Source organism: Lolium perenne, chromosome 3 (assembly GCF_019359855.2).
Source record: "Lolium perenne isolate Kyuss_39 chromosome 3, Kyuss_2.0, whole genome shotgun sequence".
Taxonomy (NCBI): domain Eukaryota; kingdom Viridiplantae; phylum Streptophyta; class Magnoliopsida; order Poales; family Poaceae; genus Lolium; species Lolium perenne.
In genome coordinates, this window is record NC_067246.2 from 83,414,367 (window position 1) to 83,558,545 (window position 144,179).

A 144,179-nucleotide genomic window follows, 5' to 3' on the forward strand; every position below is an offset into this window, starting at 1 on the left:
GGAAAATGATACATGTAGTAATTGCTATAATGTCTTGGGTAATGTGATACTTGGCAATTGTTGTGCTCATGTTTAAGCTCTTGCATCATATGCTTTGCACCCATTAATGAAGAAATACATAGAGCATGCTAAAATTTGGTTTGCATAATTGGTCTCTCTAAGGTCTAGATAATTTCTAGTATTGAGTTTGAACAACAAGGAAGACGGTGTAGAGTCTTATAATGTTTACAATGTGTCTTTTATGTGAGTTTTGCTGCACCGGTTCATCCTTGTGTTTGTTTCAAATAACCTTGCTAGCCTAAACCTTGTATCGAGAGGGAATACTTCTCATGCATCCAAAATACTTGAGCCAACCACTATGCCATTTGTGTCCACCATACCTACCTACTACATGGTATTTTCCGCCATTCCAAAGTAAATTGCTTGAGTGCTACCTTTAAAATTCCATCATTCACCTTTGCAATATATAGCTCATGGGACAAATAGATTAAAAACTATTGTGGTATTGAATATGTAATTATGCACTTTATCTCTTATTAAGTTGCTTGTTGTGCGATAACCATGTTCAAAGGGGACGCCATCAACTACTCTTTGTTGAATTTCATGTGAGTTGCTATGCATGTTCGTCTTGTCTGAAGTAAGAGCGATCTACCACCTTATGGTTAAGCATGCATATTGTTAGAAGAACATTGGGCCGCTAACTAAAGCCATGATCCATGGTGGAAGTTTCAGTTTTGGACAAATATCCTCAATCTCATATGAGAAAAATTATTAATTGTTGTTACATGCTTATGCATAAAAGAGGAGTCCATTATCTGTTGTCTATGTTGTCCCGGTATGGATGTCTAAGTTGAGAATAATCAATAGCGAGAAATCCAATGCGAGCTTTCTCCTTAGACCTTTGTACAGGCGGCATAGAGGTACCCCTTTGTGACACTTGGTTAAAACATGTGCATTGCGATGATCCGGTAGTCCAAGCTAATTAGGACAAGGTGCGGGCACTATTAGTAAACTATGCATGAGGCTTGCAACTTGTAAGATATAATTTACATGATACATATGCTTTATTACTACCGTTGACAAAATTGTTTCATGTTTTCAAAATCAAAGCTCTAGCACAAATATAGCAATCGATGCTTTTCCTCTATGGAGGACCATTCTTTTACTTTCATTGTTGAGTCAGTTCACCTATTTCTCTCCATCTCAAGAAGCAAACACTTGTGTGAACTGTGCATTGATTCCTACATACTTGCATATTGCACTTATTATATTACTCTATGTTGACAATTATCCATGAGATATACATGTTACAAGTTGAAAGCAACCGCTGAAACTTAATCTTCCTTTGCGTTGCTTCAATGCCTCTACTTTGAATTATTGCTTTATGAGTTAACTCTTATGCAAGACTTATTGATGCTTGTCTTTAAGTACTATTCATGAAAAGTCTTTGCTTTATGATTCAGTTGTTTACTCATGTCATTACCATTGTTTTGATCGCTGCATTCACTACATATGCTTTACAAATAGTATGATCAAGTTTATGATGGCATGTCACTCCAGAAATTATCTTTGTTATCGTTTTACCTGCTCGGGACGAGCAGAACTAAGCTTGGGGATGCTGATACGTCTCCGACGTATCGATAATTTCTTATGTTCCATGCCACATTATTGATGTTATCTACATGTTTTATGCACACTTTATGTCATATTCGTGCATTTTCTGGAACTAACCTATTAACAAGATGCCGAAGTGCCGATTCTTTGTTTCTGCTGTTTTTGGTTTCAGAAATCCTAGTAACGAAATATTCTCGGAATTGGACGAAATCAACGCCCAGGTTCCTATTTTCACCGGAAGCATCCAGAACACACGAGAAGGACCAGAGGGGGGGCACAGGCCCACCAAACCCTAGGCCGGCGCGGCCAGGGGGGCCCGCGCCACCCTATGGTGTGGGCACCCCTTCGACCCTCTGGCGCCGCCTCTTCGCCTATTTAAAGCCTCCGTCGCGAAAACCCTGATGCGTTCGACGAAACCCACAGAAACCTTCCAGAGCCGCCGCCATCGCGAAGCCAAGATCTGGGGGACAGGAGTCTCTATTCCGGCACGCTGCCGGAACGGGAAGTGCCCCGGAAGGCTTCTCCATCGACACCGCTGCCATCTTCACCGCCATCTTCATCACCGCTGCTGCTCCCATGAGGAGGGAGTAGTTCTCCATCGAGGCTCGGGGCTGTACCGGTAGCTATGTGGTTCATCTCTCTCCTATGTACTTCAATACAATGATCTCATGAGCTGCCTTACATGATTGAGATTCATATGATGATGCTTGTAATCTAGATGTCGTTATGCTAGTCAAGTGAATTTTACTTATGTGATCTCCGGAGACTCCTTGTCCCACGTGTGTAAAGGTGACAGTGTGTGCACCGTGTGGGTCTCTTAGGCTATATTTCACAGAATACTTATTCACTGATGAATGGCATAGTGAGGTGCTTATTTATATCTCTTTATGATTGCAATGTATTTTGTATCACAATTTATCTATGTGCTACTCTAGCAATGTTATTAAAGTAGTTTTATTCCTCCTACACGGTGTAATGGTGACAGTGTGTGCATCCGTGTTAGTACTTGGTTTACGCTATGATCATGATCTCTTGTAGATTGCGAAGTTAACTATTGCTATGACAGTATTGATGTGATCTATTCCTCCTACATATGCATGAAGGTGACAGTGTGCATGCTATGTTAGTACTTGGTTTAGTCGAATTGATCTTTCATGCACTCTAAGGTTACTTAAATATGAACATTGAATTGTGGAGCTTGTTAACTCCGGCATTGAGGGTTCGTGTAATCCTACGCAATGTGTTCATCATCCAACAAGAGTGTAGAGTATGCATTTATCTATTCTGTTATGTGATCAATGTTGAGAGTGTCCACTAGTGAAAGTCTAATCCCTAGGCCTTGTTCCTAAATACTGCTGCGTTACTACTGCTTGTTTACTGTTTCACTGTGTTACTACTGCTGCAATACTACCACCATCAACTACACGCCAGCAAGCTATTTTCTCGGCACCGTTGCTATCTTGCTCATATATATTCATACCACCTGTATTTCACTATCTCTTCGCCGAACTAGTGCACCTATTAGGTGTGTTGGGGACACAAGAGACTTCTTGCTTTGTGGTTGCAGGGTTGCATGAGAGGGATATCTTTGACCTCTTCCTCCCTGAGTTCGATAAACCTTGGGTGATCCACTTAAGGGAAAACTTGCTGCTGTTCTACAAACCTCTGCTCTTGGAGGCCCAACACTGTCTACAGGAAAAGGAGGGGGCGTAGACATCAGCCGCCTAGTGGCCCCACTTCGTTAGTCCTCCGGTCTTCTGGAAGCTTCGTGGAAAAATAGGCCCCTGGGCGTTGATTTCGTCCAATTCCGAGAATATTTCCTTACTAGGATTTCTGAAGCCAAAAACAGCAGAAAACAGCAACTGGCTCTTCGGCATCTCGTTAATAGGTTAGTGCCGGAAAATGCATAAATATGACATAAAGTATGCATAAAACATGTAGATATCATCAATAATGTGGCATGGAACATAAGAAATTATCGATACGTCGGAGACGTATCAATATGCAACAGCGGAGCGTATCTCTCTCCCACACAATGAATGCTAGGATCCAACTTTATTCAAACAAAACAAAAATAAAAACATACAGACGCTCCAAGTAAAGCATATAAGATGTGATTGAATAAAAATATAGTTTCACTAGATGAACCTGATAATGTTGTCGATGAAGAAGGGGATGCCTTGGGTATCCCCAAGCTTAGACGCTTGAGTCTTCTTGAAATATGCAGGGATGAACCACCGGGGCATCCCCAAGCTTAGAGCTTTCACTCTTCTTGATCATATTGTATCATCCTCCTCTCTTGATCCTTGAAAACTTCCTCCACACCAAACTCGAAACAAACTCATTAGAGGGTTAGTGCATAATCAAATATTCACATATTCAGAGGTGACACAATCATTGTTAACACTTCTGGACATTGCACAAAGCTACTTAAAGTTAATGTGTAATAACCCAGAACATAGGAACAACGAAGGGTAGATTTAGAAATGGGATGTGCATTTCATCGCAAAACGGGGGAAATTTTCGCGCCTTATTGCAACTAAACCTAAGAGGGATCGAGGTTCTCTCTCATTTTGCACTTAGGGTTAGGCAATGTGAGTTAGGGAAATTTCGACATGATCTCTTTTGTATCTTGTTGATTTGGGGAATTGATTTCATTTGACAAGTGTTAAAACATTTAACAATAAACATTGAACAATATAAAATGGAATTCATAATTTAAACACAACTTAGGAATTCAAACCACTTTGAATTTCAAAGTGAATCATAAATACAATGTTTATTCCAGAATATAAATATTACATAAATCAAAAGCTCATAAACAAAAACTTGGGCTTTATTGATATCACAACACAGATTACAAAGTCTTTACAATATTCTTGATACAAAAATTGATGAATAATAAACAGAAATGAAAATGAAGATTACAATATTATTCCTAAACTAAAACCTAGACTATATGACTTGAAGTATATCTTCTGGCCATGTCCATCTTCACAAACCTGCAATAATAAAACACCAACACTAGCCAGAATATAAGTGTTAACACAAGGTTCAGTTTGGACAGTTAGCAAATAACACAATATTCAGTTTGGACAGTGCAAACTGTCACAACACACTTGTGCTTGTCCAAAACCATGGACAACACAAGATAAGGGCAGCAGCAGACCAAACCTGAGCACCACCAGGGGGCTCAAGTTTCGGCATATGAGAGCACACAGCTCAAGTGTCCAGGCAGCAAAGAAGGCCATGCATCAGCTTAGTCACCAAAGCAAGCCAGGCTTGTGTGTCAATGCAAGGATAGAAGCAGGGTTCATATAAAAGGGACACAAACCCTAGAAACCATAACCAGTCGACCGGATAAGATTCACCAGGTAAGGGTGAAGCAAGAACAAGCTCAGTTCATCCAGTTCTTGAGCAAGAACAGAACCAACACACACACCCACTCAACCACCAGAAATCATGGTGACCTGAGAAGATCATCCAAGACCTGGAGGTGAAGGGCTGTGACACAAACCCAAGTCTGCATCAACAAAACATTTCTTTCTAGGAGCTGGAACAAGGTATACCTAGTTCCTGGAAAAGATCCAAGGGATCTAATCCATAATATGCATGAAATAAGCATGGGATGAGCAGATGCTCATATGGGTAGATCATCACTTGGTTTTCACCAAGGATTACTGCCAGTCAAAAGCCACTAAGATAAAGATCATCTAGGTACAGATCTTGTACACAGAAACTAGCAAGATCTCATGCACAGATAGCACCAGTAGATGGCAAAGATTAGCAGCTAAGACTACACAGTAAACCCTAAGCATACAACCATCAGAAACCCTAGATTTCTTCACAGGCAAGCATATTGGCATTCATAGTTACTATGATCCCCAAATATGCAAGCAAAGATGAGAAGCCAACAAGATCCAACCAATCATGTGAGCAACCAACAAGAGCAAGGCTACCGAGGTCACATCACACTTAGCACCAATTAAAAGAAAGCCAAATAGATCACATCACTATCCGTAAAATGGATTCGAGACTCTAATTGCTTGTAAAAGAATCATGAACAAAGAAATTCATATACAAGCAAGTCATTTAAATCATCACTGCATAAGCAGTTCATCATAATTTAAGTAATACAAGCATGAATTTATCACAGATCCATGCTAAGCATGACAGTAGCATACTGTTAAGCAACACAATTTAATTCATAGCCACTAGAGCAAGTCTAGATAGCTAAAAATAAGCAACAACACAAGTAAGCAACAGCACAGTGATGCTTGAGCATCAGCATCACCAGATAATTGAATCATTTAGCCACAGTATTAGCCAGTAAGCTATCACTGACAATCAATTGATCAAATGGGTCAATTATAGCAAGCCAAGCTACACAGGGAGGTTAGCCAACAAGCAAGGAATGATCCAATGGATCATTGGCTTGCAGAGGTAGTACTGAAGCATATCACAGGCACCACTGGCACACACACAAGTGTCACAGATGCAACACAAGTACACCTAGACAAGCAAGCATGATAGTCAAGTAAGCATAAGCAAGTCATAACCAATCATAGCATGGCATAGTTAGCTCTTGAGCAAGCACAGCATGAACAGCAAGCATAGCAGCATGTGCCAGTACCAGTAAATGGTAATTGGGCCATAAACTTGCAATTAACAGAAGCACAGGCAAATTGCGTAGGAATAGCATGGCTCTGTGTGATCACAAGATCACCAGAGAGCAGCAGAGCATGAGGAGGAAGAAGAACAGTAACGAGGGGAGGCGCACAGAAGAGAAGAGGGATGCACACTTACTTGCGCCTGGAAGCAGAGGCTAGGGCATGGCGAGGCAGTGCTCGCGCGGCCCTAGCTGCAAGTCCAGTGGTAGGCGCCGACGTTACGCCGGCGAACCTGAGACACGAACCAGCACCACCGTAGCAGCACCGAGGCGACAGCACGAGTGCGCAGCAAGCACCCGCGCCAGGTCAACCCCAGGCACGTACCCATCATCGGCGAGGACGAGATCTCACCGGAGTTCGTCGAGGCGATTCTCCACGAGATCCAGATCGGAGGCGATTCGCCAGGAGAGGACGAGAAGGGAAAAACTGCGCGGACAGATCGATAGATCTGCTCGCGGCGGTTCAGGATCGGTAGGTGGCTACGGCGGAGGAGCACGGCGATGGCCGGAGCAGGGCGGCGGCCATGGCGGCGACGCCATCGCCACGGGAGTCGCCAGTGGTTAGGGTTAGGTCGAGTGAGTGAGAGGGCCGAGTGAGAGTGAGTGAGGTGGGCCACTTCGACGCCACCGAACCCAAAAGGGGGCCAGCCTTATTGGGCCGTCCCTGGGTTTAAGTTGATAAATTTGGGCCCAATATAGGTCCAGGGGGGTATTTTGGTCTTTTTACATTTAATATAAGACCAAAACTTTACCAAATTTTAATAAATCATCAACAACTCTAAAAATCCAATAAAAATTGGATTTATGAATGAAAAATAAATCTTAACAAGAATAAAATATGAAATGGAATTTATGAAACAAATTCAAAATTATGAATTTTCAGAATTTAAATAATAACTTGGAATTTTAAATTATTATTTCCTTGTATTTAAAATTCAAGGAAAAATCTCAAATAAGTTCAAATACTTATTTTCAAACTTTTCAAAATGAAATTCTATTATTCCAAGTCATTTCTTTTGAAAAAGGGTATTTTTCCCAGAAAAAAATACTATACTCCTTTTTATTCCAAAAACTATAGAGGGCACTCTATAATTTCAAATTATTTTTGGAATGACTAAGGTAATCATCAAGTAAAATCATTTTACTTTGAATTGTTATACTTTGTGTGAATTACAATGATTAATACTTTTAAATCAATTGTAAATTACCGTCAAAGACATAAATCTTAAATACAACCCTAAATTGTAATAACTCACTGGGGTAAAGGGATTGAACATAAAATAATCCATCCATGATTGCATTATTTGGATTTTATAACATTGTCCTTACCGGACAATGATGCTTCTTACAGAACCCGAGGTCCAGGTTCCATCAACTGCATTGAACTGCACTATCTCGCAGTCCACAGGCAAGTTCACCCTTGCTCATGTCAACTTGATTATTTTCTACTACTTTAATGCAAAGCTATATACTTATCATTCCTGCATCGCAAATGAAATGTTATTTTCCAACTATGAATATGACTATGTGGCTGGCAATGGAACCATGGTATGTGTTGCTATGGTGGAGGTTCCATTGCAATGGGTTATATCACCCTAGGATTAAATTACCAATGCCGTCCAGTGATTCTAGCGCCGTACAAATCGCGTTGACCATGAGATCTATAATGGCTCTGGGGAAGCCAGTCGTATCTTTTCCCTTCTGCACGCCAACGGATTGGTAGAGCCGACGGGGTGCTGGAGGCACTGCCGTAGGTTGGGATAGCCTTTTAAATCCCCATCCATTAGTGATGATGGCTCTACGATCTATGAAGGATTGTCCAAAGTACACCATGAGTAAAGCCGTATTATCGGGGGAAGTCTACTGGAGGTGTGCGGGTAGACAAAAGGGTGGGTTTGCAGTCGCGGAGAAGGCGGTGTGGGCTTGGATCTTTATACCTGGCCTCACACCAAAGGAAGTGTGAACGGGGGCAAGTCCCTGCGGATGGCAAAAAGGGTGAGATCTCTTGTGGGAAAAGTAACGCACCTCTACAGAGTGTATCAAATTGTGGCCGCTACTCCTTGTTCCGGGAAGGGAACTGCGAACGCGCAGAAAGGAACTCCACGAAGTTCTGGTCAACTTTGTGAAGACTGACGGGCATAGTTTTCATAATAAAAGCAACCTTTTGAAGAAATGATTTCAAAAACATGCATTGACCTGCGATTTCCTGATCAATGGTCGTAGTTAGTGCATCAAACACCTTTTTACTCTTTTAGAACTTGCTGAGTACCTCTGTACTCACTTTCTTTCGACACCCTTGCTAGACTGTGATCCGGAAGTGGAGGCTATCAACGATGGAGCACCAGAAGGAAGCTACGAGCTGGTCTACGAAGAACCTGATCTTACCGGCGGAGTGGAAGGCGTAGACTATGGGATAGTCTACGGACCAGATGACACGGAGGTGGAGGAGTAGTGACATACCTTAGCATCATAGAGCCGAGCAACGTAGAACTTACCTAAATAAGTTGTTGAGCTCTTTATATTTGTTATGAGTTGTAATCGTACTTAAGTAGTATCTTAGGGTGTTCTCATAGGACCTGTGAGAATACCAACTTGTTAAGACAATGTTTGTAATAAAGTATGGAGTGTTATGACCTGCAATGTTTCTGTTGTACCACTCTGAGGGATATGGCAAATTGTGAAGAAGTCCCTTCGCAAAGATCATATCAACGACTTGTATACTACAACATGCAGTGGTATGCTGGGTCACCGCAGCTGGTATCAGAGCAAATGTTGCGACCTTAGGTTGGAAAAACCTAGTATAGGGAAGAAACCTGTAGGAGTCTAGTAGAAATAGTAAAGAATTCTCTAGAAGTATGGTGATTATTCACTTGAGAATAGCAAAACCATATATTTTAGTGCGATAATTCTTTATTATAGCTATTATGATGCATTATCACTACTAATATTCTGCTTTTGTATACAGCCATAATGGCGAACACTTTTCCTAAGAGGACTTTGAGGAAGGTTGAGGGTTGGCTCGGTGATTATGAGGGACCAATAATAGCTCTCCTGTGTGGGATGCTGAAGGAACTTCATTGTGATCCACGGATACCTGTTATCAAGTATACTTACTATGATGGGGAAATCCTAGCCAAGTGCAGAGTATCGGTCCAACTACCGGAAAAACTGCTGATGAGTCGTATAATGCCATACGGAGAAGCCAAAACTATCACCACAGCCTACCATATGGGCCTATTCAAGGCAATCCTTGAGATAAGGCAGCACAAGTCAGTAGAACTGCTATGTTCAGAGTTTTCTCATATACCTCATGCCGAGGAAGATGAGGATCCCACTCGAATCATTTGGTGTTAGCACACGAGAACTCCACGAAGGCTGCAGCACAAAGCACATGGATAGCTGTAAGTCTTTATTGACCACGATGTACCTTTTACACATGAAGATGAGAGGTGAGATTGACCACATGCTAGCTGAGTTCACGGACCCTGATAAAGTCCAAACTTGGATGCGAGATTTGAGGGCACAACCACAACATACTACACCTTTCTTTAACCCAGACAGCGATGTAGATTTGAGCGACCAGTGGTCCAAGAGAAATCCACTTACAAGAGATCCACTTACACCTAACTTTGTCCCGCACTATCCACACGTGTCAGCATCGTATGATACTGGATATGGGGGAGACCATTCATGGAACATAAACTGCTCGGAGTCACCGATCGAGAACTCGACGGGTTGGCGTTTCGGGGAACCTTTCGGTGATGAGGAGGAGCCAATTCCATGTGATACAGGAGATGAGAGTGATGCGGTTAACCAGAATGTTAACCAAAGCTTTGAGCAGAAAGAGAAAGACACCAACTCCATTTCTTTAGATTTGGAGATGGGATTACCCAAAACATCCCAGTACGTCGTAGGTGAGAGTTCTGGAACAAAGAAAAAGAAGAAGAAGAAGATGAGGGGTCAAGTGAATAGGAATCCTCCATGGATGACTGGAGAAGAGGAGCTGTATTCCACTGGGGATATGTATGAGTCTTTATCTAGTTACTTTGGTATGACAGATCTCTGTCTCGGCACTTCGTCCGATTCAGACTACATACCTACGGGAAGAACCTTCATTCCGGACGGTCTTCGGAGGACACATTGTACCGGATGGACCCCAGGGATGTACGCGGAGGCGAATGAAGACGATGAGGAGTAGAGCTCCAAGGAAGAATAAAGTAATCTAGGTGGTATTGTAATAGAACGTATTTTAAATTCCCGTTGGCTTGGGCTTTGAGCCAAATAAGTGGTTTATATATACCACATGTAATATAAGTTTGTGAGTGTGTTATGTATTATACGGTGTATATACATAATAAATGTTTGTTTTGGATTTGCTTCTTGATTTTATTGTGTGACTAGTTCTGGGCAATGAGTTGAGCTCGAAAACATTCGCATGGTGTAATTATGAGTAATCGCTCTTTGTTACAGGACTAGGGGGAAATGGAGTTAGTAGAAACCGAAGAGGCTCGCCGAGAGCGGGAAGCAAGAGAGAAAGAGGAGGCAGATGCAGCAGCTAGAGCAGAAAACGCACCACCACCACCACACCCAATGTTGCACCCAGACTTCCAACAGTATATGAGGTCAATGGAGGAAGATCGGAGGCGTTACCAGGAAAGCCAGAGCAAGAACATGCAAGATTTCTTTACCCACGTCATCAATGATAGGGGTAATGAAGGCAAGGGGGTAACTCTATCGGACTTCCAAAATGCAAGACCACTACCATTTACATCAGCTCCAGAACCAATGGACGCTGAAGATTGGCTCATGGATACGGAACGGAAGTTGAAGACCGTTGGTTGCAACGATGAGGAGAAGATTAGATACACCACTTATCTGTTGTCAGGACCAGCAGCATCATGGTGGGAGAACCTTGTAGCAGTACACCCTCCAGATAAGGTATTCACCTGGGAGGAGTTCAAGAAGAAGTTTCGGGATGCTCATGTTCCGGACAGCGTGGTGGAGCTGAAGAAGAGGGAGTTTGAAGAACTAAGACAGAATACTGCACCAATCATGCAGTATGTTCGGGATTTCAATAGGTTATCCAGGTATGCACCTGAGGATGTAGATACAGAGGAGAAGCGGAAGAAGCGGTTCATGAAAGGCATGAATCCATACATGAAGATGCAACTGAGGTTGGCACGGATCGCGAATTCCAGGAACTGATTGACTCGGCAATCACTTTCGAGGATGACTACAGGCAAGTCCAGGAGGACAGGAGGAAGAGGGCTCGTATAGAGCCAAGGAAGTACCCAATCAGTAAACCAATACCTGATCAGAGTTTCAAACCCCGATACCGACCTACTCACGGTAATCAATACAACCGGGAGGTCGAGTCGTAACCCAATTAACCAGATCATCTCGCAACAATTGTGGCCTAAAGGGTCATTTGCGGAAGGATTGTCAGAAACCAGAATCATCTGCTATGGTTGTGGGAAGGAAGGACACATCAAGTGAGTGTCCAAACAAGTCATCTGGAGCGGACGAGCTACGGAGGACGAGGTGGAAACAACAACAACAACCGCAACAACAACAACAACAACAACAACCGCAACTACAACAACAACAACAATAAGAGGGGAAAGCCTTATGGAAAGCTGAATTGCACATCTTTGGAACAAGCGGAAGAGTCGGATCAAACAGTCTTAGGTACGCTAAGCATTCTTACTCATCCTGGCAAAGTATTATTTGATACTGGAGCAACCACATCATTTCTTGCATTGGAATTTGTGGAAAAATTCGGGCTTAGATGTTCTAAGTTAGAAACCCCTATAACTGTTCTATCCGCGGGGGGAACGATCTTAGTAACCCACGTGAAAGAAGCACAAGTCCTAACCATATGTGACTGTGTGTATTTCGCGGACCTATTCATCATACCCATGAAGGACATATCAGTCATCCTAGGGATGGATTGGTTGACAGAAAATGGAGCGGTGATTAACTGTGGAGACAAAACAGTATCACTTCGCAACTCCATCGGAGGTCGAATAGTGTTCCAAGGAGATAAGTACAGTGAGTTGGAGATCGGATTGGAACTAAATAGCCTGAAGGAAGTGAGAATTGAAGATATTCCTGTAGTGAATGAGTTTAAGGATGTATTTCCTAAGGAACTACCGGGAATGCCACCCGATAGAGAGATAGAATTCACAATCGATCTGATTCCGTGCACAAGACCAATAGCACAACCACCATATAAGATGGGGCCAAAGGAGTTAGTGGAACTGAAAGCTCAGATAGATGAACTGGAACAGAAGGGATTTATTCAAGAAAGTGTGTCACCATGGGGTACACCAGTTATTTTTGTGGATAAAAGAGATGGAGGAAAGAGGATGTGTGGAGATTACAGAAATTTGAACAATATAACTATCAAGAACAAGTATCCTTTACCTAGAATTCAAGATCTTTTTGATCAAGTCCAAGGAGCGGGAGTCTTCTCGAAGATAGATTTAAGGTCAGGATACCATCAAATCAAGATCAAGAAGGAAGATGTACCAAAAACAGCGTTTGTATCAAGGTATGGACACCATGAATACTTGGTTGTACCATTTGGACTAACAAATGCACCAGCAATTTTCATGAATTTGATGAACAAGATATTCATGAAGTACTTGGACAAGTTTGTGATAGTGTTCATAGATGATATTCTAATCTATTCCAAAGATAAAGAAGAACATGCCAAGCATTTGAAGATAGTTTTGGAAACTTTGAGGGAACATCAGCTATATGCGAAGTTCAGCAAGTGCAAATTTTGGTTAGAAAGTGTTGAATTTCTTGGACATGTCATAACCAAAGAAGGCATAGCGCTGAATCCAAGCAAGGTTCAGTCCGTATTGGAATGGAAATCACCTAAAAATGCTAAGGAGATACGAGGATTTCTTGGTATGGCAGGCTACTATCGGAGATTCATAGAGGGATTTTCGAAGATTGCAGGACCAATGACCAAGTTACTCAAGAAAAATACTCCATTTGTGTGGACAGATGAGTGTGAAGCCAGTTTCCAAACACTCAAAGATAAGTTAACCACAGCACCGGTATTAGCAGTTCCTGAACCTGGAAAGGATTACACGGTGTATTGTGATGCTTCCAAGAATGGACTTGGATGTGTTCTTATGCAAGATCGGAAGGTAATAGCTTATGGATCAAGACAGTTGAAACCACATGAACACAACTACCCAGTACATGATCTCGAGTTAGCGACAGTTGTGTATGCTTTGAAGAGTTGGAGACAATTTCTATATGGATCCAAGTGTGAGTTATACACCGATCACAAAAGTTTGAAATACTTCTTCACTCAGAAAGAATTAAACATGAGACAGAAGAGATGGTTAGAGTTGATTAAGGATTACGATCTTAAGATCAACTATACACCAGGCAAAGCTAATGTAGTAGCAGATGCCCTAAGTAGGAAGAGTACGGAGAATCAACCTACGGAATGGGAAATTCCAAAGGAACTTCGGAAAGAGTTAGAGGATGCTCAGATTTTGTTTATTCAAGGTGATGAGAAGGGAAGTATAGCAACCATGAGGATTATGGATGAGATGTACTCAGACTTGAAATATGAGATTATCCGAAAGCTAGCGGATGATTTGTTCATCCAAGAGGAAATCAAAAGGATTGGCGAAGGAAGACCATCGGAATTCCATCTAGGGGATTTTGATTCATTATACTTCCAGAAAAGGATCTGTGTACCAGATGATCCAGAAGTGAAATCAATCATATTAAAGGAAGCACATGAAACCCCTTATTCAATACATCCGGGAAGTACTAAGATGTATATGGATTTGAAGGAGATGTTCTGGTGGAACAACATGAAAAGAGAAATAGCACAATATGTCTCGGAATGTCATACATGTCAACGAGTAAAGGCAGAGCATCAGAGTCCTGCGGGATTACTCAAACCACTAGAGATACCGGAATGGAAATGGGATGAAATAGGAATGGATTTTGTTACTGGTTTACCAATGACTAATAAGAGGAAGGATATGATATGGGTAATAGTGGACAGACTTACCAAGAGTGCTCATTTCATAGCTGTAAACACAAAAGATACTGCAGAAAAGCTTGTGGATATATATGTGAAGGAGATTGTTAGCAAGCATGGAGTACCAAAGAAGATAGTCTCAGATAGAGGTTCAATTTTCACATCCGCATTCTGGAAACAACTACAAGAATCTTTGGGATCCAAGTTGGATTTCAGTACAGCATATCATCCACAAACCGGAGGACAAACCGAAAGAACTAATCAGATACTTGAGGACATGCTTAGAGCTTGTGCTCTGAACTTTGGAGGCTCATGGGAGGACCATTTACCTTTAGCCGAGTTCTCATATAACAATAGTTATCAGAGTAGCATCCAGATGGCACCGTATGAAGCATTGTACGGAAGGAAGTGTAGATCACCAATTTGTTGGTTTGAAACCGGAGAGAACAAGGAATTTACACCGGACTACATCAAGGAGAGACAAGAAGTCATCGAGGTGATCCGGGATAGACTCAAGATAGCTCAGAGTCGTCAAAAGAGTTACGCCGACTTGAAGAGGAGAGATTGGGAACCGAAAGTGGGAGACATGGTATATTTAAAGGTTAGCCCAATGAAAGGACTTAAGAGGTTCGGAGTAAAAGGAAAGTTAAGTCCTCGATATATCGGACCATTTAAGATAATCAGTCAGAATCGAGGAACAGCTTTTGAGTTGGAGTTACCGGCACAACTAAGTCAAGTTCATAATGTATTTCATGTATCACAACTCAGAAAGTGTTTGAAGGCACCGGATGATCCTATCACATATGAGGAAATAGAATTGCAATCTGACCTAACTTATGTGGAAAGACCAGAAAAGATTTTAGAAGTACAGTGGAAGAAGTTAAGGAACAGGGCAATCAAATACTGTAAAGTGCAATGGCAACATCATCCTGAGCGAGAAGCAACTTGGGAGACGGAAGAAGAATTAAGGAAGTCTTACCCCGAGATGTTCAGGTACCAATCTTAACCGGACGAAGTTTCGTTAAGGGGAGAGGCTGTAATAACCCAGAACATAGGAACAACGAAGGGTAGATTTAGAAATGGGATGTGCATTTCATCGCAAAACGGGGGAAATTTTCGCGCCTTATTGCAACTAAACCTAAGAGGGATCGAGGTTCTCTCTCATTTTGCACTTAGGGTTAGGCAATGTGAGTTAGGGAAATTTCGACATGATCTCTTTTGTATCTTGTTGATTTGGGGAATTGATTTCATTTGACAAGTGTTAAAACATTTAACAATAAACATTGAACAATATAAAATGGAATTCATAATTTAAACACAACTTAGGAATTCAAACCACTTTGAATTTCAAAGTGAATCATAAATACAATGTTTATTCCAGAATATAAATATTACATAAATCAAAAGCTCATAAACAAAAACTTGGGCTTTATTGATATCACAACACAGATTACAAAGTCTTTACAATATTCTTGATACAAAAATTGATGAATAATAAACAGAAATGAAAATGAAGATTACAATATTATTCCTAAACTAAAACCTAGACTATATGACTTGAAGTATATCTTCTGGCCATGTCCATCTTCACAAACCTGCAATAATAAAACACCAACACTAGCCAGAATATAAGTGTTAACACAAGGTTCAGTTTGGACAGTTAGCAAATAACACAATATTCAGTTTGGACAGTGCAAACTGTCACAACACACTTGTGCTTGTCCAAAACCATGGACAGCACAAGATAAGGGCAGCAGCAGACCAAACCTGAGCACCACCAGGGGGCTCAAGTTTCAGCATATGAGAGCACACAGCTCAAGTGTGCTGGGCAGCAACAGCAAGGCCATGCATCAGCTTAGTCACCAAAGCAAGCCAGGCTTGTGTGTCAATGCAAGGATAGAAGCAGGGTTCATATAAAAGGGACACAAACCCTAGAAACCATAACCAGTCGACCGGATAAGATTCACCAGGTAAGGGTGAAGCAAGAACAAGCTCAGTTCATCCAGTTCTTGAGCAAGAACAGAACCAACACACACACCCACTCAACCACCAGAAATCATGGTGACCTGAGAAGATCATCCAAGACCTGGAGGTGAAGGGCTGTGACACAAACCCAAGTCTGCATCAACAAAACATTTCTTTCTAGGAGCTGGAACAAGGTATACCTAGTTCCTGGAAAAGATCCAAGGGATCTAATCCATAATATGCATGAAATAAGCATGGGATGAGCAGATGCTCATATGGGTAGATCATCACTTGGTTTTCACCAAGGATTACTGCCAGTCAAAAGCCACTAAGATAAAGATCATCTAGGTACAGATCTTGTACACAGAAACTAGCAAGATCTCATGCACAGATAGCACCAGTAGATGGCAAAGATTAGCAGCTAAGACTACACAGTAAACCCTAAGCATACAACCATCAGAAACCCTAGATTTCTTCACAGGCAAGCATATTGGCATTCATAGTTACTATGATCCCCAAATATGCAAGCAAAGATGAGAAGCCAACAAGATCCAACCAATCATGTGAGCAACCAGTCAGTAGCAAGGCTAGTGAGGTCACATCACACTTAGCACCAATTAAAAGAAAGCCAAATAGATCACATCACTATCCAGAAATGGATTCAGACTCTAATTGCTTGTAAAAGAATCATGAACAGCAAATTCATATACAAGAAAGTCATTTAAATCATCACTGCATAAGCAGTTCATCATAATTTAAGTAATACAAGCTTGAATTTATCACAGATCCATGCTAAGCATGACAGTAGCATACTGTTAAGCAACACAATTTAATTCATAGCCACTAGAGCAAGTCTAGATAGCTAAAAATAAGCAACAGCACAAGTAAGCAACAGCACAGTGATGCTTGAGCATCAGCATCACCAGATAATTGAATCATTTAGCCACAGTATTAGCCAGTAAGCTATCACTGACAATCAATTGATCAAATGGGTCAATTATAGCAAGCCAATCTACACAGGGAGGTTAGCCAACAAGCAAGGAATGATCCAATGGATCATTGGCTTGCAGAGGTAGTACTGAAGCATATCACAGGCACCACTGGCACACACACAAGTGTCACAGATGCAACACAAGTACACCTAGACAAGCAAGCATGATAGTCCAGTAAGCATAAGCAAGTCATAACCAATCATAGCATGGCATAGTTAGCTCTTGAGCAAGCACAGCATGAACAGCAAGCATAGCAGCATGTGCCAGTACCAGTAAATGGTAATTGGGCCATAAACTTGCAATTAACAGACGCACAGGCAAATTGCGTAGGAATAGCATGGCTCTGTGTGATCACAGGATCACCAGAGAGCAGCAGAGCATGAGGAGGAAGAAGAACAGTAACGAGGGGAGGCACACAGAAGAGAAGAGGGATGCACACTTACTTGCGCCTGGAAGCAGAGGCTAGGGCATGGCGAGGCAGTGCTCGCGCGGCCCTAATGTACCGCAAGTCCAGGGTAGGCGCCGACGTTACGCCGGCGAACCCGGACACGAACCAGCACCGCAGTAGCAAAGACACGAGGCGACGGCACGAGTACTGCAAGCAGCACCCGCGCCAGGTCAACCCCAGGCACGTACCCATCGTCGGCGAGGACGAGATCTCGCCGGAGTTCGTCGAGGCGATTCTCCACGAGATCCAGATCGGAGGCGATTCGCCAGGAGAGGACGAGAAGGGAAAAACTGCGCGGACAGATCGATAGATCTGCTCACGGCGGTTCAGGATCGGTAGGTGGCTACGGCGGAGGAGCACGGCGATGGCCGGAGCAGGGCGGCGGCCATGGCGGCGACGCCATCGCCACGGGAGTCGCCAGAGGTTAGGGTTAGGTCGAGTGAGTGAGAGGGCCGAGTGAGAGTGAGTGAGGTGGGCCGCTTCGGCGCCACCGAACCCAAAAGGGGGCCAGCCTTATTGGGCCGTCCCTGGGTTTAAGTTATTGGGCTGGGCCCAATATAGGTCCAGGGGGGTATTTTGGTCTTTTTACATTTAATATAAGACCAATACTTTACCAAATTTTAATAAATCATCAACAACTCTAAAAATCCAATAAAAATTGGATTTATGAATGAAAAATAAATCTTAACAAGAATAAAATATGAAATGGAATTTATGAAACAAATTCAAAATTATGAATTTTCAGAATTTAAATAATAACTTGGAATTTTAAATTATTATTTCCTTGTATTTAAAATTCAAGAAAAAGTCTCAAATAAGTTCAAATACTTATTTTCAAACTTTTCAAAATGAAATTCTATTATTCCAAGTCATTTCTTTTGAAAAAGGGTATTTTTCCCAGAAAAAAATACTATACTCCTTTTTATTCCAAAAACTATAGAGGGCACTCTATAATTTCAAATTATTTTTGGAATGACTAAGGTAATCATCAAGTAAAATCATTTTACTTTGAATTGTTATACTTTGTGTGAATTACAATGATTAATACTTTTAAATCAATTGTAAATTACCGTCAAAGACATAAATCTTAAATAACCCTAAATTGTAATAACTCATTGGGGTAAAGGGATTGAACATAAAATAATCCATCCATGATTGCATTATTTGGATTTTATAACATTGTCCTTACCGGACAATGATGCTTCTTACAGAACCCGAGGTCCAGGTTCCATCAACTGCATTGAACTGCACTATCTCGCAGTCCACAGGTGACATAGGCATCCCAAATGGGCCTGCCGAAGATAGTACCCGGGGTTTACTGAAGGCCCACTACCCGAAGAATAAGAAGATTCGGGAGCCCAAGATATACCAAGGAAAGTCAAGAGTTGTAATAGGAAGTGTTATTTGTAATCTGGCGGGATGAGTTAGAAACCGTCCCGGACTCTGTAACTTGTATAGCACGAATCCCTCGGCTCTACCTCCTATATAAAGGGGGAGCCGAGGGACGAAGAAATAATCGAATCATTGTCTACAAACCCTAGTTTTCATAAACGTCGAGTACTTTTCGGCTGAAACCTTCGAGATCTACTTACCCTCTACTTCCAACTAAACCCTAGCCTACAATCCATAGGCATTGACAAGTTGATACCTTGTCAATTGGCGCCGTCTGTGGGAACTAGAGGCGTAAGGATCTGATCTCGATGGCACGTTCAAGATCTTCGACATCGTCAACCGCAAGCAACACAATGGATCGAGGTAAACAGATCGCTGCTGGTCTTGTCGATTTTGTTCCTCACCCACCCTCCCGTTTGGATGCATATGTGTATCTGGCGGAGCCCATGGAGATGACGTTCGGAAGGTTTCACTTTCGCGTCGAGAAGGAAGGATCATATCGTGTCGAGATTCTGGTTTCGTCGGGATCGTCGGCGGTCGATTCTGATTTTTCAAGCTATGCATCGTCAACCGAGTCAGGAGAAGAAGAAACTTCGGCGACACGCTACTTCAGCACCAGAGCAAGAGAGAAACTCGCCAAGATCTTCAACGACATGTCGTTTGAGTCATCTGCGGACTCATATATAAGCGATGGCTCAAGCGATGTCGACGATCACGACTTCATCGACAAATCTCTCACGATGGGCAAGGTCTGCATCAATCTCAACGATGATGTCACCAAACCCAACATAGATCTGAGTACAAAGTATCATCAGATTTATGCCATTGAAGATCAAGAGGAAACATCTGAGGCTTTCGACAGTTTGGGAAATCCATACGTCGATCCCTCCAATCTGCGCCAAGGCCTGGGCAACAAATACGTCGGGCCAGAGCCGCGAGATAGAGTTCAACTTTCGCAAGCAGCGTGGGACAGAGCCGTGAGAGCTATGAACGGTACAGAACCAATGGCTACCACGGCCACACCAGAGGAATTACAAGCATATCAATATAGGCTCGCACGAGCTGCCAGGGAATTGGAAAAACAGGGCTTTGAGTTGAACAGGAGAAAGGAGGCAGCTTCTGCATCCAGCAGGAGAAGGGCAGATCTAAGTCGACAATCTAGAACTACGGGTGATAGCCACCGGGAGGCGCGGAACAGAGCAAGATCAAGGCTGCAACACATACCCGAAGCAGAAAGAGAGCACTTGGTCCAAAACCTCGACATGTCCTTTATGTCGATAGATACAAGAGGAAACATCATCCCTAAGACACCAGGGGCTGGGTATATGGCAACACATGCTTTTATCCTTGCATCTAAACCACCTCCAGGTGATCCAAGGGAAACACTGTACAATATGGTGGTAGCAGGAGTTGGAGCTATGGGGACAGCGTTTGTATCAACGCCTCCCGAAGGAGCGGCAAGGCAAAATAGTCCACGACCTGCAGCAGCAACAGCAGCACTGAAGGACCAAGTGGAGCAAGAGACACAGCAGCACAAGCAAGGGTCGACGGAGCGCGGCAAAGCGAAGGGATCATCGGCAATCTCGAACTTAATGACGAGGATATGTGCGGCTTACCATGCTTCACGAGGAGAGTCCGAAAAACTCGAGTCCCCTCGGATTCAAGTTACCCGATAATTTCAAAAAGTTCGACGGCCTCCAAGATCCGTAGGATTGGCTAGTCGACTATCTGGAGACGGTGAAGCTGACAGGAGGAACCAGGGCAACAGCTATGCAAAGCATCCAGGTACATTTAAGTGGAGCCGCACGATCTTGGATAAAGAAACTCGCTCCAGGATCCATCGACAGCTGGGAAAGTTTCGAGGATGTGTTCGTTAAGAACTTCAGATCCACGTGCAAAAAACCCGCGTCGTTAGAGGAGTTGAGAGCATGTCGACAAAAGCCAGATGAGCCAATGAGAAAGTACATCCAAAGGTGGAATATCATCAAAAACTCGGCAGAAAATATATCTGACGAGAGAGCAATAGATGCGTTTGTCGCAGGAGTCAGGCGTGGAGATTTTGTCGAGGACTTGGGAAGGACCAATCCAAAGACAAGATCCGCGTTAATGGAGATAGCAAATAAATGGGCAGATGGAGAAGACGCTGTCCACAACAAACGGCACAGGTCGCCAGAGGAGGACCGTGGTCGAAACTATCAACCGAGGCGAAGATTTCCTCGGCAGTACCAGAACTACGATGCTCCAGGACAAATTTCGGCAGGATTTCGGACAAATACAGGAGGAAGCAATAGAGATGATTACCAGAGAAGCAATGAACAGCGAGGTGATAACAGGGATGATTCACGCAACAGGCAAAATAGCGGGCCTAGGTTCCCAAGGCCTTTCGTGTCCCCTGAAGAGATGATGAATGGACCGTGCCAGATGCATTTTTTCCTCGACAGCAACGATAAAAGACAGTCAGGGCACTTGCAGAAAGATTGTCGAAATTTTCAAGCAATGTTGCGGTATGCAGAGAACGCTAATGCGCGGGCAGCACAGAGAAATCCTCGAGAACCCAGAAGCGAGATTCACTTGCCGCCTCCTCCCGCGATTACAGACGACAATCGGCATCGGCTCGAGAATAGCGGCAGCACCTCCACCACCACCTTATGTTGATCCTAACTCCAACGGAGCAAAGTGTCGATGATTCAGAAAGGAAGGCCGTCCAATAGAGCTCGAAAGTAATCTCACGACAGTGTTTATGGCAGAGAAAATGCCTCCACCAACAGCTTGAGTACCTTAATTGGTCGGGACAAGATATCGGCTTCACAATAGCAGATCATCCGCAGCAAGTTCCTCGACCAGGGGCGTCAGCACTTATTCTGCCAGCAGTTATCGCGGGATTTGATGTCTCTCGAGTGTTCATAGATGGCGGCAGCAGCTTAAACCTTATGTATGCAGATACATTGAGGAAGATGAACATATCCTTAGCAAACTTGAAACCAACAGACACAAGGTTCCACGGCATCACAACGCAGAAAACAAGTTATCCATTGGGAAAGATCAATCACGACGTTCCGTTTGGGACCCGAGAAAATTATAGAATCGAGAGGCTCGAATTTGAAGTCGTGGATTTTCCGTCGCAATACCACGCTCTGTTGGGACGACCAGCATATGCTAGATTTATGGCGGTGCCACACTATACATACCTGTTGTGGAGGATGCCTGGACCAAAGGGACCAATCACAGTCAAAGGAAGCTTTGCCTTAGCCGATAAGTGCGACAAGGATTTTCACGGTTGTCGAAACCTTCGGGATGCAAGCTGAGTACTTGGCGTCAAAAAGCATGACTGATTACGACGTCTTGCCAGGACGTTGGAAGGCCAAACAAAGAATCAAATTTCAGTACCGAGAAAAATTCAAAAGAGGTGCGATTCACCCGACAGAGACCCGAAAAAGACGACATCTATCGCAAACGACATGGATATCGCATAGGAAAGCGCTCGTCGAGTTCCTCCGTGAGCACCTTTGGAAAATCTTCGCATGGTGTCCAGCTGACATGCCAGGAGTACCCAGGGAACTTGCCGAGCACCACCTAAACTTGGATCCACTAGCGAGACCAATCAAACAACCTTTGCGGCGTTTTTCGGAACCAAACCGCAAAGCCATGCTGTCAGAAATCAATCAACTACAAGAAGCTGGTTTTATCAAAGAGATATTCACGAAGCCACATGGGTAGCAAATCTGTCTGGTGCCGAAGAAAAACACTAAGGTCCTTCGCATGTGCGTCGACTTTACGTGTCTCAATAAACATTGTCCAAAGGATCACTTTCCCCTCCCGAGGATCGATCAAATTATCGACTCCACGGCTGGATGTGAACGTCTTTCCTTCCTGGATGCATATTCTGGTTATAACCAGATCAGATTGAAAGAAGAAGATGAAGTAAAGACCGCGTTTATTACACCTTACGGCGTGTTTTGCTACAGAACAATGCCCTTTGGTCTAAAAAATGCGGGAGCAACATATCAGAGGATGATGCAGAAGTGTTTGGCGACACAGATTGGGAAGAACGTGCAAGTATACATCGATAATGTCGTCATAACATCAAAAAAGGGGGCAACGCTGATCGAGGATCTCAAGGAAACCTTCGACAACCTTGATAAGTTCTGCCTCAAACTGAACCCGACGAAGTGTTCTTTCGGCGTCCCAATGAGGAGAACTTCGGGGTTTCTAGTTTCAGCAAGAGGGATCGAAGCAAATCCCGATAAAATACAAGCTATCGTAACAATGAGGAAGCCAACAAAGTTGAAAGAAATACAACAGCTAATCAAGTAGTCGCAGCTTTGAGCAGATTCGTCGCTAGGCTGGGTGAAAAAGCATTACCATTCTACACTCTGATAAAGCAAGGAGATAAATTCCAATGGAACGAAGAAGCCGACAGAGCTCTCGAGGATTTAAAGCGCACAATCTCGACACCACCAATTTTGGTGGCGCCAAAAGAAAGGGAACCTCTCCTGCTGTACATCGCAGCCACGCCCCAAGTGGTGAGCACGGTGCTAGTTGTCGAAAGAGAAGAAGAAGGAAAACTCCACGGCGTGCAAAGGCCAGTATACTTCGTTAGCGAAGTTTTATCACCCTCAAAACAAAGGTACCCTCAGTACCAAAAGATAGCATATGGAGTGTTCACAACAGCACGAAAATTACGCCACTATTTTTCGGCACACCCGATCATAGTGGTCAATGAAGCTCCCTTGTCAAATATATTGAATAACCCAGAAGCTACGGGTCGTGTCTCCCTTTGGGGAATAGAACTTTCCCCTCGGGACATCACGTATGAAAAAAGAAAAGCAATCAAGTCGCAAATACTGCCGGACTTCATCGCAGAGTGGATGGAGTTGCAAAACACAGGACCCCCAGACTTATCGAGAACCTGGACCATGAACTTTGATGGGTCCAAGAGACTAGAAGGGGCTGGCGCAGGAGTAGTACTCATATCACCTGAAGGCGACAAGTTGAAGTACATCCTTCGGATGACGTTCCCTAACGCATCTAACAATGAAGCAGAATATGAGGCTCTCATACACGGGATGAAGATGGCGAAAGCCTGCGGTGCAACTCGACTAAAAATCTTTGGCGACTCACAGTTGGTGGCTCAGCAAGTTATGAACCAATGTGACGCAGTCAATGATAGCATGATGGCATACAAGGAGGTGTACAACGAGCTCGAGAAGTTGTTCGATGGATGCGAAGTAAATCATATTAGTAGATTGAGCAACGACGAAGCCGACGTTCTTGCAAACATCGGGTCGCAATGCCTTGCAGTCCCGCCAGGTGTATTCTGGGAAGAGATAACAGAAAGATCCACTAAGTCGACAAAATCAAAAAAGAAGGAGAAGAAATACTCGGGGGCTACCAAGGAAAAGCAAGAGGAAGAAGAAGATCAGGACCTGGTCATGGTGATACAGATACCATGGATGCAGCCGTACATATCATACATCCTCAGGAAAGAAATACCCGACGATCCAGTTGAGGCAAGGCGAGTAATTCGACGCTCCAAAGCTTTCACGGTGGTCAAAGGAGAATTATATAAACGAAGTATTTCAGGCGTCTTGCAAAGGTGTGTCACACCCGAAGAAGGAAGAATAATTCTGAAGGATGTACACGAAGGAATATGTGGCCACCACGCAAGTAGTCGAGCTATTGCAGCCAAGGTTTTTCGGGCAGGATTCTACTGGTTGACAGCAATCGAGGACGCCAAGGACATAGTAAGAACTTGCGACGCGTGTCAAAGGTTCGCCGCAAAACCTCATTCTCCAGCAGCAGAGCTAGCACCAATACCATTGTCATGGCCCTTTGCTCAATGGGGACTTGATATGGTGGGCAAGTTACACAAATCCTGGCCAGGAGGAAAGGAGTATATGCTAGTAGCTGTCGAAAAATTTACAAAGTGGATAGAAGCGAAGCCGATAAATTCACCAGACGGAGCATCCGCAGTAAAATTCATAAAAGGCCTCGTTTTCAGATTTGGAGTGCCCCACAGCATCGTCACAGACAACGGCAGTAACTTCACATCCCACGAATTCAAGGATTATTGCGAAGAGGTGGGTATCAAGTTGCACTTTGCGTCAGTTGCACATCCTCAAACCAATGGGCAAGTCGAGAAAGCCAATGGCATCATCTGCAATGGCATCAAGAAACGCTTGTTAGGACCACTGGAAAAAGCTCGGCATACCTGGCCAGAAGAATTACCAAGTGTGTTGTGGAGCATCCGAACAACACCAAACACAGCAACACAGGAAACTCCGTTTTTCTTGGTTCATGGAGCAGAAGCAGTACTACCAATCGAGATAGAGCACAACTCTCCACGCGTCGTCGAATATGACAAAGAAGTGTCGAGAAAAGCGCTAGAAGACGACGTCGACGCACTTGATGAAGCTTGAGACGAAGTATTATCTCGGGTAACCAAATACCAACAGGACTTGAAGAATTACCACAGTCGACGTTTGCGGCCAAGATCTTTTCAGGTGGGAGACCTAGTTCTTCGGCTCACGCAAAAAAGTCATGAAAAACTCGAGTCACCATGGCTTGGCCCTTACATTGTCACGGAAGTAATCGGAGGAGGAGCATACAGGATAAAGGACAAGAAGACAGGGGTGGAGGAGCCAAACCCCTGGAACGTGGCGCAACTCAGGCGGTTCTACGCCTAGAGTCGAAATATAGTCCTTGTAAAACTTCAATGTACTGAAACGCCCGCGAGTTTTCAGACGCACTCTTTTCCTTTTTCGGGGCACCGAGTGGGGCCGGAGAAGGTTTTTAATGAGGCGGGCTCGCGGTGCTGCAATATAATAAAGATAGTGTCAATATACCTTTCTCTTTATCGACATGTTCAAAGTCTTCGCTCCGACAAATTTCAATATAGTTCATCAAAAAAGAAAAAACCTTGCCTTGGTATTAAAATACCTCGTGAGTCAGTAAAAATACAAAATAGTACTCAATAAAGAAGCTCGGGGGCTCATATCCGACATAAATACATAAATGCCTTGGTTCAAAACCTCGCAATATGCAAATACAGTAAAGAGTCACCGAAATACTCGGGGGCTAGACAAACATACAAATATAATGATTGCTTCACAATATAATCACAGTCATGGGTCACAAAGAAGAATTATCTACAGGAGGAAAATAACTAGTCTTGATTCAGTATGTCATCAAGGGTAACTCTGTTTTCTTCAGGAGCAGCGCCAAGAAAATCGGCATAGTGACCATCGGCAAAAAAGTCGGCGTCCATCCGAAGAAGGTCTTCAATCATTTCTTCGGCTATAGGCGAAACCTTCGTGTTAATTCGGTCAATACCAACTCTTCGACGTTTTACCTTCTGATGAACCTTCGCGACAACTTGGGTAAGGTCAAGATTTGAGTGGCAGATCTGGAGCATGATAAGAGCAAATGGCGCCAGCCTACCAATTGAGCTTTGACAAAATCATGGATACTGCGAGCATCCTTGAATCTTTCCATCAATTCAGGAAGAGTTTTTGGTTGAATGTTCCGAGGAAACATGGAGTTATAAACCATGGACAAGGTCTTGGTACAGAAGTCAAGGAAATCACGAGTTTGAGAGGTGCGATCCTGAAATCTGACAATTTGGCGGGTCCTCTCTGGGGTAGCCCAAAACAAAGAACCATGGTCCAGGGAAAGGTTAACAAGGAGGTTCGTCCTAGCATTTACCCTCTCTTCCTCGGCAGCAGCATCAGTAAAGGAACCTATCAAAACAACGAAGTAGAAACCTTTAAGAGACATAGCATGAAGATGAAAGATATCGGAGGATGAAACAAGCATACCCGACATATCTGCGCTGGCTTCATTCATCAGTTCGAGCATGAAATTTTCTCGAGTATTCGCCTTTTCAGCCTCGGAAGCAGCAATTTCCTTAGCAGCCACGGCCTCGCGAGCTTGCTGAAGAGCAACTTTTTTGGCTTCAGATGACTTACGAGATTGCTCCATCATCACAAGTGTTTGCTTCTTCGCATACTGAAGTTGCTGTCGAAGTTCATCTAGTTCTTGCGACAAGGTATCGTCGACAGGTGCAGTATCAGCAAAAGCTCTCCTCGCGCGAGAAAAAGAAGGCGAAACATTGGAAGGAGCGGAAGATGGAGTATAGTTATCAAATATCAACTGAAATTTAAACAAGACAACATCAAACAACAAGCAAAGATAGAGGTTTCATTAATCTCTTGGAATAATTACAAGGGCATTACAGTGGAGCTAAGGAAGTACGTGTCGCCAAATAACTACTTTGGCGACAAGAGCAAAAGAAACAGAAAGAAAAACAGAGACATGCAACTAGACCTCCGGCCTTGACGAGCTAGGAGTCGACGCTGGTTTAATCCCGAGATAGGCCAAGATCTTCTTTGTGTTGGGCTTGGCTGCCTTAATCAGCGACTTCCACCTTGATTGTTCTATCTGCTCGGTGTCGCCAACTTTCATCCAGTCAATAGTCTGTTGACTGTCAGCAACCAACGCGATAGTGTTCTCAACGGCAACCTTCATATTTTCTTGACGCATCTTCAGTCCAAGGTCTTCCGGTGAATTGAACATCTTGGCAAGGTTAAGGAAAGTCGCAGGCTCCTCTTTCTTCGGGAAGAAGTAGGGGAACAATGCCGACAATACTGCGTTAGCATTCGACACACCTTCACGAATCTCGGACCCATGAAGCTCCAGATAGGAAAGTGCGTCAAGGAGCGGGTCATCGACAGGATTCGTCAGATCAAAATCCTGGTTTGTTTGGGCTGTCAAGAAAACAAAGCATTAGTCAAAAGACAAGAAACAACGATTCTCATAAAAATAGAAGGGATCAGCAAAATTACTGAAAGTGCGGCGACTTTGAGTTTTCAGGCGCTTGAGGATTCCTTGTTCACGAGAAGCTTGCGCAGCTTTGTGCTCGTTTAAGGCAGATGTAGCATCCTCAAGTTTTTTCTGCAGTTCCTCGACACCAGCAGCTTTTGCCTTGGCTTCATCAGCTTCGGCCTTGGCTTCGCTAGCAGCGAGTTCGGCTTTCTTGCGAGCCGCCTCACTTTGCTCAAGTTTTTGAGCAAGTGCGTCGGCACGTTCGTTGGCCTCTGCAAGTTTCTCTGTCGAGATATGAAAAAGAGAGAGAAGAAAGATCAAAAATCGCGACAAACAACTGGAGCAAAAAGCCAAGGAAAAACGGCAAGCATAGAAGTCGTTACCTTCGGCTCTGTTCGCATATTCACGGTACCCAATAAATTGGGATCCGATGCGGAGAAGCTCTTTGATCATGGGCTGTTCAAGACGAACACAGCAAGAGAAACATCGGCATGAAAAAGAGCGAGAAGGCGTGAAAAAAGTAAAATAAAAAATATAGATATCGACAAACTTACATCATCTAAGAGTAGAGTCGACGAACTGCCTAACTGAGGGGCAGGTTCAACAATCTTTTCAACCCTTGACCTTTTTGGTGAAGGAGCAAGGGGGCTTGATGGTGGAGTAGTGGTGACGACATTTTGTTGAGGAGGCGAAGATTCTTCTCCTTCAACTAGTGTGTCTGAGGCAAGTACAGTGCGTGACGTGCTCGTTCGAGGAGCTACGTCAACAGTTGGTACTTCTTCCTCGTCATCACTGTTGATCAAAAAATCGGCAGCATAAAAAACAAGACAAGATAAATATTTCGAGTACAAAAAGAGGGAGAAGTAAAGACGACTTACGAGCTGACGAGGGATTCAATATAAGGATCATAAGCTGCCTTCGGATGGGAAGGAACAACTTCTTCAGCCTTAGAGGTGCCAGAATCCTCGGCATCATTCCTTTTCCTTTTGTTCCTTGGGGAAACAGCAGGAGGAAGGGATTGTGTTGACTCACTGGCTTCAGACTCAATTTCTTTTTCACGGGAAGCCGCAGATTTGTGAGAACCCGCGACTTCACTTTCGGGAATAGCAGAACCTTGAGTATCTTCGGCAATGATAGCCTGTTCTTCGACTTCTCCACCCTCAGGAAGAGGAGGAAGGGAAGTCATAGTAGGATGGTTCTGTAAAAAATAGTGACAAAAGGAAAATTAAAGAAATGACAATACAATGAGGTGCAGAGAAAGTGCGGAACAAGATAAAAACTCGGGAAGACAAAATACCTCGGGGAGTGGATTGGCGGAGCTGTATGGTTCCACGCGACAAGAGGAAGGAATAGGGTCCTTGCCCAGGCGAGAAAGTCTTCGAATCAACTTCTCCAAGTCCTTTGAGGAAAGATCACTGGAGATTCTGTTGGCGTCGTTTTCGCCAGAGTACGTCCAAAGGGGATTTTTGCGAGCCTGAAGAGGCTGCACTCTAATCCTAAGGAAGTAGGCAGTGATTTGAACACCAGACAGCTCTTTGCCTCGAGTGTTTTGAAGCTGATGAATACGAGACATGAGTGCCTCCGTCGCCTTTTTCTCTTCTTCGGAAGCTTCGGCATCCCAGGAGCGGCGACGCTGAATTCTGGCACTTCCGTCGAAAGGAATTATGTTGTGTTCAACAGAGTTGGCGCTTTCTTCGTGAATGTAGAGCCACTTTTTGCACCATCCTTGGACAGAATCAGGAAATTTGACGTCGAAGTAATCGACATCAGTACGAACACAGATAACAACGCCACCTATGTTATAAGTGACGTTGTGGGAACCATTGCGGCGGAGGCAGAAAATGCGTTTCCACAGAGCCCAATTGGGAGGGATTCCGAGGAAGCATTCGCAAAGTGTGATGAAAATAGAAATGTGAAGGATGGAATTGGGGGTCAACTGGTGCAGTTGAATCCCATAAACGAAAAGAAGGCCGCGGAGGAAATCGTGAATTGGGGTCGAAAGGCCGCGGATGAGGTGATCAACAAAACTAACCCGATACTCCCTTGGAGGCTGGGGGTAGCTTTCTTCGCGTGGAAAGCGGATGGCGTCTTCCTTCTTCATGAGGCCAAGCCTCTTCAGCATGTTGATGTCCTGGTTGGAGATTTTAGATCTCTCCCACTCAAGATCCTCGGCGGCCATCTTGGATTCCGGAGTACTGTGGCGAGTGAGTCGCGTGCGCGGTGGCATCAACGGCAATGGGCAGAGCAATGCTCGTAAGTGCGGAAGATCAGAGAGAGTTGGGCGCAGGGGAAGCTTTTGCGAAGAGGAACAGATGAGCGGCGCAAGCGAGGGGATGAACGGAGGTTGAAGAAAGGTTTATATAAGAATCGGGTGAAGCAGTGTGCCGTTGGATGAAGAAATCGTGTGGTGCAAAAGATCTCCTAGATACAAGGGTAAAAAGGTATTTTTACTGAGATAGGCGTTACCGTACGTGCGCCAGAAAAAGCGGAGGACGTGTGTCCCCCACTTGCCCGACGTGTCAACATGGTACAAACAATGGACCCACAAGGCAGAAAAATCAAGACTACTAACAGGGATGAAGCATTTTTCATTAAGGGAAGAATGTCGACAAGAAAAATAAAAAAAAAAGATTGGCGACAGGAGGAATTATTAAATACTTCGGGAGCCTTTGATCAAATACAAGTTTTTGCCCAAACGCTCGGGGGCTACTTTGACAAAAAGTAAAATTTCGAGTATGGCAATATAGAAATTGCGGGAGCCTACAGCCAAGCACAAGTCCTTGGCTGTAGCCTCGGGGGCTACTCCCATCGGGAGCGCTGTTCGCGCACCCGAGAGATAAAAAAAAAGAAGAAGAAAGAGATCATATTGGGAAATAATGACAATATAGCGACAAGGTGGACTAAAATGTTGAGCCTACAACCAAGCACAAGTTCTTGGTTGTAGCCTCGGGGGCTACTCCCATCGGGAACGCTGTTCGCGTGCCCGATGGAATTAACAAAGGAAAAATAGAAAAGCAAGAGAGTATATTTCGAGTTATAATTAACTCTACATATACTCCCATCGGGAGAGCAATATAAGTCATATTTGACTCGATAAAATGTGCCATTCCAACAGCCGGAAAAGCACTCGACAATATATTCTCAGAACGCCGAAGTTGCGATCAATTTCTGAATGCCGCAAATTTGCGAAGGTAAGACCCCAGATCCGTTCTGCTGGGCGTGGCATCGCCGAAGACTGCGCTCTGCTACTTTTATCCGTATCAACAGATACGAAGAAAAATCCTAACGGACGCGTTAGGTACCCGATAAATTTGACTGGGACTCGACAGAATGGTAAGACCTTAAGCGGCACCTGTCGAAGTTTACACCAGTATCCCGAGATCATGTCCAGGGACGTGATTTTGAAGTAGGTTTTTGCGGATTGCCACTAGAGCAGTTAACTAGTACCTGATCCGTCAGATGAACTAGCCCCAATTACCATTATCCCTGTACAATATAGAATTTTATGTGAAGAAATATAAAAAAAAGTTAAAGCTTTCGAGTAAGAATAAACAGTGGAGATTTTCCCTGATTCTACGATTCAAGCAAAATCTCGGGGGCTACTGACATAGGCATCCCAAATGGGCCTGCCGAAGATAGTACCCGGGGTTTACTGAAGGCCCACTACCCGAAGAATAAGAAGATTCGGGAGCCCAAGATATACCAAGGAAAGTCAAGAGTTGTAATAGGAAGTGTTATTTGTAATCTGGCGGGATGAGTTAGAAACCGTCCCGGACTCTGTAACTTGTATAGCACGAATCCCTCGGCTCTACCTCCTATATAAAGGGGGAGCCGAGGGACGAAGAAATAATCGAATCATTGTCTACAAACCCTTGTTTTCATAAACGTCGAGTACTTTTCGGCTGAAACCTTCGAGATCTACTTACCCTCTACTTCCAACTAAACCCTAGCCTACAATCCATAGGCATTGACAAGTTGATACCTTGTCAACAGGCAAGTTCACCCTTGCTCATGTCAACTTGATTATTTTCTACTACTTTAATGCAAAGCTATATACTTATCATTCCTGCATCGCAAATGAAATGTTATTTTCCAACTATGAATATGACTATGTGGCTGGCAATGGAACCATGGTATGTGTTGCTATGGTGGAGGTTCCATTGCAATGGGTTATATCACCCTAGGATTAAATTACCAATGCCGTCCAGTGATTCTAGCGCCGTACAAATCACGTTGACCATGAGATCTATAATGGCTCTGGGGAAGCAAGTCGTATCTTTTCCCTTCTGCACGCCAACGGATTGGTAGAGCCGGCGGGGTGCTGGAGGCACTGCCGTAGGTTGGGATAGCCTTTTAAATCCCCATCCATTAGTGATGATGGCTCTACGATCTATGAAGGATTGTCCAAAGTACACCATGAGTAAAGCCGTATTATCGGGGGAAGTCTACTGGAGGTGTGCGGGTGGACAAAAGGGTGGGTTTGCAGTCGCGGAGAAGGCGGTGTGGGCTTGGATCTTTATACCTGGCCTCACACCAAAGGAAGTGTGAACGGGGGCAAGTCCATGCGGATGGCAAAAAGGGTGAGATCTCTTGTGGGAAAAGTAACGCACCTCTGCAGAGTGTATCAAATTGTGGCTGTCACTCCTTGTTCCGGGAAGGGAACTGCGAACGCGACAGGAAAGGAACTCCACGAAGTTCTGGTCAACCTGTGAAGACTGACGGGCATAGTTTTCATAATAAAAGCAACTTTTGAAGAAATGATTTCAAAAACATGCATTGACCTGCGATTTCCTGATCAATGGTCGTAGTTAGTGCATCAAACACCTTTTTACTCTTTTAGAACTTGCTGAGTACCTCTGTACTCACTTTCTTTCGACACCCTTGCTAGACTGTGATCCGGAAGTGGAGGCTATCAACGATGGAGCACCAGAAGGAAGCTACGAGCTGGTCTACGAAGAACCTGATCTTACCGGCGGAGTGGAAGGCGTAGACTATGGGATAGTCTACGGACCAGATGACACGGAGGTGGAGGAGTAGTGACATACCTTAGCATCATAGAGCCGAGCAACGTAGAACTTACCTAAATAAGTTGTTGAGCTCTTTATATTTGTAATGAGTTGTAATCGTACTTAAGTAGTATCTTAGGGTGTTCTCATAGGACCTGTGAGAATACCAACTTGTTAAGACAATGTTTGTAATAAAGTATGGAGTGTTATGACCTGTAATGTTTCTGTTGTACCACTCTGAGGGATATGGCAAATTGTGAAGAAGTCCCTTCGCAAAGATCATATCAACGACTTGTATACTACAACATGCAGTGGTATGCTTGGTCACCGCAGCTGGTATCGGAGCAAATGTTGCGACCTTAGGTTGGAAAAACCTAGTATAGGGAAGAAACCTGTAGGAGTCTAGTAGAAATAGTAAAGTATTCTCTAGAAGTATGGTGATTATTCACTTGAGAATAGCAAAACCATATATTTTAGTGCGATAATTCTTTATTATAGCTATTATGATGCATTATCACTACTAATATTCTGCTTTTGTATACAACCATAATTGCGAACACTTTTCCTAAGAGGACTTTGAGGAAGGTTGAGGGTTGGCTCGGTGATTATGAGGGACCAATAATAGCTCTCCTGTGTGGGATGCTGAAGGAACTTCATTGTGATCCACGGATACCTGTTATCAAGTATACTTACTATGATGGGGAAATCCTAGCCAAGTGGTGTGTATGGGTTCAACTACCGGAAAAACTGCTGATGAGTCGTATAATGCCATACGGAGAAGCCAAAACTATCACCACAGCCTACCATATGGGCCTATTCAAGGCAATCCTTGAGATAAGGCAGCACAAGTCAGTAGAACTGCTATGTTCAGAGTTTTCTCATATACCTCATGCCGAGGAAGATGAGGATCCCACTCTGAATCATTTGGTGTTAGCACACGAAGTCCTGAAGCTGCAAAGACTGACACATGGATAGCTGTAAGTCTTTATTGACCACGATGTACCTTTTACACATGAAGATGAGAGGTGAGATTGACCACATGCTAGCTGAGTTCACGGACCCTGATAAAGTCCAAACTCGGATGCGAGATTTGAGGGCACAACCACAACATACTACACCTTTCTTTAACCCAGACAGCGATGTAGATTTGAGCGACCAGTGGTCCAAGAGAAATCCACTTACAAGAGATCCACTTACACCTAACTTTGTCCCGCACTATCCACACGTGTCAGCATCGTATGATACTGGATATGGGGGAGACCATTCATGGAACATAAACTGCTCGGAGTCACCGATCGAGAACTCGACGGGTTGGCGTTTCGGGGAACCTTTCGGTGATGAGGAGGAGCCAATTCCATGTGATACAGGAGATGAGAGTGATGCGGTTAACCAGAATGTTAACCAAAGCTTTGAGCAGAAAGAGAAAGACACCAACTCCATTTCTTTAGATTTGGAGATGGGATTACCCAAAACATCCCAGTACGTCGTAGGTGAGAGTTCTGGAACAAAGAAAAAGAAGAAGAAGAAGATGAGGGGTCAAGTGAATAGGAATCCTCCATGGATGACTGGAGAAGAGGAGCTGTATTCCACTGGGGATATGTATGAGTCTTTATCTAGTTACTTTGGTATGACAGATCTCTGTCTCGGCACTTCGTCCGATTCAGACTACATACCTACGGGAAGAACCTTCATTCCGGACGGTCTTCGGAGGACAGACCGCTGTACCGGATGGACCCCAGGGATGTACGCGGAGGCGAATGAAGACGATGAGGAGTAGAGATCCAAGGAAGAATAAAGTAATCTAGGTGGTATTGTAATAGAACGTATTTTAAATTCCAGTTGGCTTGGGCTTTGAGCCAAATAAGTGGTTTATATATACCACATGTAATATAAGTTTGTGAGTGTGTTATGTATTATACGGTGTATATACATAATAAATGTTTGTTTTGGATTTGCTTCTTGATTTTATTGTGTGACTAGTTCTGGGCAATGAGTTGAGCTCAGAAAACATTCGCATGGTGTAATTATGAGTAATCGCTCTTTGTTACAGGACTAGGGGGAAATGGCGTTAGTAGAAACCGAAGAGGCTCGCAGAGAGCGGGAAGCAAGAGAGAAAGAGGAGGCAGATGCAGTAGCTAGAGCAGAAAACGCACCACCACCACCACACCCAATGTTGCACCCAGACTTCCAACAGTATATGAGGTCAATGGAGGAAGATCGGAGGCGTTACCAGGAAAGCCAGAGCAAGAACATGCAAGATTTCTTTACCCACGTCATCAATGATAGGGGTAATGAAGGCAAGGGGGTAACTCTATCGGACTTCCAAAATGCAAGACCACTACCATTTACATCAGCTCCAGAACCAATGGACGCTGAAGATTGGCTCATGGATACGGAACGGAAGTTGAAGACCGTTGGTTGCAACGATGAGGAGAAGATTAGATACACCACTTATCTGTTGTCAGGACCAGCAGCATCATGGTGGGAGAACCTTGTAGCAGTACACCCTCCAGATAAGGTATTCACCTGGGAGGAGTTCAAGAAGAAGTTTCGGGATGCTCATGTTCCGGACAGCGTGGTGGAGCTGAAGAAGAGGGAGTTTGAAGAACTAAGACAGAATACTGCACCAATCATGCAGTATGTTCGGGATTTCAATAGGTTATCCAGGTATGCACCTGAGGATGTAGATACAGAGGAGAAGCGGAAGAAGCGGTTCATGAAAGGCATGAATCCATACATGAAGATGCAACTGAGGTTGGCACGGACTGCCGAATTCCAGGAACTGATTGACTCAGCAATCACTTTCGAGGATGACTACAGGCAAGTCCAGGAGGACAGGAGGAAGAGGGCTCGTATAGAGCCAAGGAAGTACCCAATCAGTAAACCAATACCTGATCGGAGTTTCAAACCCCGATACCGACCTACTACTGGTAATCAATACAACCGGGGAGGTCAGAGTCAGAACCCAATTAACCAGATCATCTGCAACAATTGTGGCCTAAAGGGTCATTTGCAGAAGGATTGTCAGAAACCCAGAATCATCTGCTATGGTTGTGGGAAGGAAGGACACATCAAGCCGGAGTGTCCAAACAAGTCATCCTGGAGCGGACAGAGCTCTGGAGGACGAGGTGGAAACAACAACAACAACCGCAACAACAACAACAACAATAACAACAACAACCGCAACTACAACAACAACAACAATAAGAGGGGAAAGCCTTATGGAAAGCTGAATTGCACATCTTTGGAACAAGCGGAAGAGTCGGATCAAACAGTCTTAGGTACGCTAAGCATTCTTACTCATCCTGGCAAAGTATTATTTGATACTGGAGCAACCACATCATTTCTTGCATTGGAATTTGTGGAAAAATTTGGGCTTAGATGTTCTAAGTTAGAAACCCCTATAACTGTTCTATCCGCGGGGGGAACGATCTTAGTAACCCACGTGAAAGAAGCACAAGTCCTAACCATATGTGACTGTGTGTATTTCGCGGACCTATTCATCATACCCATGAAGGACATATCAGTCATCCTAGGGATGGATTGGTTGACAGAAAATGGAGCGGTGATTAACCGTGGAGACAAAACAGTATCACTTCGCAACTCCATCGGAGGTCGAATAGTGTTCCAAGGAGATAAGTACAGTGAGTTGGAGATCGGATTGGAACTAAATAGCCTGAAGGAAGTGAGAATTGAAGATATTCCTGTAGTGAATGAGTTTAAGGATGTATTTCCTAAGGAACTACCGGGAATGCCACCCGATAGAGAGATAGAATTCACAATCGATCTGATTCCAGGCACAGCACCAATAGCACAACCACCATATAAGATGGGGCCAAAGGAGTTAGTGGAACTGAAAGCTCAGATAGATGAACTGGAACAGAAGGGATTTATTCAAGAAAGTGTGTCACCATGGGGTACACCAGTTATTTTTGTGGATAAAAGAGATGGAGGAAAGAGGATGTGTGGAGATTACAGAAATTTGAACAATGTAACTATCAAGAACAAGTATCCTTTACCTAGAATTCAAGATCTTTTTGATCAAGTCCAAGGAGCGGGAGTCTTCTCGAAGATAGATTTAAGGTCAGGATACCATCAAATCAAGATCAAGAAGGAAGATGTACCAAAAACAGCGTTTGTATCAAGGTATGGACACCATGAATACTTGGTTGTACCATTTGGACTAACAAATGCACCAGCAATTTTCATGAATTTGATGAACAAGATATTCATGAAGTACTTGGACAAGTTTGTGATAGTGTTCATAGATGATATTCTAATCTATTCCAAAGATAAAGAAGAACATGCCAAGCATTTGAAGATAGTTTTGCAAACTTTGAGGGAACATCAGCTATATGCGAAGTTCAGCAAGTGCAAATTTTGGTTAGAAAGTGTTGAATTTCTTGGACAAGTCATAACCAAAGAAGGCATAGCGCTGAATCCAAGCAAGGTTCAGTCCGTATTGGAATGGAAATCACCTAAAAATGCTAAGGAGATACGAGGATTTCTTGGTATGGCAGGCTACTATCGGAGATTCATAGAGGGATTTTCGAAGATTGCAGGACCAATGACCAAGTTACTCAAGAAAAATACTCCATTTGTGTGGACAGATGAGTGTGAAGCCAGTTTCCAAACACTCAAAGATAAGTTAACCACAGCACCGGTATTAGCAGTTCCTGAACCTGGAAAGGATTACACGGTGTATTGTGATGCTTCCAAGAATGGACTTGGATGTGTTCTTATGCAAGATCGGAAGGTAATAGCTTATGGATCAAGACAGTTGAAACCACATGAACACAACTACCCAGTACATGATCTCGAGTTAGCGGCAGTTGTGTATGCTTTGAAGAGTTGGAGACAATTTCTATATGGATCCAAGTGTGAGTTATACACCAATCACAAAAGTTTGAAATACTTCTTCACTCAGAAAGAATTAAACATGAGATAGAAGAGATGGTTAGAGTTGATTAAGGATTATGATCTTAAGATCAACTATACACCAGGCAAAGCTAATGTAGTAGCAGATGCCCTAAGTAGGAAGAGTACGGAGAATCAACCTACGGAATGGGAAATTCCAAAGGAACTTCGGAAAGAGTTAGAGGATGCTCAGATTTTGTTTATTCAAGGTGATGAGAAGGGAAGTATAGCAACCATGAGGATTATGGATGAGATGTACTCAGACTTGAAATATGAGATTATCCGAAAGCAAGCGGATGATTTGTTCATCCAAGAGGAAATCAAAAGGATTGGCGAAGGAAGACCATCGGAATTCCATCTAGGGGATTTTGATTCATTATACTTCCAGAAAAGGATCTGTGTACCAGATGATCCAGAAGTGAAATCAATCATATTAAAGGAAGCACATGAAACCCCTTATTCAATACATCCGGGAAGTACTAAGATGTATATGGATTTGAAGGAGATGTTCTGGTGGAACAACATGAAAAGAGAAATAGCACAATATGTCTCGGAATGTCATACATGTCAACGAGTAAAGGCAGAGCATCAGAGTCCTGCGGGATTACTCAAACCACTAGAGATACCGGAATGGAAATGGGATGAAATAGGAATGGATTTTGTTACTGGTTTACCAATGACTAATAAGAGGAAGGATATGATATGGGTAATAGTGGACAGACTTACCAAGAGTGCTCATTTCATAGCTGTAAACACAAAAGATACTGCAGAAAAGCTTGTGGATATATATGTGAAGGAGATTGTTAGCAAGCATGGAGTACCAAAGAAGATAGTCTCAGATAGAGGTTCAATTTTCACATCCGCAGGAAACAACTACAAGAATCTTTGGGATCCAAGTTGGATTTCAGTACAGCATATCATCCACAAACCGGAGGACAAACCGAAAGAACTAATCAGATACTTGAGGACATGCTTAGAGCTTGTGCTCTGAACTTTGGAGGCTCATGGGAGGACCATTTACCTTTAGCCGAGTTCTCATATAACAATAGTTATCAGAGTAGCATCCAGATGGCACCGTATGAAGCATTGTACGGAAGGAAGTGTAGATCACCAATTTGTTGGTTTGAAACCGGAGAGAACAAGGAATTTACACCGGACTACATCAAGGAGAGACAAGAAGTCATCGAGGTGATCCGGGATAGACTCAAGATAGCTCAGAGTCGTCAAAAGAGTTACGCCGACTTGAAGAGGAGAGATTGGGAACCGAAAGTGGGAGACATGGTATATTTAAAGGTTAGCCCAATGAAAGGACTTAAGAGGTTCGGAGTAAAAGGAAAGTTAAGTCCTCGATATATCGGACCATTTAAGATAATCAGTCAGAATCGAGGAACAGCTTTTGAGTTGGAGTTACCGGCACAACTAAGTCAAGTTCATAATGTATCTCATGTATCACAACTCAGAAAGTGTTTGAAGGCACCGGATGATCCTATCACATATGAGGAAATATAATTGCAATCTGACCTAACTTATGTGGAAAGACCAGAAAAGATTTTAGAAGTACAGTGGAAGAAGTTAAGGAACAGGGCAATCAAATACTGTAAAGTGCAATGGCAACATCATCCTGAGCGAGAAGCAACTTGGGAGACGGAAGAAGAATTAAGGAAGTCTTACCCCGAGATGTTCAGGTACCAATCTTAACTTCGGGACGAAGTTTCTGTTAAGGGGGAGAGGCTGTAATAACCCAGAACATAGGAACAACGAAGGGTAGATTTAGAAATGGGATGTGCATTTCATCGCAAAACGGGGGAAATTTTCGCGCCTTATTGCAACTAAACCTAAGAGGGATCGAGGTTCTCTCTCATTTTGCACTTAGGGTTAGGCAATGTGAGTTAGGGAAATTTCGACATGATCTCTTTTGTATCTTGTTGATTTGGGGAATTGATTTCATTTGACAAGTGTTAAAACATTTAACAATAAACATTGAACAATATAAAATGGAATTCATAATTTAAACACAACTTAGGAATTCAAACCACTTTGAATTTCAAAGTGAATCATAAATACAATGTTTATTCCAGAATATAAATATTACATAAATCAAAAGCTCATAAACAAAAACTTGGGCTTTATTGATATCACAACACAGATTACAAAGTCTTTACAATATTCTTGATACAAAAATTGATGAATAATAAACAGAAATGAAAATGAAGATTACAATATTATTCCTAAACTAAAACCTAGACTATATGACTTGAAGTATATCTTCTGGCCATGTCCATCTTCACAAACCTGCAATAATAAAACACCAACACTAGCCAGAATATAAGTGTTAACACAAGGTTCAGTTTGGACAGTTAGCAAATAACACAATATTCAGTTTGGACAGTGCAAACTGTCACAACACACTTGTGCTTGTCCAAAACCATGGACAGCACAAGATAAGGGCAAAGAAGAGACCAAACACGAGCACCACCAGGGGCTCAAGTTTCCACCATATGAGAGCACACAGCTCAAGTGTCTTTGCAGCAACAAGAAGCAAGGCCATGCATCAGCTTAGTCACCAAAGCAAGCCAGGCTTGTGTGTCAATGCAAGGATAGAAGCAGGGTTCATATAAAAGGGACACAAACCTTAGAAACCATAACCAGTCAACCGGATAAGATTCACCAGGTAAGGGTGAAGCAAGAACAAGCTCAGTTCATCCAGTTCTTGAGCAAGAACAGAACCAACACACACACCCACTCAACCACCAGAAATCATGGTGACCTGAGAAGATCATCCAAGACCTGGAGGTGAAGGGCTGTGACACAAACCCAAGTCTGCATCAACAAAACATTTCTTTCTAGGAGCTGGAACAAGGTATACCTAGTTCCTGGAAAAGATCCAAGGGATCTAATCCATAATATGCATGAAATAAGCATGGGATGAGCAGATGCTCATATGGGTAGATCATCACTTGGTTTTCACCAAGGATTACTGCCAGTCAAAAGCCACTAAGATAAAGATCATCTAGGTACAGATCTTGTACACAGAAACTAGCAAGATCTCATGCACAGATAGCACCAGTAGATGGCAAAGATTAGCAGCTAAGACTACACAGTAAACCCTAAGCATACAACCATCAGAAACCCTAGATTTCTTCACAGGCAAGCATATTGGCATTCATAGTTACTATGATCCCCAAATATGCAAGCAAAGATGAGAAGCCAACAAGATCCAACCAATCATGTGAGCAACCAGTCAGTAGCAAGGCTACTGAGGTCACATCACACTTAGCACCAATTAAAAGAAAGCCAAATAGATCACATCACTATCCAGAAATGGATTCAGACTCTAATTGCTTGTAAAAGAATCATGAACAGCAAATTCATATACAAGCAAGTCATTTAAATCATCACTGCATAAGCAGTTCATCATAATTTAAGTAATACAAGCATGAATTTATCACAGATCCATGCTAAGCATGACAGTAGCATACTGTTAAGCAACACAATTTAATTCATAGCCACTAGAGCAAGTCTAGATAGCTAAAAATAAGCAACAGCACAAGTAAGCAACAACACAGTGATGCTTGAGCATCAGCATCACCAGATAATTGAATCATTTAGCCACAGTATTAGCCAGTAAGCTATCACTGACAATCAATTGATCAAATGGGTCAATTATAGCAAGCCAAGCTACACAGGGAGGTTAGCCAACAAGCAAGGAATGATCCAATGGATCATTGGCTTGCAGAGGTAGTACTGAAGCATATCACAGGCACCACTGGCACACACACAAGTGTCACAGATGCAACACAAGTACACCTAGACAAGCAAGCATGATAGTCCAGTAAGCATAAGCAAGTCATAACCAATCATAGCATGGCATAGTTAGCTCTTGAGCAAGCACAGCATGAACAGCAAGCATAGCAGCATGTGCCAGTACCAATAAATGGTAATTGGGCCATAAACTTGCAATTAACAGACGCACAGGCAAATTGCGTAGGAATAGCATGGCTCTGTGTGATCACAGGATCACCAGAGAGCAGCAGAGCATGAGGAGGAAGAAGAACAGTAACGAGGGGAGGCGCACAGAAGAGAAGAGGGATGCACACTTACTTGCGCCTGGAAGCAGAGGCTAGGGCATGGCGAGGCAGTGCTCGCGCGGCCCTAACAGCTGCAAGTCCAGGGTAGGCGCCGACGTTACGCCGGCGAACCCAGACACGAACCAGCACCACCGTAGCAGCACCTGAGGCGACGGCACGAGTACTGCAAACAGCACCCGCGCCAGGTCAACCCCAGGCACGTACCCATCGTCGGCGAGGACGAGATCTCGCCGGAGTTCGTCGAGGCGATTCTCCACGAGATCCAGATCGGAGGCGATTCGCCAGGAGAGGACGAGAAGGGAAAAACTGCACGGATAGATCGATAGATCTGCTCACGGCGGTTCAGGATCGGTAGGTGGCTACGGCGGAGGAGCACGACGATGGCCGGAGCAGGGCGGCAGCCATGGCGGCGACGCCATCGCCACGGGAGTCGCCAGAGGTTAGGGTTAGGTCGAGTGAGTGAGAGGGCCGAGTGAGAGTGAGTGAGGTGGGCCGCTTCGGCGCCACCGAACCCAAAAGGGGGCCAGCCTTATTGGGCCGTCCCTGGGTTTAAGTTATTGGGCTGGGCCCAATATAGGTCCAGGGGGGTATTTTGGTCTTTTTACATTTAATATAAGACCAAAACTTTACCAAATTTTAATAAATCATCAACAACTCTAAAAATCCAATAAAAATTGGATTTATGAATGAAAAATAAATCTTAACAAGAATAAAATATGAAATGGAATTTATGAAACAAATTCAAAATTATGAATTTTCCGAATTTAAATAATAACTTGGAATTTTAAATTATTATTTCCTTGTATTTAAAATTCAAGGAAAAATCTCAAATAAGTTCAAATACTTATTTTCAAACTTTTCAAAATGAAATTCTATTATTCCAAGTCATTTCTTTTGAAAAAGGGTATTTTTCCCAGAAAAAAATACTATACTCCTTTTTATTCCAAAAACTATAGAGGGCACTCTATAATTTCAAATTATTTTTGGAATGACTAAGGTAATCATCAAGTAAAATCATTTTACTTTGAATTGTTATACTTTGTGTGAATTACAATGATTAATACTTTTAAATCAATTGTAAATTACCGTCAAAGACATAAATCTTAAATACAACCCTAAATTGTAATAACTCATTGGGGTAAAGGGATTGAACATAAAATAATCCATCCATGATTGCATTATTTGGATTTTATAACATTGTCCTTACCGGACAATGATGCTTCTTCTGTAACCCGAGGTCCAGGTTCCATCAATCGCATTGAACCGCACTATCTCGCAGTCCACGTGCAAGTTCACCCGTGCTCATGTCAACTTGATTATTTTCTACTACTTTAATGCAAAGCTATATACTTATCATTCCTGCATCGCAAATGAAATGTTATTTTCCAACTATGAATATGACTATGTGGCTGGCAATGGAACCATGGTATGTGTTGCTATGGTGGAGGTTCCATTGCAATGGGTTATATCACCCTAGGATTAAATTACCAATGCCGTCCAGTGATTCTAGCGCCGTACAAATCGCGTTGACCATGAGATCTATAATGGCTCTGGGGAAGCCAGTCGTATCTTTTCCCTTCTGCACGCCAACGGATTGGTAGAGCCGGCGGGGTCTTTGGAGGCACTGCCGTAGGTTGGGATAGCCTTTTAAATCCCCATCCATTAGTGATGATGGCTCTACGATCTATGAAGGATTGTCCAAAGTACACCATGAGTAAAGCCGTATTATCGGGGGAAGTCTACTGGAGGTGTGCGGGTGGACAAAAGGGTGGGTTAGATCGCATGAGAAGGCGGTGTGGGCTTGGATCTTTATACCTGGCCTCACACCAAAGGAAGTGTGAACGGGGGCAAGTCCCTGCGGATGGCAAAAAGGGTGAGATCTCTTGTGGGAAAAGTAACGCACCTCTGCAGAGTGTATCAAATTGTGGCTGTCACTCCTTGTTCCGGGAAGGTAACTGACGAACGCGAGCAGAAAGGAACTCCACGAAGTTCTGGTCAACCTGTGAAGACTGACGGGCATAGTTTTCATAATAAAAGCAACCTTTTGAAGAAATGATTTCAAAAACATGCATTGACCTGCGATTTCCTGATCAATGGTCGTAGTTAGTGCATCAAACACCTTTTTACTCTTTTAGAACTTGCTGAGTACCAATTCTCCAGACTCACTTTCTTTCGACACCCTTGCTAGACTGTGATCCGGAAGTGGAGGCTATCAACGATGGAGCACCAGAAGGAAGCTACGAGCTGGTCTACGAAGAACCTGATCTTACCGGCGGAGTGGAAGGCGTAGACTATGGGATAGTCTACGGACCAGATGACACGGAGGTGGAGGAGTAGTGACATACCTTAGCATCATAGAGCCGAGCAACCTAGAACTTACCTAAATAAGTTGTTGAGCTCTTTATATTTGTTATGAGTTGTAATCGTACTTAAGTAGTATCTTAGGGTGTTCTCATAGGACCTGTGAGAATACCAACTTGTTAAGACAATGTTTGTAATAAAGTATGGAGTGTTATGACCTGCAATGTTTCTGTTGTACCACTCTGAGGGATATGGCAAATTGTGAAGAAGTCCCTTCGCAAAGATCATATCAACGACTTGTATACTACAACATGCAGTGGTATGCTGGGTCACCGCATAATGGAACAAAGAAATCCATCAAACTTAGCAAAACAGGCAATGCGAAATAAAAGGCAGAATCTGTCAAAACAGAACAGTCCGTAAAGACGTATTTTCTGGGGCACCAGAATTGCTAAAATGAGAAAACTCAAAACTAATGAAAGTTGCGTACATATCTAAGGATCACGCTCATAAATTGGCATAATTTTCTGAGTTACCTACAGAGACTAATGTTCAAATTCGTGACAGCAAGAAATCTATTTCTGCGCAGTAATCCAAATCTAGTATCAACTTTATCATTAAAGACTTTACTTGGCACAACAATGCAATAAAACTAAGATAAGGAGAGGTTGATACAGTAGTAACAACTTCCAAGACTCAAATATAAAACAAAAGTACTATAGTAAAATAATGGGTTGTCTCCCATAAGCGCTTTTCTTTAACGCCTTTTAGCTAGGCGTAGAAAGTGTATATCAAGTATTATCAAGAGATGAAGCATCAACATCATAATTTGTTCTAATAATAGAATCAAAAGGTAACTTCATTCTCTTTCTAGGGAAGTGTTCCATACCTTTCTTGAGAGGAAATTGATATTTAATATTACCTTCCTTCATATCAATGGTAACACCAACAGTTCGAAGGAAAGGTCTTCCCAATATGATGGGACAAGATGCACTGCATTCAATATCCAAGACAACAAAATCAACGGGGACAAGGTTATTGTTAACCATAATACGAACATTATCAATACTCCCCAAAGGTTTCTTTATAGCATTATCAGCAATATTAACATCCAAATAACAATTTTTCAATGGTGGCAAGTCAAGTATATCATAAATTTTCTTAGGCATAACAGAAATACTTGCACCAAGATCACATAAAGCATTACAATTAAAATCATTGACCCTCATCTTAATGATGGGCTCCCAACCATCTTCTAACTTTCTAGGAATAGAAGTTTCAAGTTTTAGTTTCTCTTCTCTAGCTTTTATGAGAGCATTTGTAATATGTTTTGTAAAGGCCAAATTTATAGCACTAGCGTTGGGACTTTTAGCAAGTTTTTGTAAGAACTTTATAACTTCAGAGCTGTGGCAATCATAAAAATCTAAACCATTATGATCTAAAGCAATGGGATCATTGTTCCCAATGTTGGCAAAAATTTCAGCAGTTTTATCACAGGCAGTTTCAGCAGTTTTAGCAGTTTCAGGCAGTTTTGCTCGCTTTGCATTAGGAGTAGAAACATTGCTAACACCAATTATTTTACCATTGATAGTAGGAGGTGCAGCAACATGTGGAGTATTAGCATTACTAGTGGTGGTAATAGTCCAAACTTTAGCTATATTATTCTCTTTAGCTAGTTTTTCATTTTCTTCTCTTTCCCACCTAGCATGCAATTCAGCCATTAATCTTATATTCTCATTAATTCTAACTTGGATGGCATTTGCTGTAGTAATTTTTTTATTTCCATTATCCTTATTAGGCATAACTTTCAATTTCAAAAGATCAACATCAGCAACAAGACTATCAATTTTAGAAGCAAGTATATCAATTTTCCCAAGCTTTTCTTCAACAGATTTGTTAAAAGCAGTTTGTGTACTAATAAATTCTTTAAGCATGGCTTGAAGTCCAGGGGGTGTATTCCTATTATTGTTGTAAGAATTCCCATAAGAATTACCATAACCGTTACCATTATTAAAAGGATATGGCCTATAGTTGTTACTAGAATTGTTCCGATAAGCATTGTTGTTGAAATTATTATTTTTAATGAAGTTCACATCAACTTGTTCTTCTTGGGCAACCAATGAAGCTAAAGGAACATTATTAGGATCAACATTAGTCCTACCATTCACAAGCATAGACATAATAGCATCAATCTTATCACTCAAGGAAGAGGTTTCCTCGACAGAATTTACCTTCTTACCTTGTGGAGCTCTTTCCGTGTGCCATTCAGAGTAATTAATCATCATATCATCAAGAAGCTTTGTTTCTGCCCCCAAAGTGATGGACATAAAGGTACCTCCAGCAGCTGAATCCAATAGGTTCCGTGAAGAAAAATTCAATCCTGCATAAAAGGTTTGGATGATCATCCAAGTAGTCAGTCCATGGGTTGGGCAATTTTTAACCAAAGATTTCATTCTTTCCCATGCTTGTGCAACATGCTCAGTATCTAATTGCTTAAAATTCATTATGCTACTTCTCAAAGATATAATTTTAGCAGGAGGATAATATCTACCAATGAAAGCATCGTTACATTTAGTCCATGAATCAATACTATTCTTAGGCAGAGATAGCAACCAATCTTTAGCTCTTCCTCTTAATGAGAAAGGAAACAATTTTAACTTTATAATGTCACCATCTACATCCTTATACTTTTGCATTTCACATAGTTCAACAAAATTATTAAGATGGGCAGCAGCATCATCAGAACTAACACCAGAAAATTGCTCTCTCATAACAAGATTTAGTAAAGCAGGTTTAATTTCAAAGAATTCTGCTGTAGTAGCAGGTGGAGCAATAGGTGTGCATAAGAAATCATTATTATTTGTGTTTGTGAAGTCACACAACTTAGTATTTTCAGGAGTATTCATTTTAGCAGTAGTAAATAAAGTAAACTAGATAAAGTAAATGCAAGTAACTAATTTTGTGTGTGTATTTGATAGAGAATGCAAACAAGATAGTAAATAAAGTAAAACTAGCAACTAATTTTGTTGTGTTTTGTTTTAGTGCAGCAAACAAAATAGTAAATAAAAGCCAAGTAAAGCAAGACAAAAACAAAGTAAAGAGATTGGAGGTAGAGACTCCCCTTGCAGCGTGTCTTGATCTCCCCGGCAACGGCGCCAGAAATTTAGCTTGTTGACGCGTAAAGCACACGCCCGTTGGGAACCCCAAGTGGAAGGTGTGATGCATACAGCAGCAAGTTTCCCTCAGTAAGAAACCAAGGTTTATCGAACCAGTAGGAGTCAAGAAGCACGTTGAAGGTTGATGGCGGCGGAGTGTAGTGCGGCGCAACACCAGGGATTCCGGCGCCAACGTGGAACCTGCACAACACAACCAAATTACTTTGCCCCAACGTGACAGTGAGGTTGTCAATCTCACCGGCTTGCTGTAACAAAGGATTATATGTATAGTGTGGAAGATGATTGTTTACAGAAAACAGTAGAACGAGTATTGCAGTAGATTGTATTCGATGTAAAAGAATGGACCGGGGTCCATAGTTCACTAGAGGTGTCTCTCCCATAAGAAATAGCATATTGGGTGAACAAATTACAGTTGGGCAATTGACAAATAAAGAGAGCATAACAATGCACATACATGTTATAATGAGTAGTGTGAGATTTAATTGGGCATTACGACAAAGTACATAGACCGCTATCCAGCATGCATCTATGCCTAAAAAGTCCACCTTCAGGTTATCATCCGAACCCCCTCCAGTATTAATTTGCAAACAACAGACAATTGCATTAAGTATGGTGCGTAATGTAATCAACAAATACATCCTTAGATATAGAATTGATGTTTTATCCCTAGTGGCAATAGCACATCCACAACCTTAGAGGTTGCTGTCACTCCCCCAGATTTAATGGAGACATGAACCCACTATCGAGCATAATTACTCCCTCTTGGAGTTACAAGCAATGACTTGGCCAGAGCCTCTACTAGCAACGGAGAGCATGCAAGATCATAAACAACACATAGATAGATTGATAATCAACATAGCATAGTATTCATTATTCATCGGATCCCAACAAACGCACATGTAGCATTACAGATAGATGATCTTGATCATGTTAGGCAGCTCACAAGATCTAACAATGATAGCACAATGAGGAGAAGACGACCATCTAGCTACTGCTATGGACCCATAGTCCAGGGGTGAACTACTCACACATCAATCCGGAGGCGACCATGGCGGTGTAGAGTCCTCCGGGAGATGATTCCCCTCTCTAGCAGGGTGCCGGAGGCGATCTCCTGAATCCCCCGAGATGGGATTGGCGGTGGCGGCGTCTCTGGAAGGTTTTCCGTATCGTGGCTCTCGGTACTGGGGCTATTATCGACGAAGGCTTAAGTAGGCGGAAGGGTAGGTCAGGGGGCCTCACAGGGGCCCCACAGGCCAGGGCGGCGCGGCCCCAGCCCTGGCCGTGCGGCCCTGCTGTGTCGGCGCCTCGTGGCCCCACTTCGTCTCCTCTTCGGACTTATGGAAGCTTCGTGAAAAAATAGGACCCTGGGCGTTGATTTCGTTCAATTCCGAGAATATTTCCTTACTAGGATTTCTGAAACCAAAAACAGCAGAAAACAGCAACTAGCTCTTCGGCATCTCGTTAATAGGTTAGTGCCGGAAAATGCATAATAATGACATATAATGTGTATAAAACATGTGAGTATCATCATAGAAGTAGCATGGAACATAAGAAATTATAGATACGTTTGAGACGTATCAGTATTGTAGCGACGATGAGGATGAAGAGCAACCTATTGACGCGACTGCTCGAACGAGTACGCCGCGTACTTTAGTTGTTTCTGAAGCTCAACCTGATGGGGACGAAACTTCGCCTCCTCAGCAAAACATCGAGCTTCCTACTCCTCCTGCAAGCCCCCGTGCCCCTTCGCCCAAGAGGGCAAGGGTTGAACTGACCAAGGAGCCTACCTTTCTACCTGGTAGCTCCGCGACTCCTTCTCTTGATGATGTGAGTTGCTTCCTTCTTTTCTTCTATTCCGAGTATTTCTATGCTGTCGACTCTTTTTTTCTGTTTTATTGATACGATCTTCTCCCCCTTTTTTCTTTTTTTCAGCCTTTGATGAAGGAATTCATCCGCCTCGGTACCCAATTCGTCGGGTACCGTGATTATGCTAAAAAGGCCAAAGGTAATTTTTGCTACATCTTAGAGTAAATGATCTTTTCCCTTCTTTCTTGTCATGATTTTTATTGCTGTCGACTATTTTGTCAGAAAACCTTGTGGAAGCCAACAAGCGTGCTGATTCTCTTGCTCGCAAGCTGGAGCAAAAAGAAAAGGCTCTCAAGAAGGCTGAATCTGATGTTGCTGTCATTGAAGATCTGCGAAAAAGACTTCATGAAGCAGGAAATGCTTTGAGCGATAAGGTGACCGAGCAGGCTGCTCGAGAAAAAGACATCCTCAGTCGCTTGCAATCGCAGAGTCGACATTTTGTTAGTAAGTACTCAAATCCTTGTGCATTTTCTTCGGGTTGCTTCACTTTCTCTTAGCGTACTCATTGACGAGGTTCCTTTTGCTTGTTTTCAGGGAGGACACACCAAGAGTATGAACTGGAAAGTCCTGAAGGCGACGAGCTTCTCGACGCGCTTTCGCTCCTTGAAATCCATGGAGATGAAGCACGTGATGGCCTTGCTGACGCCGAAGCAGGTCTGTCAAAGCTTTTCCCCTATTTCTTCCCGAAGAAAGAAGAGCCCAACAGTTTTACTGCTCTCGCCAAATGCTTCAACCTGACGGAAGATCTCGGGCTCAAACTTCGACAAGAAGGCCTGAAGATTGGCGTCGAAGGCACTATTGCTCTGGTTGCCGACAGCCAACAAAACGTCGACTGGGCAAAAGTTGGCGACATCAAGGAGATGGAGACAAAGAAGTGGCAAACTTTGATTAAACCTGCCAAGCCTCCCTCAAAACCGATCCTTGCCCTTCTCGGTTGCAAGCCAGCTTCTGCTCCTAGTTCATCTAAGCCGGAGGTCAAGTAGACCACCCTGTCTTTCTTACTTTTTCTTCTTCTTTTTTCCTTCTGAAGCTGTCGCTAAAGTAGCTTTGGCGACACTTACCCCGCTAGTTTGTTAGGGTATTGATACGTCTCCAACGTATCGATAATTTCTTATGTTCCATGCTACTTTTATGATGATACTCACATGTTTTATACACATTATATGTCATTATTATGCATTTTCCGGCACTAACCTATTAACGAGATGCCGAAGAGCCAGTTGCTGTTTTCTGCTGTTTTTGGTTTCAGAAATCCTAGTAAGGAAATATTCTCGGAATTGGACGAAATCAACGCCCAGGGTCCTATTTTTCCACGAAGCTTCCAGAAGACCGAGGGAGAGACGAAGTGGGGCCACGGGGCACCGCCACACTAGGGCGGCGCGGCTTGGACCCTGGCCGCGCGGCCCTATGGTGTGGGGCCCCCGTGAGGCCCCCTGACCTACCCTTCCACCTACTTAAGCCTTCATCGATAATAGCCCCAGTATCGAGAGCCACGATACGGAAAACCTTCCAGAGATGCCGCCGCCGCCAATCCCATCTAGGGGGATTCAGGAGATCGCCTCCTGCACCCTGCCGGAGAGGGGAATCATCTCCCGGAGGACTCTACACCGCCATGGTCGCCTCCAGATTGATGTGTGAGTAGTTCACCCCTGGACTATGGGTCCATAGCAGTAGCTAGATGGTTGTCTTCTCCTAATTGTGCTATCATTGTTAGATCTTGTGAGCTGCCTAACATGATCAAGATCATCTATCTGTAATGCTACATGTGCGTTTGTTGGGATCCGATGAATAATGAATACTATGCTATGTTGATTATCAATCTATCTATGTGTTGTTTATGATCTTGCATGCTCTCCGTTGCTAGTAGAGGCTCTGGCCAAGTCATTGCTTGTAACTCCAAGAGGGAGTAATTATGCTCGATAGTGGGTTCATGCCTCCATTAAATCTGGGGGAGTGACAGCAACCTCTAAGGTTGTGGATGTGCTGTTGCCACTAGGGATAAAACATCAATTCTATATCTAAGGATGTATTTGTTGATTACATTACGCACCATACTTAATGCAATTGTCTGTTGTTTGCAACTTAATACTGGAGGGGGTTCGAATGATAACCTGAAGGTGGACTTTTTAGGCATAGATGCATGCTGGATAGCGGTCTATGTACTTTGTCGTAATGTCCAATTAAATCTCACACTACTCATCATAACATGTATGTGCATTGTTATGCTCTCTTTATTTGTCAATTGCCCAACTGTAATTTTTTCACCCAATATGCTATTTCTTATGGGAGAGACACCTCTAGTGAACTGTGGACCCCGGTCCATTCTTTTACATCGAATACAATCTACTGCAATACTCGTTCTCTTTTGTTTTTACGCAAACAATCATCTTCCACACTATACATCTAATCCTTTGTTACAGCAAGCCGGTGAGATTGACAACCTCACTGTCACGTTGGGGCAAAGTAATTTGGTTGTGTTGTGCAGGTTCCACGTTGGCGCCGGAATCCCTGGTGTTGCGCCGCACTACACTCCGCCGCCATCAACCTTCAACGTGCTTCTTGACTCCTACTGGTTCGATAAATCTTGGTTTCTTACTGAGGGAAACTTGCTGCTGTATGCATCACACCTTCCACTTGGGGTTCCCAACGGGCGTGTGCTTTACACGTCATCAGGTATCCTCCATTGTAATGCCTTGTAAATATTGTGAGAATCAATGGAAATCTATTTTGCTTGATGATTGATGTCGAAACTTTTATTTTCAGTTGATATTTGATAACTACACATCAACTCCTCGTCCCTCCGATGTTTTTCCTGCTTCCTCCTACTCGAAGAAAATGCCTGTTGATAGCGAGTTTGGTGAAGATTCCTCGAGTAAGGATTCAGCGCAGGACTTGAAGGAACTTCGTCAGCAGCTTCAGTATGCGAAGAAGCAAACACTTGTGATGATGGAGCAAGCTCGAAAGTCGTCTGAAAGAGAGAAGGTTGCACTACAGCAGGCTCAAGAAGCTATAGCTGCCAAGGAAGCCGCCATTTCTGAAGCTGCAGAAGCTACCACCCGAGAGAGTTTAATGCTTGAGTTGATGAATGAAGCCAGCTTGGATATGTCAGGTATGCTTTTGCAAACCAAAACTTCGTCTGCTTTTTCACTGTTTCCTCCTTTGAAATTCTTGCGCTGTCGCCACATAGGTTCCTTTCTAAACACTGCTGCTGAGGACCAAAGAGTAGACGCAAGGACAAATCTCCTGGTTAACCTTTCACTTGACCATGGTTCCTTGTTCTGGGCCACTCCAGAATGCACCCGACAGATTGTTAGGTTTCAAGACCGCGCCTGTCAGGTTCGTGAGTTTCTTGAGTTCTGTACCAGAACCTTGTCCTTGGTTTATAGTACATTGTTTCCTCGGAACGAAGTACCGGACACTCTTCTTGGTCTGATGGAAAAATTTCGGGATGCCCCTCGTATCCATAACTTTGTGCGAGCTCAACTGTCTGCTGGAGCAAGATTCGCCATGATTATGATACAGATCTACCACCGAAAATTAGACCTGACGAATATTGTCGCCAAGTGTCTGGCCAAGCAGTCAAAGCGAAAAAGGGACATCGACAAAATCAATGATGTTGTAACTCCTGTAGCCGAAGAAATGATGGACGAACTTCTTCGGATGGACTCCGAATTCTTTGTCAAAGGGAGCTATGCTGAACATACGACAACTGCTGCAAATAACAAAGGTCTATCCATAGATAGTATATTAGGCATCAAATGAGTTGTACTATATTGCAGGAAGTTATGTATATTTTTTTTGTGTCGAATTCGTCTTGATGACGAAGTTGTCTATATTGTAAAGTATAATCTATCTTGTATGAGCCCCCGAGCCTTTAGCCGGAGCTTCAAGCTTTATTTTTTTTATTTTTTTTATGCCTTGATGGCTTTGCTATTTTGCGAGAGTGTATGTATTTTGTTGCCACGGGTTATGAGCCCCCGAGCCTTTTGTTGATCACTGATAACCCACAAGTATAGGGGATCGCAACAGTCTTTGAGGGAAGTAAAACCCAAATTTATTGATTCGACACAAGGGGAGGTAAAGAATACTTATAAGCCTTAACAACTGAGTTGTCAATTCATCTGCACCTGGAAAAGCACTAGTAACAGGGGTGATGTGAAAGCAGCAGTAATATGAGAGCAATAGTAACAGTAACACATCACTAGTAACAGTAACACAGTGGCAATGGCACCAGAAAATAGTTGATACTACTTCCAATGACATATAGAACGAGTATATGATGATGAGAGATGGACCGGGGTTCCCAACTATCTACACTAGTGGTAACTCTCCAATAACAAGTGTTGGGTGAACAAATTACAGTTGGGCAATTGATAGGATTGAAAGCATTAAGACAGAACATCAAGATTATTAATTATGTAGGCATGTTTTCCATATATAGTCATACGTGCTCGCAATGAGAAACTTGCATGACATCTTTTGTCCTACCAGCCGGTGGAAGCCGGGCCTCTAGGGAATCTACTGGCAATTAAGGTACTCCTTTTAATAGAGCACCGGAGCAAAGCATTAACACTTGGTGAAAACATGTGATCCTCATACCTACGCCTTCCCCTCCAGTTGTCCCAGTTGCTGTCACTCTGGGGCCTTTGGTTCCGGACATAGACATGTGCATACAACTTGTAGATACAATCTAAGCAATAAGTATAGAGCTTAAATTTAAGATCATGCCACTCGGGCCCTAGTGACAAGCATTAAGCATAACAAGATTGCAGCAACAATAACTTCACATACTTATATAGATAGACTGATCATAATGTAACAATTCATCGGATCCCAACAAACACAACACCGATTACATCAGATGAATCTCAATCATGTAAGGCAGCTCATGAGATCATTGTATTGAAGTACATGGGAGAGAGAGTACCAACTAGCTACAGCTAGAACCCGTAGTCCATGGGGGAACTACTCACGGAGCATGATGGAGGCGATGGCGTTGATGGAGATGGCTTCCGGGGGCACTTCCCCGTCCCGGCAGGGTGCCGGAACAGAGACTTCCGTCCCCCGAATTGGAGTTTCGCGATGGCGGCGGCGCCCCTGGAGTCTTTCTGGAGTTTCGTCAATCCGTATCGAAGATTTAGGTCAGGACGGCTTAAATAGGCGAAGAGGCGGAGTCGGAGGGGCCACGGGGCCTCCTCACACTAGGGGGGCGCGCCCCCCTTGGGCCGCGCCGCCACCACGTGTGGGGCCCCCAGGGCTCCCCTCTGGTCCTCACACTAGGGGGCCGCGCCGCCACCACGTGTGCGAGCAAAACATGTAAGTATTGTCATAAAACAAGCATGGAACATCAGAAATTATAGGTACGTTGGAGACGTATCAATCACTATCTTGTATTGATTTGTGAGGTGCTTTGCACCAAGACAAAATTATCATGAAGAGCTATATTGTAATCACTGGGCGTGAGCCCCCGAGTGTGTCGAGAAAGAGGATGTAAATCATCAATATCTTTGCTATATTGCAGCACCGCGAGCCCGCCTCATTAAAAACCTTTCCAGCCCCACTCGGTGCCCTGAAAAGGAAAAGAGTGCGTCTGAAAACTCGCGGGCGTTTCAGTACATTGTATTTTTACAGCGGAGGATCTATATTTCGACTCTAGGTATAGAAACGCCTGAGTTGCGCCACGTTCCAGGGGTTTTGCTCGGCAACCCCTGTCTTCTTGTCCTTTATCCTGTATGCTCCTCCTTCGAGTACTTCTGTGACGATGTAAGGGTGATACGTCCAAAACGTATCTACTTTCCCGAACACTTTTGCTATTGTTTTGCCTTTAACTTGTGTATTTTGGATGCAACTAACACGGACTAACGCTGTTTTCAGCAGAACTGTTCTGGTGTCTCGTTTTTGTGCAGAAATCCAACTTTCGGGAAAATCCTCGGAATTTATGCAGAAGGCCCTATTTTCCCAGAATACTGACGGAGCCAGAAGGACAAGTAAGGTGGAGGCCCGAGGGCCCCACACCATAAGGCGGCGCGGCCTAGGGGGGGCCGCGCGGCCCTATGGTGTGGCCCCCTCGGCCGGCCTCCGACGCCCTCCTTCGGACTACTTATCGGCCTCGACCTAAAAACGCACAGAGAGAGGTCGAAGTCGCCAGAAACCCTCCAGAACGCCGCCACATCGCGAAACTCCGTCTCGAGAGCCAGAAGTCTCCGTTCTGGCACTCCGCCGGGACGGGGAATTGGAGGAGATCATCGCCATCATCACCGCCAACGCCTCTACATCAACCAGCCATGTTTCCCCCATCCATTTGTGAGTAATTCCCCCGCTGTAGGCCGAAGGGGATGGTAGGGATTGGATGAGATTGGTCATGTAATAGTCATAAGATTGTTAGGGCATAGTGCCTAGTATCCGTAGATGTTACTTTTATGATATTGTTGCAACTTGTTATGCTTAATGCTTGTCACTAGGGCCCGAGTGCCATGATCTCAGATCTGAACATGTTATTATTTCATCATGATATTCATTGTTTATGGTCTTACCTGCAAGATGTATACACATGTCGCTGTCCGGAACCAATGGCCCCAAAGTGACAAGAATTGGGACAACCGGAGGGGATGGTAGTGATGTGAGGATCACATGTGTTCATGGAGTGTTAATGCTTTGCTCCTGTACTCTATTAAAAGGAGTACCTTAATATCCAGTAGTTTCCCTAGAGGCCTGGCTGCCACCGGCTGGTAGGACAAAAGATGTTGTGCAAGTTTCTCATTGCGAGCACGTACGACTATATATGGAACACATGCCTATTGATTGATTAGTACTTGGATACCGTTTTATTATTATCTGCAAATGCCTTGCTTGACTGTTACATGAGTTTCTCTCATCCATGCAACGCCCATTCATCCGTCCCCGTGCCTACAGTATTTTAATCCTGATGTTTACTAAAATCACTACTGCTGTCTTTGTTACTCTGCTGCTGTTATTTCACTACTCTTTTGCTATAAAGCATTACTCTTGATAAACTCTTGCGAGCTAGTCTGTTTCGGTGCAGCTGAATTGACAACTCATTGTTAAGGCTTTCAAGTATTCTTTGTCTCCCCTTGTGTCGAATCAATAAATTGGGTTTTACTTCCCTCGAAGACTGTTGCGATCCCCTATACTTGTGGGTCATCAAGACTATTTTCTGGCACCGTTGCCGGGGAGCATAGCTTTATTTGGAAGTTCACTTGGATTGATATTGTTCACTGCAAATTCTCCATCATGGGTAAACCTCGCGATACTAAGGTCGCCATATTACCATCCACTACAAGAAAAGGTACAACTCTGAGTACCTCTGCTGCTCTTGATTCACCATCTGTGATTGATAAACTTGTTTCACCGCCACATGCTTCACATGCGGGTACTTCTGCTGAATCTGAAAACTCTCATAATATTGATAATATTTCTGCTGTGCTTGATGATAGTGGTTCATTGGGATCTTTTCTAGATGCTACAATTGCTAGGTCTAGACAAATTGAAAAACTGAAACTCCTAATGAAAATGTTGCTACACCTATTAATTCACCTGAGTCTGTTGAATATTCTAGTGATGATCTTGATGAATATTATGTGGAACTTGATGATGATTTTATTGAAAATGCAATGCTACTACTAATGCAAGAAAAATTAAAAAGTTGCTTTATGAGAACATCTTTGTTAGATATAAACTGTCTCCTGATCCTAAATTTGCCACATCTCCTATAAACATTAAGGATAAGGATTATGATTTTTCTCTTGATCTATCTCATATAGCTATTGTTGAGAAAACACCCTTTTGTGGTACTGAAAAAGAAAGTGCTGTTGAACACATGATTGAGTTATCTACTCTGAGTAGCTTGTTTTCTGATGATGTTAAGAAGCGTACTTACTTTGTTGCTAAAATCTTTCCATTCTCATTAAAGGATGACGCTAAAACTTGGTATAATAGTTTGCCACCTAATTCTATTAAAAGTCCAAAAGAATTGCTTGATGTTTTCTTCCGGAAATACTTTCTTGCTAGTGCTCAACATATTTCTTTGCAGAGAATTTATAATTTTGACCAGGGAGATGGAGAGAAATTGCCTGAGGCTTGGGCGAGATTTTGCTCTCTTATTAGAGCTCGGCCTGATCATGATTTGGAAAAGCATGATTTACTTGATATATTTTATAGTGGACTAACCATTGAGTCTAGGGCATACCTGGATAGTTGTGCTGGTTGTGTTTTCAGGAAAAGAACTCCAGACGACGCTAAAGAATTATTGGCTAAAATAGGCCGGAATCATGGTGATTGGACTACGCCTGAACCAACCCCGACACCGATACTGAAGAAGAGGGGTATGATTAAATTAAATGATGAAGATATGAGGGAAGCCAAGAAGTCTCTCAAGGAGAAAGGTATTAAATCTGAAGATGTGAAGAATCTTCCTCCCATAGAAGATATATGTGAGATAATTCCCCCTTCATCCATGATTGAGGTAAACTCCCTTCAACGCTTTACTAGGGAAGATATTCCATATTCGAAACCCCCTGCACAATGCTTAGATGAGTTTGATAATTATATTGTTAAGCAAGAAAATTTTAATATGAGAGTAGAGAATCATTTAATGGAAAATTCTCGAGCTATTAGTGAATTGCATGATATTGTAGAGAGAACCTCCAATGATGTTAAGATGCTTGTTAAACATTTTCATATGGTTCAAACTCAAATTGATCAACTCACTAAAGTACAAAATGACTTGTTGGGGAATAATTCTAAAGAAAAACATGCTTATGAAGTAACAACTAGAGGCGGTGTTTCTACTCAGGATCCTGTATATCCTGAGGGACATCCCAAAAGAGTTGAACAAGATTCTCAACAAACTAAAACTAGTGCTCCATCTAAGAAAAAGAAAAAGAAACATAAGAATGTTGTAGAATCCTCTGAACCTGTTAATGATCCTAATAGCATTTCTATTTCTGATGCTGAAACTGAAAGTGGTAATGAACATGATAAAGATAATGATAAGAATGATGCTTCTGATAAAGAAGATGTTGAAGAAGAACCTGAAAAGCATGCTAAAAATAAAAAGTACACTAAAGAAGATTTTATTGCTGAGAAACATGGTAATGAAAGAGAACCTTGGGTTCAAAAGAAAATGCCTTTTCCTGCTAAGAAACTAAAATCAAAGGAAGAAGAACACTATAATAAATTTTGTGATTGGATGAAACCTTTATTTTTGCAAATCCCTTTGACTGATGCTATTAAATTGCCACCTTATTCAAAGTATATGAAAGATATTGTTACTAACAAAAGGAAAATCCCCAATGAGGAAATTTCCACTATGCTTGCTAATTACTCTTTCAATGGCAAAGTTCCAAAGAAGTTGGGCGATCCAGGTATACCTACTATTCCTTGTTCTATTAAGAATAATTATGTTAAAACTGCTCTATGTGACTTGGGAGCCGGTGTTAGTGTTATGCCTTTTTCTCTTTATAAGAGACTTTACTTAGATAAGTTGATACCTACTGATATATCTTTGCAAATGACTGATAAATCTACTGCTATTCCTGTTGGTATATGTGAGGATGTTCCTGTTCAAGTTACTAATAACTGCTTGATATTAACTGATTTTGTTGTGTTGGAAATGCCTGAAGATGATAATATGTCTATTATTCTTGGGAGACCTTTTCTTAACACCGCAGGGGCTGTTATTGATTGCAATAAAGGAAAGGTTACTTTCAATGTTGATGATAAGGAACATACCGTTTATTTTCCCAAGAGGATTGAGAAAGCGTGTGGAGTTAATACTATTTCTAATGTGAGAACTATCAAAGTGGGAACTATTGATTGTCCTATATATGAGCCTAAAGAAGAATATCAAACTCTCGTGATTGGATCCATATCAATACAATTCAAGGTAACATGATTGATTTGAGGTTTATGTCTTCTTATGCTATGTAAAATTTATTTGGTGGCAAGACTTGATCAACCTTGTTAACAAATACTTTTTATATGCATAGAGGAGGTAAACAACATCTCTTTCTTCCTCCACTTGCTCTAGTTGCTGTAGCACTTTTAATTTGCAAAGTTCCTTAGTTAATTGGAGATTTCAAAAATTTTCCTGGCCAGTAATAATAAACTTAATACCCAGAAATGTGCATTTTTCAAAGTTTTCAAAAATTCACAAAAATTATACCGTTGGTCCTATTTTTCGACGAGGCACCTGGGAGCACCAGAGGATGACCTGTGGGGCACCCCAGGGGGCCACCCCACCAGCCGGCGCGGCCAAGGAGGGGGGTGCGCCATCCTGTGGTGTGGGCCCCTCCTTGCCCCACTTTGCCATCTCTTTCTCCCAGAATCTTCTCTCTCCCGAAAAAACTCGAACCAGCTTTCTCTCACTCGCGTTTTTGCTCAAGAGCTCAGGATTTTTCGATCTCTTTGCTCAGCCCAGATTTCTTGCTGAAATTTGGCACATTTGCTCCTTGGTATGTGACTCCTCCAATGATCCAAGTAGAATTTTGTTTGGTGGAGTATATCTTGAATATTTTGCTGCTGTAGGTAACATGTTTAGTGAGCTTGCATGCTTGTTCTAAGTGGTAGAAACTAGTTTTGATGCATGATTAGTATTCTAGCAAGTTCCTATGGTAGTTTCCCTCAATTATATGTCACCAAATCAAATTTTATATCACTTGTTGAAAATTTCAGAAAAGAAAGATGAAGAAGTTCAACTTTGGAGAATTGTTCAAGAGAGGAACAACCAGCACCGGGAGACCTTCTAGGACCGCCACCCAACTTAGGCGATCGTACAATGAGGATATCATCGCGCCTAGCTTCGCGCCCGAAGAGGACAATGGGGCTCCGAATGCTTCATCCTTCCCATGTTATGATTTTCTGACAAATGCAGGGATACTGGATGATTTCTTCACCCTTGTCAACAAGGCGGGCTTAGCCGCCTACGTGGGAGATGAAAGGGAGCAATACTGTTGGAGATATGCCCAAGAGGCAATAATAAAGTAGTTATTATATATCTTTATGTTTATGATAAATGTTTATATATCATGCTATAATTGTATTAACCGAAACATTAGTACATGTGTGATATGTAGACAAACAAGAAGTCCCTAGTATGCCTCTTAAACTAGCTTGTTGATTAATGGATGATTAGTTTCATAATCATGAACATTGGATGTTATTAATAACAAGGTTATATCATTATATGAATGATGTAATGGACACACCCAATTAAGCGTAGCATAAGATCTCGTCATTAAGTTATTTGCTATAAGCTTTCGATACATAGTTACCTAGTCCTTATGACCATGAGATCATGTAAATCACTTATACCAGAAAGGTACTTTGATTACACCAAACACCACTGCGTAAATGGGTGGCTATAAAGGTGGGATTAAGTGTCCGGAAAGTATGAGTTGAAGCATATGGATCAACAGTGGGATTTGTCCATCCCGATGACGGATAGATATACTCTGGGCCCTCTCGGTGAAATGTCATCTAATGTCTTGCAAGCATATGAATGAGTTCATAAGAGACCACATACCACGGTACGAGTAAAGAGTACTTGTCAGGAGACGAGGTTGAACAAGGTATAGAGTGATACCGAAGATCAAACCTCGGACAAGTAAAATATCGCGTGACAAAGGGAATTGGTATTGTATGTGAATGGTTCATTCGATCACTAAAGTCATCGTTGAATATGTGGGAGCCATTATGGATCTCCAGATCCCGCTATTGGTTATTGGTCAGAGTAAGTACTCAATCATGTCTGCATAGTTCATGAACCGTAGGGTGACACACTTAAAGTTGGATGTTGAAATGGTAGAACTTGAATATGGAATGGAGTTCGAATATTTGTTCGGAGTCCCGGATGAGATCCCGGACATCACGAGGAGTTCCGGAATGGTCCGGAGAATAAGATTCATATATAGGATGTCATTTTATGTGAATTAAAATGTCGCGGAAGGTTCTATGGAAGGTTCTAGAAGGTTCTAGAAAAGTCCGGAAGAAACCACCAAGGAAGGTGGAGTCCACATGGGACTCCACCTCCATGGCCGGCCAAACCCTAGTGGGGGAGGAGTCCCAAGTGGACTCCCCCTTAGGGGGCCGGCCACCCCCCCATATGGGAGGTGGAAACCCCACTTCTAGTGGGAGTCCTAACTTGGGTAGGTTTCCCCACCATATGGAAGGTTTTTGGTTCGGGTCTTATTCGAAGACTTGGAGACCAACACTTGGGTTCCACCTATATATAGAGGGGCCAAGGGGAGGGGGCCGGCCACCTAAAGACCACAAGCTGGCCGCCCCATTGAAGTGGCCGGCCACCCCCTCCCAAACCCTAGCCGCCCCCCTCTCCTCCATATCTCCCGTGTAGCTTTAGCGAAGCTCCGCCGGAGTTCTCCACCACCACCGACACCACGCCGTCGTGCTGTCGGATTCAAGAGGAGCTACTACTTCCACTGCCCGCTGGAACGGGGAGGTGGACGTCGTCTTCATCAACAACCGAACGTGTGACCGAGTACGGAGGTGCTGCCCGTTCGTGGCACCGGAACCGATCGTGATCAAGATCTTCTACGCGCTTTTGCAAGCGGCAAGTGAACGTCTACCGCAGCAACAAGAGCCTCCTCTTGTAGGCTTTGGAATCTCTTCAAGGGTGAGACTCGATAATCCCCTCGTTGCTACCGTCTTCTAGATTGCATCTTGGCTTGGATTTCGTGTTCGCGGTAGGAAATTTTTTGTTTTCTATGCAACATTATCCTACAAAGGGTATCGTAGCCGTGTCTATGCATAGATGGTTGCACGAGTAGAACACAATGGTTTGTGGGCGTTGATGCTTTTGTTATCTTTAGTTGAGTACTTTGCATCTTTGTGGCATAGTGGGATGAAGCGGCTCGGGCTAACTTTACATGACCGCGTTCATGAGATTTGCTCCACGCTCGACATGCAACTTGTATTGCATAAGTGGCTTTGCGGGTGTCTGTCTCTCCTACTATAGTAAAGATTCAATTTACTCTTCTATTGACAACACTAGTATCACCGTTGTGGTTCATGTTCGTAGGTAGATTGGATCTTACTCGAAAACCCTAAACCACGTAAAATATGCAAACCAAATTAGAGACGTCTAACTTGTTTTTGCAGGGTTTGGTGATGTGATATGGCCATAATGTGATGATGAATATGTATGAGATGATCATTATTGTATTGTGGCAACCGGCAGGAGCCTTATGGTTGTCTTTAAATTTCATGTTGAGTAGTATTTCAAAGTAGTTGTAATAGTTGCTACATGGAGGACAATCATGAAGACGGCGCCATTGACCTTGGTGCTTCACCGACGATGATGGAGATCATGCCCGTTGATGATGGAGATCATGTCCGTGCTTTGGAGATGAAGATCAAAGGCGCAAAGACAAAAGGGCCATATCATATCACATATGAACTGCATGTGATGTTAATCCTTTTATGCATCTTATTTTGCTTAGATCGCGACGGTAGCATTATAAGATGATCCCTCTCACTAAAATCTCAAGATAATAAAGTGTTCATCCTTAGTAGCACCGTTGCCAAGACTTGTCGTTTCGAAGCATCTCGTGATGATCGGGTGTGATAGAATCAACAAGTGCATACAACGGGTGCAAGACAGTTTTGCACATGCGGATACTAAGGTGGCCTTGACGAGCCTAGCATGTACAGACATGGTCTCGGAACACGTGATACTGTTGGGGCATGAAGTGGCGCTTGATGGAGTTCACATTCGGGCGGGCGTCCTCGAGGTCTCCGGCGAGCGTACGGTGTCCGCGTTGGTGCAGCGCATCTACGCCATGGACTTCATCAACGACAACGCGGGCTGCTTCGCCAACGGCGGCATCTTCCCCAAGAACGGCCGCATCATCGAGTTCGGCAGCCACCGCGTCTACTTCGGCACCGTCCCCGTGCGCCAGCGCCTCTCGCCGGTGCTGGTGGCACCGGACCCGCCAAGATGGCTCTGTGCAGGCCGCGCCGCCGGCAGCGTTGAGGTAATGGTGACCGGTGTGGCTGGTGCAGGAAAGGAGGTTGCGGCTGAAGGTGCCGGTCGCGCGGTTTCGACCCGTGCGGCTAAGCCACCGCTGGAGCGTGGCGCAGGCGCAGCAGGAGCATCATCCGCGCCACCGGAGACACCGCTCCAGGCGGCGATGAACGTCCTCGCCACCCCCATCGCGCAGAACATCGACCCGGCAGCGGCTCAAGCGGAGCTGGAGGCGCAGCGTCAGAAGATGCTGGAGAGCGGCAAGGACATCGTCAGGGCGCAGCGCGAGCTGAACCTAACCGTACGTGAGTATAACGCTGCCCATGGCTTTGCTTCTGTTAGCGCGCATGCTGCTAGGATGCCGGAAAACCGGCTAAAAGCTCGCAACCTAGATCAAGATTTGCGCAAAGAGATTTTTGCCGGCAAGAGCGCCTCTGCATCTGTTAGCATCGTGGAAAAGCCTAAGTATAGCAGCCCGGATAAAACTATAAAAGCTGCTAAGGCCGCTGTAGAGCTGTGCGAGTCGCTTTCCGGAGAGGCTTTGGTAAAGCAGCAAGAGCGTGTTAGAGAGCTGCTGGAAACCATTGAGCAGCAAAATCTTTGAGCAGGCAGCTAAGCTGAACAAGGCAGCGTCCTCAAAATCCGCGCGTTAGACAAAGAATGCCGGTAGCAAATCCCATGGGCAGGCCGTCCCCCCATCCGGATAGAAGGAGAAAAAGAAGTGAATGCGCAGAGATGATCATGTACGATCCGGTTCTTGCCGGAAAGCAACAAGCCGGGCAACATGATGCCGGTAGAAAAAGCCAAGGGGCGGAGCGAGGCTACGCCGGAGGCTATGCCGGAAACAATCCTGCCGGTAGATATGAGACCGGGCAAAACTATCGAGCTGCAAGGGCAGCGTACGACGAGGAGGAAATGGATCCCCCCAGGTACCGGCAGGCAAGGGCCACGGTACCGGAATGTTACGATGAAGCCGATTCCACGGACCGGCAGCATACCGGAACCCATTGGGAGAAACGCCTGGGAGAGAGATACTTACCGGAACGGGATGCGAGGCACCGTCTGGATAGAGTATACTTGTCAGAAATGATCGAGGAGGAAGGTCCTCCAGGTCCAAAGTGCTTTGGCCCAAGGATCATGAAAGAAAAACCACCAGTTCGCAACTTTATGTTGCCCCGTGACACAAAGACGTATGACGGCACCACAAAGCCGGAAGATTGGCTCGCGGATTACGTGACCGCGGTATACGTTGCGGCGGTGGAGGAACCGTAGCGGGGAGGAGGAAACCGGCGTTGGGCCGTGAGGATCATACCATCGTTTTTGGTTGGACCGGCAAGAATCGGCTAAACAACTTGCCGGCAGGAAGCATAAATGGCTGGTTGGATTTTGAGGAGGCCTTTGTGAGCAATTTCAGCAGCACCTATCGAGGAGGCCAAACAGGCCGCGACAACTTGCTCTGTGCGTGCAGCGCCTGAAACGAAACAGACCGGGATTATCTAGCCGGTGGAACACCACAAGGAACTCCTGTGAAGGGGTGATCGAGGCACAAGCCATTGCTTGGTTTAGCGGTGGATGCGAGAAGAGGTTCACCGTTGTGGCAAAAGTTGCAGCGCAACATGCCGACAACGTTGGCGAAGATGATACGTGTGGCGGCTAGCTATGCGTTGGGAGACCAACGCAGCCGGCGATGCAACCGGGCCGGAACAGCTGCGCCACGAACAGCACCGGGACAACCGGAATAACAAAAGAAGAGAAGATTTTCCGGATCGAAGGTACGGTCCGCGACAAGTTGCTTCTTGTGCAGGAAAACTTTGAGGCCAGCGACAGCCAGAGGCAAAAAACCGGATCGCAGCCATGGGCAGGTCCTAAGAAACAATGGGTGGAAAAGAAACCTTGGGTCCAGAAGAAGAATTGGCAAGAACCCGCAAAATACACCATGGAAGCTGCCATGGATCAACCTTGCCGGTGGCACACGCCGAATCCGGCACATCCGTCAAACCATCTGACGAAGGATTGTACCTGGACCAAGTACTTGATGCAAAAAGGAACAGTGAAAGATGCGCGGCCACCACAAGACATGCCGCAGCAGCCACAACAGCTACCGCCACCACCACCACTTACCGGGGCAAACGCCTTCTGCGGTGCAGCCAAACTGACAGCATACCCGACAAGTTAACCGGGTGGAGCAAAATGATAACCAGCCACCTCCACCGGCACCTTTAGGCCGGAATGTTCTGAAGATCCGCATCTGTGCTGTGTTGTCTTTGTCACTGAGCCAACAGACCGGCAAAGTGTACACCGGCGCTCCATGGAGGTCAATGCTGTGATGCCGGCAGTTCCCAAGTACATGATGTGGTCCAATCAGGAAATTACGAAGTCATCCAAGGATCACCCTAAGATCATGCCGAATCCGGGTGGATATGCTCTTGTTGTGGACCCGATCATGAAAGGGCCGCAAACTCGAGTGAAGTTCAGCAAGGTGCTGATAGACAATGGCAGTAGCATCAACATCATGTACAAGCACACCATGCAAACGCTGGGCATAACCGAAAACATGCTTCAGCCAACGCGCACAACGTTCCACGGGATTGTTCCTGGCTTGTCCTGTGCCCCGATAGGAAAAGTTCGGGTGGACGTGGCATTTGGAGGACGTGACAATTGCCGGGTGGAAAATCTGGAGTTTGAGGTGGTGGATCTAGACAGCCCCTACCATGCATTGCTGGGGAGACCGGCGTTGGCTGCTTTCATGGCCACCACTCATACGGCTTACCTCAAGATGAAGATGCCGGCACCTCGTGGGCCATTGACTGTGGTGGGAAACTATAAGATCTCACTGGAAACTGCATCTGCCGGATCAAACCTAGCAGAATCGCTGGTGATCGCGGAGGAAAAGAAAAGAATGCGAGACAGGCACATTGCTGGCTCAATCCTCACAAATGAGTTTAGCGGCAATGAGTGAGAACATGGGCACACCGGCATTCAAGCCAACCAATGAAACAAAGAACATTGTGTTGGATCCGGCTTACCCAGAGCGCACCGTTCGTATCGGTGCCGGCCTTGATCAAGCATAGGAAAGCGCGCTCGTCAGCTTCCTCCGTGAGAATCGGAATATCTTTGCCTGGTCAACTGATGATTTGGTAGGTGTTCCGAGGGAGCTGGCTGAGCACTCTCTAAACGTCCGGAAAGATGCCAAGCCGGTGCGGCAACCACTGCGTCGGTTCGCTGAAGACAGAAGAAAGATCATAGGAGAAGAGGTAACCAAGCTGCTTGTTGCCGGATTCATTGTGGAGGTCACGCACACAGAGTGGCTGGCCAATCCGGTAATGGTTGAAAAGAAGAAAGATGAGAACCTGGAGGCAAAAGCTCCGAAGGTGTGGCGCATGTGCATCGACTACACCAACCTGAACAAGGCTTGCCCAAGAGATCCTTTTCCTTTGCCACGAATCGATCAAGTGATTGATTCAACTGCTGGGTGTGAGTTGTTGTCCTTCCTGGATGCCTATTCCGGTTTCCACCAGATTCCCTTGAAAAAGGAAGATCAAATAAAAACTGCGTTCATTACCCCGCACGGGGCTTATTGCTATGTCACTATGCCTTTTGGTTTGCGCAACGCTGGTGCAACGTACCAGCGCTGTATGCAAAAATGCTTGTTTGATCAAATTGGGAAAAATGTACAAGTCTATGTGGCTGACATCGTGATAAAAACTAAGGTAAAGAACACCTTAATCGATGACATCCGGCAAACGTTCGATAACCTAAGGCGGTTCCGGATGAAACTCAATCCGGCAAAATGTACCTTTGGTGTCCCCGCCGGCAAGCTGCTCGGTTTCCTGGTTTCAAGCCGGGGCATAGAGGTTAATCCGGTGAAGATCCGAGCAATAGAAAGAATGGCTATCCCTCGAGAGTTAAAAGATGTGCAGAAGTTTACCGGAAGCTTGGCATCGCTGAGCCGGTTTGTAAGCAGATTGGGAGAAAAAGCTCTGCCACTCTATGCTCTCATGAAAAAATCCGACACGTTCGTCTGGACCCCTCAGGCAGACGCAGCGTTTAAAGAGCTAAAAACAATGCTAGCCACAGCACCTATACTGGCTTCACCTCTAGAAAGAGAGCCTATGCTGTTATACATAGCAGCAACAAACCGGGTTGTGAGTGTAGTGGTTGTGGTTGAAAGAGAAGAGGAAGAAAAAACCGTCCAGAGGCCGGTATACTACTTGAGCGAGGTGCTCTCCCTATCAAAACAAAACTACCCTCACTTCCAAAAAATGACTTATGGCGTGTACATGGCCGCCACAAAACTCAAGCATTACTTTGAGGAGCACCCCATGAAGGTGGTAAGTGAAGCACCAATTTCCGACATCATGTGCAACAAAGACGCCAGCGGCCGGATTGCGAAATGGGCAATCCAGATATCACCATACGTGCCGGTGTATGAAAGAAGAGATGCCATAAAATCACAGGCTTTGGCTGATTTCCTTGTTGATTGGGCGGAGATGCAGTACAAACCTTTGATCGGAGGATAGAATCTTGGAAGATGCACTTTGATGGATCCAAGCTCAAGGAAGGTCTAGGTGCCGGTGTGGTGCTCACTTCCCCAAAAGGAGATCACCTCCGGTATGTTTTGCAAGTGCATTTCAGGGCATCAAACAATGTCGCTGAATATGAAGCTTTGATCCATGGGCTTAAGGTCGCAAAAGAAATCGGTGCACACCGGATCATTTGCTATGGAGATTCAGACCTTGTGGTACAAAGATGTTCCGGAGATTGGGATGCAAAAGATGCCAACATGGCCTCGTACCGGTTTCACGTGCAAAAGATTGCCGGATTCTTCGAAGGGTGTGAGTTTCACCATGTGCCGCGAGCAGAAAATGAAGCCGCGGATGCTTTGTCCAAGTTGGGCTCATCTAGGCAAGAAATTCCTCCCGGAATAGCTTTGGCTCACCTAAGAGTGCCATCGATCAAGCCGAGCCCGGAATCAGAATCAATTTTTGTACCAGAGTCACACGTAGTACCCATGGATATCGATGAAGGGAACCCGGGGACTGCTCCGGCAAGCTCGGGGACTGCTCCGGTAAGCTCGGGGACTGCTGTACCCATACCGGAAGAAATGATGCTGGTGGATAGCATGGAAATAGATGCACCGGTGTTTCTGGTTCGAGAGATACCGTCATGGGTTAAACCTATTAAGGAATTCCTGATCAACGGCACCTTGCCGGCTGACGAAAATGAATCAAGGAGGATACAAAGAAGGTCCAAAGCTTACACATTCATCAATGGTGAGGTGTACAAGAGAAGCGTTACCGGTGTCCTTCAAAGATGTGTGGAACCGGAGGAAGGAAAAGAAATGCTTGAGGAAATTCACCAAGGAGAATGTGGGCATCATGCTTCATCAAGGGCTTTGGTAGCAAAAGTTTTCCGGCATGGGTTCTATTGGCCCACTGCTTTGGAGAACGCTGAGGATTTGGTAAGAAAATGCAACGGCTGCCAGAGGTACGCCAAGCAAAACCATACCCCAGCATCCGGTTTAAAAACAATACCGCTAACATGGCCATTTGCTGTTTGGTGCCTGGACATGGTTGGCCCATTCAAAACTGCAAGAAGCAGCATGACTCACATCTTGGTCATGGTGGATAAGTTCACCAAATGGCTAGAAGTAAAACCTATCGCAAAGTGTGATGGGCATACGGCGGTGAAATTCCTAAAAGATGTCATTTTGCGGTATGGATACCCGCATGACATCATCAACGATAATGGAACCAACTTTGCTCAAGGTGAGTTCAAAAGGTTACGTGAAGACAACAACATCCGGCTGGATTTGTGCTCGATGGCACACCCACAAGGCAATGGCCAAGTGGAAAGAATGAATGCTTTGGTGCTTTCGGTATCAAGCCCAGACTCATTGATGCGGTGGAAAAGTCACCGGGATGTTGGCTCGATGAGCTACCATCAGTACTGTGGAGTATAAGAACAACCCCAAACCGGTCTACCGGATACACTCCTTTCTTCATGGTTTATGGAGCAGAAGCGGTGATACCAACCGATATCATCCATGATTCACCAAGGGTACAGCTCTATACTGAGCAGGAGGTCAAAGAGGCCAGAGAAAACGATGTGGACTTGCTAGAAGAAGCAAGAGAGCTGGCTTTGGCAAGAACAGCCATTTACCAGCAAAACCTAAGACGCTATCATAACCGGAAGGTTAACCCGAGAGTTTTCCGGGAAGGAGATCTTGTACTTCGCCTAGTGCAGCGCACTGAAGGCCGGCATAAGCTCTTGCCACCATGGGAAGGACCCTACATTGTCAGCAAGGAGCTTCACCCTGATGCATACTACTTGATCGATGCACGGAGTGGAAGAAAGGAAAGGCGGACAGGTGGGAGAGGAGAGCAAGCGTCCATGGAACGTAGCTCTGTTGCGCCCTTTCTACTCTTGAAGTGGTGGTGTAAGAAGTTCCTTTTTGTACCTTATATGCTATGAATAAAAGATGCCGGAACCTTGAATGAATCTCGGGGACTACCCCAACTTAAGTTGCATGTAACTTGTCTATTTTTTCAGTTTACCGGTTGCTTATTGAATGTTTTTTCTTTCCGGTTTAGTAGTGTGCTAAATCCTACCGGAGTCTTCGACTCTGCTGCTGTCCGCAAACCGGCTTCATGGCAAGCAAGATAAACCGGTAGGAGATAAGCACATGAACTGCGAAAAGGGAGAGCAGGAAAGAACAATCCGGAAAGTTTAACTAACCCCGGTTAAACCGGTTTTTTGCAAAATTTCAAAGTTATTTCTAAGTTCAAGAAGATGCTTGTTTGGTGAAAGAACCTTGTGCTCATACGCCAAAGAACGCCCAGAGAAGGCAGGCAGAGCCAAGGCAAAAGAACCAAGTATGCATCAAATTGGATGCGGAAGCAATTGAGAAATCTTTGCAGTGCAGGATAAAATCAAAACCAAAAGCAAATTATGCTAAGGCAAACTCATAAATACTTAGCTACCGGTATAACTTACCGGCAGGAAATGTTGTAGCACAACCACAGGCAAACTTAAAGTCTTACGTCATAGACCCCGGCATTCCGGGGCAGAATTTAACAGATATTGTCTTAAAGCGACAGGACCAACAGATATAATGAGCAAACACTTCAAAGGAAATCATCATGCAGCAGGGGCTTCCGGAGGAGCAGCACCGGCATCAGCGTCGTCCAGAAGCTCTTCTTCGGCTTCATCCTCCTCCTCGTCGAGATAGTCCGTGACGCCAGGAGGGGGAGGGATGAAGGTGCGCATGTCGGCATACTCCGCGATCCGGTACGCGCGATCCTGCCGCTTAGCGGTAAGAATCGGGTCCAGATCCGTTTCTGCGCCTTCGCGCACGCCGGTAAGCGCATCCAGGCTGAGCTCCGGGTACCAGGAGCAGGCGACGCGGAGGGCGGAGTCCGCTCCAGCGCGGGCAGCAGAGCACTGCCACTCGCGGATCCTCTTGCCGGCACCCTTGAGGCGGTCGCTGATAAGGGTGAAGGTGTCCGGCACCTCCTCGCCAGGCCATAAAGTCCTGTATAGCTGGGTAGCTACATCAGGGATGTCCGAAAGATTGCGGTCTATGCAGCGCATATGGGACACCCGCGCGTTAAGCGCGACCAGATGGTCCTTGGGCGTCCATGGCACGGTAAGATCCGCTTGGCCTTTGTCCTTGCGCTGCGCGTCGACCTTCTTGACGGCATACCTCTGCGAGTCCGGAAAGAGGCCTGTGCAAAGAAAGAAAAAGCTTAAGGAAAAGAGTCCGGAAGAAAAAGAGACCGGAAGAAAAAGAGACCGGAAGAAAAAGAGACCGGAGAGAAAAGAATCCGGAAGAAGAGAGACCGGACGGAAAGATAGCGGAAAGAAAAATGGGGTTGAAGGAAGAAAGGCTTGTGTGCAGTAGTCAAAGTGTAAAAGAAAACAACTTACGGAGGGCAAGAGTGTCGGTCTGCAGGATCAGCTGATCGCACTCCTTGTGCCCCTCCTCCAGCCGCGCGGCCTTCTCCTCGGCACCCTTCCGGGCCTTGGCCATCTCCTCCAGCTCTGCCCGCAACACCACAGTGGCATTGCAAGCATCCTCCAGAGCCTCGTCCAACTTGGCCGCTGCGGTCACTTCAGCGGCTTTGAGGACCTTGGCGTGGTCAAGCCCCAGCTGAATCAGCTGAGACTTGAGCTCCTGGTAGCTGGTCTTGAGGGCGTTCAGCTCCTCCTGGTGCTGTCGGCTGAGCTCATCCTTCTCCCCTGTAACCGGAAAAATGAATGTTAGCAAGGTTACACTAGTAAAAATGAAAAGAAACCAAGTTCAAAGGAGGAAGGAAAAAATAGTACGTTGGGCCTCCGCGAGCTGCTCTTTCAGAGCATCGATGGAAGCTTCCGGGATCACTGTTGAACAGAAATTGTGAATATCACAAGGAAAAAAGGTTTCCGGTAGCAAAGATGCCGGTGGAACAAAAACTTACCTTGGCACTTGTCATGTGCCTCAGCGAGCTCCCGGTGCTCCCACAAAAGCTCCTCGAAAAGGGCCTTCCGAGTGTCAGCGGTGACCTGTTCAAGAAAAAGAAGAAATGAGATAAGTTTTGCGCTAAGAACAAAGTTCTTAACCCGAAACTCGGGGACTGGCAGTGCCAGTTTTGCGCGTTTCTAAGGTAAATTATGTGTTAAGAAGAAGAGGTTTAACCCGAAACTCGGGGACTGGCAGTGCCGGTTTCACGCTAAAAACTTAAGTTAAGTTTTGCGCTAAGAGCTGCGCTCTCACCACAAAACTCGGGGACTGGGAAGATAGACAAGAGAGAAACCGGCATGAAACTAAGGAAAAGATAAAGCAGAACCGGAAACAAAGAAACCGGCAAAGGTTGAAAGTTAGTAGAACATACCGTCAGATTGTTCGTGGAGTCATACCACGCGCTGTCAAGCTCTTTTACGGCAGCCCGGAGCCGCATGAAGTGCTCCTCAGAGCTCCGATCCCCGACAGGATCAGGTGCCGGCAGCCGATCCTTGCCCATGCCGCGGGTCGCCGGAGTGATGTCCGCGGCGTTCCACTTTTGGGCATACGGCAGGAGGTGCCCCAGGTCCCGGCCTTGGCGCTGGAACTCCGTAATGCGGCCAAGGAGGCCGGTGGCCTTCATGCTGGCGCTTTTGGCAGCCTTGGAGACGTGCAGCACCAAGGGCTGCTGGCCGCCCGAAGGGGCGCTGGAGGCCGTCGCCTTCCCCTTGATGAGCTTGGAGGGCTTGGGCGGCGGCGCGGTAGAAGAGGCCCCGGAAGTCTTGGCCGGCGGCGCGCCAGGAGCGGCCTTGGAGGGCTGGGCGCGAGGAGCCTCAGGCGGAGGCATGAGGATGGTGCGTGGAGAAGGGGGAGCGCTAGGAGCGTCACCCATCTTGGAGCCTTCCGGCGCGGAAGATTCCGGCGCGGAAGTTGTCTTTTCGAGGACGGGAGGAGCAAAAGGCTCCGCCCGCCCGGCAGCTTCTTCTTCTCCGGCGCCGGTGTTGCTGGCGCCGGTGTCTTGGTGTTCCGGGAGGAAGGAAAGATCCTCCTCCGTGCGGTGATCTGACAGTGAAGGGGCCGCACGCCCCGAATTTGTTGTGCCCCCCGAAAGGGAGGCAGAGGTGTTGCCGGCACCAGATGGTGCCGGGCTTGAACGAGGAGGAGGGGTTGAGGTCCTTGCGGATCCCTCAGAGCCCGATGGCCTTGGGCCAAGTTTGAGAGCGGGGCTGAGAAAAAGAGAAAAGACAAGTGGTTGAGAAAAAGCAACCGGAAAAGGAACTTAGCAAAAAAGGAGGCAAGCCGGAAAATGAAATTACCCGGAAGCGGTTGGCATCGCTTTGCGCCCGTAGCGGCGCACGCCCACTTCTTTCTCCCCCACGGGCTCCGTCCGGAAGCGCTTGGAGGGAGGAGCATGGCTGGAGCCGGCAGTAGATGCCGGCTGCTTGTTCTTCTGGCCCTGGGCCATGAGTTTGTCCACAAACTCAATGCCGGCCTCGGCGCGTAGGGGCGGCACGCGCTCGTGGATCTGTGAGTTGGATATGGCTAAGAAGCAATTCGCAAGAAAGCGATAATGGCAAAGTATAAGAAGCCGGAAAAGAAAATACCTCGAGCACAACCAGCTCCTCGGGGTTTCCGGTGGGCTCCGGCGGGTCCCGGCCAAGGCGCGCAGCCGGGGTCTTCCCCATCTTCAGATCCTTCCAAAATATGTAGGGATCCGGGTCGAAGGAGTCAAAGGCACGCTTCCGGAGAGGTCCTCGCGGCTCTGCCTGGATAGAGGGGAAGCGGTCCCTGGCCTGAAACAAGGTAAAAAAGAAGGTTAGCAAAGCGAGAAACTTACCGGCAAAGACAACCCCAAGTTGCGCAATCTCTTACTTCTTGGGTCGGACGGTTAGAGGAACTGAGGGGAAGGAGGCCCCATTCCCAAGTAAAAGGCATAGCAGTTTGACAAATCTGCTTAGCCTTGAGAACAACATCTTTCTTGCTGAGAGCACGGCCTGTGATCTTGGTAGGATCGCCTGGGCCATACATCTCGCTCATCCTATGTGCGCGGCGCTTAAGAGGAAGCACCCGGCGCGATATGAAAGTCCGGATGACATCGTCGGGACAGATGTTGGTCTCCTTCTTCAAAGAGGCCAAGAAGCGCACTACCCGATTGGTTTCGGCATGTTCTGTCCTCGGGTTGTAGCTCCAGTTGGCTCTGCAGGGGGGCCCCTCTTGGTATGGAGGAAGATTGATGCGATCGGCGCGGCCGGTGTTCTTCACGTAGAAGAAAGTTCCTTGCCAGGTGCGGCAAGACTCGAGGCCGGTAAATTTAAGAAAAGTGCTCCCTTGGCGGGAGCCGACGATGCAGGAGCCGCACTGCACGGGCGGCTTGGGCTTAGGAATTTCCTTGCCCTGGACGGAGTTGATCCGCAAGTTGAAGAAGCGGGCAAACGTCTCACGAGTGGGACGAATGCCGATGTAAGCCTCCATGAAGGTGGCATAGCAAGAAAGATAGAAAATGGCGTTGCCAGGAAGGTGGTGAGGTTGGAGTTCGTAAAAATCTAGGAACTCCCGGAAAAAAGTAGAGGCAGGAAGGCCGAAGCCACGCTCAAAGTGAGCGAGAAAAACAACAAACTCGTCGTCTTCCGGATCCGGTTCGATCTCGTCATCCGGAATCCGACAGGAAACTCCTTCCGGAATCCTTCGAGACCGGTACAGCCAATCAATCTCTAACTCAGTAACGTTGGAGCCCATCCAGGCTCCGCGAGTGGGTGGGGAAGGCTCCTCGCCGGAAGATTGGCTGGAGCTGCTAGAGGCTTGGCCAGAGCTACTGGCCTCCTGGCTACCGGAAGCTTGGCTAAAGCTACCGGATTCTAGGTTGCCGCCGGACTCTTGGAGGCTACCGGATTCCTGCTGATTGCCGGAATCGGTCTCCATTGGATCTGAGGCCGTAGATTCACCGGGAGAGGGTCTGCGGCGCTTGAGAGAAAGGGAAGAAGAAGATGCGGAAGAAGATCCCTCGTCAGACATCGCGAGGGTAGGTGGAGAAACAGAAATCCCAGACTCGAACCCCGCGTGAAGATCTACGAGTAAGAGGAAAACCAAAGAAAAAGGAGCAAATAAGAACACCAAAGGCTCAAGATCTGGAAAGCAAGCGAACGGCGAGTAAAGAGAAATTAGTACCAACCTTGAGCGGCGCGGTCGCTGGGGAAAGAGTTTGCTGGCAGAGAAGCGGGTCTGCAGCCGCCGGCGAGCACCGTCGACGGCGAGGCGGAGAAGCTCGCGAAGAAGCACAAATGCGGCGGACGCGAAGAAGTTGCTGCCGAAGATCTCCGCACAGCGAAGTCCGGCGGCGGCACGGCGTGAGTTCGCCGGGCACCGGAGCTTGAACGGGCGACGGCGGACGGAGAGCGGCGGAGGCGCAGAGGCGTGGAGCTCTGTGCGCGAAGGAGAAGAATGCGAAGAAGATGAAGAGGAACGGGCAGTTGCGTTTATATAAGAGAGAGAAAGTGGGTGTGGAACCGCTGGGCCGCGGCGGTTCGCCTTACGGCCCGCGACGGTTCGCGCCTTGGGCCACCACGTGGCGGAGGGATACACGCGCGAAAACGGAGGCCACACGGAGGCGCACGCGGGATCCCGAAGAGGTAGTGGGATCCGCTGCGGTGCATTAAATGCGTGCGCGGGAGTCGAAACGATGTGACAGCGGACACTGGCGCGTCAGTTACAGTGCGCATGTCACTGACAGGCACGGGGCCCGATATATTCTCGACTTCGCCGAGGAAGGAGTAAAGACACATGGTGCCGGAAAAAAGAGGTGCCGGAACAAGCCTTGCAAAGAGAAGAAAAGGAACAAGGGTAAAGGTGCCGGAACTAAGCTCAAGACATGAGTAATTAAACCGGTATCTTAAAAAAGATGAAAACCTGGCATGGTCTGCAGGATAGAATCCTCCAGACTATACCAGCTTCGGGGACTAATGTTGGGGGGATAACCCCCGGTATGCCAAAGGCATGCCAAACCAGATGGTTTGAGCCATCAAGATACCGGTTTAATGTTCTTACCGGAAGCCTAGTAGGAATCCGGGAGAGCAAGGCTAAGCCGGTATCCCCAAAGGGGTATGCCGGAACCCGGTATAGAAGATACCGGAAAGGAGAGCCTGTCGGCAGGACTGGTCAAAGATTCTCTTCAGAGCAAGAAGACAAGGATGAGCTAAGCAAAGTAACTTTATTCAGAGCCCTGGCGCCAAAGAGAGAGGTGACGTCCAAAGAAGCCGGAGGACATCAGCAGCCCTGATTAAAGAGGACTCCGGCGTCACTCATGATTAAAGTAGCTTTGTACAGTAACTCTGTAAAGTAGTTTGTCCAGTCAAAGATGCCATTAGGGTTTCTTGCAGTGTAAGCCACCCTCTCCCCTATATAAGGAGAGGGGGCAGCCCTTCTTCACGGGCGAGCAAGTATGTACGCGCGTGTGTAGGAAGGCAGAGCCTGTAACTTGTGAATCTATGAACATGGTGATCTAGAGGGAGTTCTTCCTTGTGTCTTTCTTCTTCAACCTCTGGCCTTGGCCAAGTTCTTGAGGAAACCATCCGGAACCTCTTCCCACCTGATCGCAAACCCTCCCCCGAATCCTCTTGCGTCCATTCGGCCCCAATCTAAGCCATCCTATGGCATCTGCTCGTTCACCACGACGACAGATACCGAAAGGTAGAGCATGAATCATATGATTGATATGATGAACACTTTGAATTTTCGCCATTGAAATCACACCTTGTTTCGTGATGATCGGACTTAGGTGCGGTGGATTTGGTTCGTGTGATCACTAAGACAATGCGAGGGATATTGTTTTGAGTGGGACTTCACCTAGTTTTTAATTATATTGAATTAAAATTTGAACTCAATTTGTCATAAACATTAGTCTAAACTATTGCAAATATGTTGTAGATATGGTGTCCCCAATCAATTTTAACCAGTTCCTAGAGAAAGAAAAGCTTAAGAGCAACGGTAGCAACTTCACCGACTGGTTCCGTCATGTGAGGATTTTCCTCAATGGCGGAAATCTGCAATATGTGCTTGATGCACTGCTAGGTGACCCTCCTGCAGAAACTGAAACCGATGAAGTAAAAGCTGTTTACACAACTCGGAAAACTCGGTACTCTCAAGTTCAGTGTGCCATCTTATGCAGTCTGGAAGCCGATCTTCAAAAACGTTTTGAGCACCACGATCCACATGAGTTAATCAATGAGTTGAAGACTATATTTGAGACTCATGCGGCCGTGGAATGCTATGAAGCATCGAAACACTTCTTCAGTTGCATGATGGAAGAAGGAAGCTCCGTTAGTGAGCACATGCTCGTTATGACCGGGCATGCGAAGAAACTCAGTGACTTGGAAATAGTTATTCCTAACAGACTGGGGATTAATCGTATCCTTCAATCACTGCCACCTAGTTACAAGAACTTTGTGATGAACTACAATATGCAGAACATGAACAAAGAGTTACCTGAACTCTTCTCCATGCTTAAAGCTGCTGAGATTGAGATCAATAAAGAGCACCAAGTGTTGATGGTCAACAAGACCACCAGTTTCAAGAAACAGGGCAAGTCCAAAGGCAAATTCAAGAAGGGTGGCAAGAAAGCTGCTACGCCTCCTGTGAAACCTAAGACTGGCCCTAAACCTGATGCTGAGTGTTATTACTGCAAGGAGAAGGGACACTGGAAGCGTAATTGCTCCAAGTATTTGGCGGATCTGAAGAGCGGCCTTGTCAAGAAGAAGAAAGAAGGTATATCTGATATACATGTTATAGATGTTTATCTTACTGGTTCTCGTACTAGTACCTGGGTATTTGATACTGGTTCGGTTGCTCATATTTGTAACTCGAAACAGGAACTAAAGAATAAATGAAGACTACTAAAGGATGAAGTGACCATGCGCGTTGGAAATGGATCCAAAGTCGATGTGATCGCTGTCGGCACACTTCCTCTACATCTACCTTCGGGATTAGTTTTAAGCCTCAATAATTGTTATTTTGTACCCGCGTTGAGCATGAACATTATATCTGGATCTTGTTTAATGCAAGACGGTTATTCATTCAAGTCTGAGAATAATGGTTGTTCTATTTTTATGAATAATATCTTTTATGGTCGAGCACCACAAAAGAATGGCTTATTTATGTTAGATCTCGATAGTAGTGATACACATATACATAACATTGATGCTAAGCGAATTAAATTGAATGATAATTCTACTTATATGTGGCACTGTTGTCTTGGTCATATTGGAGTAAAACGCATGAAGAAACTCCATACCGATGGATTACTTGAATCACTTGACTTTGAGTCACTTGATAGATGCGAAGCATGTCTAATGGGAAAAATGACTAAGACTCCATTCTCTGGTATTATGGAGCGAGCTACTGACTTATTGGAAATCATACATACCGATGTGTGCGGACCAATGAGTGTAGCATCGCGCGGTGGTTATCGTTATGTTCTAACCTTCACAGATGATCTGAGTAGATATGGGTATATCTATTTCATGAAACATAAATCCGAGACTTTTGAGAAGTTTAAGGAATTCCAAAGTGAAGTAGAAAATCAACGTAACAAGAAGATTAAATTTCTACGATCTGATCGCGGAGGTGAATATCTGAGTTATGAGTTTGGCATGCATTTAAAGAAATGCGGAATACTTTCACAATTGACACCGCCGGGAACACCACAACGGAATTGTGTGTCCGAACGTCGTAATCGAACTCTCTTAGATATGGTTCGTTCTATGATGTCTCTTACTGATTTGCCGTTATCATTTTGGAGTTATGCATTAGAGACAGCCGCATTCACTTTAAATAGAGCACCATCAAAATCCGTTGAAATGACACCATATGAATTATGGTTTAATAAGAAACCTAAGCTGTCGTTCCTAAAAGTTTGGGGTTGCGAAGCCTATGTAAAAAAGTTACAACCGGACAAGCTAGAACCCAAAGCGGAGAAATGCGTCTTCATAGGATACCCTAAGGAAACTATAGGGTACACTTTCTGTCACAGATCCGAAGGCAAGATTTTTGTTGCTAAGAACGGAACCTTTCTTGAGAAAGAATTTCTCACTAAAGAAGTGACTGGAAGAAAAGTAGAACTCGATGAGATTGAAGAATCTCTGCTCGTTGATCAGAGTAGCGCAGTACCGGAAGATGTTCCTGTGCCGCCTGCACCAGCAACAGAGGAAGCAAATGATAATGATCATGAAACTTCAAATGAGATAGCTACTGAACCTCGCAGATCGACAAGGGAACGTGCCACTCCAGATTGGTATGATCCTTGTCTAAATGTCATGATTGTGGATAACAATGATGAAGACCCTGCAACGTATGAAGAAGCGATGATGAGCCCAGATTCCAACAAATGGCAAGAAGCCATGAAATCCGAAATGGGATCCATGTATGATAACAAAGTATGGACTTTGGTAGACTTACCTGATAGCCGCAAGGCTGTCGAGAATAAATAGATCTTCAAGAGAAAAACAGATGCTGATGGTAATATTACTGTCTATAAAGCTCGACTTGTCGCAAAGGGTTTCCGACAAATTCAAGGTGTTGACTACGATGAGACTTTATCACCTGTAGCGAAGCTAAAATCTGTAAGGATTTTGTTAGCAATAGCTGCATTTTTCGATTATGAGATTTGGCAGATGGATGTCAAAACGGCGTTCCTTAATGGAGACATTGAGGAAGAGTTGTATATGGTACAACCCAAAGGTTTTGTCGATCCTAAAAATGCTGACAAAGTATGCAAACTTCAGCGTTCAATTTATGGACTGAAGCAAGCATCAAGAAGTTGGAACTGACACTTTGATAAGGTGATCAAAGACTTCGGGTTTATACAGTGTCATGGAGAGGCCTGTATTTACAAGAAAGTGAGTGGGAGCTTGATGTCTACGTTCCCCCTCCTTTCCTGTAGACAGTGTTGGGCCTCCAAGAGCAGAGGTTTGTAGAACAGCAGCAAGTTTTCCCTTAAGTGGATCACCCAAGGTTTATCGAACTCAGGGAGGAAGAGGTCAAAGATATCCCTCTCATGCAACCCTGCAACCACAAAGCAAGAAGTCTCTTGTGTCCCCAACACACCAAATAGGTGCACTAGTTCGGCGAAGAGATAGTGAAATACAGGTGGTATAAATAAGTATGAGCAGTAGCAACGGTGCCAGAAAATAGCTTGCGGGCGTGTAGTTGATGGTGGTAGTATTGCAGCAGTAGTAACGCAGTAAAACAGTAAACAAGCAGCGATAGCAGTATTTAGGAACAAGGCCTAGGGATTAGACTTTCACTAGTGGACACTCTCAACATTGATCACATAACAGAACAGATAAATGCATACTCTACACTCTTGTTGGATGATGAACGCATTGCGTAGGATTACACGAACCCTCAATGCCGGAGTTAACAAGCTCCACAATTTGTTCATATTTAAGTAACCTTGTAGTGTAAGATAGATCAAAAGACTAAACCAAGTACTAACATAGCATGCACACTGTCACCTTCATGCATATGTAGGAGGCATAGATCACATCAATATTATCATAGCAATAGTTAACTTCGCAATCTACAAGAGATCATGATCATAGCATAAACCAAGTACTAACACGGTGCACACACTGTCACCTTTACACACGTGCAGGAGGAATAGAACTACTTTAATAACTTTGCTAGAGTAGCACATAGATAGTAGTGATACAAAACTCATATGAATCTCAATCATGTAAAGCAGCTCATGAGATTATTGTATTGAGGTACATGGGAGAGATGAACCACATAGCTACCGGTACAGCCCCGAGCCTCGATGGAGAACTACTCCCTCCTCATGGGAGCAGCAGCGGTGATGAAGATGGCGGTGGAGATGGCAGCGGTGTTGATGGAGAAGCCTTCCGGGGGCACTTCCCCGCTCCGGCAGCGTGCCGGAACAGAGACTCCTGTCCCCCAGATCTTGGCCTCGCGATGGCGGCGGCTCTGGAAGGTTTCTGTGGGTTTCGTCGAACGCATCAGGGTTTTCGCGATGGAGGCTTTATATAGGCGAAGAGGCGGCGCAGGAGGGTCGAAGGGGTGCCCACACCATAGGGTGGCGCGGGCCCCCCTGGCCGCGCCAGCCTAGGGTTTGGTGGGCCTGTGCCCCCTCCCTGGTGGTTCTCGTGTGTTCTGGATGCTTCCGGGCAAAATAGGAACCTGGGCGTTGATTTCGTCCGATTCCGAGAATACTTCGTTACTAGGATTTCTGAAACCAAAAACAGCAGAAAACAGGAACTGGCACTTCGGCATCTTGTTAATAGGTTAGTTCCAGAAAATGCACGAATATGACATAAAGTGTGCATAAAACATGTAGATAACATCAATAATGTGGCATGGAACATAAGAAATTATCGATACGTCGGAGACGTATCAGCATCCCCAAGCTTAGTTCTGCTCGTCCCGAGCAGGTAAAACGATAACGCAGATAATTTCTGGAGTGACATGCCATCATAACCTTGATCATACTATTTGTAAAGCATATGTAGTGAATGCAGCAATCAAAACAATGTATATGACATGAGTAAACAAGTGAATCATAAAGCAAAGACTTTTCATGAATAGCACTTCAAGACAAGCATCAATAAGTCTTGCATAAGAGTTAACTCATAAAGCAATAATTCAAAGTAAAGGCATTGAAGCAACACAAAAGAAGATTAAGTTTCAGCGGTTGCTTTCAACTTGTAACATGTATATCTCATGGATAATTGTCAACATAGAGTAATATAACAAGTGCAATATGCAAATATGTAGGAATCAATGCACAGTTCACACAAGTGTTTGCTTCTTGAGGTAGAGAGAAATAGGTGAACTGACTCAACAATGAAAGTAAAAGAATGGTCCTCATAGAGGAAAAGCATCGATTGCTATATTTGTGCTAGAGCTTTGATTTTGAAAACATGAAACAATTTTGTCAACGGTAGTAATAAAGCATATGTATCATGTAAATTATATCTTACAAGTTGCAAGCCTCATGCATAATATACTAATAGTGCCCGCACCTTGTCCTAATTAGCTTGGACTACCGGATCATCACAATGCACATGTTTTAACCAAGTGTCACAAAGGGGTACCTCTATGCACTTTGTACAAAGGTCTAAGGAGAAAGCTCGCATTGGATTTCTCGCTATTGATTATTCTCAACTTAGACATCCATACCGGGACAACATAGACAACAGATAATGGACTCCTCTTTTATGCATAAGCATGTAACAACAATTAATAATTTTCTCATTTGAGATTGAGGATATATGTCCAAAACTGAAACTTCCACCATGGATCATGGCTTTAGTTAGCGGCCCAATGTTCTTCTCTAACAATATGCATGCTTAACCATAGGGTGGTAGATCTCTCTTACTTCAGACAAGACGGACATGCATAGCAACTCACATGAAATTCAACAATGAATAGTTGATGGCGTCCCCAGTGAACATGGTTATCGCACAACAAGCAACTTAATAAGAGATAAAGTGCATAATTACATATTCAATACCACAATAGTTTTTAAGCTATTTGTCCCATGAGCTATATATTGCAAAGGTGAATGATGGAATTTTAAAGGTAGCACTCAAGCAATTTACTTTGGAATGGCGGAGAAATACCATGTAGTAGGTAGGTATGGTGGACACAAATGGCATAGTGGTTGGCTCAAGTATTTTGGATGCATGAGAAGTATTCCCTCTCGATACAAGGTTTAGGCTAGCAAGGTTATTTGAAACAAACACAAGGATGAACTGGTGCAGCAAAACTCACATAAAAGACATATTGTAAACATTATAAGACTCTACACCGTCTTCCTTGTTGTTCAAACTCAATACTAGAAATTATCTAGACCTTAGAGAAACCAATTATGCAAACCAAATTTTAGCAAGCTCTGTGTATTTCTTCATTAATAGGTGCAAAGTATATGATGCAAGAGCTTAAACAGGAGCACAACAATTGCCAAGTATCACATTGCCAAGACATTATAGCAATTTACTACATGTATCATTTTCCAATTCTAACCATATAACAATTTAACGAAGAAGAAACTTCGCCATGAATATTATGAGCTAAGAACACATGTGTTCATACGAACCAGCGGAGCGTGTCTCTCTCCCACATAAGCATGATGTAATCCAATTTATTCAAACACAAACAAAAATAGAAACAAACAAACAGACGCTCCAAGTAAAATACATAAGATGTGACCGAATAAAAATATAGTTTCAGGGGAGGAACCTGATAATGTTGTCGATGAAGAAGGGGATGCCTTGGGCATCCCCAAGCTTAGACGCTTGAGTCTTCTTGATATATGCAGGGGTGAACCACCGGGGCATCCCCAAGCTTAGAGCTTTCACTCTTCTTGATCATAGTATATCATCCTCCTCTCTTGACCCTTGAAAACTTCCTCCACACCAAACTCGAAACAACTCATTAGAGGGTTAGTGCACAATAAAAATTAACATGTTCAGAGATGACACAATCATTCTTAACACTTCTGGACATTGCATAAAGCTACTGGAAGGTAATGGAACAAAGAAATCCACCCAACACAGCGAAAGAAGCAATGCGAAATAAAAGGCAGAATCTGTCAAAACAGAACAGTCCGTAAAGACGAATTTTAAAATGGCACCAGACTTGCTCAGATGAAAATGCCCAAATTTAATGAAAGTTGCGTACATATCTGAGGATCACTCACGTAAATTGGCATAATTTTCTGAGTTACCTACAGAGAATTAGGCCCAGATTCGTGACAGCAAGAAAACAGTTTCTGCGCAGTAATCCAAATCTAGTATTGACTTTACTATCAACGACTTTACTTGACACAACAAAACACTAAACTAAGATAAGGAGAGGTTGCTACAGTAGTAAACAACTTCCAAGACACAAATATAAAACAAAGTACTGTAGCAAAATAACACATGGGTTATCTCCCAAGAAGTTCTTTCTTTATAGCCATTAAGATGGGCTCAGCAGTTTTAATGATGCACTCGCAAGAAATAGTATTTGAAGCAAAAGAGAGCATCAAGAAGCAAATCCAAAACATATTTAATTCTAACATGCTTCCTATGCATAAGAATCTTGTAAATAAACAAGTTCATGAAGAGCAAAGTAACAAGCATAGGAAGATAAAACAAGTGTAGCTTCAAAAATTTCAGCACATAGAGAGGTATTTTAGTAACATGAAAATTTCTACAACCATATTTTCCTCTCTCATAATAACTTTCAGTAGTATCATGAGCAAACTCAACAATATAACTATCACATAAAGCATTCTTATCATGAGTCTCATGCATAAAGTTATTACTCTCCACATAGGCATAATCAATTTTATTAGTTGTAGTGGGAGCAAATTCAACAAAGTAGCTATCATTATTATTCTCATCAAGTGTAGGAGGCATAGTATAATCACAACAAAATTTACTCTCCATAGTAGGTGGCACCAAAAGACCACTATCATTATAATCATCATAAATAGGAGGCAAAGTATCATCAAAGAAAATTTTCTCCTCAATTCTTGGGGGACTAAAAAGATCATGCTCATCAAAGCCAGCTTCCCCAAGCTTAGAATTTTCCATAGCATTAGCAACAATAGTGTTCAAAGCGTTCATACTAATATCATTGCTACTAGCATGCAAATAAGATTCCATAGGTTTTTTAATTTTCGCATTAAACCATTCATGTCTTGACTCAGGAAATACTAGTGTAAAACAAGAAACAAAAAGATGCAATTACAGGATCTAAAGGAAATAGCTTCGAGCACAAACACAACGGCGCTAGAAAAGTACTTAACCTAGAACTGGAGTATGAGTGCCTTTTACCTTTCCTCCCCGGCAACGGCGCCAGAAAATAGCTTGATGTCTACGTTCCCCCTCCTTTCCTGTAGACAGTGTTGGGCCTCCAAGAGCAGAGGTTTGTAGAACAGCAGCAAGTTTTCCCTTAAGTGGATCACCCAAGGTTTATCGAACTCAGGGAGGAAGAGGTCAAAGATATCCCTCTCATGCAACCCTGCAACCACAAAGCAAGAAGTCTCTTGTGTCCCCAACACACCAAATAGGTGCACTAGTTCGGCGAAGAGATAGTGAAATACAGGTGGTATAAATAAGTATGAGCAGTAGCAACGGTGCCAGAAAATAGCTTGCGGGCGTGTAGTTGATGGTGGTAGTATTGCAGCAGTAGTAACGCAGTAAAACAGTAAACAAGCAGCGATAGCAGTATTTAGGAACAAGGCCTAGGGATTAGACTTTCACTAGTGGACACTCTCAACATTGATCACATAACAGAACAGATAAATGCATACTCTACACTCTTGTTGGATGATGAACGCATTGCGTAGGATTACACGAACCCTCAATGCCGGAGTTAACAAGCTCCACAATTTGTTCATATTTAAGTAACCTTGTAGTGTAAGATAGATCAAAAGACTAAACCAAGTACTAACATAGCATGCACACTGTCACCTTCATGCATATGTAGGAGGCATAGATCACATCAATATTATCATAGCAATAGTTAACTTCGCAATCTACAAGAGATCATGATCATAGCATAAACCAAGTACTAACACGGTGCACACACTGTCACCTTTACACACGTGCAGGAGGAATAGAACTACTTTAATAACTTTGCTAGAGTAGCACATAGATAGTAGTGATACAAAACTCATATGAATCTCAATCATGTAAAGAAGCTCATGAGATTATTGTATTGAGGTACATGGGAGAGATGAACCACATAGCTACCGGTACAGCCCCGAGCCTCGATGGAGAACTACTCCCTCCTCATGGGAGCGGCAGCGGTGATGAAGATGGCGGTGGAGATGGCAGCGGTGTTGATGGAGAAGCCTTCCGGGGGCACTTCCCCGCTCCGGCAGCGTGCCGGAACAGAGACTCCTGTCCCCCAGATCTTGGCCTCACGATGGCGGCGGCTCTGGAAGGTTTCTATGGGTTTCATCGAACGCATCAGGGTTTTCGCGACGGAGGCTTTATATAGGCGAAGAGGCGGCGCAGGAGGGTCGAAGGGGTGCCCACACCATAGGGTGGCGCGGGCCCCCCTAGCCGCGCCGGCCTAGGGTTTGGTGGGCCTGTGCCCCCTCCCTGGTGGTTCTCGTGTGTTCTGGATGCTTCCGGGCAAAATAGGAACCTGGGCGTTGATTTCGTCCGATTCCGAGAATATTTCGTTACTAGGATTTCTGAAACCAAAAACAGCAGAAAACAGGAACTGGCACTTCGGCATCTTGTTAATAGGTTAGTTCCAGAAAATGCACGAATATGACATAAAGTGTGCATAAAACATGTAGATAACATCAATAATGTGGCATGGAACATAAGAAATTATCGATACGTCGGAGACGTATCAGAGCTCTGTAGCATTCCTGATATTATATGTAGATGACATATTATTGATTGGGAATGATATAGAACTATTAAGCAGTGTAAAGGGTTATTTGAATAATAGTTTTTCAATGAAAGACCTTGGTGAAGCATCATATATATTAGGCATCAAGATTTATAGAGATAGATCAAGACGTCTAATAGGGCTATCACAGAGTACATAGCTGGACAAGATTCTAAAGAAGTTTAGAATGGACGAAAGTAAGAAAGGATTCTTACCTATGTTACCAGGCAAGGTCTTGAGTAAGACTCAAGGTCCGGCTACGGCAGAAGAAAGAGAAAGGATGAGTAAGATCCCCTATGCCTCGGCAGTAGGCTCTATCATGTATGCCATGCTATGTACAAGACCGGATATAGCACATGCTGTTAGTTTGACTAGCAGATATCAAAGTGATCCAGGAATGGAACACTGGACAGCGGTCAAGAATATCCTGAAGTACTTGAAAAGAACTAAGGATATGTTTCTTTGTTATGGAGGTGACCAAGAGCTCGTTGTAACAAGTTACACCGATGCAAGTTGGAACACTGATCCTGATGACTCTAAGTCACAATCTGGGTACGTGTTTATATTGAATGGTGCTGCAGTAAGCCGGGCAAGCTCGAAGCAGTGCACGGTGGCGAAATCCTCAACAGAATCGGAGTACATAGCGGCTTCAGAGGCTTCATCAGAAGCGGTATGGATGAAGAGGTTCATTATAGAGCTCGGTGTGGTTCCTAGTGCATTGGACCCACTAGTCATCTATTGTGACAACATGGGTGCCATCGCCAATGCACAAGAACCAAGGTCACACAAGAGGCTGAAGCATATCAAGCTGCGTTATCATTCGATTCGCGAGTACATCGAAGATGGAGAAGTAAAGATTTGCAAAGTACACACTGATCTGAATGTAGCAGATCCGTTGACTAAAGCTCTCCCTAGGGCAAAGCATGACCAACACCAGAATGCCATGGGTGTTAGGTACCTTACAATGTAATCTAGATTATTGACTCTAGTGCAAGTGGGAGACTGTTGGAGATATGCCCAAGAGGCAATAATAAAGTAGTTATTATATATCTTTATGTTTATGATAAATGTTTATATATCATGCTATAATTGTATTAACCGAAACATTAGTACATGTGTGATATGTAGACAAACAAGAAGTCCCTAGTATGCCTCTTAAACTAGCTTGTTGATTAATGGATGATTAGTTTCATAATCATGAACATTGGATGTTATTAATAACAAGGTTATATCATTATATGAATGATGTAATGGACACACCCAATTAAGCGTAGCATAAGATCTCGTCATTAAGTTATTTGCTATAAGCTTTCGATACATAGTTACCTAGTCCTTATGACCATGAGATCATGTAAATCACTTATACCAGAAAGGTACTTTGATTACACCAAACACCACTGCGTAAATGGGTGGCTACAAAGGTGGGATTAAGTGTCCGGAAAGTATGAGTTGAAGCATATGGATCAACAGTGGGATTTGTCCATCCCGATGACGGATAGATATACTCTGGGCCCTCTCGGTGAAATGTCGTCTAATGTCTTGCAAGCATATGAATGAGTTCATAAGAGACCACATACCACGGTACGAGTAAAGAGTACTTGTCAGGAGACGAGGTTGAACAAGGTATAGAGTGATACCGAAGATCAAACCTCGGACAAGTAAAATATCGCGTGACAAAGGGAATTGGTATTGTATGTGAATGGTTCATTCGATCACTAAAGTCATCGTTGAATAAGTGGGAGCCATTATGGATCTCCAGATCCCGCTATTGGTTATTGGTCGGAGTAAGTACTCAATCATGTCCGCATAGTTCATGAACCGTAGGGTGACACACTTAAAGTTGGATGTTGAAATGGTAGAACTTGAATATGGAATGGAGTTCGAATATTTGTTCGGAGTCCCGGATGAGATCCCGGACATCACGAGGAGTTCCGGAATGGTCCGGAGAATAAGATTCATATATAGGATGTCATTTTATGTGAATTAAAATGTCGCGGAAGGTTCTATGGAAGGTTCTAGAAGGTTCTAGAAAAGTCCGGAAGAAACCACCAAGGAAGGTGGAGTCCACATGGGACTCCACCTCCATGGCCGGCCAAACCCTAGTGGGGGAGGAGTCCCAAGTGGACTCCCCCTTAGGGGGCCGGCCACCCCCCCATATGGGAGGTGGAAACCCCACCTCTAGTGGGAGTCCTAACTTGGGTAGGTTTCCCCACCATATGGAAGGTTTTTGGTTCGGGTCTTATTCGAAGACTTGGAGACCAACACTTGGGTTCCACCTATATATAGAGGGGCCAAGGGGAGGGGGCCGGCCACCTAAAGACCACAAGCTGGCCGCCCCATTGAAGTGGCCGGCCACCCCCTCCCAAACCCTAGCCGCCCCCCTCTCCTCCATATCTCCCGCGTAGCTTTAGCGAAGCTCCGCCGGAGTTCTCCACCACCACCGACACCATGCCGTCGTGCTGTCGGATTCAAGAGGAGCTACTACTTCCGCTGCCCGCTGGAACGGGGAGGTGGACGTCGTCTTCATCAACAACCGAACGTGTGACCGAGTACGGAGGTGCTGCCCGTTCGTGGCGCCGGAACCGATCGTGATCAAGATCTTCTACGCGCTTTTGCAAGCGGCAAGTGAACGTCTACCGCAGCAACAAGAGCCTCCTCTTGTAGGCTTTGGAATCTCTTCAAGGGTGAGACTCGATAATCCCCTCGTTGCTACCGTCTTCTAGATTGCATCTTGGCTTGGATTTCGTGTTCGCGGTAGGAAATTTTTTGTTTTCTATGCAACATTATCCTACAAATACTACATGCTCACCAAAATCTTCGTCGAGAGCTTCAAGTTCCACAACAAGCAATATGGGCCGACAGTTGCATTCAAGATTTATGGTAATCCTATTACTATGGAATTGGAAGAATTTTGTGTTGCATTGGATATTGCCCCTGTAGGTACAGCAAGGAGGATTGATGACAACCCTCGGGACCTGTTGGAGCTCTATTGAGGGATCACCGATGACGATTGTCGCACCATTCAGCGTGGCAAGATAAGAAACATCCAACTCCCCGCCATTAAGTACTTTGCCTATTACATTGCTACTAGCATTCTTGGTAGGGAGAACACTAGCAATATTTCTAGCTACCATCTTGCTTTCTTGAACGCTGCACTTACTGGACAGACATCATATCATCTTGGTTCTCTTATTGCTCGCCGCCTGTCTAACAGGGGGCCTATTTTTGGAGGAATTATTGCATTGCGCATTTTAACACATTTAAGACTTCCTCTTGATTCTAATGATGTGCCATTAACCCCTAGGAGACTTGATATTGCTGCTATGAAAAGCCATCATTTTGTTACCGCTGATTCCACTTTAGATAATATGGTCTATAGAATGTTGTTTGCTGACGGGGATGAGAAGGAAATTCCTCTTCCCCAGCCAGGTTTGTTCCGTATTGACAGGCAACCATGGTCGCGCACTAAGGAGGAGGTGGATGAACATATGAAGATACAAGATTTCCACCAGCAGCATGACTCCGAGGACGCCGAGCCCTCCTACGACTACACCGTCACGTATCCGGGTGCTTCTTCTAGCACATACCCGGAAGATGATCCATCTTCGTCGTACTACGGAGATACTACCTCATGGGGTCGATGGGATTGAACTCCACTTAGGCCAAAAGCCTAAGCTTGGGGGAAGGTATACCGGCATCACTCATTCTTTGCATATTATGGTTGCTGGATACTTGCACATACTTGTTTAGTCTCTTTGAGTGGTTTTCTAATGAGAGGGAGATGATATTTGGGGAAGTGCTGCCTGAAAACAGATTCTGGACTGTTACTACAAAAATTCGTGCGCACAAACAGAACGTTATTTTGAGCTGCCAATTTTTGTGCAGGTTCCCCAGGTTGTTATCTAACTTTCATTAGTTTAACACTTTTCGAGCTGAGCAACGTAAGATTTTTGTAAAAATCGATTTCTGTACTGCTGTCAGGTTTTGGCAGATTTCTGCCATCTCGCTTTTCTGTGTTTCTTTTAGTTTCCATTTTCTTGTTTTTGCTTTGTTTCCTTCCCAAAACACAAAAAGACCAAAAATATTTCTGTTGTTTCTCTTCACCATTTGTTTGCTTTGGTTTCTTCCATTTGTTTCGCTTTATTTGCTATTGCCAGTTTGCTATAAGAAAACCCAAAAAGATTTTGCTTTGTTTGTTTGTTTCCTTTTGTTCTTGTTTCCAATTCGAAAACACCAAAAATATTTGCTGTTCTTCTTTGGTTTGTAAATTTCATCATGAGTTCAATGGTCTTCGGTGGCTGGAGCGTGGTTTTCATTTCATATTATCCAAGCTACACAAGTGAAAGGCAATAATGACGATCTACGACAATTGGATTGTGGTGAGAGGCTGGTATGAACTCTATTTGCTTTCATTTTTGTACATATACTCATCCATGTGAGCATGCTTAGTTGGTTCATGTGAGGTATATGTTATTTGAGAAAGTCTAGTGGTTCATGATCTCTCATGTTTAGCTCCAATTTATTAATATGAGTAGCATGTCATGGATGTTTGCTTGCATTGTTTTATTCATAAGTAAGTATGGCATTGTGGTATCCTCCTCTGAATAATTCATTTATATCGACTTGGCACATGCTCACGCATGCATATGACTGAACAAAAGTCAATTAAGCCTCGATGATTTATATTGCTTCAGAGTTCTTGTATCACTTTTATGCCTCTGTTAATTTATTTTGCCGCAAGCATGATTATGACAGTTACTGCTCTCTTGATTTGTCGCTCCCTAGTCTTTTGCTAGCCTTCACTTGTACTGAGCGGGAACGCTGCTCGTGCTTCCAAACACATGAAAACCAAGTTATTCCAGAGTGTCCACCATAAATACCTATGCATGGCATTTCAAACCATTCCAAGTAAATTCTCATGCGCTACCTTTAAAACCTTCAAAATGCTTCTCAATTAGTGTTAATGTTTCATAGCTCATGAGGAAGTATGTGGTGTTTAGCTTTCAACCTTGTCATTTACTTTTGACGGACTCTCATATGGACTAGTGGCACATCCGCTTATCCAATAATTTTGCAAAAAGAGCTGGCAATGGGATTCCCAGTCCCGAATTAATTAACTTAAATAGACACTCCTCCATGGTATGTGATTGTTGGATGGCACCCGAAGGATTCGGTTAGCCATGGCTTGTGTAAGCAAAGGTTGGGGGGAGTGTCATCATCATAATAAAACTAAAATAAAAAGGCACTCCTTCATGGTATGAGATTGTTGGCAGGCACCCGAGGATTCGGTTAGCCATGGTTTGTGTAAGAAAGGTTGGAAGGAGTGCCACATAAACATGCAAATAATTCATGGGAGCCGCTCTTGAAAGTCCGGTTGGCAAGGTAGTTAGTGTACCCATTACCATTCGTTGACAACGACAAACACCTCTTAAAATGATTTTACTCCTGATTTCAAAAATGAAAAGCTCTAGCGCATGTTAATCCCTGCTTCCCTCTGCGAAGGGTCAATCTTTTACTTCTATGTTGTGTCTCCATTATTTCTTTGAGCACTATCTTGAGAGCACAACTGTAATTCTTAGTATAATATGCTTGTCTCAAAATATGATTGATTGTGGTATAACTTTGATGCTTTTATCTTTGACAATCACTACTTCTAGTCTTCCTATGAACTCCAGAGGTGCCTGAGCATTTATGTTTTGCCGATCAAATACGGGCAAGCGAGATACCACTTTATCATACTCTCTTATGAACATTGCAATCCTGCTTACATACATGATTTATGATGCTTATTATTAATTGTTGGTACCTCTTCATGATTGACATAGCTGTTAGATGATCTTATTTGCATGTATCTCACTATGAACTACTTAAGTATTAGCCATAGCATGAGAATATATACATCATATGAGCAAATGTGTTCGTGAAAGTTCTTTTATCGCTCAGTTGTTAACTGAATTGCTTGAGGACAAGCAATAAGCTAAGCTTGGGGGGAGTTGATACGTCCAAAACGTATCTACTTTCCCGAACACTTTTGCTATTGTTTTGCCTCTAATTTGTGTATTTTGGATGCAACTAACACGGACTAACGCTGTTTTCAGCAGAACTGTTCTGGTGTCTCGTTTTTGTGCAGAAATCCAACTTTCGGGAAAATCCTCGGAATTTATGCAGAAGGCCCTATTTTCCCAGAATACTGACGGAGCCAGAAGGACAAGTAAGGTGGAGGCCCGAGGGCCCCACACCATAAGGCGGCGCGGCCTAGGGGGGGGCGCGCGGCCCTATGGTGTGGCCCCCTCGGCTGGCCTCCGACGCCCTCCTTCGGACTACTTATCGGCCTCGACCTAAAAACGCACAGAGAGAGGTCGAAGTCACCAGAAACCCTCCAGAACGCCGCCACATCGCGAAACTCCGTCTCGGGAGCCAGAAGTCTCCGTTCTGGCACTCCGCCGGGACGGGGAATTGGAGGAGATCATCGCCATCATCACCGCCAACGCCTCTACATCAACCAGCCATGTTTCCCCCATCCATGTGTGAGTAATTCCCCCGCTGTAGGCCGAAGGGGATGGTAGGGATTGGATGAGATTGGTCATGTAATAGTCATAAAATTGTTAGGGCATAGTGCCTAGTATCCGTAGATGTTACTTTTATGATATTGTTGCAACTTCTTATGCTTAATGCTTGTCACTAGGGCCCGAGTGCCATGATCTCAGATCTGAACATGTTATTATTTCATCATGATATTCATTGTTTATGGTCTTACCTGCAAGATGTATACATATGTCGCTGTCCGGAACCAATGGCCCCGAAGTGACAAGAATTGGGACAACCGGAGGGGATGGTAGTGATGTGAGGATCACATGTGTTCACGGAGTGTTAATGCTTTGCTCCGGTACTCTATTAAAAGGAGTACCTTAATATCCAGTAGTTTCCCTAGAGGCCCGGCTGCCACCGGCTGGTAGGACAAAAGATGTTGTGCAAGTTTCTCATTGCGAGCACGTACGACTATATATGGAACACATGCCTATTGATTGATTAGTACTTGGATACCGTTTTATTATTATCTGCAAATGCCTTGCTTGACTGTTACATGAGTTTCTCTCATCCATGCAACGCCCGTTCATCCATCCCCGTGCCTACAGTATTTTAATCCTGCTGTTTACTAAAATCACTACTGCTATCTTTGTTACTCTGCTGCTGTTATTTCACTACTGCTACTGCTATAAAACTGTTAGTACTGATAAACTCTTGCGAGCTAGTCTGTTTCCAGGTGCAGCTGAATTGACAACTCCGCTGTTAAGGCTTTTAAGTATTCTTTGTCTCCCCTTGTGTCGAATCAATAAATTGGGTTTTACTTCCCTCGAAGACTGTTGCGATCCCCTATACTTGTGGGTCATCAAAGGGCCAAGCAACGGTGACTCGAGTTTCTCATGACTTTTTTGCGTGAGCCGAAGAACTAGGTTGCCAACCTGAAAAGATCTCGGGCGCAAACGTGGACTATGATAGTTTTTCAGGTCTTGCTGGTACTTAGTGACTCGTGATAACACCTCGTCTCGAGCTTCGTCTAATGCGTCGACATCGTCTTCCAGTGCTTCTCTTGAGGCCTCTTCGTTGTACTCTTCAATTCTTGGAGAATCATGCTCTATTACTATTGGCAACACTGCTTCCACTCCATGGACCAGGAAAAACGGTGTTTCCTGTGTCGCTGTATTTGGTGTTGTTCGAATACTCCATAACACACTTGGTAACTCTTCAGGCCAAGTATGTCGTGCTTTTTCCAATGGTGCTAGCAAACGCTTCTTGATCCCATTGTAGATAATGCCATTGGCTTTTTCGACTTGACCATTGGTTTGCGGGTGCGCAACTGATGCAAAGTGTAGTTTGATGCCTACCTCTGCACAATATGCCTTGAATTCCTTGGATGTGAAGTTTCTACCATTGTCCATAACGATGCTATTAGGTACTCCAAACCTGAATACCATGCTTTTCACGAATTTGACGACAGACGCTCCGTCCGGCGAATTTATCGATTTTGCTTCTATCCACTTTGTGAATTTGTCGACAGCAACGAGCATATACTCGTATCCTCCCGGCGAGGCCTTGTGTAGTTTTCCCACCATGTCGAGGCCCCACTGAGCAAAGGGCCAAGACAATGGTATTGGCATCAGTTCTGCTGCCGGAGAGTTAGGCTTCGCGGCAAATCTCTGGCACGCATCGCAAGTTCGTACTATCTCCTTTGCGTCCTCGATTGTTGTCAACCAGTAAAACCCAGCTCGAAAAACCTTGGCTGCAATAGCTCGACTACTTGCGTGATGACCACAGATTCCTTCGTGCACATCCTTCAAGATCATCCTTCCTTCTTCGGGTGTAACGCACCTTTGTAACACCCCCAAAATACTTCGTTTATACAGCTCCCCTTTTACCACAGTAAAAGCTTTGGATCGTCTGATAACTCGCCTTGCTTCCACTTGATCGTTGGGTATTTCTTTTCTTAGGATGTATGATATGTACACATGCATCCATGGAATTTGTACCATCATTACGAGATCCTGTTCCTCTTCTTCTTCTGATACTTCTTGTGCAGCCCCCGAGGGTTTTTCATCTTTCTCCTTCTTTTTTACTTTCTTCGGCTTGGTAGATCTTTCTGCTATCTCTTCCCAGAATACGCCTGGTGGAATCGCGAGACACTATGACCCGATGTTTGCGAGAACATCGGCTTCATCGTTGCTTAGCCTGCTGATGTGATTTACCTCGCATCCATCAAACAATTTCTCGAGCTCGTTACATACCTCCTTGTATGCTACCATACTATCATTGACTGCGTCACATTGATTCATGACTTGCTGAGCCACCAGTTGAGAGTCGCCAAATAATTTTAGTCGAGTAGCACCACAAGCCTTCGCCATCTTCATCCCATGTATGAGGGCTTCATATTCTGCCTCATTGTTAGACGCGTTTGGGAACGTCATCCATAAGACATACTTTAATTTGTCGCCTTCAGGTGATATGAGTATCACACTTGCTCCAGCTCCTTCTAACCTCTTGGACCCGTCAAAGTTCATAGTCCAGGTTCTCGATAAATCTAGGGGTCCTGTATTTTGTAGCTCCATCCACTCTGCAATGAAATCTGGTAAAATTTGCGACTTTATTGCTTTTCTTTTTTCATACGTGATGTCCCGAGGGGAAAGTTCTATTTCCCAAAGGGAGACACGACCCGTAGCTTCTGGATTGTTTAGTATGTTGGATAAAGGCGCCTCATTGACCACTATTATCGGGTGTGCCGAAAAATAGTGGCGCAATTTTCTTGCTGTTGTGAATACTCCGTATGCTAGCTTCTGGTACTGCGGGTACCGCTGTTTTGAAGGCGATAAAACTTCACTGATGAAGTATACCGGCCTCTGTACTCCATGGAGTTTTCCTTCTTCTTCTCTTTCGACAACAAGTGCCGTGCTGACCACCTGAGGTGTGGCTGCGATGTATAACAAGAGAGGTTCCTTCTCTTTTGGCGCCACCAAGATTGGTGGTGTCGAAATTGTGCGCTTGAGATCCTCGAAAGCTCTATCTGCCTCTTCGTTCCATTGGAATTTCTCTCCTTGTTTAATCAAAGCGTAGAACGGTAACGCCTTTTCTCCCAGCCTGGCGACGAACCTGCTTAAAGCTGCGACTCGCCCAGTTAACTGCTGTATTTCTTTCAACTTTGTTGGCTTCCTCATTGTTACGATAGCTTGAATTTTTTCTGGATTAGCTTCAGTCCCTCTTGCTGAAACTAGGAACCCGAGAAGTTCTCCTGCAGGGACGCTGAAAGAACATTTCGTCGGGTTCAATTTGAGGCAGAACTTGTCAAGGTTGTCGAAAGTTTCCTTTAGATCCTCGATCAACGTTGTCCCCTTTTTTGACGTTATGATGACATCATCAATGTATACTTGTACGTTTCTCCCAATCTGTGTTGCCAGGCATTTCTGCATCATCCGCTGATATGTTGCTCCCGCGTTTTTCAAACCAAAAGGCATTGTTCTGTAGCAAAACACGCCGTAAGGTGTTATGAATGCTGTTTTAACTTCATCTTCTTCTTTTAATCTAATCTGGTTATAACCAGAATATGCATCCAGGAAGGAAAGACGTTCGCATCCTGCCGTGGAGTCGATAATTTGATCGATCCTCGGGAGGGGAAAGTGATCCTTTGGACAGTGTTTATTGAGACACGTGAAGTCGACGCACATGCGAAGGACTTTCGTGTTTTTCTTCGGCACCAGCACTGGGTTAGCTACCCACGTGGCCTCTGTATGTAGCTCTTTGATAAAACCAGCTTCTCTAAGTCGATCTATCTCTGACAGCATACCTTTGCGGTTTGGTTCCGAAAAATGCCGCAAAGGTTGTTTGATTGGTCTCGCAATTGGATCCAAATTTAAGTGGTGCTCGGCAAGTTCCATGGGTACTCCTAGCATGTCAGCTGGACACCATGCGAAGATTTTCCAGTGCTCACGGAGGAACTCGACGAGCGCGCTTTCCTATGCGAGATCCATGTTTGCTGCGATGGACGTTGTTTTCTTCGGATCTGTGATACGCGTACAGCACGCGTCCGTTGGGAACCCCAAGAGGAAGGTGTGATGCGTACATCGGCAAGTTTTCCCTCAGTAAGAAACCAAGGTTTATCGAACCAGTAGGAGCCAAGAAGGACGTTGAAGGTTGATGGCAGCGAGATGTAGTGCGGCGCAACACCAGGGATTCCGGCGCCAACGTGGAACCTGCACAACACAACCAAAGTACTTTGCCCCAACGAAACAGTGAGGTTGTCAATCTCACCGGCTTGCTGTAACAAAGGATTAGATGTATAGTGTGGATGATGATTGTTTGCAGAAAACAGTAGAACAAGTATTGCAGTAGATTGTATTCGATTAAAAGAATGGACCGGGGTCCACAGTTCACTAGACGTGTCTCTCCCATAAGATAAATAGCATGTTGGGTGAACAAATTACAGTTGGGCAATTGACAAATAGAGAGGGCATGACAATGCACATACATGATATGATGAGTATTGTGAGATTTAATTGGGCATTACGACAAAGTACATAGACCGCTATCCAGCATGCATCTATGCCTAAAAAGTCCACCTTCAGGTTATCATCCGAACCCCTTCCAGTATTAAGTTGCAAACAACAGACAATTGCATTAAGTATGGTGCGTAATGTAATCAATAACTACATCCTCGGACATAGCATCAATGTTTTATCCCTAGTGGCAACAGCACATCCACAACCTTAGAACTTTCATCACTTGTCCTGCATTTAATGGAGGCATGAACCCACTATCGAGCATAAATACTCCCTCTTGGAGTTAAGAGTAAAAACTTGGCCAGAGCCTCTACTAATAACGGAGAGCATGCAAGATCATAAACAACACATATATAATAGATTGATAATCAACATAACATAGTATTCTCTATCCATCGGATCCCAACAAACACAACATATAGCATTACAGATAGATGATCTTGATCATGTTAGGCAACTCACAAGATCCGACAATGAAGCACATAAGGAGAAGACGACCATCTAGCTACTGCTATGGACCCATAGTCCAGGGGTGAACTACTCACTCATCACTCCGGAGGCGACCATGGCGGTGAAGAGTCCTCCGGGAGATGATTCCCCTCACTACAAGAAAAGTTCTGATAGACAACGTCTCAAAATCGTCCGCTAAGGGGTATTTTTCGTCGCCTATGGGCCTAACCCGACGATATGGGTTCTGTTGTGGAAACTGCGTCAGGCAAAGTCCTACGACGATTTTTTCGGTCCGTCGCGCTTGGGCGCCCTTCCGCCACGGAAAATCGGACCGTTGCCCAAGTGTTTCCGGGAGCCCGTTGATCGCCGACGTCATGCAACCGACACGTAGCGTACGCCGTTAATCGGCGCGATTAACGGCGTTAACCGGCTGAAACCCCGTGGTAGATGGTAGGCCCACACGAGGCCTGCCACGTCTTAAGCGGGCCGGCCCATTAAGTTTGCGGGCCGGGCCAGCTGACTTAGTTTGACCGGTCAACTATATAGCTGGGCTGGTCAATTAGTTACGTGGGCCGGGCCTAACCTCTAAGGTTGACTGGTCAAAACTTTAAAGGGCCGGCCCACTAAGTATATGGGCCGGGCCGAATGCACTCGTTTGACCGGTCAACAGGCAAAAGGGCCGGCCCACAAGACATGTGGGACCCACTTTCCTGCTATCGGGCCGGCCCATTTACAAAAAGTGGGGTCCACATTAAAGCAACTGGGCCGGCCCAAGAAGTTATTGGGCCGGCCCAATAAGCATGTGGGTCCCACTTTCCTGCTATCGGGCCGGCCCATTTAGTACGTGGGGTCCACATTTGATCAAATGGGCTGGCCCAACAAGCCAGTGGGCCGGGCCAAAAGCACCGGTGGGTCCCACTTTCCTGTTAAAGGGCCAGCCCATTTAGTATGTGGGGTCCACCATATAGCAAGTGGGCCGGCCCAACAAGATAGTGGGCCGGGCCAAAAACACAGGTGGGTCCCACTTTCCAGTTAAAGGGCTAGCCCATTTAGTATGTGGGGTCCACCATATAGCAAGTGGGCCGGCCCAACAAGATAGTGGGCCGGGCCAAAACACTGGTGGGTCCCACTTTCCTGTTAAAGGGCCGGCCCATTTAGTATGTGGGGTCCACCATATAGCAAGTGGGCCGGCCCAACACGCTAGTGGGCCGGGCCAAAAACACAGGTGGGTCCCACTTTTCAGTTAAAGGGCCGGCCCATTTAGTATGTGGGGTCCACCATATAGCAAGTGGGCCGGCCCAACAAGATAGTGGGCCGGGCCAAAAACACAGGTGGGTCCCACTTTCGTCTTAAAGGGCCGGCCCATTTAGTATGTGGGGGCCACCACAAAAGCAATTGGGCTGGCCCAACTAGTTAGTGGGCCGGCCCAGTAGTGGGTGGGGTCCACCTTAAAGCAAGTGGGCCGGCCCAATAAAAGTGTGGGGTCCACAGTAAATCAAGTGGGTTGGCCCAATAAGTAAGTGGGCCAGCCCGTTTAGTTGCTGTTTATATGCCGGCGTAATAGGCGCTTTAGGATTTTGCGGGCCGGCACATATGTGATTTCGCTTAATTGGGCCGTTTAAGGGATGGGAATTCGTGATTTAGATATTGAGAATATTTACGCAGCATTGATTTCTGTCGGATAGCCTCACTTACCACAAGCACCAAAGAAAAAATGCGCGAAAGAACTATAAAAACTAACTAAATATTACATCAGCTGCAAGGCATTGAAAAAATATTACAGAACCCAGAGAAATTGAATGGTAATTAAACCTAGCAATACAATGAAGGGATCCGGCAATCTTTTAAGTTGTCCATGCAGCACCTATATCCGAAACAAAGACATTACAAGTTAAGACAGCAACAATGGAAAGGCAAAGACACTACAATATTGTTTGCCAAAGAATTTGGAACTCATCATTTCGTCGTTATAACAAGATCATTGTAATGCGCACAATAAGCAAACAAAGAGTGCATGCCGCATACCAACAGCCAATATAACAGAGCATGTTAGAATGAAACAATGAGACTTACTACTGCCGAGTCCCATGCAAACGAACATGTTAGGGAGTACAAAATTGGCATGAACAACATAGTAGCAGGCTATAAATTTTGTAACAACGACTGAGCAAGATGAAGTTATGATGGCTACATCTACAGAGCAGGGAATGTAAACCAAAAATAGAAATTACGATGGCAAAAGCTAAAGAGGAGGGAATGTGAACCAACATGTGCCAAGTGCAATTACTTCATTTTGGCCGTGAACTAAATAATACTCCTGAACTTATAGTGAAGGGGATGCAAATCAAGATGTTTCGGGATATAAACTTGTAATGAGCAACACATAGAGGATAGTTAATGCTGGAGCTTAGGATGGACCAGATACAGAATATAGTGGGATCACCTGTGAACTTGTATAAGAGGTAATGCAAACCAATATGTTCAGCTTTCCATATGTGAGCGTCATGCCAAGTCAGAGAAACAAGTCAATAATGCAGCTTTTGAAGAACAAGATGGCACGCAAAATTATTATCTAGTAGTATGACAAGTTTATTTGTACTACAGGCTAGATAGCAGAGTGATAGCATGCCAAACTAAGTCCTTACTTTGTTAGCTTACAATGAACTAGATACAAAACAATGGCATCACCTGTAGTATAGGGAATGCAAGCCAACATGTTCATGGAGTAAAAAATTGGCACAAACAACATAGTAGCAGGCCATAATTTTTGTAACAACGACTGAGTAAGATAAAGTTATGATGGCTAGATCTACAGAGCAGGGAATGTAAACCAAATATAGAAGTTACGATGCCAAAAGCTATAGAGCAGGGAATGCGAACCAACATGTGCAATTACTTAAAATTGGACGTGAACTAAATAATAGCAGGATGTTACTATAATACCTATAATTTTTATAACAACGACTGAGCAAGATAGAAGTTATGATGGCTACATCTACAGAGCAGGGAATGCAAACCAAAATGTTCAATCGCTTAAAGTTAGCAATGAAGTAGAAAATAGCAACGTGTTACGGTCATAGCTAGGAATGAACTAAAAGAGCTTCAGACAAACAAGCATACTGAACCCGAACATGGCGCTAAAACAAGGGACTTACATTAGGAGAAGCACTACGTGGGAGTCACAAAGAGATCTTCCTGGGGTTGATAGATCCGGTGATGAAGTACGCTACATGTGCTACTTGGGGTTGGAGAGACGGCCATTACACTTCATGGTTACTCATCTCATCTGCAAAAACGTAACGGCGCGTCGTTAGCACAAACAGGTTCCCCCAAGATTAAGAGTTTAGATCATGCACGGCGCCGGTGAAGCAGATCCGGTTCATGCACAGCGGTGTCGGTGAGCAAGATACGATGCGGTGGACGACGGATCCGGCGAAGCGGCTCCGGTGGGGTGGACGATACCGCAGCTGAAGCGACTGCGGTAGACTGCTGGATGAGCATATGGTTTCGAGGTTCGGCAGGGATGATCCGGTCCGGTTGATGACGGCGTCGATGAAGCGGCTCCGGCAGGCAGCCGGATGACGAGGATCGCGAGGGCTCGGGTAGGCCAGGGAAGTCCGGCGGGGATGTTCCGGTGCGGTGGTCGTGGAGGTGGGAGAGAGGGACTTGGGAAGTTCCGGTGGGTGGTCTGAAGGAAATGTATTTTTTTTGGGAGGGTTTCCTGGGCTAGGGAGGTGGTGATCCAAAAAATGACGAGCAGACCCCCCCACCAACCGACTTTGCTGCCATCTCCACAGGGGTAGAATAGGAATTTGGAAGCGTGTGAAATTTTTGTATTTTGTGGGCGGCAAGTTTTGCCGCTATGAGATTTTGAATTTGGCCACCGTCCAAGTATAATGATAAAAAATTGTGACACCGTACTAGTACCTCTGTTCAAGGCCGAGTGCAAAATCAAATCATCATCACGTTGAATATAGGTCACTACCATGATCATGATCTATCTTCTGGACAGAGATCCAGTGCCCCCACGTTCACAGGGCACAACGTGACCTGAGGCTTCCCATCCACCATTCGTTTCAATCCAACGGCAAGGAAAGCAACAGCGTGACCCGATTAATTTCTGCTGAGCTGAAGAGCTGTTGTGTTCTCTCGAACCTGAAGAAATAGAGAAGGGAACAGAAGATGATTTCGGTTTCGAGCGCATCTGTCCGGGCCAAAAATGTATCTGGTACAAACTCCAGCGGGACGACGCATAGTGACTGGGCCGTTCGTAGCGACGCAAACATGCCCAAATATGTGTCTCGGATCCGTCGCGCGGACGCTGCGTGGACGCGTAAAGTGTCCGCTCGCGTCTGGAGAACGTTTCGTCGGGCCCGCTTGGCAGTGACCCAACGTCGATGCGTCTTCTCAGCGGTGCCGCTTCGGCAGTCTGCGGTCGCATAAAATGGCGATGCCTCGGGTGGCACGCGTCGTCACCTACCTCTGCGAATGGCGATGCCACACGTGCAGCGGCCGTCGCGTGCCTCCGACCTATATAAACAGGAGCGTACGCATATCATCTCCTCCCACACTAAACCCTAGCCGCTGCCGCTCAACCTCCTACTGGGTTTTGTATAGAACTAGAACGCATAATTTAATCTCAAGTTTGATGTGCCACGTGAACGTGGGGAGCACTTTGGATCTATGTCCCTATCTTCTTAATCCCAATCAAAAATGCGTTTGAAATATTTCAGGATTGGTGGGAGATTTTGCCGCCCGACTGAGATTAAATTAAACCACGCGTTCGACAATTCAAACTTGAGACCAAGGCTATGATACCATTTAAGTTCGAACTGATTGAAAAAGGCTATGCAATTAATTTATATAACATCCACAGGAACAACTACCAAGTTGATCCCAACCGCAGATAAATGCATCCACCAACAATAGTAGGAACGGTGCCTTATTCTAAGGAAACATTTCACAAGACCAATGTACTCACTATGTAGTGTTCATCTCCAATTATCTATGGCATTTTCTAAGTCTTTGGAAGATTATAACGAACTTGATTGGCCTCGTGCAATAGGGCATCACATGCTTCTAATCTCGATCTCAACATGTTAACTTTTGTTCTTAGCATAGCTGTTGCAACTCGTTCTACTTGGAGTTGTTCCTCCAAAACTTGAGCAGAGAAAGACTTGGACTTGGGCTTCAAAACCCAGCATTTCGCAGGAAAGAGATATCTTTATCTTTCCCATGTTTTGCCATCTCGAATTTCATATTAGCATGACAAGTTTTGAGTTGTGTAAAAGAAAAGTTATTACAAAGAAAAATGCGAGATGGTAGATTTAATGTGTACGAACTACTTTTAATCCTACAACTTGGCATGCATGACTATAATAAGGACCGTCTATCTTGCTAGCAGGCATAATTATTAAGGTATTATTAATGGGCTACCATGTTCATAGTCTTCGAAGAAACAGCCTTTATTGCATTACGAGCAGAAAACAGTTCACACGTGCGCTCAGATTCAAATTTTCAGCATGCAGCCGATTTATGGTTTAATTGAAGTACACATCATTATATTATTTCACACAAAATACAGCAGCCACATGGAACATATCTAATTTTAGTACAACAACAAAATTTGCAATTATTACAGACCAGGAAATTTTGAACGAAATTTTGAGCAGTAATTAATTACTGACATTGGCATCGAGTCCACTTGGTGAACAACGAATCAAAGTTTATTTAGACACCTTCAATTCCCAGGACACATCACAACCGGCTTACCATGACAAGTGCATAGGAGATTCTTTAGAACATTTTCTGTCAAAGTTTGCCTATTTTTCAATTCATGTATCTCTTGGCGTGTGTTGGCAATTATTTCATTGACATCTTTGTTTTCCCGCCCAAATATATCAACTGCCTCTTGGAGTGCATCCCCCAAATCTCTTTGTGCCGGATTAAGTTGAGCAATAGATACCATGGGCCTATGCGAGCAATATGCACTCTCACTGCTGCTTTGTGAAACATCAATACTTGAGGCATTGGCCCTTGCTTCTGGCTTTGTAGCTTTATTTGAATCATGAAATAAAGATAAAAAAAGATACAACATCAAATTATGCAATAAAATACCTCCAAATTCAAGAGAATCAATAAACAGATATAACAAAGCAATCAATCCAAAAAAGAGACTCGTACATCTATTTCTTTTGGAACGGTTGGTGTCTTTTGGACTCGGTGGACCAATGAGAGCACGTGCCATATCCTTTGTTGCTCTGTGAAATGACCGCAACACTTGATAAATGGGTTGTCCCTACTGACATTACAGCTTTGTTTGCAGGCTGAAACTAAGACAAAACAAGTTAAAATGCAATACAATACACGGCAAACAAACAGCACTGTTGACATAATTTTGAAAGAACCATGGGCAGATATAACAAAGAAACCAGTTAAGCCACATGCCTCTTAGAACAAACCAAACTAGATCATGGCGATGATGTATACAATGAACCAAGCAACTAGACATCATGTGCCCAATAACGAAGCCAGGTCACTGCACAGAAGAAATCTAGCAAATAGCCAAATACAGTCAAAACGTGCTACTTACTAGTAGATTACTAGAAAATGAATGAAGCAATTGAACATGGAGCGTATTATATAAACAGCCAGATCATTTGAATATGGATATACCACATCATGTCAATGGGACTCAGAAAAACAAAGCTAGACATTTAAACAAGTAATATAACTATTTTTTCACAATGTTTCAAGTAGAATAGGAAGCTAGGTTAGGAATAAAGCAATCATGTTTCAAGTAGAATAGGAAGCTAGGTTAGGAATAAAGCAATCATGTTTCAAGTAGAATAGGAAGCTAGGTTAGGAATAAAGCAATAAAAAAACACGAAGTGCATCATTTCAGCTAGGATCATTTCTATCAAACTTCATGCACTAGCCATGGAACAACAGGCAAACTCAATGAAGCAACAGGCAAAAAATTAACATAATAGAATTTTAGGACTTGTTTAACATAGCCAAATCATGTAACTTATACCCAGGCATGCCCGGATGCAGATGGGTCAAAGGCGTGTGCAATGTTTCATATGGTCATTGTTTATATTTTATTAGATTCCATTAGGCAACTTAGGTAGTGCAACATACAGAAAATGATGCAATTGAACTACGCACAGGAGGTAAATTAACATTCCAAAAAAAACAGGGAACTTACGTGAGCTTTTTTTTGAGTCACACGGACCTCATCAGGTACTTGGGCAAAAGAACCTGGTGCCACACTGTTTCTCCTCTGCATGAAGGAGAGGCCAATTGTAAACAGAAACAGGATCCAAGATATAGAAGTTTGCATTAAGCAATATACAAAAAACAGCAGGTACTTACATGATTATAGGCGAGCTTTACTCTACGTTTCTGAGTGTAAGATGTGCCTGCTGCACGTGTAATAACAACAAACGATTCTGAGTCAAGGATTTGCTATAATTAAATTGACACCAAACAGTAGTAGAAACATTATGACGTGCATAAACATGTAATACAGGATCGCAGAAAGATATCAAACATGATGTAACTAGAGCAGTAGCCTACGGCCAAATAGTGAGAAATTGTAATCGTGTCAATGGTGGACTTGTATAGCCTACCCCAACTTGTTTGGGAATAAAGCTTTGTTGTTGGTGGTGTTGTTGTTGTTGTCAATCGTGGACATGTAGAGCATTCAACGGCTCATGATTGGTGGCTCATATTTTGTAGAGTTTCAGCGAATGGGTGGGTTAGGTCACTCAGACCACGACACTCTGTATTTATATCATCTGAGTTAGGGTTACAATACCACTGGACATGGGCCTCTATGGGCCTCACACTGGATACAATATTACTACATCGCTACTACTAAACTCACTCATGGTCCAACACACCCCCTCAAGATGATCATGGGTAAACAACCATGGCCATCTTGCAACAACATGACACATATGACAACTACAAGTAATGAACTTTCAGCATAACTCCTAGGATACATGACAGCATTGCACTTTCCATCATCTTGTCATCTCGATTCATCTCTTCATCAGCAGCGAAGACATCCAGCTTCAACCATCTGGGATACGCACAACTCCTAACCATACACATCCTCAACAAACCCCGGCTGCCTCACCACACAAGTTCCGCAGAACCATCCACACTCGCCTCAATGTCCTCAGCCTCTCTTCTCCACTCTGCCCGGCCACTGACCTCTTCCGTCTCTCCCACAAACCCCCAGCCAACTCCTGCCTCAACCATCCACTCCTCAAGCACCCATGCCTATCCCCCGGTTAGGCCTCAACCAGTCTCACCTCAGGCACGCATGCCTTTCCCCTGGACATATCCACAACCATCACCATCACCACTAAACCGCAGCCTCATCAACTCCATCACGACTCAATCGCAGCCTCATCAACTCCATCACAACATATCCTCAAAGCCTCACATCTCCATTTTATCCTCACTTCCACTCGGATGGCGCCTCGTCTGCGCGCCCTGGCCAACCTGGCAGACCGCACCTGGCCACATCGACCGGCTCGCGCTGGTCAACGTCCAGCACCAACCTCCGGCTCCGCCCTGCGCTCAAAGGCTCGGCCCACTCCGCACGCCTCCAACATCTCCCCCTCGCACGGATCCAGATCTCTCTGCCACGGATTCACTTCCTCTTCTCTCCTTTCTAAACCAAAATGATCTTGACCCTCTTCTTTGTCCCCGCGCGAGCAGCCGCCGATCTCACACAACTCGCATCGCTGTGTGTGATAGCCGCAACCCACGCAGAGCACCTGATGCGGCCTCCCGCCGCCTGGATTTCTACATCTCAACGGTGGTTTTTGTGGTCAAAGGAAGAACTTGTATGGTACTGTTTGGGGCGGCTAGCACTAGCAGGAAGGAAACCTAGGCTCTGATACCATGTAGAGTTTCAGCAAATGGGTGGGTTAGGTCACGGAAAAAAAATACTTATGCATCGTGTTTAAATCTAAAGGATGAGGTGGTTACAAACGAAAGCACTTGTAAGTTAAAAATATACTAGCACGAATTCAGAAATACAGTCAGCTGCAATACTCCTAACAGAACAAAACGCGCAGGGATGTCTGGTTACCTATGTCGGGGCGGCGTTTAGACGTGTTCCGCGTTCTTACGGGTGACGTGGAGGTCGGCGAGGGGACTGCTGTTGCGGTGGGTGCCGGGGAAGCAGATCTTGGGGGGTCGGAGAAGGACATGCTGGGCGGTCGATGAAGTGTTCAGCGCGCTGGCCGAAGTAGAAGGTCGGTGAAGTAGATGATGTGCAGTGCACGGGGACGTCGGTGTCGGCGAAGCTGGTCAGGTGCGGTGGTCGATAGAGTCGGCGAACGAGATACGGTGCGGTGGACGCCGGAGTAGGTGCAGATCAAGCGGATAGGGCAGCCTCGAGGTTTGAAGCCGTGGCAGCTTGAACGGCGAAGTGCGGCGGTGATTTTCCGGTGCGGCGGCCGTGAAGGTGGGAGGTAGGTAAGAGGAGCGGTTTCTCTGAGGGCTTGCGGGCGAAACTAGGGCGAAGCTGGGCGATAGAGGAGAAAAAGGGAATTTCGCAGTCCTTCTTTTGAGGGAAAAAAATATTCGCAGATCTGAAACTTTGCGGCGCGAGATATTTGGGTGTTGGCGGGGAATTTTACCGCTCGATGAGATTAAATTTTGCCTGCAGTAGGTAATAATAATAAATAGTAGGCCCTACTAGTAGTACTGTAAGTCTGTTCAGTAATCCAAGGGGGGCGAGGTAGAGGAATCCATTATGTGAATCCACATTTCAAAGTGTCCAAAAATTCTAAACTGAAATTTTACATGTATATCTAGACATTTTATGTTGGTACATAAGTTTTTTTAAAAAATATGTGGCTCCTGTAAAAAAAGACAAATTTTGATGCTGTAACACGACTACGTACATTTTTTGCCTTTTTTGTACACACCACACAAAATGTTGTTTTTCCACGAAAACTTATGAACGAACATAGGATGTCACAATGTATACCAAAAAATTTATATCAGATTTTTTTAACATTTATATAATTGTTTTTTTATTATTTCCAATAATCGGTGTATATGCACGTGTGTGCCAAAACGCCACCTCCAGGGGCTAGGAGTTTCTAAACTTCTTATGGCACATCAAATAAAATGTTGTTCAATCAATAATAATAATGTGCTTATGATTGTTACTCCCTTCCACCATTAATAAAGTCCACATCGGTCTCGTGTCAAACTTTGACTCGAGATTTAGGTACCCACATGATAGTGCTAGTATCATAGCTAGTATCATACACATTGGTCCCACAAAACTGCTGATGTGGCAGCTAATTAAGTAGGAGAGAGGTGATTAGTGTAACATAGGTAGATATTGTATCATAGCGCAAACAACGAGATACATGCTTAGGGTTAGGGGTAGATACATGATTTTTCTGGTTTGAATATGTCTAGACCTTATTTATTAACTTAATTGAATGCTTACTATATAACATAAGAAGACCTTGTTTTTTTATTTTGTTTTTTAATTTTTATACGGATTTGAATCTTGGTCAAATCCTAGGTTTCACCAAGATTTGAATAAGTTTAAAACATGAATATGAAAAAGTAAGCATGCATGTATGCTTCATAATTAATCACTTCAAAATGAAGCTCTTGGGAGGGTTTTTGAAATTTCCATGTTTGAAACCAAAAACCACATATCATCATGCTTGACTTCATGAAACAGAGTTTAGGTTAGGGGGTAGATACATGATTTCTCTCGTTTGAATATGTCTAGACCTTGTTTATCAACTTAATTGAATGCTTACAATATAACATAAGAAGACTATGTGCCTTGGTTTTTCATTTTTTGTTTTTTTAAATTATGCCCATTTGAATCTTGGTCAAATCCTAGGTTTGACCATGATTTAAACAAGTTTAAAACATGAATATGAAAAAGTAAGCATGTATCCTTCGTAGTCACTCCAAAATGAAGCTCGATCTTGAGAGGGTTTTTGAAATTTCCATGTTTGAAACCAAAAAACCACATACTTATCTTCATGCTTGACTTCATAAGACAAAGTTAATTAGGGGTTAGGGGTAGCTTGATACATGATTTTTCTGGTTTGAATATGTCTAGACCTTATTTATCAACTTAATTGAATGCTTACTATATGACATAATAAGACCTTGGTTTTCATTTTTTATACCCATTTGAATCTTGGTCAAATCATAGGTTTGACCAAGATTTGAACAAGTTAAAAACATGAATATGAAAAAGTAAGCACGTACGTATGCTTCTTAGTCACTCCAAAATGAAGCTCTTGGGAGGGTTTTTGAAATTTCCATGCTTGAAACCAAAAACCACTTCTCTTCATGCATGCTTGACTTCATAAGACAGAGTTTAGGGTTAGGGGGTAGATACATGATTTCTCTCGTTTGAATATGTCTAGACCTTGTTTATCAACTTAATTGAATGCTTACTATATGACATAAGAAGACTATGTGCCTTGATTTTTTTTTTAAATTTTGCCCATTTGAATCTTGGCCAAATCCTAGGTTTGACCATGATTTAAACAAGTTTAAAACATGAATATGAAAAATTAAGCATGTATCCTTCGTAGTCACTCCAAAATGGAAGCTCTTGAGAGGGTTTTTGAAATTTCCATGTTTGAAACCATAAAACCGCGTACTTCTCTTCATGCTTGACTTCATAAGACAAAGTTTAGGGTTAGGGGTAGATACATGATTTTTCTGGTTTGAATATGTCTAGACCTTATTTATCAACTTAATTGAATGCTTACTATATTACATAAGAAGACCTTTTTTTTATTTTGTTTTTTAATTTTTATACGGATTTGAATCTTGGTCAAATCCTAGGTTTCACCAAGATTTGAATAAGTTTAAAACATGAATATGAAAAAGTAAGCATGCATGTATGCTTCATAATTAATCACTTCAAAATGAAGCTCTTGGGAGGGTTTTTGAAATTTCCATGTTTGAAACCAAAAAACCACATATCATCATGCTTGACTTCATGAGACAGAGTTTAGGTTAGGGGGTAGATACATAATTTCTCTGGTTTGAATATGTCTAGACCTTGTTTATCAACTTAATTGAATGCTTACAATATAACATAAGAAGACTATGTGCCTTGGTTTTTCATTTTTTGTTTTTTTTATATTATGCCCATTTGAATCTTTGTCAAATCCTAGGTTTGACCATGATTTAAACAAGTTTAAAACATGAATATGAAAAAGTAAGCATGTATCCTTCGTAGTCACTCCAAAATGAAGCTCGATCTTGAGAGGGTTTTTGAAATTTCCATGTTTGAAACCAAAAAACCACATACTTATCTTCATGCTTGACTTCATAAGACAGAGTTAATTAGGGGTTAGGGGTAGCTTGATACATGATTTTTCTGGTTTGAATATGTCTAGACCTTATTTATCAACTTAATTGAATGCTTACTATATGACATAAGAAGACCTTGGTTTTCATTTTTTATACCCATTTGAATCTTGGTCAAATCATAGGTTTGACCAAGATTTGAACAAGTTTAAAACATGAATATGAAAAAGTAAGCACGTACGTATGCTTCTTAGTCACTCCAAAATGAAGCTCTTGGGAGGGTTTTTGAAATTTCCATGTTTGAAACCAAAAAACCACATATCATCATGCTTGACTTCATGAGACAGAGTTTAGGTTAGGGGGTAGATACATAATTTCTCTGGTTTGAATATGTCTAGACCTTGTTTATCAACTTAATTGAATGCTTACAATATAACATAAGAAGACTATGTGCCTTGGTTTTTCATTTTTTGTTTTTTTTATATTATGCCCATTTGAATCTTTGTCAAATCCTAGGTTTGACCATGATTTAAACAAGTTTAAAACATGAATATGAAAAAGTAAGCATGTATCCTTCGTAGTCACTCCAAAATGAAGCTCGATCTTGAGAGGGTTTTTGAAATTTCCATGTTTGAAACCAAAAAACCACATACTTATCTTCATGCTTGACTTCATAAGACAGAGTTAATTAGGGGTTAGGGGTAGCTTGATACATGATTTTTCTGGTTTGAATATGTCTAGACCTTATTTATCAACTTAATTGAATGCTTACTATATGACATAAGAAGACCTTGGTTTTCATTTTTTATACCCATTTGAATCTTGGTCAAATCATAGGTTTGACCAAGATTTGAACAAGTTTAAAACATGAATATGAAAAAGTAAGCACGTACGTATGCTTCTTAGTCACTCCAAAATGAAGCTCTTGGGAGGGTTTTTGAAATTTCCATGCTTGAAACCAAAAACCACTTCTCTTCATGCATGCTTGACTTCATAAGACAGAGTTTAGGGTTAGGGGGTAGATACATAATTTCCTGGTTTGAATATGTGTAGACCTTGTTTATCAAATTAATTGAATGCTTACTATATAACATAAGAAGACCTTGTTTTTTTTGAATTTTTATACCCATTTGAATCTTGGTCAAATCCTTGGTTCCACCAAGATTTGAATAAGTTAAAAACATGAATATGAAAAAGTAAGCATGTATGCTTCTTAGTCACTTCAAAATGAAGCTCTTGGGAGGGTTTTTGAATTTCCATGTTCGAAACCAAAAACCACATATCTTCATGCTTGACTTCATGAAACAGAGTTTAGGGTTAGGGGTAGATACATGCATGATTTTTCTTGTTTGAATATGTCTAGACCTTGTTTATCAACTTAATTGAATGCCTACTATATAACATAAGAAGACCTTTTTTGTTTTTTTTGAATTTTTATACCCATTTGAATCTTGGTCAAATCCTAGGTTTCACCAAGATTTGAATAAGTTTAAAACATGACTATGAAAAAGTAACCATGCATGTATGCTTCTTAATTAATCACTTCAAAATGAAGCTCTTGGGAGGGTTTTTGAAATTTCCATGTTTGAAACCAAAAACCACATATCTTCATGCATGCGCTTGACTTCATGAGACAGAGTTTAGGGTTAGGGGGTAGATACATGATTTCTCTCGTTTGAATATGTCTAGACCTTGTTTATCAACTTAATTGAATGATGCTTACTATATGACATGAGCAGACCTTGGTTTTAATTTTTTTATACACATTTGATTCTTCGTCAAATCCTAGGTTTGTTGACCAAGATTTGAACAAGTTTAAAACATTAATATGAAAAGGTAAGCATGTATGCTTCTTAATTAGTCACTCCAAAATGAAGCTCTTGGGAGGGTTTTTGAAATTTCCATGATTGAAACCAAAAACCACTTCTCTTCATGCTTGACTTCATAAGTCAGGGTTTAGGGATATATAGGGGGTAGATACATGATTTTTCTGGTTTGAATATGTCTAGAGCTTGTTTTTCAACTTGAATGCTTACTATATGACATACGAAGACTATTTGCTAACGGAGGGAGTAAGCACTCTAGCTATGAAAAGTACCAAACGATGCATACCAAAATGATTTTTTAGAGGAATACTAGTTTGGATTATATAATTTTATATTAGTAGGCCAAAATCGAACCCCGTAGTTGGATTTTCAGAAATTGATCCGTAGTACTGGGCAAAACCCTAGTTTAGCTTATTTAATAATAGATTCGTAGGTCGATTTTTTTACGTTATTATTATTATTACTAGGCAGCACATGTGTTTGCCCGTCCAGTGAAACTCTTTCATTTCATTTTTCTTTTCTGCAAGGTCGGGAGTCGGAGGAAGAGGGATCACACGGGAGGAGACGAAGGGAGAGCAGTCACGGGGCCCCACTTATTTATGGTGTCTGTCCTTTTTCTGGTGATGTTGACTGTTGTGCAGGGTTGTCAGTGCGCAGGGGGGTGCGAGCGAGCGAGAAAGGCCAAGAATGAGAGAGCTGTTTTTTTAGAGGGACAACCGAACGATCCTGAAGGACCCAGATTTCCAATACGCATCAGAGCGGAGTTTACAGCAGGACACAAAATAAACAGGAAATTACGTCTAAATCCCTAAGATTTACATGGTAGACCCCATGCTGAAAGCAAGAAATGCGATCGGGTCCTTAATAGGCACCGTCCGGATTGATCCTCGTCGGAGCCGGGGACGAACCACTTGGCGCGACCAAATCGCCATGGCTACAGAGCCTGCACACCATGGCCTACGAGCTGAGCTAGAAACGACCTGCCAAAACCGGCAGCCAACGGAGGTGGATAATTGGAGAGAGAGAGAGAGAGAGAGAGTGTGTTGATGCCTCTCTCTTGACAAAGAAGATGGCCGGGAGTTTGCCTACCTAGCGTACGTGACTTGTGCTCACTGAAGTGTGGGACCTCACGTATGGGAACCACACGTAAGTGACAGACTTGTTGCTCTAATAACTCGGGTGATCATTATACTGTATTAGTACATAGTTTCCTATGGATCCTTCTTAGTCACTCCAAAATGAAGCTCTTTGGGAGGGTTTTTGAAATTTCCATGTTTGAAACCAAAAATAAGAAGACTATGTGCCTTGATTTTTCATTTTTTAAAATTTTGCCCATTTGAATCTTGGTTAAATCCTAGGTTTGACCATGATTTAAACAAGTTTAAAACATGAATATGAAAAATTAAGCATCTATCCTTCTTAGTCACTCCAATATGTAGCTCTTGGGAGGGTTTTTGAAATTTCCATGCTTGAAACCAAAAACCACTTCTCTTCATGCATGCTTGACTTCTTCATAAGACAGAGTTTAGGGTTAGGGGGTAGATACATGATTTTCCTGGTTTGAATATGTGTAGACCTTGTTTATCAAATTAATTGAATGCTTACTATATAACATATAAGAAGACCTTGTTTTTTTTTGAACTTTTATACCCATTTGAATCTTGGTCAAATCCTTGGTTCCACCAAGATTTGAATAAGTTAAAAACATGAATATGAAAAAGTAAGCATGTATGCTTCTTAGTCACTTCAAAATGAAGCTCTTGGGAGGGTTTTTGAATTTCCATGTTCGAAACCAAAAACCACATATCTTCATGCTTGACTTCATGAAACAGAGTTTAGGGTTAGGGGTAGATACATGCTTGATTTTTCTTGTTTGAATATGTCTAGACCTTGTTTATCAACTTAATTGAATGACTACTATATAACATAAGAAGACCTTTTTTGTTTTTTTTTAAATTTTTATACCCATTTGAATCTTGGTCAAATCCTAGGTTTCACCAAGATTTGAATATAAGTTTAAAACATGAATATGAAAAAGTAAGCATGCATGTATGCTTCTTAATTAATCTCTTCGAAATGAAGCTCTTGGGAGGGTTTTTGAAATTTCCATGTTTGAAACCAAAAACCACATATCTTCATGCATGCGCTTGACTTCATGAGACAGAGTTTAGTGTTAGGGGGTAGATACATGATTTCTCTCGTTTGAATGTGTCTAGACCTTGTTTATCAACTTAATTAAATGATGCTTACTATATGACATAAGAAGACTATGTGCCTTGATTTTTCATTTTTTTAAAATTTTGCCCATTTGAATCTTGGCCAAATCCTAGGTTTGACCATGATTTAAACAAGTTTAAAACATGAATATGAAAAATTAAGCATGTATCCTTCGTAGTCACTCCAAAATGAAGCTCTTGAGAGGGGTTTTGAAATTTCCATGTTTGAAACCAAAAAACCACGTACTTCTCTTCATGCTTGACTTCATAAGACAGAGTTTGGGGTTAGGGGTAGCTTGATACATGAATTTTCTGGTTTGAATATGTCTAGACCTTGTTTATCAACTTAATTGAATGCTTACTAGATGACATAAGATGACTATGTGCATTGGTTTTTCATTTTTTTTTGAATTTTTATGCCCATTTGAATCTTGGTCAAATTCTAGGTTTGACCATGATTTAATCAAGTTTAAAACATGAATATGAAAAATTAAGCATCTATCCTTCTTAGTCACTCCAATATGTAGCTCTTGGGAGGGTTTTTGAAATTTCCATGCTTGAAAACCAAAAACCACTTTTCTTCATGCATGCTTGACTTCATAAGACATAGTTTAGGGTTAGGGGGTAGATACATGATTTTCCTACTAGTTTGAATATGTCTAGACCTTGTTTATCAATTTAATTGAATGCTTACTATATGACATGAGCAGACCTTGGTTTTAATTTTTTATACCCATTTGAATCTTCGTCAAATCGTAGCTAGGTTTGTTGACCAAGATTTGAACAAGTTTAAAACATGAATATGAAAAAGTAAGCATGTATGCGTCTTAACTAGTCACTCCAAAATGAAGCTCTTGGGAGGATTTTTGAAATTTCCATGTTTGAAACCAAAAACCACTTCTTCTCTTCATGCTTGACTTCATAAGTCAGGGTTTAGGGATATATAGGGGGTAGATACATGATTTTTCTGGTTTGATATGTCTAGACCTTGTTTATCAACTTAATTGAATGCTTACTATATGACATAAGAAGACTACGTGACTTGTGCTCACTGAAGTGTGGGACCTCACGCATGGGAACCACACGTAAGTGACAGACTTGTTGCTCTAATAACTCGGGTGATCATTATACTGTATTAGTACATAGTTTCCTATGGATCCTTCTTAGTCACTCCAAAATGAAGCTCTTTGAGAGGGTTATTGAAATCTCCATGTTTGAAACCCAAAACAACTTCTCTTCATGCTTGACTTCATAAGACAGAGTTTAGGGTTAGGGGTAGATACATGATTTGTCTGGTTTGAATACGTCTAGACCTTGTTTATCAACTTTAATGCTTACTATATGACATAAGAAGACTATGTGCTTTGGTTTTTCATTTTTCTGATTTTTTTATTTTTGATGCCCATTTGAATCTTGGTCAGATCCTAGGTTTTACCAAGATTTAAACAAGTTTAAAACATGAAAATGAAAAGGGAAGCATTTATCCTTCTTAGTCACTCTAAATGAAGTTTTTGGGAGGTTTTTGAAATTTCCATGTTTGAAACCCAAAACCACTTCTCTTCATGCTTGACTTCATAAGACATAGTTTAGGGTTAGGGGTACATACATGATTTGTATGTTTTGAATATGTCTAGACCTTGTTTATCAACTTGAATGCTTACTATATGACATAAGAAAACTACGTATGTGCTTTGGTTTTTCATTTTTCTGTTTTTTTTTGAATTTTCCGCCCATTTGAATCTCTGTCAAATCCTAGGTTTGACCAAGATTTAAACAAGTTTAACACGTGAAAACGAAAAAGTAAGCATGGATCCTTCTTAGTCACTCCAAAATGTACCAATTGATAGATGTGTTAACTTTGCTTCATGGAAAAAATAATGTCATGTAAATGAGTTAACTTGGATTTCCTACCCTTGAATCCATAGGAAACTTTGTTCTAATGCACTATAATAATCAACCGAGTTTTTACACCAACAGGTCTGTCACTTACGTGTGGTGCCCATGCGTGAGGTCCCACACTTCAGTGAGCACAAGTCACGTGCAGTAGGTACGCAAACTCCCAGCCATCTTCTTTGTCAAGAGAAGACGCATCAGGATGCGTATTGGAAGTATGTGGGTCCTTCTGGATCCTTCGGTTGTCCCTCTCACAAAAAAACAAATCTCTCTCATTCTCGGCCTCGCTCGCTCGCTCGCTCGCACCTCCTGCTCACTGACAAACCCTGCACAAAAGTCAACATCATCACCCGAAAAAGGGGAGACACCATAATGCTCTCCCTCCTTCTTCTCTCCTTCCGAGTGATCCCTCTTCCTCCGAGTTTCACTCGACGGGAAAAACACATATGTGCTGCATAGTAGAGTAATACTAATAAAAAGGAACGTAGAAAAATCGACCTACGAATCTATAATTAAATAGGTTAAACTAGGGTTTTGCCCAGTACTACAGATCAAGGTTCAAAAAAATCCAACTACGGGGTTCGAACAACCCCATTTCTAATCAAAGAATTTTTTCGACGTCATCCAAATGGCCTCAAACTATAGCATGGGCGGATCCAGACTATAGCATGGGCGGACCAAGATAATTTAAACAAGTTTAAAACATGAAAATGAAAAGGGAAGCTTGTATCCTTCTTAGTCACTCTAAAATGAAGTTTGGGGAGGTTTTTGAAATTTCCATGCTTGAAACCAAAAACCACTTCTCTTCATGCTTGACTTCATAAGACAAAGTTTAGGGTTAGGGGTAGATACATGATTTTTCTGGTTTGAATATGTCTAGACCTTATTTATCAACTTAATTGAATGCTTACTATATAACATAAGAAGACCTTGTTTTTTTATTTTGTTTTTTAATTTTTATACGGATTTGAATCTTGGTCAAATCCTAGGTTTCACCAAGATTTGAATAAGTTTAAAACATGAATATGAAAAAGTAAGCATGCATGTATGCTTTATAATTAATCACTTCAAAATGAAGCTCTTGGGAGGGTTTTTGAAATTTCCATGTTTGAAACCAAAAAACCACATATCATCATGCTTGACTTCATGAGACAGAGTTTAGGTTAGGGGGTAGATACATGATTTCTCTGGTTTGAATATGTCTAGACCTTGTTTATCAACTTAATTGAATGCTTACAATATAACATAAGAAGACTATGTGCCTTGGTTTTTCATTTTTTTTTTAAATTATGCCCATTTGAATCTTTGTCAAATCCTAGGTTTGACCATGATTTAAACAAGTTTAAAACATGAATATGAAAAAGTAAGCATGTATCCTTCGTAGTCACTCCAAAATGAAGCTCGATCTTGAGAGGGTTTTTGAAATTTCCATGTTTGAAACCAAAAAACCACATACTTATCTTCATGCTTGACTTCATAAGACAAAGTTAATTAGGGGTTAGGGGTAGCTTGATACATGATTTTTCTGGTTTGAATATGTCTAGACCTTATTTATCAACTTAATTGAATGCTTACTATATGACATAATAAGACCTTGGTTTTCATTTTTTATACCCATTTGAATCTTGGTCAAATCATAGGTTTGACCAAGATTTGAACAAGTTTAAAACATGAATATGAAAAAGTAAGCACGTACGTATGCTTCTTAATTAGTCACTCCAAAATGAAGCTCTTGGGAGGGTTTTTGAAATTTCCATGCTTGAAACCAAAAACCACTTCTCTTCATGCATGCTTGACTTCATAAGACAGAGTTTAGGGTTAGGGGGTAGATACATAATTTCCTGGTTTGAATATGTGTAGACCTTGTTTATCAAAATAATTGAATGCTTACTATATAACATAAGAAGACCTTGTTTTTTTTGAATTTTTATACCCATTTGAATCTTGGTCAAATCCTTGGTTCCACCAAGATTTGAATAAGTTAAAAACATGAATATGAAAAAGTAAGCATGAATGCATCATAGTAACTTCAAAAAGAAGCTCTTGGGAGGGTTTTTGAATTTCCATGTTCGAAACCAAAAACCACATATCTTCATGCTTGACTTCATGAAACAGAGTTTAGGGTTAGGGGTAGATACATGCATGATTTTTCTGGTTTGAATATGTCTAGACCTTGTTTATCAACTTAATTGAATGCCTACTATATAACATAAGAAAACCTTTTTTTTATTTTTATACCCATTTGAATCTTGGTCAAATCCTAGGTTTCACCAAGATTTCAATAAGTTTAAAACATGAATATGAAAAAGTAAGCATGCATGTATGCTTCTTAATTAATCGCTTCGAAATGAAGCTCTTGAGAGGGTTTTTGAAATTTCCATGTTTGAAACCAAAAAAACCACGTACTTCTCTTCATGCTTGACTTCATAAGACAGAGTTTGGGGATAGGGGTAGCTTGATACATGAATTTTCTGGTTTGAATATGTCTAGACCTTGTTTATCAACTTAATTGAATGCTTACTAGATGACATAAGATGACTATGTGCATTGGTTTTTCATTTTATTGTTTTTTTGAATTTTTATGCCCATTTGAATCTTGGTCAAATCCTAGGTTTGACCATGATTTAAACAAGTTTAAAACATGAATATGAAAAATTAAGCATGTATCCTTCGTAGTCACTCCAAAATGAAGCTCGATCTTGAGAGGGTTTTTGAAATTTCCATGTTTGAAACCAAAAAACCACGTACTTCTCTTCATGCTAGACTTCATAAGACAAAGTTTGGGGTTAGGGGTAGCTTGATACATAAACTTTCTGGTTTGAATATGTCTAGACATTATTTATCAACTTAATTGATGAATGCTTACTTGATGACATAAGAGTTTTTGAAATTTCCATGCTTGAAAACCAAAAACCACTTCTCTTCATGCATGCTTGACTTCATAAGATAGAGTTTGGGTTAGGGGGTAGATACATGATTTTCCTGCTAGTTTGAATATGTCTAGACCTTGTTTATCAATTTAATTGAATGCTCACTATATGACATGAGCAGACCTTGGTTTTAATTTTTTTATACACATTTGATTCTTCGTCAAATCCTAGGTTTGTTGACCAAGATTTGAACAAGTTTAAAACATTAATATGAAAAGGTAAGCATGTATGCTTCTTAATTAGTCACTCCAAAATGAAGCTCTTGGGAGGGTTTTTGAAATTTCCATGATTAAAACCAAAAACCACTTCTCTTCATGCTTGACTTCATAAGTCAGGGTTTAGGGATATATAGGGGGTAGATACATGATTTTTCTGGTTTGAATATGTCTAGAGCTTGTTTTTCAACTTGAATGCTTACTATATGACATACGAAGACTATTTGCAAACGGAGGGAGTAAGCACTCTAGCTATGAAAAGTACCAAACGATGCATACCAAAATGATTTTTTAGAGGAATACTAGTTCGGATTATATAATTTTATATTAGCAGGCCAAAATCGAACCCCGTAGTTGGATTTTCAGAAATTGATCCGTAATCTTGGGCAAAACCCTAGTTTAGCTTATTTAATAATAGATTCGTAGGTCGATTTTTTTACGTTATTATTATTATTACTAGGCAGCACATGTGTTTGCCCGTCCAGTGAAACTCTTTCATTTTATTTTTCTTTTCCGCAAGGTCGGGAGTCGGAGGAAGAGGGATCACACGGGAGGAGATGAAGGGAGAGCAGTCACGGGGCCCCACTTATTTATGGTGTCTGTCCTTTTTCTGGTGATGTTGACTGTTGTGCAGGGTTGTCAGTGCGCAGGGGGGTGCGAGCGAGCGAGAAAGGCCGAGAATGAGAGAGATGTTTTTTTTAGAGGGACAACCGAACGATCCTGAAGGACCCAGATTTCCAATACGCATCAGAGCGGAGTTTACAGCAGGACACAAAATAAACAGGAAATTACATCTAAATCCCTAAGATTTACATGGTAGACCCCATGTTGAAAGCAAGAAATGCGATCGGGTCCTTAATAGGCACCGTCCGGATTGATCCTCGTCGGAGCCGGGGACGAACCACTTGGCGCGACCAAATCGCCATGGCTACAGAGCCTGCACACCATGGCCTACGAGCTGAGCTAGAAACGACCTGCCAAAACCGGCAGCCAACGGAGGTGGATAATTGGAGAGAGAGAGAGAGAGAGAGAGTGTTGATGCCTCTCTCTTGACAAAGAAGATGGCCGGGAGTTTGCCTACCTAGCGTACATGACTTGTGCTCACTGAAGTGTGGGACCTCACGCATGGGAACCACACGTAAGTGACAGACTTGTTGCTCTAATAACTCGGGTGATCATTATACTGTATTAGTACATAGTTTCCTATGGATCCTTCTTAGTCACTCCAAAATGAAGCTCTTTGGGAGGGTTTTTGAAATTTCCATGTTTGAAACCAAAAATAAGAAGACTATGTGCCTTGATTTTTCATTTTTTACAATTTTGCCCATTTGAATCTTGGTTAAATCCTAGGTTTGACCATGATTTAAACAAGTTTAAAACATGAATATGAAAAATTAAGCATCTATCCTTCTTAGTCACTCCAATATGTAGCTCTTGGGAGGGTTTTTGAAATTTCCATGCTTGAAACCAAAAACCACTTCTCTTCATGCATGCTTGACTTCTTCATAAGACAGAGTTTAGGGTTAGGGGGTAGATACATGATTTTCCTGGTTTGAATATGTGTAGACCTTGTTTATCAAATTAATTGAATGCTTACTATATAACATATAAGAAGACCTTGTTTTTTTTTGAACTTTTATACCCATTTGAATCTTGGTCAAATCCTTGGTTCCACCAAGATTTGAATAAGTTAAAAACATGAATATGAAAAAGTAAGCATGTATGCTTCTTAGTCACTTCAAAATGAAGCTCTTGGGAGGGTTTTTGAATTTCCATGTTCGAAACCAAAAACCACATATCTTCATGCTTGACTTCATGAAACAGAGTTTAGGATTAGGGGTAGATACATGCTTGATTTTTCTTGTTTGAATATGTCTAGACCTTGTTTATCAACTTAATTGAATGCCTACTATATAACATAAGAAGACCTTTTTTTTTAATTTTTATACCCATTTGAATCTTGGTCAAATCCTAGGTTTCACCAAGATTTGAATATAAGTTTAAAACATGAATATGAAAAAGTAAGCATGCATGTATGCTTCTTAATTAATCTCTTCGAAATGAAGCTCTTGGGAGGGTTTTTGAAATTTCCATGTTTGAAACCAAAAACCACATATCTTCATGCATGCGCTTGACTTCATGAGACAGAGTTTAGTGTTAGGGGGTAGATACATGATTTCTCTCGTTTGAATATGTCTAGACCTTGTTTATCAACTTAATTGAATGATGCTTACTATATGACATAAGAAGACTATGTGCCTTGATTTTTCATTTTTTTAAAATTTTGCCCATTTGAATCTTGGCCAAATCCTAGGTTTGACCATGATTTAAACAAGTTTAAAACATGAATATGAAAAATTAAGCATGTATCCTTCGTAGTCACTCCAAAATGAAGCTCTTGAGAGGGGTTTTGAAATTTCCATGTTTGAAACCAAAAAACCACGTAGTTCTCTTCATGCTTGACTTCATAAGACAGAGTTTGGGGTTAGGGGTAGCTTGATACATGAATTTTCTGGTTTGAATATGTCTAGACCTTGTTTATCAACTTAATTGAATGCTTACTAGATGACATAAGATGACTATGTGCATTGGTTTTTCATTTTTTTTGAATTTTTATGCCCATTTGAATCTTGGTCAAATTCTAGGTTTGACCATGATTTAATCAAGTTTAAAACATGAATATGAAAAATTAAGCATCTATCCTTCTTAGTCACTCCAATATGTAGCTCTTGGGAGGGTTTTTGAAATTTCCATGCTTGAAAACCAAAAACCACTTTTCTTCATGCATGCTTGACTTCATAAGACATAGTTTAGGGTTAGGGGTAGATACATGATTTTCCTACTAGTTTGAATATGTCTAGACCTTGTTTATCAATTTAATTGAATGCTTACTATATGACATGAGCAGACCTTGGTTTTAATTTTTTATACCCATTTGAATCTTCGTCAAATCGTAGCTAGGTTTGTTGACCAAGATTTGAACAAGTTTAAAACATGAATATGAAAAAGTAAGCATGTATGCGTCTTAACTAGTCACTCCAAAATGAAGCTCTTGGGAGGATTTTTGAAATTTCCATGTTTGAAACCAAAAACCACTTCTTCTCTTCATGCTTGACTTCATAAGTCAGGGTTTAGGGATATATAGGGGGTAGATACATGATTTTTCTTGTTTGATATGTCTAGACCTTGTTTATCAACTTAATTGAATGCTTACTATATGACATAAGAAGACTACGTGACTTGTGCTCACTGAAGTGTGGGACCTCACGCATGGGAACCACACGTAAGTGACAGACTTGTTGCTCTAATAACTCGGGTGATCATTATACTGTATTAGTACATAGTTTCCTATGGATCCTTCTTAGTCACTCCAAAATGAAGCTCTTTGAGAGGGTTTTTGAAATTTCCATGTTTGAAACCCAAAACAACTTCTCTTCATGCTTGACTTCATAAGACATAGTTTAGGGTTAGGGGTACATACATGATTTGTATGTTTTGAATATGTCTAGACCTTGTTTATCAACTTGAATGCTTACTATATGACATAAGAAAACTACGTATGTGCTTTGGTTTTTCATTTTTCTGTTTTTTTTTTGAATTTTCCGCCCATTTGAATCTCTGTCAAATCCTAGGTTTGACCAAGATTTAAACAAGTTTAACATGTGAAAACGAAAAAGTAAGCATGGATCCTTCTTAGTCACTCCAAAATGTACCAATTGATAGATGTGTTAACTTTGCTTCATGGAAAAAATAATGTCATGTAAATGAGTTAACTTGGATTTCCTACCCTTGAATCCATAGGAAACTTTGTTCTAATGCACTATAATAATCAACCGAGTTTTTACACCAACAGGTCTGTCACTTACGTGTGGTGCCCATGCGTGAGGTCCCACACTTCAGTGAGCACAAGTCACGTGCAGTAGGTACGCAAACTCCCAGCCATCTTCTTTGTCAAGAGAAGACGCATCAGGATGCGTATTGGAAGTATGTGGGTCCTTCTGGATCCTTCGGTTGTCCCTCTCACAAAAAAACAAATCTCTCTCATTCTCGGCCTCGCTCGCTCGCTCGCTCGCACCTCCTGCTCACTGACAAACCCTGCACAAAAGTCAACATCATCACCCAAAAAAGGGGAGACACCATAATGCTCTCCCTCCTTCTTCTCTCCTTCCGAGTGATCCCTCTTCCTCCGAGTTTCACTCGACGGGCAAACACATATGTGCTGCATAGTAGAGTAATACTAATAAAAAGGAACGTAGAAAAATCGACCTACGAATCTATAATTAAATAGGTTAAACTAGGGTTTTGCCCAGTACTACAGATCAAGGTTCAAAAAATCCAACTACGGGGTTCGAACAACCCCATTTCTAATCAAAGAATTTTTTCGACGTCATCCAAATGGCCTCAAACTATAGCATGGGCGGATCCAGACTATAGCATGGGCGGACCAAGATAATTTAAACAAGTTTAAAACATGAAAATGAAAAGGGAAGCTTGTATCCTTCTTAGTCACTCTAAAATGAAGTTTGGGGAGGTTTTTGAAATTTCCATGCTTGAAACCAAAAACCACTTCTCTTCATGCTTGACTTCATAAGACAAAGTTTAGGGTTAGGGGTAGATACATGATTTTTCTGGTTTGAATATGTCTAGACCTTATTTATCAACTTAATTGAATGCTTACTATATAACATAAGAAGACCTTGTTTTTTTATTTTGTTTTTTAATTTTTATACGGATTTGAATCTTGGTCAAATCCTAGGTTTCACCAAGATTTGAATAAGTTTAAAACATGAATATGAAAAAGTAAGCATGCATGTATGCTTCATAATTAATCACTTCAAAATGAAGCTCTTGGGAGGGTTTTTGAAATTTCCATGTTTGAAACCAAAAAACCACATATCATCATGCTTGACTTCATGAGACAGAGTTTAGGTTAGGGGTAGATACATGATTTCTCTGGTTTGAATATGTCTAGACCTTGTTTATCAACTTAATTGAATGCTTACAATATAACATAAGAAGACTATGTGCCTTGGTTTTTCATTTTTGTTTTTTTTTAAATTATGCCCATTTGAATCTTTGTCAAATCCTAGGTTTGACCATGATTTAAACAAGTTTAAAACATGAATATGAAAAAGTAAGCATGTATCCTTCGTAGTCACTCCAAAATGAAGCTCGATCTTGAGAGGGTTTTTGAAATTTCCATGTTTGAAACCAAAAAACCACATACTTATCTTCATGCTTGACTTCATAAGACAGAGTTAATTAGGGGTTAGGGGTAGCTTGATACATGATTTTTCTGGTTTGAATATGTCTAGACCTTATTTATCAACTTAATTGAATGCTTACTATATGACATAAGAAGACCTTGGTTTTCATTTTTTATACCCATTTGAATCTTAGTCAAATCATAGGTTTGACCAAGATTTGAACAAGTTTAAAACATGAATATGAAAAAGTAAGCACGTACGTATGCTTCTTAATTAGTCACTCCAAAATGAAGCTCTTGGGAGGGTTTTTGAAATTTCCATCCTTGAAACCAAAAACCACTTCTCTTCATGCATGCTTGACTTCATAAGACAGAGTTTAGGGTTAGGGGGTAGATACATAATTTCCTGGTTTGAATATGTGTAGACCTTGTTTATCAAAATAATTGAATGCTTACTATATAACATAAGAAGACCTTGTTTTTTTTTGAATTTTTATACCCATTTGAATCTTGGTCAAATCCTTGGTTCCACCAAGATTTGAATAAGTTAAAAACATGAATATGAAAAAGTAAGCATGTATGCTTCTTAGTCACTTCAAAATGAAGCTCTTGGGAGGGTTTTTGAATTTCCATGTTCGAAACCAAAAACCACATATCTTCATGCTTGACTTCATGAAACAGAGTTTAGGGTTAGGGGTAGATACATGCATGATTTTTCTGGTTTGAATATGTCTAGACCTTGTTTATCAACTTAATTGAATGCCTACTATATAACATAAGAAGACCTTTTTTATTTTTTTTTATTTTTTATACCCATTTGAATCTTGGTCAAATCCTAGGTTTCACCAAGATTTCAATAAGTTTAAAACATGAATATGAAAAAGTAAGCATGCATGTATGCTTCTTAATTAATCGCTTCGAAATGAAGCTCTTGAGAGGGTTTTTGAAATTTCCATGTTTGAAACCAAAAAAACCACGTACTTCTCTTCATGCTTGACTTCATAAGACAGAGTTTGGGGATAGGGGTAGCTTGATACATGAATTTTCTGGTTTGAATATGTCTAGACCTTGTTTATCAACTTAATTGAATGCTTACTAGATGACATAAGATGACTATGTGCATTGGTTTTTCATTTTATTGTTTTTTTTGAATTTTTATGCCCATTTGAATCTTGGTCAAATCCTAGGTTTGACCATGATTTAAACAAGTTTAAAACATGAATATGAAAAATTAAGCATGTATCCTTCGTAGTCACTCCAAAATGAAGCTCGATCTTGAGAGGGTTTTTGAAATTTCCATGTTTGAAACCAAAAAACCACGTACTTCTCTTCATGCTAGACTTCATAAGACAAAGTTTGGGGTTAGGGGTAGCTTGATACATAAACTTTCTGGTTTGAATATGTCTAGACATTATTTATCAACTTAATTGATGAATGCTTACTTGATGACATAAGAGTTTTTGAAATTTCCATGCTTGAAAACCAAAAACCACTTCTCTTCATGCATGCTTGACTTCATAAGATAGAGTTTGGGTTAGGGGGTAGATACATGATTTTCCTGCTAGTTTGAATATGTCTAGACCTTGTTTATCAATTTAATTGAATGCTCACTATATGACATGAGCAGACCTTGGTTTTAAATTTTTTATACACATTTGATTCTTCGTCAAATCCTAGGTTTGTTGACCAAGATTTGAACAAGTTTAAAACATTAATATGAAAAGGTAAGCATGTATGCTTCTTAATTAGTCACTCCAAAATGAAGCTCTTGGGAGGGTTTTTGAAATTTCCATGATTGAAACCAAAAACCACTTCTCTTCATGCTTGACTTCATAAGTCAGGGTTTAGGGATATATAGGGGGTAGATACATGATTTTTCTGGTTTGAATATGTCTAGAGCTTATTTTTCAACTTGAATGCTTACTATATGACATACGAAGACTATTTGCTAACGGAGGGAGTAAGCACTCTAGCTATGAAAAGTACCAAACGATGCATACCAAAATGATTTTTTAGAGGAATACTAGTTCGGATTATATAATTTTATATTAGCAGGCCAAAATCGAACCCCGTAGTTGGATTTTCAGAAATTGATCCGTAGTACTGGGCAAAACCCTAGTTTAGCTTATTTAATAATAGATTCGTAGGTCGATTTTTTTACGTTATTATTATTATTATTACTAGGCAGCACATGTGTTTGCCTGTCCAGTGAAACTCTTTCATTTCATTTTTCTTTTCCGCAAGGTCGGGAGTCGGAGGAAGAGGGATCACACGGGAGGAGACGAAGGGAGAGCAGTCACGGGGCCCCACTTATTTATGGTGTCTGTCCTTTTTCTGGTGATGTTGACTGTTGTGCAGGGTTGTCAGTGCGCAGGGGGTGCGAGCGAGCGAGAAAGGCCGAGAATGAGAGAGATGTTTTTTTTAGAGGGACAACCGAACGATCCTGAAGGACCCAGATTTCCAATACGCATCAGAGCGGAGGTTACAGCAGGACACAAAATAAACAGGAAATTACGTCTAAATCCCTAAGATTTACATGGTAGACCCCATGCTGAAAGCAAGAAATGCGATCGGGTCCTTAATAGGCACCGTCCGGATTGATCCTCGTCGGAGCCGGGGACGAACCACTTGGCGCGACCAAATCGCCATGGCTACAGAGCCTGCACACCATGGCCTACGAGCTGAGCTAGAAACGACCTGCCAAAACCGGCAGCCAACGGAGGTGGATAATTGGAGAGAGAGAGAGAGAGAGAGAGAGAGAGTGTGTGTTGATGCCTCTCTCTTGACAAAGAAGATGGCCGGGAGTTTGCCTACCTAGCGTACGTGACTTGTGCTCACTGATGTGTGGGACCTCACGCATGGGAACCACACGTAAGTGACAGACTTGTTGCTCTAATAACTCGGGTGATCATTATACTGTATTAGTACATAGTTTCCTATGGATCCTTCTTAGTCACTCCAAAATGAAGCTCTTTGGGAGGGTTTTTGAAATTTCCATGTTTGAAACCAAAACTAAGAAGACTATGTGCCTTGATTTTTCATTTTTTAAAATTTTGCCCATTTGAATCTTGGTTAAATCCTAGGTTTGACCATGATTTAAACAAGTTTAAAACATGAATATGAAAAATTAAGCATCTATCCTTCTTAGTCACTCCAATATGTAGCTCTTGGGAGGGTTTTTGAAATTTCCATGCTTGAAACCAAAAACCACTTCTCTTCATGCATGCTTGACTTCTTCATAAGACAGAGTTTAGGGTTAGGGGGTAGATACATGATTTTCCTGGTTTGAATATGTGTAGACCTTGTTTATCAAATTAATTGAATGCTTACTATATAACATATAAGAAGACCTTGTTTTTTTTGAACTTTTATACCCATTTGAATCTTGGTCAAATCCTTGGTTCCACCAAGATTTGAATAAGTTAAAAACATGAATATGAAAAAGTAAGCATGTATGCTTCTTAGTCACTTCAAAATGAAGCTCTTGGGAGGGTTTTTGAATTTCCATGTTCGAAACCAAAAACCACATATCTTCATGCTTGACTTCATGAAACAGAGTTTAGGGTTAGGGGTAGATACATGCTTGATTTTTCTTGTTTGAATATGTCTAGACCTTGTTTATCAACTTAATTGAATGCCTACTATATAACATAAGAAGACCTTTTTTGTTTTTTTAATTTTTATACCCATTTGAATCTAGGTCAAATCCTAGGTTTCACCAAGATTTGAATATAAGTTTAAAACATGAATATGAAAAAGTAAGCATGCATGTATGCTTCTTAATTAATCTCTTCGAAATGAAGCTCTTGGGAGGGTTTTTGAAATTTCCATGTTTGAAACCAAAAACCACATATCTTCATGCATGCGCTTGACTTCATGAGACAGAGTTTAGTGTTAGGGGGTTGATAAATGATTTCTCTCGTTTGAATATGTCTAGACCTTGTTTATCAACTTAATTGAATGATGCTTACTATATGACATAAGAAGACTATGTGCCTTGATTTTTCATTTTTTTAAAATTTTGCCCATTTGAATCTTGGCCAAATCCTAGGTTTGACCATGATTTAAACAAGTTTAAAACATGAATATGAAAAATTAAGCATGTATCCTTCGTAGTCACTCCAAAATGAAGCTCTTGAGAGGGGTTTTGAAATTTCCATGGTTGAAACCAAAAAACCACGTACTTCTCTTCATGCTTGACTTCATAAGACAGAGTTTGGGGTTAGGGGTAGCTTGATACATGAATTTTCTGGTTTGAATATGTCTAGACCTTGTTTATCAACTTAATTGAATGCTTACTAGATGACATAAGATGACTATGTGCATTGGTTTTTCATTTTTTTTTGAATTTTTATGCCCATTTGAATCTTGGTCAAATTCTAGGTTTGACCATGATTTAATCAAGTTTAAAACATGAATATGAAAAATTAAGCATCTATCCTTCTTAGTCACTCCAATATGTAGCTCTTGGGAGGGTTTTTGAAATTTCCATGCTTGAAAACCAAAAACCACTTTTCTTCATGCATGCTTGACTTCATAAGACATAGTTTAGGGTTAGGGGTAGATACATGATTTTCCTACTAGTTTGAATATGTCTAGACCTTGTTTATCAATTTAATTGAATGCTTACTATATGACATGAGCAGACCTTGGTTTTAATTTTTTATACCCATTTGAATCTTCGTCAAATCGTAGCTAGGTTTGTTGACCAAGATTTGAACAAGTTTAAAACATGAATATGAAAAAGTAAGCATGTATGCGTCTTAACTAGTCACTCCAAAATGAAGCTCGATCTTGGGAGGATTTTTGAAATTTCCATGTTTGAAACCAAAAACCACTTCTTCTCTTCATGCTTGACTTCATAAGTCAGGGTTTAGGGATATATAGGGGGTAGATACATGATTTTTCTGGTTTGATATGTCTAGACCTTGTTTATCAACTTAATTGAATGCTTACTATATGACATAAGAAGACTACGTGACTTGTGCTCACTGAAGTGTGGGACCTCACGCATGGGAACCACACGTAAGTGACAGACTTGTTGCTCTAATAACTCGGGTGATTATTATACTGTATTAGTACATAGTTTCCTATGGATCCTTCTTAGTCACTCCAAAATGAAGCTCTTTGAGAGGGTTTTTGAAATTTCCATGTTTGAAACCCAAAACAACTTCTCTTCATGCTTGACTTCATAAGACAGAGTTTAGGGTTAGGGGTAGATACATGATTTGTCTGGTTTGAATACGTCTAGACCTTGTTTATCAACTTTAATGCTTACTATATGACATAAGAAGACTATGTGCTTTGGTTTTTCATTTTTCTGATTTTTTTATTTTTGATGCCCATTTGAATCTTGGTCAGATCCTAGGTTTTACCAAGATTTAAACAAGTTTAAAACATGAAAATGAAAAGGGAAGCATTTATCCTTCTTAGTCACTCTAAATGAAGTTTTTGGGAGGTTTTTGAAATTTCCATGTTTGAAACCCAAAACCACTTCTCTTCATGCTTGACTTCATAAGACATAGTTTAGGGTTAGGGGTACATACATGATTTGTATGTTTTGAATATGTCTAGACCTTGTTTATCAACTTGAATGCTTACTATATGACATAAGAAAACTACGTATGTGCTTTGGTTTTTCATTTTTCTGTTTTTTTTTTTGAATTTTCCGCCCATTTGAATCTCTGTCAAATCCTAGGTTTGACCAAGATTTAAACAAGTTTAACACGTGAAAACGAAAAAGTAAGCATGGATCCTTCTTAGTCACTCCAAAATGTACCAATTGATAGATGTGTTAACTTTGCTTCATGGAAAAAATAATGTCATGTAAATGAGTTAACTTGGATTTCCTACCCTTGAATCCATAGGAAACTTTGTTCTAATGCACTATAATAATCAACCGAGTTTTTACACCAACAGGTCTGTCACTTACGTGTGGTGCCCATGCGTGAGGTCCCACACTTCAGTGAGCACAAGTCACGTGCAGTAGGTACGCAAACTCCCAGCCATCTTCTTTGTCAAGAGAAGACGCATCAGGATGCGTATTGGAAGTATGTGGGTCCTTCTGGATCCTTCGGTTGTCCCTCTCACAAAAAAAACAAATCTCTCTCATTCTCGGCCTCGCTCGCTCGCTCGCTCGCACCTCCTGCTCACTGACAAACCCTGCACAAAAGTCAACATCATCACCCGAAAAAGGGGAGACACCATAATGCTCTCCCTCCTTCTTCTCTCCTTCCGAGTGATCCCTCTTCCTCCGAGTTTCACTCGACGGGAAAAACACATATGTGCTGCATAGTAGAGTAATACTAATAAAAAGGAACGTAGAAAAATCGACCTACGAATCTATAATTAAATAGGTTAAACTAGGGTTTTGCCCAGTACTACAGATCAAGGTTCAAAAAAATCCAACTACGGGGTTCGAACAACCCCATTTCTAATCAAAGAATTTTTTCGACGTCATCCAAATGGCCTCAAACTATAGCATGGGCGGATCCAGACTATAGCATGGGCGGACCAAGATAATTTAAACAAGTTTAAAACATGAAAATGAAAAGGGAAGCTTGTATCCTTCTTAGTCACTCTAAAATGAAGTTTGGGGAGGTTTTTGAAATTTCCATGCTTGAAACCAAAAACCACTTCTCTTCATGCTTGACTTCATAAGACAAAGTTTAGGGTTAGGGGTAGATACATGATTTTTCTGGTTTGAATATGTCTAGACCTTATTTATCAACTTAATTGAATGCTTACTATATAACATAAGAAGACCTTGTTTTTTTATTTTGTTTTTTAATTTTTATACGGATTTGAATCTTGGTCAAATCCTAGGTTTCACCAAGATTTGAATAAGTTTAAAACATGAATATGAAAAAGTAAGCATGCATGTATGCTTCATAATTAATCACTTCAAAATGAAGCTCTTGGGAGGGTTTTTGAAATTTCCATGTTTGAAACCAAAAAACCACATATCATCATGCTTGACTTCATGAGACAGAGTTTAGGTTAGGGGGTAGATACATAATTTCTCTGGTTTGAATATGTCTAGACCTTGTTTATCAACTTAATTGAATGCTTACAATATAACATAAGAAGACTATGTGCCTTGGTTTTTCATTTTTTGTTTTTTTTATATTATGCCCATTTGAATCTTTGTCAAATCCTAGGTTTGACCATGATTTAAACAAGTTTAAAACATGAATATGAAAAAGTAAGCATGTATCCTTCGTAGTCACTCCAAAATGAAGCTCGATCTTGAGAGGGTTTTTGAAATTTCCATGTTTGAAACCAAAAAACCACATACTTATCTTCATGCTTGACTTCATAAGACAGAGTTAATTAGGGGTTAGGGGTAGCTTGATACATGATTTTTCTGGTTTGAATATGTCTAGACCTTATTTATCAACTTAATTGAATGCTTACTATATGACATAAGAAGACCTTGGTTTTCATTTTTTATACCCATTTGAATCTTGGTCAAATCATAGGTTTGACCAAGATTTGAACAAGTTTAAAACATGAATATGAAAAAATAAGCACGTACGTATGCTTCTTAGTCACTCCAAAATGAAGCTCTTGGGAGGGTTTTTGAAATTTCCATGCTTGAAACCAAAAACCACTTCTCTTCATGCATGCTTGACTTCATAAGACAGAGTTTAGGGTTAGGGGGTAGATACATAATTTCCTGGTTTGAATATGTGTAGACCTTGTTTATCAAATTAATTGAATGCTTACTATATAACATAAGAAGACCTTGTTTTTTTTTGAATTTTTACACCCATTTGAATCTTGGTCAAATCCTTGGTTCCACCAAGATTTGAATAAGTTAAAAACATGAATATGAAAAAGTAAGCATGTATGCTTCTTAGTCACTTCAAAATGAAGCTCTTGGGAGGGTTTTTGAATTTCCATGTTCGAAACCAAAAACCACATATCTTCATGCTTGACTTCATGAAACAGAGTTTAGGGTTAGGGGTAGATACATGCATGATTTTTCTTGTTTGAATATGTCTAGACCTTGTTTATCAACTTAATTGAATGCCTACTATATAACATAAGAAGACCTTTTTTGTTTTTTTTTGAATTTTTATACCCATTTGAATCTTGGTCAAATCCTAGGTTTCACCAAGATTTGAATAAGTTTAAAACATGACTATGAAAAAGTAACCATGCATGTATGCTTCTTAATTAATCACTTCGAAATGAAGCTCTTGGGAGGGTTTTTGAAATTTCCATGTTTGAAACCAAAAACCACATATCTTCATGCATGCGCTTGACTTCATGAGACAGAGTTTAGGGTTAGGGGGTAGATACATGATTTCTCTCGTTTGAATATGTCTAGACCTTGTTTATCAACTTAATTGAATGATGCTTACTATATGACATGAGCAGACCTTGGTTTTAATTTTTTTATACACATTTGATTCTTCGTCAAATCCTAGGTTTGTTGACCAAGATTTGAACAAGTTTAAAACATTAATATGAAAAGGTAAGCATGTATGCTTCTTAATTAGTCACTCCAAAATGAAGCTCTTGGGAGGGTTTTTGAAATTTCCATGATTGAAACCAAAAACCACTTCTCTTCATGCTTGACTTCATAAGTCAGGGTTTAGGGATATATAGGGGGTAGATACATGATTTTTCTGGTTTGAATATGTCTAGAGCTTATTTTTCAACTTGAATGCTTACTATATGACATACGAAGACTATTTGCTAACGGAGGGAGTAAGCACTCTAGCTATGAAAAGTACCAAACGATGCATACCAAAATGATTTTTTTAGAGGAATACTAGTTCGGATTATATAATTTTATATTAGCAGGCCAAAATCGAACCCCGTAGTTGGATTTTCAGAAATTGATCCGTAGTACTGGGCAAAACCCTAGTTTAGCTTATTTAATAATAGATTCGTAGGTCGATTTTTTTACGTTATTATTATTATTACTAGGCAGCACATGTGTTTGCCTGTCCAGTGAAACTCTTTCATTTCATTTTTCTTTTCCGCAAGGTCGGGAGTCGGAGGAAGAGGGATCACACGGGAGGAGACGAAGGGAGAGCAGTCACGGGGCCCCACTTATTTATGGTGTCTGTCCTTTTTCTGGTGATGTTGACTGTTGTGCAGGGTTGTCAGTGCGCAGGGGGGTGCGAGCGAGCGAGAAAGGCCGAGAATGAGAGAGATGTTTTTTTTTAGAGGGACAACCGAACGATCCTGAAGGACCCAGATTTCCAATACGCATCAGAGCGGAGTTTACAGCAGGACACAAAATAAACAGGAAATTACGTCTAAATCCCTAAGATTTACATGGTAGACCCCATGCTGAAAGCAAGAAATGCGATCGGGTCCTTAATAGGCACCGTCCGGATTGATCCTCGTCGGAGCCGGGGACGAACCACTTGGCGCGACCAAATCGCCATGGCTACAGAGCCTGCACACCATGGCCTACGAGCTGAGCTAGAAACGACCTGCCAAAACCGGCAGCCAACGGAGGTGGATAATTGGAGAGAGAGAGAGAGAGAGAGAGTGTTGATGCCTCTCTCTTGACAAAGAAGATGGCCGGGAGTTTGCCTACCTAGCGTACGTGACTTGTGCTCACTGATGTGTGGGACCTCACGCATGGGAACCACACGTAAGTGACAGACTTGTTGCTCTAATAACTTGGGTGATCATTATACTGTATTAGTACATAGTTTCCTATGGATCCTTCTTAGTCACTCCAAAATGAAGCTCTTTGGGAGGGTTTTTGAAATTTCCATGTTTGAAACCAAAAATAAGAAGACTATGTGCCTTGATTTTTCATTTTTTAAAATTTTGCCCATTTGAATCTTGGTTAAATCCTAGGTTTGACCATGATTTAAACAAGTTTAAAACATGAATATGAAAAATTAAGCATCTATCCTTCTTAGTCACTCCAATATGTAGCTCTTAGGAGGGTTTTTGAAATTTCCATGCTTGAAACCAAAAACCACTTCTCTTCATGCATGCTTGACTTCTTCATAAGACAGAGTTTAGGGTTAGGGGGTAGATACATGATTTTCCTGGTTTGAATATGTGTAGACCTTGTTTATCAAATTAATTGAATGCTTACTATATAACATATAAGAAGACCTTGTTTTTTTTGAACTTTTATACCCATTTGAATCTTGGTCAAATCCTTGGTTCCACCAAGATTTGAATAAGTTAAAAACATGAATATGAAAAAGTAAGCATGTATGCTTCTTAGTCACTTCAAAATGAAGCTCTTGGGAGGGTTTTTGAATTTCCATGTTGGTGAACCAAAAACACATATCTTCATGCTTGACTTCATGAAACAGAGTTTAGGGTTAGGGGTAGATACATGCTTGATTTTTCTTGTTTGAATATGTCTAGACCTTGTTTATCAACTTAATTGAATGCCTACTATATAACATAAGACCTTTTTTCTTTTTTTTAATTTTTATACCCATTTGAATCTAGGTCAAATCCTAGGTTTCACCAAGATTTGAATATAAGTTTAAAACATGAATATGAAAAAGTAAGCATGCATGTATGCTTCTTAATTAATCTCTTCGAAATGAAGCTCTTGGGAGGGTTTTTGAAATTTCCATGTTTGAAACCAAAAACCACATATCTTCATGCATGCGCTTGACTTCATGAGACAGAGTTTAGTGTTAGGGGGTAGATACATGATTTCTCTCGTTTGAATATGTCTAGACCTTGTTTATCAACTTAATTGAATGATGCTTACTATATGACATAAGAAGACTATGTGCCTTGATTTTTCATTTTTTTAAAATTTTGCCCATTTGAATCTTGGCCAAATCCTAGGTTTGACCATGATTTAAACAAGTTTAAAACATGAATATGAAAAATTAAGCATGTATCCTTCGTAGTCACTCCAAAATGAAGCTCTTGAGAGGGGTTTTGAAATTTCCATGTTTGAAACCAAAAAACCACGTACTTCTCTTCATGCTTGACTTCATAAGACAGAGTTTGGGGTTAGGGGTAGCTTGATACATGAATTTTCTGGTTTGAATATGTCTAGACCTTGTTTATCAACTTAATTGAATGCTTACTAGATGACATAAGATGACTATGTGCATTGGTTTTTCATTTTTTTTGAATTTTTATGCCCATTTGAATCTTGGTCAAATTCTAGGTTTGACCATGATTTAATCAAGTTTAAAACATGAATATGAAAAATTAAGCATCTATCCTTCTTAGTCACTCCAATATGTAGCTCTTGGGAGGGTTTTTGAAATTTCCATGCTTGAAAACCAAAAACCACTTTTCTTCATGCATGCTTGACTTCATAAGACATAGTTTAGGGTTAGGGGGTAGATACATGATTTTCCTACTAGTTTGAATATGTCTAGACCTTGTTTATCAATTTAATTGAATGCTTACTATATGACATGAGCAGACCTTGGTTTTAATTTTTATACCCATTTGAATCTTCGTCAAATCGTAGCTAGGTTTGTTGACCAAGACTTGAACAAGTTTAAAACATGAATATGAAAAAGTAAGCATGTATGCGTCTTAACTAGTCACTCCAAAATGAAGCTCTTGGGAGGATTTTTGAAATTTCCATGTTTGAAACCAAAAACCACTTCTTCTCTTCATGCTTGACTTCATAAGCCAGGGTTTAGGGATATATAGGGGGTAGATACATGATTTTTCTTGTTTGATATGTCTAGACCTTGTTTATCAACTTAATTGAATGCTTACTATATGACATAAGAAGACTACGTGACTTGTGCTCACTGAAGTGTGGGACCTCACGCATGGGAACCACACGTAAGTGACAGACTTGTTGCTCTAATAACTCGGGTGATCATTATACTGTATTAGTACATAGTTTCCTATGGATCCTTCTTAGTCACTCCAAAATGAAGCTCTTTGAGAGGGTTTTTGAAATTTCCATGTTTGAAACCCAAAACAACTTCTCTTCATGCTTGACTTCATAAGACAGAGTTTAGGGTTAGGGGTAGATACATGATTTGTCTGGTTTGAATACGTCTAGACCTTGTTTATCAACTTTAATGCTTACTATATGACATAAGAAGACTATGTGCTTTGGTTTTTCATTTTTCTGATTTTTTTATTTTTGATGCCCATTTGAATCTTGGTCAGATCCTAGGTTTTACCAAGATTTAAACAAGTTTAAAACATGAAAATGAAAAGGGAAGCATTTATCCTTCTTAGTCACTCTAAATGAAGTTTTTGGGAGGTTTTTGAAATTTCCATGTTTGAAACCCAAAACCACTTCTCTTCATGCTTGACTTCATAAGACATAGTTTAGGGTTAGGGGTACATACATGATTTGTATGTTTTGAATATGTCTAGACCTTGTTTATCAACTTGAATGCTTACTATATGACATAAGAAAACTACGTATGTGCTTTGGTTTTTCATTTTTCTGTTTTTTTTTTAATTTTCCGCCCATTTGAATCTCTGTCAAATCCTAGGCTTGACCAAGATTTAAACAAGTTTAACACGTGAAAACGAAAAAGTAAGCATGGATCCTTCTTAGTCACTCCAAAATGTACCAATTGATAGATGTGTTAACTTTGCTTCATGGAAAAAATAATGTCATGTAAATGAGTTAACTTGGATTTCCTACCCTTGAATCCATAGGAAACTTTGTTCTAATGCACTATAATAATCAACCGAGTTTTTACACCAACAGGTCTGTCACTTACGTGTGGTGCCCATGCATGAGGTCCCACACTTCAGTGAGCACAAGTCACATGCAATAGGTACGCAAACTCCCAGCCATTTTCTTTGTCAAGAGAAGACGCATCAGGATGCGTATTGGAAGTCTCTGGGTCCTTCAGGATCCTTCGGTTGTCCCTCTCACAAAAAAAAAACAAATCTCTCTCATTCTCGGCCTCGCTCGACTCGCTCACTCGCTCGCTCGCTCGCACCTCCTGCTCACTGACAAACCCTGCACAACAGTCAACATCATCACCCAAAAAGGGGAGACACCATAATGCTCTCCCTCCTTCTTCTCTCCTTCCGAGTGATCCCTCTTCCTCCGAGTTTCACTCGACGGGCAAACACATATGTGCTGCATAGTAGAGTAATACTAATAAAAAGGAACGTAGAAAAATCGACCTACGAATCTATAATTAAATAGGTTAAACTAGGGTTTTGCCCAGTACTACAGATCAAGGTTCAAAAAAATCCAACTACGGGGTTCGAACAACCCCATTTCTAATCAAAGAATTTTTTCGACGTCATCCAAATGGCCTCAAACTATAGCATGGGCGGATCCAGACTATAGCATGGGCGGACCAAGATAATTTAAACAAGTTTAAAACATGAAAATGAAAAGGGAAGCTTGTATCCTTCTTAGTCACTCTAAAATGAAGTTTGGGGAGGTTTTTGAAATTTCCATGCTTGAAACCAAAAACCACTTCTCTTCATGCTTGACTTCATAAGACAAAGTTTAGGGTTAGGGGGTAGATACATGATTTTTCTGGTTTGAATATGTCTAGACCTTGTTATCAACTTAATTGAATGCTTACTATATATATGACATAAGAAGATCGACTATGTGCATTGGTTTTTCATTTTATTGTTTTTAATTTATGCCCATTTGAATCTTGGTCAAATCCTAAGTTTGACCATGATTTAAACAAGTTGAAAACATGAATATGAAAAATTAAGCATATGTCCTTCTTAGTCACTCCAAAATGAAGCTCTTGGGAGGGTTTTTGAAATTTCCATGTTTGAAACCAAAAACCATGACTTCTCTTCATGCATGCTTGACTTCATAAGACAAAGTTTAGGGCTAGGGGTAGCTAGATACATGATGTCTCTGGTTTGAATATGTCTAGACCTTGTTTATCAACTTAATTGAATGCTTACTATATGACATAAGAAGACTACGTGCCTTGGTTTTTCATTTATTTTCATTTATTTTGAATTTTTATGTCCATTTGAATCTTGGTCAAATCCTAGGTTTGACCATGATTTAAACTAGTTTAAAACATAAATATGAAAAATTAAGCATCTATCCTTCTTAGCCACTCCAAAATGAAGCTCTTGGGAGGGTTTTTGAAATTTCCATGATTGAAACCAAAAACCACTTCTCTTCATGCTTGACTTCATAAGTCAGGGTTTAGGGATATATAGGGGGTAGATACATGATTTTTCTGGTTTGAATATGTCTAGAACTTGTTTTCCAACTTGAGCTTGTCTAGAGCTTGTTTTTAATTTTTTATACCCATTTGATTCTTCGTCAAATCCTAGGTTTGTTGACCTAGATTTGAACAAGTTTAAAACATGAATATGAAAAGGTAATCATGTATGCTTCTTAATTAGTCACTCCAAAATGAAGCTCTTGGGAGGGTTTTTGAAATTTCCATGATTGAAACCAAAAACCACTTCTCTTCATGCTTGACTTCATAACTCAGGGTTTAGGGATATATAGGGGGTAGATACATCATGATTTTTCTGGTTTGAATATGTCTAGAGCTTGTTTATCAACTTAATTGAATGCTTACTATATGACATAAGAAGACAATGTGCCTAGATTTTTCATTTTTTTAAATTATGCCCATTTGAATCTTGGTCAAATCCTAGGTTTGACCAAGATTTAAACAAGATTTAAACATGAAAATGAAAAATTAAGCCTTGATCCTTCTTATTCACTCCAAAATGAAGCTTTTGGGAGGTTTTTTGAAATATCCAGGTTTGAAACCCAAAACCACTTCTCTTCATGCATAGTTTAGGGTTAGGGGTAGATACATGAATTTTTGGTTTATAGTAAGCATTCAAGTTGATAAACAAGGTATAGACATATTCATACTAGAAAAATCATGTATATACCCCCTAAGGCTAAACTCTGTCATATATATGAAGTCAAGCATACAAGAGGAATGGTTTTGGGTTTCAAACATGGAAAATTCAAAAACCCTCCCAAAAGCTTCTTTTTTGAGTGAATAAGAAGGATCCATGCTTACTTTTTCATTTTCATGTTACTGACTTGTTTAATTCTTGGTCAAACCTAGGATTTGACCAAGATTCAAATGGGCATAAAAATTCAATAAAGAATTCAAAAAATGAAAAACCAAAGCACATAAGCTTCTTAAGTTATAGTAAGCATTCATGTTGATCAACGGAGTCTAGACATATTTAAACATTAAAAATCATGTATATACCCCAAACCCTAAACTCTGTCTAATGAAGTCAAGCACGAAGAGAAGTGGTTTTCGATTTAATTTTTTTTAATTGTTATGCCCATTTGAATCTTGGTCAAATCCTAGCAGGTTTGACCAATATTTAAACAAGTTTAAAACATGAAAATGAAAAGTAAGTTTGGATCCTTCTTATTATTCACTCCAAAATGAAGCTTTTGGGAGTTTTTTCAATTTTCCATGTTCGAAACCCAAAATGATATCTCTCCGTGCTTTACTTCATAAGACAAAGTTTAGGGGTAGGGGGTAGATACATGATTTTTCTGGTTTGAATATGTCTAGACCTTGTTTATCAACTTGAATGCTTATTATGTGACATCAAAAGACTATGTGTTTGGTTTTTGAATTTGTTATGCCCATTTGAATCTTGGTCAAATCCTAGGTTTGACCAAGATTTAAACCAGTTTAAAACATGAAAATGAAAAGTAAGCCTGGATTCTTCTTAGTCACTCCAAAATGAAGCTTTTGGGAGGTTTTTTAAATTTCCATGTTTGAAACCCAAAACCACTTCTCTTAATGCTTGACTTCATAAGACAGAGTTTAGGGTTAGGGGCCAAGTATATACATGATTTTTCTTGTTTAAATATGTCTAGACTTTGTTTATCAACTTGAATGCTTACTATATGACATCAAAAGACTATGTGTTTGCTTTTGATTTTTTTGAATTTGTTATGTCCACTTGAATCTTGGTCAAATCCTAGGTTTGACCAAGATTTAAACCAGTTTAAAACATGAAAATGAAAATGTAAGCCTGGATTCTTCTTAGTCACTCCAAAATGAAGCTTTTGGGAGTTTTTTCAATTTCCAATGTTTGAAACCCAATACCACTTTTCTTCATGCTTGACTTCATAAGACAGAGTTTAGGGTTAGGGGGTATATACATGATTTTTCTGGTTTGAATATGTCTAGACTCGTTGATCAACTGTAATGCTTACTATATGACATAAGAAGCTTATGTGCTTTGGTTTTTTTATTTCTTTTTTGAATTTTTATGCCCATTTGAATCCTGGTCAAATCCTTTGTTTGACCAAGATTTAAACAAGTTAAAACATGAAAATGAAAAAGTAAGCCTGGCTCCTTCTTAGTCATGAAAATGAGTTAACTTGGCTTTCCAACCCTTGAATCCATAGGAAACTTTGTACTAATGCGGTATAATAATCACCCGAGTTTTTACACCAACAGGTCTGTCACTTACGTGTGGTGCCCATGCGTGAGGTCCCAAACTTCAGTGAGCACAAGTCACATGCGGTAGGCAGGCAAAATACCCGATCAATCCGGGCGGTGGCTGTTAAGGACCCGATCGCATTTCTTTCTTTCAGACTGGAGTCTACCATGTAAAAGTTTGTTCCTTTTGGATGCATCACTCGTATTTGCAAGTTTTTTGGGGGTCCCGCAAATTCAGGGTAGCATCATGCCCCCCTTCCCACGCCAACACAAACAGAGTTCAACACAACCTAATTAAGCAAGGTTCAACAGGACATAGTTCAACAACCCCTAATTAAGCTAATAGGTTCACCACAAACGCTGCTGAGCAGCAAACATAAACAGAGTTCAACAAAAGATGCTGCTTTTGAAGCAGTAGGAGAGACAAACATGCACAACAGTTACGGAGTATATTTACCATCTTCTTCATGTCGCCTCCTCCCGGTCCCGCTTCTTCTGCTTCTTGCTGCCCATACCTTTAATCTTTGGTGGCTTGGGGTTGGGAGGAGGCACACGACCGGTCTCGATAGCTTGGTTCAATTTCTTCCTTAGGAATAGCCCATAGGCCATGTGGTTGGCTATGAAGCCGGATCGGTTAACAGTTTCCCCAACTTTGAGACAGCCGGACCCACCGGCTTCGGCATGCTGCAGGACGCTTCGAAAGTCAACCTTTATGCTCTTTGTGCAGAAGGGGCAGCTGTTCCTGGCACCAGTCCAGGGTTCACTCCAATACTTGTCGAACTTCCCCGCCTTAAGCTTGTTGAGAGTGGCCCTGGCCTTCCTATGACGCGACTCGACATCGCTGTCAACCTCATCAGTAGCAACCTGATACATGCCAAATAAACAGGTGAAGCAAATATGTAGCAGTTGCAACTAATAATGAATATGAATCTAAAAAGATTCTGACGCTAATTCAAAACCCTATAGCGCAAAAAAAAGAGGGAGAGACCATAGAGCAAATCGATACAGGGCTATGTTGAATAAGGGAGAGAGGTGAATCGGATGTGAAGCAAATATGTAGCAGTTGCAACTAATACTGAATATGAATCTAAAAAGATTCTGATGCTAATTCAAAATGCTATAGCGCAAAAAAAGAGGGAGAGACCATAGCGCAAATCGATACAGGGCTATGTTGAATAAGGGAGAGAGGTGAATCGGAACATACTTCCTCCCCCTCGTCGACGATATTCTCGTCGAAGGTCGGCGGCGGCGGTTCAAAGATGAGTTCAACCTCGTCCTCGTCATCTAGGGGATGCTTCCCAAGAGAGTGGACCCATCTACCAACAGCATCAGATGCCGATGAGCGACCGATGGCCCGACCTTCGGCAATGGCCTCCGCTTCGTCTTTGGCATCCGCTGCGGCGATGATCGCCGCCGTTGCGGCCATGCGTGCTGCGGTCGCGGCTCTGGACGCCTCCTCTGCGGCTAAGGCCAGCCGCGCGGCTTTCGCTTTCGCTGCGTTGACGGCGTCGGTTGGGCTCTCCATCGGTGGAATGGGAAGGGGAAGTGAAGAGAGGGTTTTTTCCTAGTCCGTGGAGAGAGGGAGAAGTGTGGACGTGAAATGGATAACTGACGATATTTCAAGATTTGGGAGACATAGCACGAACGGGCAGATGACAGCGCGTGGGTGCATTACCTCATACTGCCTCTGTCCTAGAAAGAGCGTACGTGTGGGTTTTCAAGGCATATTAAGGATTTTATTATTACCCACACACATTTATTTTGTACTTCTCTACAGTGTTGACCGTGCTACTACTATTTGTGTTAGTGCGCCAAAAACAAAATGTTATTTTCTAAGTGCCAAATTAATCTAGGGCGTTGGTTGTGAACCGGTGAACAAAAAAGAGATAGCCCAAAAGAGGAACACACCAAGGTACAAAAACTAGCATATATGCATGTTTCTATGTACATATATATGACCCTGGGTTTGTAGATAAAAAACATTCATATATGCGCTTACTATTAATATACATAAGTTTATGCTGATTCTCTTGGTTTAGGTATATATATGGTTAGGCATCACTACTAATTCAGAAAAAACAAAAATGTAACCCTTCAAGTGAAGTCATTTTAAGTGACCTAACAACTAAAATTCATATATAGGATTTGTATAGGAATTATGTAGGATTTAGATCACATGTGAATTTTCCCCACACTAGTTGTTTGATTCATAGGAACATATCCTATAGGAATCTTGCAGTGCAAATCCTATAAGAATAAAACATTAGGTCATACCTCATGGAAAATTTCCTTTGGCACAATCAAACACAACTCATCTTCCTATATGATTCAACTAGCCATTAAATCTCAATCCTATGTTTTTCATATTTCTATGGTTTTCCCATCCTATGAATCAAAGGAGCCTTAGGGCTTATATCTTTTTTAGAAAGGCAAACTATGTTAAGATTGGCCAAGTTTTACGAAAAACCTTTAACATGCAAAATACAAAGTTGAGTCATTTCGTTTGAATCGGAGGGAGTACATTTGACGTTATGGTACTATTTGACAATTTGCTTGGCACTTTGTATTTTTCGAACCAAACTTCCCCTTCATGAAGCTTTTATTTTAGCTTCAGTGACTTGATACATCCATATATCTAGACAAAGTTGAGTCAATTCATTTGAATCAGAGGGAGTACATTTGACTATATGGGTATTGTTTGACAACTGCTTGGCACTGTCTTCTTTTTCGAACCAAACTGCCCCCTTCACGAAGCTTTTATTTTGGGATAGAGCTTCACTGACTTGATACTTCCAAGTCTCACAGTGACTTGGTGCCACCATCCACCATCCATCTCAGATCCAATGTATGCGATCGACTTAGAATTTAAACTAAATAATTATTATAATTGCTCAGAAATATTTCAAGAACTTCCAGTTAATCGTGCATATTTCGATTTATATTTTGGTGAAGTTTCATTCGATTTGAATCAAAGGTTTGTGAGCAAATATATACTCCCTCCGGTTCATATTAATTGACTCTAATATGGATGTACTAGACACATTTTAGTTCTAGATACATCCATATTGAAGTCAATTAATATGAATCGAGGGAGTATTTAGTTTAAACTAGTGCTCGTATACGTAAAAAGCTCTTTAATCACAAACTAATCATCCGAGTGGGATGAAATATTCACAGATTTTAGAACAAGGCATCTACATTTTACTGGATTTTTTCATAATTTTTGTTTTTAGGTTCGAAATAAGAGATAGTTTGGAACGTTGGATCTCAAATGGTTGGTAGATGGTGGCACCAAGTCACAATGAGATTTGGAGACTTCAAGTCACTGCAGCTCTGTCCTTTTATTTTGACAAACTGCAGAGCCGCTGGTGCATCTATGGTTGCGTACGGCCGACGCCGTTTCTTAGCAAGGAAGTTCTTCCTATAAGTAGTAGTATCCATACTCCACTCCAAGGCATGTATAAAAAAAAGAACCCATCCCGTTCTCGTTTTCCCGATCACTCTTCTCTGAAGATGGAGGAGGCCCTCTTGTTGTGCCCCCTCACTGCTGCCCTTCAA